The following is a 121038-nucleotide window of genomic DNA, read 5'->3' as shown; positions in this document are numbered from 1 at the left end:
AAGTAACTCAAGGCATTTATAAAGGGGTGTTTCATTTATCCACACAACAGCTAAATACTGAGATAGGTTGGAAGACTGTGAAATGAACTCTTAAGGCTGCATTCCTAAAAAACCTCGTCAGTAAGTCTCTTCAGTGATGCTCCCTTCTGAATGAACTCTAAGCTACCCAGTGAGTTTTAGAGCTGATCAGGAACTTAAACCTTGGATTTGTGTACACACACACACACACACACACACACACCAACACCACATCCAGCTTTACAGGAGGATGGTCTTTTATTTTGAGAGGCACATTGTGTGATGGATTGGACAGCAGTTGTCAGCTTCTGGGTTCCTTGGGGCACCATTGCATACTGAAGAAACTGCCATGATGAACACCACACCCCACTACAACCAAGGACACACTGCAACCTATTCAGCCTCCAATGGAATATTTGTTCAAGTCTGATTTGAACAATATTTGAGTGCCTGCAGGTACCTCACTGGCAACCCCTGGTTACTGTGATAATTGTGATTACATTGTGATAATAAAATGGGCGGAACTCATGAGCTCCTTGGGTGGAACTCATGAGTGCATTTAAAGCACCATGATACCATTTAGCCATAGCTTTCCCCAAAAAAATATATGAACTCTGGTTTGTTAGGAGTGATGAGGGTTGTTAGGGGACCTCCTGTTGCCCTCCCAGAGCTACAAGTCCCAGAATTCACTATGAAGAGGGATGGATGGTTAAACCACTCTGGGAATTGCAGGTCTTTTAGGGTTTCCTAACAACTCTCAGCATTCTTGACAAACAACAGCTCCCAGATTTATTTCTATCAGGACTTTATGTGGTATCATGGTGCTTTAAATGTATGGCTTGAATGTGGCAAAGGATTGGCTGAAAACGATGCAGGTAGAAAATTAAATGCATGTGAATGAATTCTCTACATGCAGTCGGTCCTTTTAGAAGGTGTCTTCTTTATAAAATTGCTTGGGGAAACAACTCCTTTCTGCATCATTCTGTTAAATAGAGATGGAATATAATAGGTTATAATGTAGCACCCTCTCCCTCACCAAAATATCTTATTGAGTGTTTGCTACATAATAATTATATGTTTTGGATCTTGGCTTTGATCCAGAGAACAAGGGACATATTTATGGACAATTGCTGCCTCCAGGAAACAAAAAATCACGAGTGCCTGCTGTTGCATAGTAGTAACATTTATAGGTAACTACTAGCTTCATTTGTGGAACAGTCAAATTGGACTGTGGACTTTAACCACTGTATTCTTCTTGCTTCCCTTTTTCAGAGGGAAATGTTTTAAAATGTGTTTGTTTTCCTCTGGAAGAATGCCAGTCATTGCTTTGAGTATGGGCATGGCTTGCCACAGAGAGAGAAGGAGAGATTAAATTGGTTTCCACTAGTTCAGGTTGGCTGTGTGGAGCTGTTTTCACCGAAGAGGTAAGATAATTACATCAGTGAAGCTTCAAAGTGTGCCGTGTGCTGTTCTGTCATTTCAGATTCTGGATTTAATGGTCTTACTGGGCAGGGAGTAAGATAGGGGCATCTCTAAGTGGTAACGTATATTACTTTTTTGTTCTTCAAAATGCTTTGTTTTGGGGCTCTCCTCATTCTGCTGAGTGAGGCCCAGGACATCTTCTACCCAGGTCTTCCCTTTATGGCACCACTGAAAGCATGTTTAGTATTTGCTGCTTTCACAGAAAACAGCCCTCAGGGTGAAGTAAATGCAGCTGCCCAGCAAATGAGCCCCAGACCTGGAGGTTATCGCTAGAAAATTCTTTTATGTCCAAGCAATCACGAATATGTCATCTAGCTTTTATCGGAGCGATGCCTACAACTTGATAGCATGGCACGAATTCAGAAAACTTTTCCTTAGGATATAATGAGGCATGACCTGTTTCAATAACAGTTGTGGGAACATTCGGTGTAGGGAGAGAAGTAGAATAACATCTAATGAGCTATAGCTAATGAGCCATACCCCTTTACCTGTTGTGTGCTCAGTGAGATAGATGGACATGAGCTACAGAAATATAATCTTGTATTTATTCTCTATTGGCAGGTCACATCTGGAAACTCATTTATATTTTGCCCCATATGTGCAATGCTTTAGAAGTATCTTGCTTTAAAGCATTTAAATTGGATCTCATCAGCTTTCAACATGTAATGTGCAACCTGATCCTATGCATGTTTACTTGGAAGTAAGTCCCACTGTGTTGATTGGCATTTTCCTGCAGTAAGAGGATTGAAATCCTACTTGGCATTTAAATACCACCTTTCAATGGCCAAAAAACCCACTAGCCAGGCAGTTTTGGAAGAAATGGAAAATTTTCTTTTTTAAAAAAATATTCCAAAAAACGCTTCTAATAAAATCAAAATAATCAAGGGAGATAATTAAATCAGAGGACAAGGTGAGGAGAGGAAAAACAACACCAGGAATAACATAATCTTCCATGCCTATTAATTTAGCTAAATAAAGATGTCTTGCAGTACAATATTATGTGTTCCTACTATGCCCAATGAGGCCATACGCCTAGTTAAATTTACAGTCTGAAGAAGCCTTCTAAAGATTCTAAGATACTAAACTTGGTAGACCCTACTAGAGAGCCATTCCCTAGAAATTCCCATAGCTGTTTTTTCATCACAATAGGACATGGGTACACAACATGGTGCTCTCTAGTGGTTGGACTCAACTTGACTAGCATGGTCAATTGACCAGCATAGTCAATGATGGGAGCTTTCTCTGCAGTACAACATGCGCTGAACGTGCATCTGTCTAACAGACGATAAAGACAATGAAGATGACACAGGGTGAAGGTGACATAAGGGAACAATGTCATCTTACACTATTTAATGGAGCAGAGATGCAGATTTATTTTGGAAGAGGTTCTCTTTAAGATTTTGATGATGATGATGATCACAACACAAAAATACAAAATGAGAACACAAAATAGATGTGGGTATCCATCTGTCTCAAAAGACAAATGGAGTGTGCTTCTGGGGGCAAAGTGAAACCACTGGAGAATCACAGCACCCACCATGGCTGCAGAGACCCATAACTCATAACTGCTGCCTCCCATGTTGCTTTTGCTGCAGGGCAATGTGTATGGAGCTCCTGGACTGCCCAGATGACAATACCCTTTTCTGGCTTCACTGATGTGGTCCAAAGGAAAGCAGACCAATACATTTGGCACCAGGTTGGGTGAAGGAGTTGCCAGAAAGAGGCATACAAGACACCACCCACTCTTGTGTAGGGTTTACTCCTTTGCTTTTTCTTCTTCCAAGTATGCCCCACAAGGCAGTGGGTACAAATTTTTCCTTGGGTTTACTCCCAAAGCCTTTCTCTTGAAAGACTATAGCCTCAAGGCAATGGAGGTTTAGAATCAGAGTTTTCCTTTTCCTGGGATGTTAGGATATTTCCGTTCCTCCTTAAAAAGGGAACAGGCTGTTGTGTGTCACAAGTGTGCGTACTTCCTGCTCACAGGGAATTTCCATTTTGTATATAGCTTTTGTCTCTGGCTGTCTCCTCGACACGAAGGCAAGCGGTCATGTTTTTCCTTTGTTCTGACCAACGTTGAATAAAACTGTAAATATGCTCTTCTGGGTGCATCTTCTGTTGCGGAGTCTGCTGAAAAGGGCGTGCATGAGTCTTGGAATGTGTCTGAGGCTCGTGTTGCTAATTGACTGATGCTGTTCTACGGGAGATCGTCTGGAGACGATGTGTAGGCTGCATGATGGCTTTTGTCTCCCTGGCAGTATCCCAACATGGGCTACCTTCCCAGGTTTACAAGCCCCATCTGCTCCTCATTTCCCTTTACATCAACTGCATCAACTGCCTTCTTGACTGTTGGAGGCACTGTTAGTCTTCTACTGTCTTCACAGACAGAGGAAGTTCTTAACTCACCGAGAGTTTGAGACTTATTGGCTATCCAGTCAAAGCCATTCCCAGGGTGTGGCTGCTGTCACATGCTGACAGCTTCTAGGAGCCAAAGGTGAGAACTGAGTGCATGTTGAGGAGCCAAGGGTGGACAAACTTTCAAGAACTTCTGTATGTACTGATGGGCCAACACAGGTTTTTGGGTGTGTAGAGGCAGTTTGGACCTGTGTTCAGTGTAACATGTGAACAAGCCTAGAATTATGGCATATCAAGTGGTAGTTTCCTCTTTGGAGCAGATCCAAAGCTCCTGAAGGAAGACAAACGTCTGAGACTAGAGGCTTCCAGCACAAGCTGGACATTCTTTTTACCAAGTGCTCATATTTCAACAAATTGCTATTGTTCATGACATAGGCTCTGCTGATGTTGCAAATGATGGCTAACTACCATGGTCATTAACATTATTAATTGAATATTGCCCCTTGTTAAAAGTGATCACAGTTAACCAAGCACTTAATCTGAAATATAAAACAATTTGTTTAAGCATCAAATATGATTGATGAATTTATCATCAATATCATGATGTAGCTATCTCTCTCATACCCAGAGCTGCTACAATAATGATTTGTTGTATAATTATTTCATAAATGTTAGACATGCCATTTAAACCAGTCCTTACCAGAAGCTGTAACAAATTAGTGTTGTGTTTAACAACTATATTTGACAGCTTTCTTTCACATTCTAACATAATAGTTTTCAATAGAACATTTTAGCCTAACAACTTTGCCCTTGTCTGGAGCAGAAACAAATTAGCTTAATGTAATTTTAAAAAGATGAATTAAATAGCAAGATGTTCAGCATTAATATTGATATATGTTCTAATGAAGTAGGAAGACCAACATCCCGAGGCCAACTTCCTGTATTATGATTATCCTTTCTTATATTGTGAACTGCTTAGAAAATAGGAAAATAAGATATTTTGAAAAGGAAATTTCAAACCTAAAAACAGGCTCTTCTATCAGTGTTAGCAGACGTTTTCTGGCAGACATCCTATTCCTTCAGAAGCTATATAACCAACAAAAACATCATGCTTTCCCAGTTACTGTCTATCCATGCTAGAGAATGTTTTACACATCAAATCTATGTCTCTCATACTGTCGTTAAAGATATTTCCTTGTCAGAAATTGTTACTGATGCATGTGATCTGTCAACAGCAGCAGCAGTAAAATCTTGGTGGTTCATTTTAGGTAGGAGGTAGATGTTGTTTTTACAGAGAAGCAGTTTGAGAAGAGGCATCACCTCCTATAATTTACAATGCACAATTGTTTTGTCCAGCTGTTGACTTTGGTTAAAAAGATTTTTTTTCAGGGTTTTGTCACAATTCAAAAACTGTTTACCAGAGTAAAGGTGGTTTGAATGCATCTGCCAGATTAAGATGAATGTATTGCCAAAAATGTTATTTTTATTTCAATCAATCCCAGTGATAAGTAACACAAATTGTTTTAAGGATTGGCAGAGAGACATTTCAAGATTTATCTAGAGAGGCAAGAAGCCAAGAATAAAATATAAGTTATTAATGGATCTTAAAGAAAGAGGAGGCTTCTCGCTACCAGATATAAAACTATACTATGAAGCCTCTTGTCTGTGCTGGGTAAGGGATTGGATAACATTGAAGAATGTAGATTTACTAGATTTAGAAGGACATGACAATAGATTTGGATGGCATGAATATCTGTGGTATCAGAAGGCCGAGGTACACAGAAGCTTCCAGAATCATATAATAAGAAAGACAATCTTTAAAGTTTGGGGAAAATATAAATATCTACTAGAACAAAAAACACCATTGTGGCTTTCACTACTGGAAGCAATAGCATTGAAAAAATTAAATATGAAACCCAACTGGGGAACATATAGAGAGCTGTTGATGGAAATGGATAATAAATTAAAATTAAAATTAAAACAATATAATGAAATAAAAGATGAGGTAACAGATTGGTTACAATATTTTCAATTATGTGAAACATTTAAAAATGATAAAAAGAAAGGATTTGCGTATGAAATCTCAAAATTTCAGAGGGAAATAATAGAAAGTGATTATAAATCATTATCAAAAATGTATAATATACATACACCCCAAAGGTGATTATGCCATGGTATGGTGACACTGCAATACAGAAACACTTTATGAAACCAGGTTGCCAGCTGTGTACTATTACCTTGCCATGATTCTATGTGTCTTGCTATGATTCTATGTGATCTTGAATGGGGTCATTATTTCTGTGAATTAGTCATAAATGAAGCTGTGGGGAGGTTTTATATGACTCTCTTGTTTCTTTGTTTTGTTTTTATATCTGGTATCCATAGGACCTAGGACCCTCGTACCTACGGGACCGCCTCTCCTGGTATGCCCAGCGGAGGACCTTAATGTCCATAAATAACAACACTTTGGAAGTCCTGAGCCCCAAGGAGGTTAGATTGGCCTCAACCAAGGCCAGGGCTTTTTCAGCTTTGGCCCCGGCCTAGTGGAACGCCCTACCGCAGGAGATCAGGGCCTGTGGGATTTGACATCTTTCCGCAGGGCCTGCAAGATGGAGCTGTTCCACCTGGCCTTTGGGCTGGACTCAGTCTAACCCCCCCTCTCTTTTCTTTATTTTTGATAGAACCCCTTATATGGGATTTGTATATAAATTCTCCCTCGGCTCTTTTTGCTGGCCCATGTAGGATCAGCATGGATAGTTGGCCCTGGTGAATATTTGATGTTTTCTCCCCTTATGGCTTTGATCTATAGGCTACCACTAAAATGAAGCTGCATTTTAAACTGTATTCGAACTTATATTTAAATAATGTGTGTGTGTGTGTGTGTGTGTGTGTGTGTGTAATGTTTTTATGGTATTTTATTCAGTGTTAGCTGCCCTGAGCCTGGTCTTGGCTGGGGAGGGCGGGGTATAAATAAAATTATTATTATTATTATTATTATTATTATTATTATTCGGACTAAGTTCAGGAATCCTGATCAGCTTTGAGCTGAAACTGATGCTTTCAATGAGTTTCCTGCACTGCAGGGGATTGGACTAGATGACCCTTGGGATTGCTTCCAACTCTACAATTTTATGTCAGAAAGGTGGCTTGGGGGGGTGGGGAAGCAGGAAACCCATTTCTTTGCCTCCTTTCTTTATTTCTTTCAACTAGTAAAGTTATGTGATGTAAACAATCCCCTTTATTATCCCACTAATGCTGCTACCAAATGTGGAAGATTATTATAGCTACCATTATGTATTGCTTATTATATTCAATACTATTTCTCCACTGCCACCATATATTTAAAATACCATCCAATAATAAACCTTAGTTCACTCACCGTGGGCTATGATTAACTGTGGTACAAAACACTACAGGCAGACCCAGATTAAAGCACAACAAAAATGTAAGTTGTATGTTATTATTGATTAACTGAGAATATAAGCAGATGGTTATGTTTAGCTAGGAAGGTTACTAATTGTTTTATCTGTATGCCATCTTTCCGCAAAAGAACAGTGCTCAAAATGGCTTACAAAAGACAGAAGAGCAATATTAAGACTAGAACATAATAGCCACACACATAACAACATACAAAGATATTTCAGTAATATAAAGGTAGACCTCCAAGCAATAGCAAAAATAACAAAGGAGCTGGACAGTTTCATCTTACATGCTCTCACCTCGGACACTGATTCTGGGCCAGAGGAGCTAGGATATGGAAGTGATTTTGCAGCTCCAAAGACAAAGTGTGGCCCATGACTGTCCTTCTGTGCATCATATTCCTCCAGTGAGGTTAGTCTCCTGCAATTTTCCTCCTCCTCCCTAGGGGGCACCCCATCTGTGGTGTTGTTCCATCACAGTCAGCTCAGCTCTTGAGAAATGCTGCATGTTGTCCTGTAGCTCCAAGTGTGACTAGGCAGGCCTCTAGTTGCTGTACCTTCTCTTCCAGCAAGACAACCAGCTTGCACTTGCTGCAAGTGTGCTGTTGCATGTTCTCTGGCAGAAAGACAAACATAGCATAGGTGTTTCAGGTCACTGGAGCAGCTCCCTCACCCTCCATGTCTCTTGGTCCTATACACTGTGAGACAGTACTCTGGACCTCCCTTAAACTCCTTCACTGTGAGTGGAAGGGGACCCTCTTCCCATCCTTTGGATCCCCTGGGAAATTCAACAAGCCTGTTGTACCTGGAACTGGGTGTGGAAAGTGCAGCTGAATTGGACACAGCTGTGGACAACCTAAGTACTATCCACCTTGGGCCTGCCCATAAAAAGCAAGTCTAGAGTGAGAGCCTAAGGTGATAGCCACTGTTCTCATGAACTATTCTTCTTGTGAGACTTTTGTGAGTGACCCAAGGGTATGTTGGACCCTGGGTGACAGGCTGCAGGCTGAGAGGGAGGGTGCATCAGAAGATAATGAATTGATATTTATAGACATTTAGTAACTTTGTACAGTCGTACCTTGGAAGTCGAATGGAATCCGTTCCGGAAGTCTGTTCAACTTCCAAAACCAAATTGTGGCTTCTGATAGGCTGCAGGAAGCTCCTTCAGCCAATCAGAAGCTGTGGAAGCCCCATTAGACGTTTAGGTTACAAAAGAACATTTGCAAACCGGAACAATCACTTCTGGGTTTGCGGCGTTCAGGAGCCAAAACGTCAGAGTTCCAGAGTGTTTAGGATCCAAGGTACTACTGTATTAATGTAACCTTTTTAAAAAGCAAGAGATTGTTCAGCCTGCAGTGGTGGAATTCTTGCCCATACATGCAGAAAGTATGTGCTTTTTTGAATGGCTTTTTAGCCTGCATTATAAAAGGCTTTTATAAAATAAAAACAACAATATTTTGCTTTAAAAGGTACTTATCATTGGAAATTTTCCCAAAGAAGAATTGAACAGAAGGTAAAATTTCAATGTGTGACTTCTCTTGTCACTCACTAACGTGAGGGGAAAACACATGTAATCTGGTACAATTCATGAGGTTAAAATCATTGGAGAAATGCCCCCGTTTGAATTATTTCAAATGCCTTTCTGGCCAAGGTTAATTGCTCCATGACACAAATTCAGCAGGTGCAACTTGTAGGAGCAACTAGCTGAATTTTTGCCCAACATGCTCTTCTTAAATTTATGAAGTCTTTGTAAAAGAAGAAAAGCTTGACAATCCTACCTTAAGGCTCTGAATAAAGTCACCATAAGTACTCGAGCACATAAGCAAAAGTAGGATACAGCTGTCAAGGTGAACACAGGAACTTTCAAGATGAAGTATTATTTCCTTTATCCATACCCCTCAGCGTCCAGCTGACAGTATTTTCCCATACCTGAAATTTCCATGAAAGTTCTTAGCTTCATGCTCAAAAGCAAATTTATATTACTATCCTGTAGGTGCAGGTGATGTCTCTCCACAGAAAAAGACAATGTCTGGAGATTACAGTAGAATCTAAGCTTTTGCCATATTTACTCCTAGGTGGACACAGGTGGCTCTACGGGAGTTGTAGCGCATCTCAGCTTCTGAATAAACTGGGAGAATTTTCAGCTTTCTTACTGGAGTCTTATGTAAGATTTCCAAATCTGTTGGCGCTCGGGACAAAGGGAGGGGTGCAGATGTAGCACAGCCTGTATTTCATTTCCTCAGGGCCATCCTAAGTCCTGTGTAATGTAGACTCATTAAAACAACACTGTAATTAAAACAGGAGACCTGGGTTGTGAGATCACGAAATGCATGTGTAAACAGATACATCTTCAAAAGCTGTTAGAGTACAACTACAGATGGGATCCCCCATATTTCAGCAGGGAACACATTCCATAACACCATTTCCATGAGTGAAAAAGCCATGTGTGTCAGAATCTGTTCAGAACCTTAGAATCAAAGTCTGAGACAAACATTAAGCAGACAAGGCAACAATGAGAATTCAAAGAGAGGGCTCAGCTAAACTGAGGCAAGTATAGGCCGCTGAGTGTAAGCTTCCTTTTTGGACTAGTGTCCTAATACTTAGCAGGGGGTGGAACCACTTCTCTCGGTTTGTAGAAGCACCAGCCTTCACTATCATTTCTAACCAAAGCCACTGGTATAAAAAATATGGCTTATAGAATTTGTGCAAACATTGCATTTTGTTATTGATTACAGCTTTATTCTTATACTTAATTGTCCTATGGAACTCTGTTGTACTCACCTTTGAATAGACAAGCATAAGATGTCTACAAAGCAAAAATGTATGATACAATTCATCACTGCTTTTATGTTTACAAACTATTTTTTTCCTCCTTTCACTTAGTTCTATTCCTACAGGTAACTTGCAAATCCTAGATCAGATCAGATCAGATCAAATCAGATACAGTTTGGGAACAGGTTCCATGAAAGATCATGGATCCATCCTTTTGTAGGCCACCTAGATAATTGTATTTGTAGACAGTTATCTAAAATTAAATAAGATTAATTATAGTAAAAGACTTCAGCTTGTGAAAAATCAGGTTTGGGGTAATAAATAGTATCTCTAGATTTTTGTTTTGTTTATTATTTTAAATTGGACATTAATAATAATAAAAACCCATAGAAAAATGTCTAGAAGAAAAGCACTGAGTACATTCCAGTAGTTCCATCTGTTGGGAAGTTTTCAAATTATCATCTCAGAAACTTCTCCTATACCTCATGGCAATTGATATATGGAATGCCACAATTTCCCATCCTGTCTCCAAAGCTATTTAGCATCTATATGAAACTGCGTGGAGAAATGTATGGGATTCTGAAGTGTCATCAGTATGCTAATAACACCATGCTCTGTTAATCTTTTTCATCTAATCCAGGCATAGCAGCTGACATTCTGAGCAGGTATTTGGAGTCAGTAATGAACTGGGTGAGAAAATAAACTGAAGCATAACCCAAACAAGACAGAGGCGTTGGTGGTAAGTAGTTCAACAGTTCTGGATTTTTGTTTTCACTTCTGGATGGGTTTTGCTCTTCCCTTTAAGGATTGGGTTTTTAGTTTGGGAGTGCTTCTGGACCCTGCTCCATGTTGTTCAGGTGGTCTCCGTGACCAGGTGTGATTTTAATCAGCTTTTGTTGATTCACCAGCTGTGTCCTCTTCTGGGAAAAGAAAATAGTCATCCATGCCTTAGTAACTCTCGGTTAGAATACAATAACATGCTTTCTGTGAGTCTACCTTCAAAGCTTCTACAGTTCCCCACACCTGGTCCAGAATGTGGCAGCCAGGGTACAACAGAGAGAAATCATTGCTTTGAACATATTGCAATAGTGCTCAGAGATCTGAATTGGGTATAAATTTGTTTCCAGGCACATTTCAATTGATGCCTACCCTAAGCGGAGTGGGCCCAGGTGCTTGAAGAATCACCATATAAATCTACTGGTGTGTTAAAGTTGTCACTGGAGGCATTTAAAAAATATTCACCTGACATCAAAAGTAAGGGGGATAGCCAAAAGTGAGGGGGATAGTGATACAGCCTTCTCAGTGTCTCGATGGAAGTTACTTCCTAGAGATGTACCAAAGGCACCTTCGTTCTCTCCATCCAACAATAAGATAAGGTTGCGTGCCAAGGTCCTGTGCCCCGCAGTTCCCTATTGATTAATAACACAGACATGCGTATTTAGGTTAATGGTCTAAAACAGGCCACAACTTTATTGGTTACAGATGTGAGTGGTATGGCTTAGGCATTGGGTGAAGCCAGGATATATCTTGACTCTTGCCCATCTGTAGGGAATTGAACTAAGGGTAAACGACCAGAAGGGTGAGCCCTATGACTTACATCAAAGGGGCACCCCAAGGGGTTCCCGTTGGGGTCATGGCATGGCCCTAGCCCGTCTTCGGGCTTTGGACAGGATCCACACACCCAGATCCCTTTGACAGGATATCCTTATCGGTGAGGTGCAGGCAGAGGCTACAACCTCCCCTCCCTTAAACAAAGGCTTACCCAGTGCCTAACCTTACAAAGTTGTGACAATTGCTAGGTAGGCGAAAACCAATGGCCGGTGCCAATTCGCCAAGTGGGAAAATTCCTACCCGGCCCCACCAATAAGGCAGCTGACATTTTTCCATAGCAAGGTTGTGTCATACCAAAGCTTAAAAAGAGGGTGGGTGGCTTGGGAGATTGGTGAGGAGGCAAGAGAGGGAAGCCCTCCTGGCTATGCCCCAAGCCAGCATAGATTGGCTGGGTGGGCATGACACGGCTGGGAGTTGGTGCGAGGGGGGCATCAATCCCCCGCCCCTGAGCCGAATTACCGCCAGGGCCTTGATGCCCAGCCTCGATGCTGCCTAGCATGAAAGGTGAATGGTCCTATAAAAATTTATCAGGCCTTTAGAAGAGGGTGGTGAAGAGATAACTGTCAATAAGCTACAACCTGCTGCATTTTCAGTCCAAATTTGGCTAATTGTTAACTAATGGGGCCTTGATGGATTGGTTTAAGTTTTTTTTGTTTTTTGTTTTTTGGATACTGCTAAAATATTGGGGGGGGGGGTTCTGTTGCTGTCTTGGGTACCATTTGTGGCAAGGCAAAATACAAATGTTTTAAAGAAACAATTAAAACTTTGAACATGATAACTTTATTTCCATTTTAATCATGTTTCTGGACTTTTTATTCTTTAAGGGACAATGAAAACAGTTTGGAGAGCTAGCATGTAAAAAAACAACAATTTAAGAATGTAGGAAGAGCTTGCTGGATCATGCAATGATCCTTCTAATACAACACTCTGTTACAGTGGCCAACCAAAAGCCTATAAGAAGCTTAAAAGCAGGGCCTAACTGTACTCATTTCAATGACTGGCATTCAGAGACGCATTGCCTCTGATATGTGCCCTGTAAAATTTCATTTTACATTAATTTTGTGGTGAAACTCAGTTTTGGCAGTTAGAATCTGAGGGTCGATGATGATGATGATGATGATGATTGGTAAGTTACTTTTTAAGTTACCTTGGCTTGCCCTGGGACCTTATGGTGAAGGGCAACAAATAAAGAATAATTATTTCAAAGGTTTCCTAATGGTAACGTGTCAAAGTGGAAATAATTCCCATGTTCCCTTCAAAAAGTCACATCATAAAAAGCATTGATCATCAAAGTAACTTTCCCAAATAAAAAGAGATTCTAACAGCCCATTCTTGTGCAGAATTATGCATGATCAAGTTGGTTGTTCTAGAGCAAAATAAGGTAACCGGAGAAAATTCCAATACAAAACATTATTGGGTTTGTTGTGTGTTTTGTGTTACAAAAGGCAGAAAACCCTTTCATAACTTTTTACTGTAGTCTGATGGTATGGAAAAAGCAGTGGGATTCCTAAGAACAGCCTTTGCCTGCTGTGAGACAGTTAAATTCAAGAAATTTGTAATTTTTACCTGGAGATTGATTTTCCTCAGAGTGAAAGCTAGTAGGTTGTAATGTGCTTTCTTAAGATATGCTGTGTCATATCTTAAGATATGCAATGTTCCTTGACGACATATGTTATATAACAAAGTTAATGTGTAATTTGACCTACCCAAGGCTGTCTGGTCATGAACTGGAAATAAAAAACACTGTTTAACACTGTTACATTATGTGCATGGTTTTGGAATTTGGACTGTTCTTTCTCTTACAGGTCAAAGCAAGATAAGTAACTGTATTGAGAAATTGTCCATAAAATGTGTTAATAGAGCAGAAGAGGAAAAGATAAATAGATAAAAAGAGAGAGGATGTTTTAGTACACATGCAAAAATACCAAAAATACTTTCATATATCTTTCATCAAAATGGAGAAAGAAGTTCTAAAAGAAAGCACAGTGTATTTTATCATCTTTAGGGAAAAGTGGAACCAACATTTTGCCATTTGAAGGAGAGTGACTCCCATGATGTAATCAAGACCTTAGACACAAAAATGACATACCGTATTTTTTGCTCTATAACACGCACCTGACCATAACACGCACATCGTTTTTAGAGGAGGAAAACAAGGGAAAGAACATTCTGAATGAAACAGTGGATGTATCATTTTTGTGCTTCATGCTGTGGCCACAGACATGTGATCTGATGGTGAAATTGGGGTGACCCAATGCAAAAATCCTGAGAATTCCTGTGGATCCATGCTTTGTAACCACGTTTTTGCACCATTGCAGCCTCAGGCAACAGTGGGTGCATGATTTTTTTGGTGCAGGCTGTAGCCATGGACATGCTATGTGATCTGATGGTGAATTTGGGGTGACCCAATGCAAAGATCCTGAGGATCCATGTGGATCTATGCTTTGTAACCACATTTTAAGTGGGGAGCGAAGGAAAAACAAAGAAGGGACATGAGAGGGGTGTGCAGAGAAGCAGCTGGCTAAGAATGCAGGAGAGGGATTTAACGGGAGGGAGGAAAGAAAGGCAAAAGTTTCCCCCCACCCAAGCCAGCCATCTCTCTCTCTCTCTCTCTCTCTCTCTCTCTCTGTCTCTCTCTCTCTCTCTCTCTCCCTCTCTCCCTCTCTCTCTCCCCCTCCCCCCTCTCTCTCCCTCTCCCCCAGCAGTACCGGAGCACAGAGACGACACTTTCCCCTCTTCTTGCCTGGAGGGGAGGAATGCAGGAGAGGGATTTAACGGGAGGGAGGAAAGAAAGGCAAAAGTTTCCCCCCACCTAAGCCAGCCATCTCTCTCTCTCTCCCTCTCTCTCTCTCCCTCCCTCTCTCTCTCCCTCCCTCTCTCCCTCCCCCCTCTCTCTCCCTCTCACCCAGCAGTACCGGAGCACAGAGACGACACTTTCCCCTCTGCTTGCCTGGAGGGGAGGGGCTTTCCCTGCTCTTTGTTCCGTTTCAGCAAACACAGCAAGGAAACAGAGGAGGGTGGGCAGTAAGACCCTGAGGCAGAATGCAGGAAAGCAGCCGCTTCCTCTTTTCAGGTTTCCCTTCTCCGTGAAGCGCGATTTGATTTTTGCCTGATTTTTCTGCTCCAGGGACCACACATTCGCTCTATAACACGCACAGACATTCCCCCTTCCTTTTTAGGAGAAAAAATCTGCGTGTTATAGAGGGGAAAATACGGTAATAATGCATGTAGGTATTTTCAGAATGGGACTACAGTGGTACCTCGGGTTACGTACTTAATTTGTTCCTGAGGTCTGTTCTTAACCTGAAACTGTTCTTAACCTGAAGCACCACTTTAGCTAATGGGGCCTCCTGCTGCCGCCACGCTGCCGGAACACGATTTCTGTTCTTATCCTGAAGCAAAGTTCTTAACCTGAAGCACTATTTCTGGGTTAGCAGAGTCTGTAACCTGAAGCATATGCAACCTGAAGCGTATGTAACCCAGGGTACCACTGTATATTACTTGGTTTTGTTTATTATTATTTTTTATTTTGATTATTATTTATTAAATTTGTATGGCACCCTATACCCATAGATCCCAGGGTGGTTCACAACATAAAATTACAAAAATTGGTTAACCTTGTTGTTGTTGTTGTTGTTGTTGTTGTTGTTGTTGTTGTTATAGTAGTAGTAAAACCAGCAGCAACAACAGCTCTAGGATGTATCTAGAATGACACTAATCAAAATAGGTGCCATGGGGGGGGGGTGAGGAGCTGAGCGCCCCCCAAATTTTCAATGAGGATGCCACCCCACCCACCACCCCGATATTTTGCTGCCTGTGGCTGGCTTCCAATTAATCCCTCTCTCAAACATACATTCATTCACAGTGGCACCATAGCCAATTTTCCCCCTTACTATTTCTGAACTATCATTTCAATATACGTAAAGGCCTATTTGTGTCATAAAGAACTGATAAAACTCTCTGTTGACTCTGTCAAACTTCTTAATGAGAGAAGTGAAGCAATGCATTTTCGCTCTTGAATCTTCCAAAGAAATATGTAAATCTTAATACCATAAAGATATTGTTCATTTCTAGATAGAATTGATTTTGTTTTGTTTTTAATATGTTTTATTATGGCTTATTCCTTTCAGGCTTTGTAAGACCTATTTGGCCTTTCTTCTGATTCTTTACTTATGGAACTTATTTATTATCTTAAAGACCTTAATACTTTAATTCTTGGGTTTCTTTTCCTAATCCTATTATGTTTTCATTTTTATTTACTTAATAGTTTGCCTAGTTAAACATATTCAGTCGTTTTATTATTCATAAATAAGAGAGTAAGCCTATGAATTCATTTTTTCCCCAGTGTTCTATACATAGCTGTCAACTTTCAGATTTGAAAATAAGGGATCAGCAGCCTTGAAAATAAGGAATCAGCAACCTCACCTGTCCCGGGGACAGTCTACGGGATATCTAACAATCCAGGATAGCAGCGGGAAACAGCGCTGGAATAAGGGAATTTCCCTCAAAAAAAGGGAAGGTTGACAGCTATGGTTCTATAACTCGGGAATATGGAGTTCATTTAGGTGGCAATCCTGCATATACAGGCACCCCCCCCCCAAGTTACACGGGGGTTACGTTCCAGGCCCCTGTGCTCATAACTAAAATTGCAAAATGTGGGGAGGACACTCTAAACATGCTTTAAACACCCCAGCTGTTGTTCTATCTTCAATCCATAGCAAAAATACAGCATCCATTAATATCCGCAACTAGAATTGAAGCTCTGAGGCTGGCAGAAGGCTGGAGGATGCATGGGAAAGTGGGAGGCTGCTGTTAGGGAGAGAGGCTGAGCAGCCTAAGTAAAGCCCCACTGTGCTTCTAGTCTCTTTGGAGCTCCCTTCACCCTCACTGATGTCCTCTTTGGGCTCCATGGAGGGTCTACTCATGAGCCATGAGGACTCTTCAGCTCTCTCCCACCATTTGGGGGGAGGGGAATTGAATGATTAAATTATTTCATGGCACAGCACATATATGTGGTCATACGCAAGTCGGTCGTGTGTAAGTGGGGGGGGAGGGATAGGGACGGCACACCTGTACTTATCTCCAGAGAAAGCCACACTGAATTCAAGAGGATTTACATCTGAGCAGGCATGTATAGGATTGTGATCTTAAATGGGTTGGGTCCATTCACGCCCAGCGTAGATCCACTGAAAGCAATGGGTCTTGTCAGTCATGATTGGATTCAGCCCAGTGTGTGTATTCTAATCTCAAGGGGCTTAAGTTAGTCACAACCAACAAGGATCACTGCTTTCAAACTTAATTTCCAAAAAGCAATGCTGCCATCTGAGGGTTGGGGGTGGGTTGGGCAGAGTGGGTACCAAATCCCTAGTTTAAATATCCAGGCAAGTCCTAGGTAATAGAACAATTTTACAATATGGCTGAATTTCAACTCCCAACATTCCTAGCCATTAGCTATGCTTGCTGCGAGTATGGGAGTTGTAGTTGAGCAATATTGGCAGGACAGGTTAAGTCAGTTTATTGTGTTTTAGCAGACAGTCATTATACACATGAAAATAACAACAACAACAACAATAATAGAGATTTACAATTCTGCTTCATAACCTTTAAATGTTCCTTATATCTGTTATACTTCATGCTCTTAAAATTTTGTAACAAGTGACTAAGAAATTAAATGTGTTGTTATTGGTGTTGTTGTTTTGAAATTCTTTCTACCCACAGTTTTGTTGAGCTCTTTGCAATTGGCAAGTTGAAATATGTATGTCTTAGGTAGTTTAACATTTGCTTAATTAAAGATTGGTTTAAAAGCTGACAACGATTTCTTCCTTGGATATTTTCCATAATATAAAACAGCCACAATCTCTTTCCTAATGTATATATGTAATTATTGCTGTAGTTCACAGGTAATTAATAGTGTCTATGTTAATTGGGCTTCATACTGTCTACTGAAACATTCTTTTGGTAGCTTTGTTTGTAGTACCAGGATATTAACAGGACTTTTAATTAAATTGTGCTTTGATGAATATCAAATTCACATTTTATTTGGGCAACACAACGAGTGATTCTTTGCTTGTGTAAGGCAGAGGTTGAGTCTCCAGTTTTTCAACCCAGGACTAATTTGCACTGCAAATAAACATACTTGGATTAATGTATTTGGTGTTTTCCGCAAACAGGTTTTTGTTGGTTTTGTTTCTTTTGCATTTTGAATCAAAGTGGTGCACCAGCAAAACATGTCCACTTGTGTCTTGAATTAATGATGCATCTCCTTTAATGGAAGCATGCAAACATTAAATGTCTAGACAGATTACAATATTCTGTATTATTCTACAATTATGCCATTGCTTTGACTATATGCCCATCTACTTTGGTGAAGTTGTTTAAGACATTAAAATTCCCAGGATGTCAAAGTAGTATGAGTCCCTTGTTATTCATGTAAATCTGCCTTTCCCAAGCTGGTGCTCTCAAAGTACTTTGGACAACTTCCATCAGCCTCACCCACAAAAGCAATAGACAGGGATGGTGGCAGTTTTAGTTCAAACAAGGTTGGGGAAGATATAAAATCTGAGGCTGCTCCATATATCTGATTAAATGAGCATTTTTTGATTTATTTATATAATAAATGTTCACTCTTGTCTCTCTTGATACCACAATGTGTTGTTGTACAACTGTAAATCAGATCTAAGACATTCCATATAGCCTGGAAGTTCAGTAGGTGCATGGAATTTCATTTGACTTCTCCATCATGGATTCTTCTCCTTTTCCCTAAGAGTAATTTAGTATTTTCATAAGATTCTTCTTTTATCATGGAATTCTGTCCTTTAGCAGTCACAAGCCTGACATAAGCACTCTTAGGATTCTCAAGGCTAGTTTCCAAACCTTATATTCAGACACTGGAACCAGACTGTCATGAGTGAGAGGTGGCCAACAGCCCGGAGGAATAGGGCAGGGCCAGAATAAGGAGGTTATTAATTTCAGCCAGAAGCTGAGGAAATTACATTGGAGAAGAGAGCAGCAGGCAGTCTCTTACAAGGGTAGAGACTGTGAGGATAAGCTCAGAGATTGGCTATATCCAGAATTTAAACTCTGTCCTGCCCATAGTATTTTTAGGACTGGATGACATGCCGGATACGGACAGAGTCTTCTAAAGGTAGGATTGTTCAGCTCCTATTCTAGAATTCTGAAGGATTGAATGTTTACCATCCCTACACTCTATGCTCACCAGAGCCACAAAGTGAATGAAATCGGCTCCTTCTCAGCCAAGACTTACTGAAGTGTTCACATACACTAGGAGTGGGTAACATGCTGCTCTCCAGATGTTAGACTACAATCCCCACTTTCCATGACTTTTGGCCATGCTGGCTGGTGTTGATGGGAATTGTAGTCCAACAGCTATCCCTGACACTGGCTGATCTGATCTTTTCGACTCAGTTCAGAGAGAAGTGACAATGTACAGGTATTTTGAAAAATTGCTGATGCTCATTTGTTTTGTGGGATGGATTAAAACACATACACAAATGTACACTCACCCGAATTCTTTCTACATGTGTTAGCTTATATTGCAATGTGCTCCATGCTTCCCTGAGTATAATGTTTATAGGTCAAGGCTTACCTCAGTGTGGCCTCCTGTGGAAGGAGATGCTCACATCACTCCCCTCTAACATGGTTTTGCCCCAATTCCTTCTCTATCAGGAAAAGAAAAAAGCTGTGTTTGTATTATGGTGATGACATTGGTTGAAGCCACATGTGAATCTTGAAGGAGTAGACCAGTGAGAGAATGGTCCCTCCTACATCCTGCCCCATAATGCTATCTGTGTCATGTGATTGGCATCTGAGGTGACTTTGAGTTACAGCACGGCCAGATGTCTCAGGGATCCTGCCACAGATCATGTATGGGAGACAGTCTTCTAATTGCTTTCTTCACCACCCCACAAAAATAATAAAATGAACTACCGAAATAACAGGATACCCAGAACCTAGCTTCACATTTCCCAATGGGCAGAACATAATAAGCATATTTGTTCAAACACACAAATGGCCATTGTTGGGTGTGTGGCCCAATTCTTATTCACTCCCTGTCACTCCATGTACATTTTTAAATTCAAAAATTAATTATATGTGATTGTTAGTTATAGGCGCTCCTAGTGTAGTATGGAATATTTTATTTTGTCAAATCTGACAAGTTTAATACTTGCCTTTCCTAGATACTCTTGATAACTCCTTGAACCAATTAATTTCTCACGGTTCCTTCTGTATTTATATGTTGATGCATTCCTCTGAATATTGATTCTCTTAGTAATAACATCTTACATGCTAAACAAGAAAGCCAGGAGAAACACATCTAAAACACTTCCGCGGAATATTGAATTAAAGAAACATTGTAAAAATCAGGCAGTTATTCATTGCTTTGAAAAATGTGTTAGGGAGTGAAAATGGATTTGAAGGTTCTTCAAAACAAAGTGGGCTGCATCTGCTATGTGTTTCTGGAATGATCAAGTGATGACAAGCAGCTAATAGGTGAGAAAACTGAGCTTACTACTTTCTCAGCCTGTGAAAGTATGTGTACAGGATTGCAGATACTAATGAAGTGTCAATTTATTGTGTAGAAGACCAGAGGGGAGTGGGAAGATAGCAAATATTAGAGAGATCATTGTAAAGGAAAAAATAATATAGTGTGGTGTGATGGAATCAATCTCTGAGCATTCTTAGGCACAGGAGAAGGGGAGAAAGGTTTTGTATTATAGGTTTATACTGTTCATTCCCAGACTGGTTGAACATTACATTTCCCGTGTAGCATCTTGTATTGTTTGTGCTCTGTTGGCTCAAGGGTGGTTTCTATCAATGGGAGTATTTCAGTAACTGATGCTGGGACTATACAGATTCATTTGAAAGCAGGTTTACTATCTCCGATGTCAAATGCATATTCAACAGTTTGCAATAACATTGATCGCTCCTGCCCTTATCCCTGGGCTCATAAATCTGTTTGGGATATCAATATCCTTTATACTAATAGCAGACCCATTCTCTGAGTACTGATCCTTATCAAGCCAACATCTACACACAAGGGAGAGATAGCAACAGGCTTGGAGAAAACTCAAGCTTTGCATAACAACAACAAAAAGCTTTAGAAAAATATTGAATATCATGGGAACCATATTTGAATAATATGATCCTGCTTTGCAGGGATGCTGCGTGAATAATGTTATGCAACCACATGAACAGGACAGACCATATGGCTCTTTCCCAATTGATTGGCAACTTCCTTCGCTGCATCCCTTCTCTGCAGGGTCCATATTGCATGAAAAAAGACCCACACAATTATCCCTTCTATGTGTTCATGCACGCCTAAACCTGAATGGTGGGATAGTACTACAAAGAATAGATATCCCATGCGCTGACACATGTGTGAAACAGCAGCATAGTCTGCCTTCAGCTGTGGCATTCTCCTCTCCCCCATAACATTTTATTAAAACTGGGAATCCTGTCCACCACCAGAAAAGGGCATTGCTTCTGGTGAAAGTCTTACACTAAAAGTGAAGCTGAACACTTAGTTGGTTTTGTTACAGGATAAGATAGCAGCTAATGCTTTTGCTTGCTTGTGAATGTTTCATTTTGCTTAGAGTGTGGCAGACGTCAATTATTTTTAATTAGACTGGCAAACCCTTTTCCTTGAGGCTGACACAGTGACACCTACGAGGAATATTGTGCTTCTCAAACAGAGGCATTCTTTGCTGTCATCAAGCATGCACATTGGTTTATTGTTATGGAACATTGTGCAGTACTGTGCAAACTGTACTCTTCAAAAGATCTGGCTGGTCTTCAGGACTGCAGTTTTCTTCCCCAGAAAATATGAAATGAAAAGGGAGATGAAGCAATTGCTTCTTGCTGAATCAACATTCACTGCCAAGAGCATTTCAAGCTTTTCATCCCCTTTCTTCAGGCACAAACACACACCCAAACTTGAACCCCCTTCAGGTGTTTGTTTATTATGCTATCCATCTATCGTGTGCCTCCCTTGCTTCAGCCTGAATTTATGCATGGATGTTTGACTAGGGAAAATCTGCAAGTTGGATCCTCCTAACAGAGGGTCCATGTTGTGCTCGGCCCTGAAACTCTTCCCTAACTGGCTTGTGGGTGGGGCTTGCTCCACTCGAAATCGGTGGTGCCACAGTTATGCCAGTGGCCTTCAGCCAATCAGCAGCGTGGCAAGGTTGGGAGTTGGGGATATTTATTTGTCAGCGTGATGTAGGGACCTCCTTTTGCTTCACGCTGCCAAACACCCGCCCGCCCACCCGTTAATTAGGTCGTGTTTGGCCTTGCTTTGGACTTCAGTTGGTCGCCTATTTTGGAATGGGGGCTGGGTAGGAATTTTTTCCAAAGTGGCAGATTGGCTGTGGCCACTTGGTTTTTGCCTACCTCCTAGCAATTGTCACAACGTTGTAAGGTTTGGTGGTTAGGCATTGGTTTAGGGGAATGTGGGGAGGGGAGGTGTGGCCATCACCTGCCCGTCCAATGAATAAGATATTCCGTTAAGGAATCTGGGGGTCTGGATCTCGTCCGTAGCCCGGAGAGGGGCTAGGATCATGCCAGGACCCCCAGGGGTGAGCACCAGTCAATATACACTGACGGAGATCCCCCAGCTGGTTATCTACCCTACCAGGCCTTCTTCAGGGTGGGGCAGGAGCCAGATATAGTTTGATACCAGTGCCTAAGCCAATACCAGTCACATCTGTATATTTTAATAAAGTTGTGGCCAAAATATGCCCATTAACATTTAAACTAAATTCTGGCTCCACTATGTCTTTATTTCCATCGGGGATGGGTTTTGGGGCTCGAAGCACAAGCATACAGCTGTAGGCACATAAACTTTCATGTGATCTGAAATGCTATATACTGTAAGTGGAGCCCAGTTCACATGGAAGCTGACACATGTAGGTTTTTTCCCCCTTGATGCCTCTCTGTTTAATTTTGCAAGCCCTCTGTATGTCTCACATATGTGACCCCGATCACATCTTTAGTACAAGTTCAGTGCACAGTGTAAGTTTTTTCGACTGCCATGTGCTCCCTACTCTTCCACTCCAAGAGAATGGTCTGTTTAGGTCTTCATCTCCCGCTCCTGTGTTTGGGGTTTCACAATTTTATGGAGCTCTCAAGAAGCTGTTTGTTCACTAGTTTGGAGTGCACTACTTTGGGCTTGGGCAATGCCTTGCGTGTTAAGGCCCCGAGACCTCCCCCCATCTGCTGAATAATAAAACACATGGACACCAGTATTTTAGGTTAATGGGTGAATTAAGGCCACAACTTTATTGGTTACAGAATGTGAGTGGTATTGGCTTAGGCACTGGAATTGAACCGATTATATCTGACTCCTGCCCGCCATGCAGGTAGTCCAGTAAGGGTCAATCACCAGTAGGGGGAGCTTTGTTGATGTTCATCAACTGAGAGCTCTTCCAGGGTCCCCGCTGGGGTCGTGGCATGGCCCTAGCCCATACCAGGGCTTCGGATGAGAGCCACATCCGCAGATCCCTTTAACGGAATACCCTTAAAGAGGAGGGGTAGGCGATCGCCACTACCCCCCCTCCCATGAACCAGGTTTTACCAGTTCCTAAACCGCCAAACCTTACAAAGTTGTGACAATTGCTACGAGGTAGGCGAAAACCAAATGGCTGGTGCCAATTTGCCAAGTGGAAAAATTCCTACCAGGCCCCCTCAACAGGTGGCCAACCGAGGTCCATAGCAAGGCCAAGGTGTCAAACGCATGAAAAGAGGGTGGGAGGGTGGTTGATACGGAAGCAGGAAAAAAGAGGAAATTCCCTGGCCACATGGCTGCTTAAATGCTGTAAGCCACCCCCCACCCTGGCCAACCGGATTGGTCAGCCGGGGGCCGGGACATGGCCGGCACCCCTCTATGATACGGGGGCACTTCCAAGCCTCCACTGTGCACAGAGAGAGCATGTGGCCTGCCCGCAACACCGTCCCACAGGGAAGTGGAGCAGCCTTCTCAGCTTCCTTAAACAGACTGTCAGTTTCACCAGCATAAACAACTATTGGGTTCTTTAGGTATCCTAAAATCATGTCCTCACCTTCGCCTAGATGGAAAATGTGAATATACCTTAATACTACTTTATGTCAGATGGTAATTCCACAGAATTTTTTTTTGCCAAGAAAGAACATTTTGGAAAAAAATATTCAAAAGTCCTTGAACATCATCTAATATGTGAAAGATTGACTCCTATTGTTTGCTACATTTCAGCTTTTCTCTTTCAGCAAAACTATGAAAGGAAATATATTAAAATGTTTTAAAATGCGAAAGGTCGGACTCAACAGGCTGCTTCTAAACTTTAATAACACGAGTAATTGCTAGAACTGTGTTTCCTTTTCATGGTGTTCTCATTGTAATGGCAAGGTCAATCATTATGCCGATTATGAAAATAAATATAAAGCAACATTTTATATTGTTTTATATAAACAACAAATGTATAAAACAAATTTCTTTTATCAAACAGGTAACTTTTTGAAGCATCCTTGCCCTAAAGCAGCAGAATGATGATCCTTCTTCCTGTGATGCTTTATCTGTGGCCTGTAAGCAATGCTATTAACGAAAGGATTGCAAAGCCCAATATTGTATTATTCATGGCTGATGATCTTGGCATTGGAGACCTGGGATGCTATGGAAACACAACTTCAAGGTTTGCCAACACACTTGATGATATATATGTACATTTGGCTTTAGCTTCGAAAGAGATTGTTCTGGGCAGAGAGCTTGTGGAAGATCACAACCACAATTGTATTAGGAAACAGAAACATGTTTCATGGTTTGGTTGATTCATGCAAGTGCTGGATTGGTGGTGTTAGTCCCATCCTAATCCAAGTAAGGATTAGTGAAACTGGTCTCAAGGGGATGGCTTTATGTCTCTTTCCCCCCCACTTGTGCCACGACTGATAAGAAAACAACAGTAAAAATCCAAAGGGCAGCTACCTAAGCAGCAGAAAATAGCACAATCTTTTTTTAAAGGTGTAGCAACAGACCCTCCAAGTGTCCCTATATCCCAGGGACAGTCCTGAATTAATAAAACCCACCCTGGATTCTGATTTGATCCTAGAATGTCCCGCTTTTCCTTAGAAATGTCGGAGAAATGTTGGAGGGTATGGAGTTATGTGACCCCTGAGCCAAAGAGATAAGTAACTATACAACCTTTAGAAGACATCTGAAGACAGCCCTGTATAGGGAAGTTTGTTTAAAGTTTAATGTTCTATTATGTTTTTATACGTAGGAAGCTGCCCAGAATGGTTATGCCAACCCAGCCAGATGGGTGGGGAATAATAATAATAATAATAATAATAATAATAATAATAATAATAATAATAATGGAATACGAAATCCCAATTTTCATTGAAGAAATGTTGGAGCGTATGTAGTCAATTAAAAAGCTGCTTTACCTAGCTGCAAAATGCATGAGAGTAGGCCCCAGGTGAGCTTCCCTGGTGAGCACATCTTACAAGACAGCTGCCACCACTAAGAAGGTCCATTCTCCCAATACTACCTATCTCACCAGAGGAAAGGCCACAAAATATTATCTCAGTGTGTAGGCAGGCTTGTGTTGGAGGTGATCTGTCAGGTACCCAGTCCCCAAGCTGTTTTAGACTTCAAAAGTAAGCATGGTTTTATTTATTTGTTCATAAAAATTTATACACTGCTTGATTGTTAAAAACAAAAAAAAAAAACCAACCCAAAAGCTCAAAGCAGTTGACAAAAAGATAAAACCAGGGAAAATTTACAATACATTAAAACGTGCAAGAGTTAAAATTCTAAAACAGATAAAAATTCACACCAACATTTCTAAGCATTAGGAGTTTGAATCATGCCCAGAAATGGATTGGAAGGCAGTGCAGCTGTTTACGTTCTGGCAATATAATATGTTTCCATATTCAATCTAGCAGCTGGATTTTGAACAAAATGCAGAAATTCCAAACAGTCCTCAAAGATAACCCCATGTACATTACAGTAGTCAAAGCACACACAGATATAGACTGAGAGAACAAAACTATCGTGAAAATACATCTTTCTCTCCCAAATATTTGAGCGTAGACTAGAAGGAAGAAATACAATGGATTGGGAAATATGAGTTACAGTTTGTTTCAGAACATATAACCCTTAAAATTTAGACTCACTTCATGCACCAGATTGCAAGATTAAAACACAGACATGTTGGTTCTTAGTGTATTGATTTTGATTTGATGATTGAAAAGTTAAAAGAAAAAAGGACTATGGACTCAGCTATAAAGCCGCAAATAAAAAAATAAAAAAGTGTGTTGTAAAGTTCAATATACAAATGTGAAACTAGATGGAGACAGTGAGCTATGCCAAATTCAAAATGTATTTTTTTTTTAAAAAAAGGCATTTTCACAGTGTTTTTTATATGTGTGTAGATTCCATCTATAACTCTGGCTGCAACCCTAGACAAATGTAGATACACCTAATTGCATTAACTCCAATGATCAAAGGTGCACTCAATTCACCATAAAATTTGGCTTCATGTTGGATTTGTATGACACCAACTCATGCACTATAAGCCATAACGAGAACTTTAAATAGTCTGAACTCACTCGTGTTTACATGTTCAGAATACATGCCCTTGAATTTGTATTCTTCTTTTTTCCCTCCAGGACTCCTAACATTGACAAGTTATCTAAAGAAGGAACAACACTGACTCAACACATAGCAGCCGCACCACTATGCACCCCAAGCAGGGCATCTTTCTTGACAGGCCGCTATTCTGTCAGATCAGGTAAAGGATGTTTTTACGCCATTGTTAGATATCAGAGCACAGCAATTCAAAGTAGGCATGGAGAGGAACAAAGCAGAAGACCCACCACTGCACCCCTTGTACTGCTGGGACTTGGCCAACACAGAAGGCAAGGGCATCTTAACTTGTCCACCACACCAGCTCTAGGCTGGCATAGCTGTGGAGTCTGATGATCAGTCCCTTGGGGGATCTGCAGGGCTCTTTGCCTGGACTTAACCATTCAGGGGTCCTTTATTTTTACCTTAGACATGCATTCATTGGTTTCAGTGCGTCTCCTCATCTGACTATGACCAGCGTTATATATCACTTAAAGTGTGTGCTAATGAAAACTGGTTTGCCTCCTATTTGAAATTAATTTTTGATTCCTTCAGGAATGGCTAGCCTGCACAAAGTTGGGGTCTTCTTGTTTTCTGCTTCTTCTGGTGGACTCCCTATGGAAGAAATAACATTTGCTAAACTTCTCCAGCAGAGGGGTTATTCTACAGCTCTCATAGGTATGGCTGATTAACATGCTTCCTTTATCTATTGGTCTTAAGAAATTTATATCCTTTCTGACCCAGACTTGTCCCTCAAAGCAATCTACATGTTAAAGATGGGCTATCAACTAAGTAAATGAAGCAATTAAGAAAGAAAAAAACCTGGAAATGCCTACAGCAATTCCAAACAATAAAATACAGTCACTGAGACTTTCTGAAATAACTTTTTTTTGAAAATGACTTTTCAATGCAGGAGACAATTCTTTGGGGTGAGGTTAGCCATTAGTGTAGGGACGTGGGTGGCACTGTGGTCTAAACCACTGAGCCTCTTGGGCTTGCCGATCAGAAGGTCAGCGGTTCGAATCCCCATGCCGGGGTGAGCTCCCATTGCTCAGTCCCAGCTCCTGTCAACCTAGCAGTTTGAAAGCACGCCAAAAAAAGTGCAAGTAGATAAATAGGTACCGCTCCGGCGGGAAGGTAAATGGTATTTCCATGCACTGCTCTGGTTTTGCCAGAAGCGGCTTAGTCATGCTGGCTACATGACCCGGAAAAACTGTCTGTTGATAAAGGCCGACTCCCTCGGCATATAGAGTGAGATGAGCACGCAACCCCAGTGTCATTCCTGACTGGACTTAACTGTCAGGGGTCCTTTACCTTTACCTTAGCCATTAGTAGTAACAGCAGCCCCACACCTTGCCTAAACAGGAAATGGCAGCATTAGATCTGTGAGATGGTTATAGTTCATCTGAAAAGAAGATAAGAAGCATCACACCCCACTGTGATCAGTGATGAGAAATATCTAAGCCAAAACTAAGCTTAACGGGAAACAGAACATTCAGGGGGACGACAAACCCACCTAGTGGCTGTGCCCCCTTTTGTAGCATCAGATACATTAGCAACCAAAAATACTGGCCTAACTTATCCAACCTGATTTACTTTCCACCATAAGGGTAAAAATAAAAACAAAATAATGGCATCTGCATTTCCAAATGCTTTTGAGGAAACTAGGCACAAATTTAAAAATGAGAATGTTCACTGAAAACAATTGATAGCCTTTGCATTCGCTTGTCAATTCAAAAGTGCAATTCCTGAAAACGAGATGCTGAACACATTCTGCAGTTTCCATGGATATTATGGTCATGGAATAAAAAGTTGGGGGGGGGGAGAGCGTTGCAGATATAAAGGTATTTGATCCATATGTTTGTAGCCCTAATCTTGAGTCACTGTTTCAAGATCCCATATTATTTGTTTGCTTTTTTTTTTTCATTTGAAGAGTTTATACATTGCTCTCCAAACAGTAGGCCTTTAGCCTGGCTAACATACCTCTCAGTCAACATGACAACAATAAAACATTGATCGCTCACATAAAAATAAAACAGAAGAACCAGAGAATAATAATAGCAAGATTAAAAGAATGGTTGTTTCTTGCTACATTATTAGATAAATATCTGTAATTTATCCTATTTTATTTATGAATCTTTTCTAAAGCATTTACAAACTGCTCAATGTTTTAAAATCCCTACTCAGTATGCAACATGAAAAACCCAATATCATTAAAACAAATGTGCAGCATAAAAGCAGTAAAACAGTAGTATAAAAACAAAGAAAAATAATGCATACAGAGGGTCTGATCTAGTGGGTCAGCGAAAGCCTGGGCAAAATGTATGCCTTTACAAGATTTCAGAAGCAACTAATTGTAATATACACATATACACACAGCTTGATTGCAGCCCATAGAACCCAAATGTATCACATATGGAAGATGGAAGGGCATTCCACTGTATAAGGGAAACAGCAGGAAATGCTCATTTTTGATAACTGCCCTATGATGTTCTGTAGGGTGCTGTACTACAAGTCGAATTTTCCCCAGAATATTCTAATTTACTCTCTGGAAGCTAAATAGATGTAATGCTCTAGTTGTCCTTGGGTTATTAAATCATGTGTGCTTTCTTGATGGGAAAACTATAGTACGGATCTTGAAAGCTCTGTTAATTTCATTATTACAGTCATCTACATTCACTTCAATTAACTTATTCATGGAAGCAGCTTACAACTCACCTTGCCATCTAGCCGGCTTTAAATTTACTCGCACAAAAGCAGTCATTTTAACTTTAAATGTAATGTTGATATAGTGCTGCACTTTGATGATATGAGGCCTTACCGCTCTGCCTGACACCCTGTGAAATTCCAAATTAATCGTAAGAAATGGAACATTCTCTGAAGAATAAGAACAAAGAACAGGAGCGTGAGAAGAGCCCTGCTGAATCAGGCCAAAGCGATCTAGCTCATCAACCTGTTCTCACAGTGGCAAACCAGATGCCTGTGGGAAGCTGGGAAGCAGGACTTGAGCATAGCAGCTCTGCAATGTCCAGTAGAGTGATGAAAATTTGCACAAAAGAAGCATTATTATTATTATTTATTTATACCCCGCCCATCTGGCTGGGCTTCCCCAGCCACTCTGGGCGGCTCCCAACAAAGTATTAAAATACAGTAGTCTGTTAAACATTAAAAGCTTCCCTAAAGAGGGCTGCCTTCAGATGTCTTCTAAAAGTTTGGTAGTTTGACATCTGTGGGAGGGCGTTCCACAGGGCGGGTGCCACTACCGAGAAGGCCCTCTGCCTGGTTCCCTGTAACTTGGCTTGTCGCAGTGAGGGAACCACCAGAAGGCCCTTGGTGCTGGACCTCAGTGTCCGGGCAGAACGATGGGGGTGGAGACGCTCCTTCAGGTATACTGGACCGAGGCAAAAATTGCACAAAATTTTCGCAAAAGAGGAAGGAGGTGTACCAATTGTATAGATATATACATACAGTGGAAAAGATACAAGTCTACATTTTATTTAAATATCTGTTTGAAATATGTGTGTTTCCCCTGCATTTAGGAAAATGGCATCTGGGGGTTAATTGCAACAGCAGTGATGACTTCTGCCACCACCCTTTAAATCATGGATTTGATTACTTCTACGGGGTGCCTGTGAACAATCTTAGGGACTGTAAACCTGGTCACGGAAGCGTGTTTAGTGCTGGACTGAAGATGCACACTCGTGCAGCGCTCCAGACCATGGCAATTGCTCTGATCTCTTTGGCGATACTGAATTACATTGGCCTTGTTAGAGTTCCCTGCAGAGTACTGGGCTACTTCTTCTTAATAGCTGCAGTGATAGTTGGAGTTTTGCTGCTCTTCTTTTATAACTTCCGGAATCTTAACTGCTTCTTGATGCGAAATCACAGTATTATCCAGCAACCCTGGAACTATGAGAACCTCACTCAGAGATTCACAGAGGAAGCCAAAAGATTCATAGGAAGGTAAGGGTGTTCATTTTTAAAGTGTTCGAATTTCAGAGTGATGGCTTGTTTACAGAGGTGCCTGTGATTTGGCAGGTGAACAAAGCACTACTCATTTCCCATCCCTTTGTGGCATTATTGTTGAAAGGTAACAAATTGAGCGTGAAGACAGGAAAGAGCCATATATTTGTAGACACCCTCTAATTCAGCCCAGAACTTCATCTGTGTTCATTTAGAAATCTCTGAGGTTCAGCTCCTTGCATGAATTCTTACTCTTCTCTCCCCATCCTGCCTACAAACTACTGTCCAAAGTCCCAGTCCTTTCCTTGAATTCCTGCTCTGATCTCTAGGCCCTGCCTACACATTCTACAGCTCAGGATCGCTGCTCAGCTTGTTGTCATGAAGTCAAATGGCAGCCATCAGCTTACCAGGGACACAGAAAATCTCCTGGATCTGCTGTCTGTGTAACACCACAAATGCAGGCCTCAGCACATGGCTGGTAGTTAGGGTTAATGGTGGTGACTCACAAATTTTGCAGCTTGCTCTATATAATATAGAAAGATGTATTGTATGCTAATCTATTTGTCCACCTAGCCAAATATTGTCCACTCTTGACTGTCAGCAGCTGTCCATGTTCTCCAGCAGAGGTCTTTTGTAGTCACAGTGCATGAGTTGGGGGCTGGGTGGGTGCTACCCTCACAGCTGTGGAGGTTCTGCTGCTTGCCTGGACCAGGATGGTTTAGTGAAGTGGTGAGGAGAGCACTAGGTTGGCAGTGGCTCAGGAGGGTGGGTAAGGATCATGTGGTCTCTTGTGCTCACTCTTCCTTTCATAATTGGAAGTGTTGCTAATGTTAATTTGTTAATTTGACTTTGAGGGCCAACCCAGACTTCCTCCAAAATTTCATGGGAATGCAATATGAAGGGAGATACCCTGAGGAGGAGCAACCCCATGTTTAGATATACAGGTGTGGGTCCCCAGTAGGCTTGTCATTTTTATTTATGCAAGGAAAAGAGGTCTAGGACAGGCGTAGGCAAACTTGGCCCTCCAGATGTTTGGAGACTACAACTCCCATCATCTCTAGCTAACAGGACCAGTGGTCGGGAGGACCAGTGATGGGAGTTGTAGTCCCGAAACATCTGGAGGGCTGAGTTTGCCTATGCCTTGTCTAGGAAGTAAGTGTTGCATTCTACTCTGCCAGAAAACTATAATTTGGAATAGCATTCCACCCTGGAAGTTGTGTTTGATATCTTGGTGTTGACTCTGGCACTGAAAAAAACCAATGAGGTGCCTCTGAGCATGTGCAGAGTACTTTCCCCTCTGTACTGCAGAACCACAGTCAACCCTCACACATCTGCAATTAGAGGAAAGGACTTCTGGGATTTGACTTCCCAGCTCTGGGTTTCTGGGAGGTGTCTTCTACCTGTCTTCTACCTACACATTTGTGTCCACAGTCATCAACCTAAATCTCCTATGTCTTCACCACCACCCTGACTTGCCATCCCAGTCCTGGAAGCAGCAGCACTGCTGCACCCAGTCTCATTCACCATGGCTGGTCTTTTGTATCACCTGTTTTGCTAGGCATTGAACCTGGGGGTCTTCTGCATGCAAAGCATATACTCCAGGTATGGCCCCAAGCTGGGCTGGTTGCTAGAAACTAGCATGGTGAAGATGCATTTTGCTAAAGTGAGCACCTCTCTAAAAAGGAAGACAAAGGAGATATACATGAGTCCCAGTTATATCCAACAGAACTTATTATTTTCCATCTATATAGCACATTAATTTCAATTTACAAGTGGTTAATGGTGTAAAGACAGCAGCCCTCATGTGTTAATTATTTTAATTAACACTATAGTCAGTGCATTTGACACTCATGCCTTACTAGAGCAGTCTTTAGGAGATGTTACCACTTTTAAAGGGAATTTACTTCTTTCGAATTAGTCTAGAAGCTATTGTTTTCTCAGTGCATTTCTGCACTGGGATGAGGAGCCACTACTGTTGGAGAAAAAGAAACAAAATCACATTCACCTAACTCTAAATAGAAAAAAAGAATGCTTCTTAAGCACTTTTCTTTTAAAAATTGGTGAAGCTTCTGATTTCTCTGAAATTTTGTGTGGCAAAAGCTTAGAAAACTGTCTGTGGGGTAGCCCACAAGAATTATGAGTGAAACGTTTGTTTTATATTTGGGATAATAGAGAATGGAGAGTGTGTGCATTTGCAAGAAGAAGAAAAGTTGGACATTTGCTTGAGACTGACAAAGCCTGTTTATAGTCTCATGGATAGCAAAGCATATATCATTCTCTGATGCTGTATATCTGAAGATTTAAGGCTGTGAAATAGGGATGAAAAAGTAAATGTCAAAAATGTATGTAGCTGTTTGAGGGCATAGAAAAATGACTCTGCATAGGAATAGATAACTGAGACATACAATTATTTTGTTTAAAAATATATAAATTTTAACCTTTGAATGGAAGCCAAGCTCTTCTCATTTCTATTCTATATTTGAACAAGATAGTAAAACTCAGCCTTTATTTGTTCCTGACACTTCAGGTTTTTATTTTACACTCATGTTTAAATTTAGTCCTACTTTTAAATGCCATTTTGATATGACACACTTAAAGCTATAAAATGGGAGCTGTACCAACATCAAACTCTCTTTGGCTTAAATAATATTTTGTTTAAATGGCACACTTTTCAGTTTTATAGTTACAAGCAGGGCATTTTTTTCAGCCGGAACCAGCGGCGTAGCGTGGGTTGTCAGCACCCGGGGCAAGGCAAGTAATTTGCGCCCCTAACCCCTAACCTGCTGCCGCTGCCAGCTTCTTCTTGCTGCTGCCTGGGCTGGGGTATTTACAGTAAGGTAGCCACGGCGGCGGCGGGTCCGTGTCAGGTGATCTGAGGTGAGTTGCCGCTGGCGCTGCCGCCCAAACAACGCCGCTTGCCTGGAGGAGGAGGAGGGCAGAGAGGCGAGGAAAATGCGACATGGCCCAGCAGCTGCTGCAGCAGCGGCGGCGGGGCTGTGAGGAGGGGCCGCCTGGCGCGCCCTCCATGGCCCTGATGCGCGGGGACCGCGGCGAGCGCTGAGAGCCACTGCCTGCCGGACGCCTTCAGCCTGGACGCGCGCACAGCTCGTCGGTTCCGCGAGACATGGGGCTCTGCTACAGCCTGCGCTCGAGGCTCTTCGGCGACTCCGGAGGCGGTGAACGCGGCCCCCCCCAGATGTTGCGCCCGGTGCGGCCGGCCCCCCTGCACCCCCCACGCTACGCCACTGGCCGGAACCTGCCAGAACTCCTCTCAGGTGGGCGCCATTGCCATTGTAGGAGAACAAAGGAGGCGTCCATTTTGAATTCCGGTGCCTCTTTTTCTAGAAAAATAGCACTGCTTACAAGTATATGTAGTTTACTAGTGAGAAGGCCATAAAGCGTTTCTTTTTGAGGTATGAGCTTTTAAAAATAATAGTATATAACAAGCAATTCCATAATTAAAGAATGCAAAATGAGTACATAGGTATGCAGAGAGGGCATTATTGGAACCTGGCAAGTCCCATATCCTGGCCTGCTGTTCTTCTGCTTTGCTATTTCTGCCTATTCACCTGCCCTCTACCAGTGAGAGAAAGAAACAGAGAGAGCAGTAGGATTCCCATGTATTTTCTTACTATGTGACATGGTGACAACTGAGCCCATTTGCAAAGAAATAAAGAGAAGGGGGAGCAGTAAGGAAGAGGAGGAGCCCAAGCAAGGAGAAGGTGTACCAACAGCATCCTATGGTACCCTCCAATTGGCATGGTAGAGGCATTCCATAAGTCTACAAATCTGCATTAACCCATAACCAGTGGACCCAAAATCCATTTTTTTCCAGGTACTTACTTCCATCCCTTGCAAGGCCTCCAAGTATTTATCATGAGGCATTTTAATCCAATTCACATTTTATCAAAAGGGAAATGGTCATACTTTAAAGTTTGACCCTTAAGTTCAATTCAAGGTGGAATTCAGAATGTATCTGCAGATTTTGGATTTTTTGAGAAAAATTAACAGGATTTCTTTTACTGTTCTTATTTTATTTCTATTTGTATTGTTTTGTTCACCAGTCTGGTGTCCTTAGGAAGTATGCTAGATTGAAATGTAATATTAATAAGGATACCAATATGGCTCCTGGCAGATTATGCCTGAGGGAATGCAGGTCTCAACAGAAGAGTTGTTGCTAATCTCTGTTGTAACGCCACCTTTATTTGGTTCAAGGAAGCCTGGCGCCAGTTTCAACAGGCCTGGCACTCACTAGGCATAAGCAGTATGAGGGAGAGTAATTACAGCTACTTGCTGCAACAGCTGAAGAAACGAACCTATGCTGGCAATTCTCTTACTGGTCTACTTGCTGAAATAGCAGCTTGAAGGCTCCTTTCCTCCATTCAGGCTTTGGGACGGTAATAATAGGAGCCATGTTGGACACCAGAATGGTACAATTCTCAGAACCCTTAACAAACACAGTTCTCGGGATTCTTTAAGGGAAGCAATGCACTTTAAATGTGCTTTAAAGGTATGGTGTAAATGTAAACAATTGCTAATGGAGGCCACTCCATTTCAAGCTTATTGATGCTTCTTTCCTTTCCATAAAACAAGACATACATGAGAAAGGAGGATGGGGGATTACTCAGGTTCTTTTTATCTCAAAAACTGTGACACACACAGAGAGAGGAATATATTTAACTGCCATGAAGAAGAATTATTCATATGTTAAACAATGTTGTATTGGGCTTCTAAGGCTTCATGGTCATATGAATGTGTATGATGTTTTCTTTATTCAAGCTCAGAGTTTACTTTATTGTCCCCTCAATGAATAAAACTTAAGGTGTGTTGAGAAAGGAAGGTCTTGGTAAATTGTGTAGAAGGGAATGGCAATAAATTTTCAAAGGAGCTGTTTGCTGAAGTGCTTCAGTTAATAAAACAGGACTTTAACTGTTATTGTCAAATCTCCCTCCCACTTACAAGCCGGTGTGCCATTCTATTTTCAAGGTTACAGAAGAGGTAATCAGTTATGATCTCCACCAGGGTTTGGTGTAAGAAAAATAGCCATCTCTGATTTTCTAATCTAAAGGATATTAATAGGTGAGATTCTTTACCTGAAAGCTAGCTGTCAATCAGTGCTGGTAGACCGAAAAAGCAAAAGCAGTGAATGATTTTAAATCCATTGGTATGAACCATTGATTAGATACCTGTTCTTGGAGTAAGAACTCTGTGTTGTAGTGGCATCCTTTATATTGCTTCTGGGGTTGTTATCTCCTGAAAATGGGCATTTGTAATAGAAGTGGTGACTTGTACCTGTCCTGTATTTATCGCTCTAATCCTATGTTCCCATTAGATGCCTGTTGCAAGAGATATAAGTTCTCCTTTGCTACTTTTTTTAATCAACCTGCCTTAGTTATTTGGTCCTACTACATGGGAAATGGGATTGCTGTCTTGCAATTTTAGCTTTGGGCTCTCAAGATCTCTGTTTGATTCATTACTATGTGGTAGATGACAAGAGTTAAGCATTTCCATTCCCAGTCACAACTTCTTGCATGGGAAGGAAGATGGCAGGAACATCGCTGTCTGGATAATGTGTATAAAATGATTTTTTTTGTACAAGGCAAATTATGCAATATGTAATTGTTTGTGTATTGTGTTTATTATGATTTATAGTGCAATCTGACACAGGTCCACTCAGAAACAGGTTTCACTAAGGCTTATGGGTATAGGATTCGAATCTTTATCAATTAATAAAATGTACTTATTTTTAAAATGTATGCCCTGCATCTCAAGGCAAGAAACCCTTCCACTGGTGGCTAATGTGAGAAATTCAGGTCTTGATCCTCGGTGTGAGTGAGGGGATATGTTACGAATCATTGTTCTCACTCCTGACACTTTAGAGGACATGGTTTTACAATGAGAAAGCCATTTATTTTGCTGCACGGAACTTGTTGTTTTGGATTCCTTTGGGAGGAAAGGTTGGATATAAATTAATAAATAAATGGGAGTCAAGTCACAGAGAAATGACCTCAAACATATCTGAATGGTGGAACCAGAATGACCCAAGAAGTTTGCTCTAGAGAAGGTGACAAAGAGAAAAAGTCCAAAAGCTGTTTTTTATTTGTATAAGGGTGGCAATGGTTTTTATGTATGCCTCGCATTGCAATTCACTGCATATTATATTCTCTCCTATCTCTTTTTCTGTTTCAGGAACACCAATGCACCATTTCTTCTTTTTGTGGCTTACACTCAGGTCCATACAGCTCTTTATGCATCCCAAGCTTTCAGAGGAAAAAGCAAACACGGATTATATGGAGATGCCCTGGAAGAAATGGACGGGAGTGTAGGTATGTTATGTGGCTTTACATCACCCAAGTTAATTGCCTTTTAGAAATATATGTAGCTTTTTTATTTATCTGAAAGCATTGCTAAACTGCTTAATATGTCAGAATTCTCCAAGCAGTATTTATTTCACAACATGTATACAGCCCTTGGTTGTAATAAAACAGCAGAGTGCTTTTACGAAAAGAGTAAAACAATAAAATTATCAGTAAAAAGCAGTTAAAACAAGTATTCAGAATATTAGAAAAATAAATAAAATCAATAATAAACTAAAAACCAGATAGAAACACAGGACAGCTTCTGAACTTGTCTGAACAGGCTCGCTTGAACAAAAATCTTAAGCAGGTACAGAAAAGGCGCCTGTCAATAGGCAGGAAGTTCCAAAGTTCCTGTCCTGCACACTAAAAGGTCTATTTGTTACAGCCTTCCCAACTTTATCCTTTTTCACACATACAAATGAAGCACCGGCAGCCAGCTGGTAGAGACTGCACAGGTCTCTGCTGGCACTTGCAGCATCTAAACCTACTGTCAGCCTTGGTTCCCTTTTGAAATCAACTGCAGCTAAGTGTGCTTCTCCTTCTGCTAGACTGTATCCATTAGTTAATGCTAGTTATTATTTTGCATTCTAACATACAAAGTGGTGACTTTTCACAAAGGATGGCATAAGACAAACAAGAAAGAGCAAGAAATTGCTCAGGGCACCGAGTCTCGCAATGCCCAGGCCAGGCTTCTAAGGAGTGCTAATCTACCCGTTTCTGCAAAGGGTCCTGATTTATTTGTCAGCGTATTGGAACGACTCTCCATTTCTAGAGGTAATCATCTGTGAAAACAAGTTCGTGCTTGAAACAATCAAGCTGAAGAGCAGCAACACTAAAAGATAATATTCACCTTTCATTCCTCCCACCCGTTCACCTCCAACTCATTTCTGGTTCAATAAAGCAAAGTACAAAATTATTTTCAGTAAACAATGCCATATTTATTAAATTACCGCAAACTGACTTTCACCTCTGCAGTAGATGCCTGCTTTATAAGGAACATTGAAACGGCATGCTCTGATTGCGAGTGTACAGAGTTCAACCTCATTCACATTTCTAGTCCAAATTTAGCACCAAACTCCCGCTTATGAATTGCAAGAGCGATACAAGGCTACAGTGATGGGTCCCACCCCCCCAAGAATGTAGTTTTCTCATGGCAACTAGTATTAATATAGGAATGTAGGAAGACACAGGAGCATAGGAGATGACGAGGATTGATGCTCTACCCAAAATTACTGTGTAATCTTTATTGAAACACAGGAGATTGTGGTCTACCACTCAGAATTCAGTAATTTTACCAATTTTACCAATAGTTTCTCCAGGATTTAGTTGGCTAGTACCGTAAAACTTTTCCTCATATGTTTATGGTGATCATTCTCTTTTAGTCAGGAAAGCAGTGGCACTTATTATCCAGTTTTTCAAGTAAACCCATAACTATACTGCAAGGTTTTGAATACAGGGACCTGTGTGCAGTCTTTCATTTCATTGTAAAATCAAGTTACAGTTTTTGCATAGAAATTGTAATGATACCAGTTCATTGTGGAAATATATCACTCACAAACATTCAGGCTTACTGATTTTTATTTTTATTTTGAAATTCCTCTGTAGCATGTGTGATAGTAAAAAATGTATACTGGGCAGATTTGATAACATCACTGAGTACTGTGGTAGCAATTAATCTTGAACAAATCCAACAAATAGTTGTATTGTTCAGAAAACAATGGGAGGCACTTTTTTGTTTGCATAGTCATTTATCAAATCAAGAGACACACTCAGACTTTTTGATACAATTGAAAACAGCCAGTGAGTGATGAGATGACCAATAAATTGGAAGGGAATAAACCAACATATCCAAAGCTATGATGGATGTTCCCACTCCCTGACTGTTAAGGCATTTATGAATTGCCATTTGAAATAGTTTGAAAAGTGAGGCTACAGTCATCAAACAATGACTCTTGTAAGCAGTGCCGGATTTACGTATAAGCTAAACAAGCTGTAGCTTAGGACCCCACTCTCTTGCCCCCCCCCAAAAAAAATCAAAGTAAAAAAACACCTGGATGTACATTTCCAAAATATAAGATAAAAAACAAATAAAATAAAACCTACATACAGCAACAGTGTTTTGTGTTGTGTTGGCTCCTATGATGTAAGTAATGCCCCCACTGCTTGCCTGCTCTCTAAAATATCACTGCTTTGCTCATTTCTATATATAAGGTGCCTACATTCTGCATGTGCAAATGGCTTTATATATTAGGTCCATAAATTACCATATTTCATATATTCAACACAAAAAACAGCAACAATTTGTTGTTGACCAAGGACAGCTGGACATATAAAGGGCCCCATTACCTTCAGTATGGGATGCGGGTGGCGCTTTGAGCTAAACCACAGAGCCTAGGACTTTCCGATTAGAAGGTCGGCGGTTCGAATCCCTGCAATGGGGTGAGCTCCCGTTGCTCGATCCCTGCTTTTGCCAACCTAGCAGTTCAAAAGCACGTCAAAGTGCAAGTAGATAAATAGGTACCGCTCTGGCGGGAAGGTAAACGGCGTTTCTGTGCACTGTTCTGGTTCGTCAGAAGTGGCTGAGTCATGCTGGCCACATGACCCGGAAGCTGTATGCTGGCTCCTTCGGCCAATAAAATGAGATGAGCGCTGCAACCCCAGAGTTTGCCACGACTGGACCTAATGGTCAGGGGTCACTTTACCTTTACCTTACCTTCGGTAGCTTAGGGCCTCATCAAACCTAAATCTGGCCCTGCTTGTACGACTACTGAAGAGCAAGTAACTTGAATATAACTATTGCTCAATACCGTCATTCATCATTGCATTAATATTTGGTTAAAACTTTTATTGATTGTAGATCTGTTTCTTTAAAAACCCACATTTCTATGGCTAGAAATGAGCGTACTTGTGTACTATGTAGCAGCACTCATGACATTGTTCTGCTGGTATACATTTTCCCTCCTTTTCATTCCCTGAGAGAAACTAGAGGATTAAGCAGTCTCTGATGGTGATAATCTATTCTGAAAGTGCTAAAGTCTGTGTCAGCCCCAGTGGTATCCATTCCAAAGCTGTCAGCTTGAACACCTTTGCTCAAGCATGCTCAGTTTTTCCCAAAGAATAGCAATGGCCAAATTCAAGTGAGTGCAATCTGTAAATGTTGTGAATGCTGATTTTTGTACTGGGGTCAGAAGCAGTGCACAGCTACAGGTCCGATGTACCATCAACCACCTAAAACAGTAAAGCACGTAGAATCCGTTGTGAAGGCCAGCTGTCCACCTGATATGTAATCTGCAAGTCATAGACAGATAGGCTTGCAGATATGACAGTGTTATAGGTGTTTCTACTGTTTCAATGGCAGTTACACCTCTGGGTTGTGCAATATGGTATTGGTCCTCTGAATATTTGTGGCCTGTTGTTTTATTTAAACATTTGAACCTTTACACCATAAGATATTTGACAGTTACATTTTTTAAATGATTTTTTCCAAACAACAACACCCACATACATTTAAAGAATTATAGGGATCATGCAGTCATGAGATAGTCCTTTCCACAGCATCAACTTAACAGTGAACATAAACAATGGTTCCACGTACAGAAAAAGTGAATTGGAGGAATCCCTTTCATGGGAAACAAAAGCTATTCTTGTAGACCATTAAGGGCTTTATTCATCATGCATCCAAGTCAACAGAAAAGGATAAACTTTGGACAGCCAATGATATCTTAGTTCTGAATGTCAGAAACTTGAAGTTAGAATTTGCCTGTCAACTAGTTTGATATACAAGGCTATTTTTTCCTGACAGGTTGCATCAGTGATAATGTCCTAACAAATATATTCATACATTTGCTTTTAAAAGTTGGAGGTTTTTTTTAAGGACGTGTAAAGGGAATCAAAGCAAGCTATTATGATACTGCCAAAAACATCAAAGCTGTTTTGTAAGAACCGGAGCTTGGGGGTGGAGGATTGTATTTAAGATTCTTTCTTGACACAGCTTTGCTTTTGTTAATTGAGTTAATCTGTAAACAGTGGACAAACTGAATCTTCACTTTGCTGCATCAATAATGTAAAAGTATGGGTCTTTTTTAAAAAAATAATAATACAGAACCTTTGCAGTCCTGTGCACGCTTCCAGAACCTGATGCTTCTTTGGACTGTACTGAATGGTTCAGTGAGCATTTCCTGGAAAAACATTATGTGCTTCATGAGGGTGGGGAGGATGTGTTCTGAAAACTCATTGCTCTTACATTTCTCCCCAGCATTATTTGCAGATGTTCATAGCTCAAATTTCAGCAGTGCCCTGTGCAACAGTCAAATTTGGTGCCCACCCCCACCTTCCCTTCTACATCATAATTGTGGCACCCGTGAGACTCTGTACTCGGCAGGTTTTGTTGTCATTGTTTAATCATTTAGTCATGTCCAACTCTTCGTGACCCCATGGACCAGAGCATGCCAGGCACTCCTGTCTTCCACTGCCTCCCACAGTTTGGTCCAACTCATGTTCGTAGCTTCAAGAACACTGTCCAATCATCTCGTCCTCTGTCTTCCCCTTCTCCTTGTGTCCTCCATCTTTCCCAACATCAGGGTCTTTTCCAGGGAGTCTTCTCTTCTCAAGAGGTGGCCAAAGTATTGGAGCCTCAGCTTCACGATCTGTCCTTCCAGTGAGCACTCAGGGCTGATTTCCTTCAGAATGGCTCCCCTTTATTACATACACAGCCCAACAAGACAATGACAATAATCCACCAACAGCATACAAATCAATATGGCTAACCTGATCCAAAACACCCACCCACCCACCCCACTCACACACGAAAAGAAGATCACAACAGCCAATCACAAACAAACAACCACACCCTAGGCCAACCCCAACATCTCTCACCACCAAAGAAATACAAATGAACAGCAGAGAACCTGCACGAGCAACGCTGACACCAAACCCTACATACATTAAGCAAACTAGAAACATCGCCACCCGACCCCACCCGCGCCCATCTCCCCCCTCCTTCCCACCCCAATGCCTCAACAAATGAAACTGTTTTGTAAAAATGTTACATGGAAAAAATACGAGAGACATTACACATACTTCTGTAAAACAAGAAATTTTTAAATAAATAAATAAATAAATAAATAAGGATAGGTTTGATCTTCTTGCAGTCCATGGGACTCTCAAGAGTCTCCTCCAGCACCATAATTCAAAAGCATCAATTCTTCAGCGATCAGCCTTCTTTATGGTCCAGCTCACACTTCCATACATCACTGCTGGGAAAACCATAGCTTTTACTATACAGACCTTTGTTAGCAAGGTGATGTCTCTGCTTTTTAAGATGCTGTCTAGGTTTGTCATTGCTTTTCTCCCAAGAAGCAGGCGTCTTTTAATTTTGTGGCTGCTGTCTCCATCTGCAGTGATCATGGAGTCCAAGAAAGTAAAATCTCTCACTGCCTCCATTTCTAAATCTGATTCTGTTAGCATGAATTGGAAGTACATATATGTTGAACTAGGAAAACAATAATACGTGTATTGGACAAATTTTTGCAAGTAGTAATCAATCTGTTCATGCATAGATGTTTATTGGGGAAAAGAGTAAGATGTATTTGAACTATATGCCTTAAAGCAAAATGATCAGATCACATAAAACTAATATAATACCAGTGATTTGGGATTACTTGTCCCATCTCAAATCTGGCTGACTTGTAAAATGCACAGCATTCCTTTAAGAGAGCTTTGAAATGCATGAGGCATGAGTGGTGCATATTTGGCTTCGAGGTACAGCAATAAAGTCAGCGGTGTGACAACCAAGTAATGTGACCTTCCAAAAAATATGTTCAAGATTGTGCAAGGTCTATTTCTGTCAAGGATTGGCGAGGAAGATAAAGCAATACACGAGCAGCTTTTTGTGGATAGTTTGCAAGAAGCAACACACATATAGCTGCCAAATCCCTTGCCATTAGAGGATGAAAGTATGCTACTTAGCTCTATGGAGAAGTATGTGCTTTGCATACAGAAGGTCACAGGTTCAAATCTCCAGCATCACTATTTCAAAAGATATTTTGTGGGAGGGCTGGGGCAGAACTTGATCAGCCAGTGCTGTCAGTCAGAGTTGATGTTTCAGACAGAGTTTAGCAGCTTCACATATGTTTGAAAGGGGGGGGGTAGAAAACTGAGATCAGAGGAGCAGAGGTGTAGAGGATTCCGTGGTCCTGAATGGGGTAACTGTGCCCCTGAAGAACCAGGTGCACAGCCTGGGAGTCATTTAGGACTCACAACTGTCTATGGAAGTGCAGGTCAATTCTGTGTCCATGGCAGTTTTTTACCAGCTCCATCTGGTACGCAGGCTGAGACCCTATCTGCCTGCGGACTGCCTCGCCAGAGTGGTGCATGCTCTGGTTATCTCTTGCCTGGACTACTGCAATGTGCTCTACGTGGGGCTACCTTTGAAGGTGACCCAGAGTGGCTGGGGAAGCCCAGCGAGATGGGCAGGGTATAAAAAATAAATTATTATTATTATTATTACAACTAATCCAGAATGCGGCAGCTAGACTGGTGACTGGGAGTGGCCGCCGAGACCGCATAACACCGGTCCTGAGAGACCTGCATAGGCTCCCAGTACGTTTCTGGGCACAATTCAAAGTGTTGGTGCTGACCTTTAAAGCCCTAAACAGCCTCGTTCCAGTATATCTGAAGGAGCGTCTCCACCCCCCCATCGTTCCACCCGGACACTGAGGTCCAGCGCCGAGGGCCTTCTGGTGGTTCCCTCACTGCAAGAAGCTAAATTACAGGGAACCAGGCAGAGGGCCTTCTTGGTAGAGGCACCCGCCCTGTGGAACGCCCTCCCACCAGATGTCAAAGAGAACAACAGCTACCAGACTTTTAGAAGACATCTGAAGGCAGCCCTGTTTAGGGAAGCTTTTAATGTTTGATGCATTGCTGTATTTTAATATTTTGTTGGAAGCCGCCCAGAGTGGCTGGGGAAGCCCAGCCAGATGGGCAGGGTATAAATAATATGTTGTTGTTGTTGGTTCGCTGCTACTTCAGCAATGGCAGCATCTTTCTGTTATTTTTCCGCACAATCCTGATGTTGTCACCTGCCAACACACATACTAACCCAACATCCACATAGCAGTAGCTGCAATGCTCCCCTAAGGTGAGTAGTGTTGTCCTGAAAGATCTCCTGGGAGCAATCTGGAGCAGTTGGAGTATGCAAAGTGACTCTTGGTATATGGATAAATGTGGTACAACGTGCATCTCCCTATTTCTATCTGGAAAATATGTGGAAGGCGTGCTTCTGCCTACCTAGACTTCTGCTGTCTTCTTTATGAAGTCCATTTCTTTCCTACTCCTTCTTCCCTAGATCATATTGGCTGCCCTCTGTGATTGTAGAGAAGCTTGGCCAATATCTGCTGGAGTGTCACCATCACTACTGCAATCAAATCCTTTAGCACATATGTTGGAGTGCTTTGGCAGAGAAGAAACTGAATGCAGCTAAATCTATTGCTGCTTCTTGCTGCTTCCTAAATCCAAATGTCAACCAGAAAGACAGAGAGCAAAGTTTACCTTCAGCAATGTGAGACTCCCGAGAGGGGAATTCATAATTAGGCTCCGTTTTCTTCTTCTTCTTAACAATGTCTGCAAAGAGATTCATTCACAGCTTGCATTGTATACAGATGGCAAGTACAGAACAAGCTTCAAGTGTCTTAACAGCATTAAGATATACAAAGCTAGTAGGGCAGTGTAGTACAAGGCAGAGATGCAACAGTGCCGGCACCTTTGTGAACAGAAGGGCAAATTAAGGGAGGGAAACACAAAAGCTGGCCACAGTTTCTTCACCAGAGTTACACATTGATGGTAACGAAAGTGATAAGGAGAAATAGGGAGGTGGGATGTAAACTAGCAGCAAGATTCCATAAATTGTATAAATATTGGATAAGTTGTTTGCATATTCAAAGCAGAATCTTATTTCTAGATATACACACAACAAATATGTATTACACAGCGATTGCAACAATAAATATTCAACCTGCTTCCCCATCTCTGTATTACCTTGTAATACTGTGGGTATCCTCATCAGTGAACATCCCCTGTGGGTGTTTTCTGTTGCATATTGATAGTCAGTTTGGGTGCCACTGTGTATTAGGCCACATATAAGACCACATATTAGACCTATGGAGGACTGCTCAGTGCATGCTGCTTGCTTTGAGATAAATAAGGATCGTAATAGATTACCTCCTAAATAAATAACTGTGATGTGCACAGGATGCCTTCATTATGTCAGTAGGCTCAGTGTTGTCGTGACTTAACAAGAAATTAATGTAAGATCTTCTTGAATTCACCTTTCTCACCATAACCAGGTATGATAGAGTTGTAGTCAACCTGGAGGCTAATAGGTTCCCCATCCCTGCTCTAATACGCAAGGAGCCATGACACATTCATGGAAACACAGGAACAGCCAGCACTTTCTCCATTGATTCTTATACAGAATTATACAGGCTGGAGGCAGAGGAAGCTTTGCTAAACTGGTTTCTTCTGTTTATCAGTGATTTGCATGCAAAGATGCTGACATTTATGATTTAGAAAGCTGAAAAGCAACCACTGAAGAAAGGGTTGTATCTTCCAGAGGTTTGTGTTGTAGTTGGGGTTTCTGTTCCTTGACAGGTTCTAATCATGGAAGAAATGGACAACCTAAGCTGGGAAGGTCATGTCTTTGGGGGCAAATCTTAAGAACAACTAATTTTGACTTATGTGTAGGGGAGCCTTTATGTGCCTTCTCAAGAGGACAGTGAGGGGAAGAGTGGTGTAAACTTTGGCCTGCTAAAACACTGCCAGTTTACAAGAAATTGTGCTGAATCACAGAACTGTGGAGTTGGAAGGGACCCTAAGGGTCAAGTAGATCATACATGACAGATGGCCATCCATCCTCAGCTTAAAAACCATAAAAACCTCCAAGGAAGGAGAGTCCACCATGTTGGAAATATCAAGCCTTTTATCAGAGGAACTGGCAACAATCGTAGGCACCCGGCTTGATTCCCTGATGACCTCCCTGGCTGCATTCCCCAGCAGACGCAGGCAAGGTCTCGATCGGCAATTCTTCTCAAACGTGAGAAGAACACACCCCTCTTTCCTGCCCCCCCGGGCAGGGGAAAGAGATAGACAGAAACGTATTTACATGCCTTTATTTCTGTCTTTGCAGCGGTACAAAAACATGACTGCTCTCTTCAAGCTCCAGCAGCCAAGAGACAAAACACTTCCTGGATAGGAATAAACGGAAGAGCTCATATTACACTCTGAGCTAATTCCGGTGCTTCGCACTGTGAATAGACTGCCCTCCTGATTCCCACGGAAACAGTCCCAACATTCCCATCATGTTTACCTCTCAAGCTAGCAGTTTGCAGCTGCATTGCATCCATATCGTAACACACCACCTCTCACAGGAGTCTGTTCCACTTTCCAACATCTCTTACTGTCAGAAAGTTCCTCCTGATGTTTAGTTGGAATCTCCTTTCTTGTCACTTGAAGCCATTGGTCCAGTTACAGAAAAGGAGATCCATGATACTGGTTCTGCTATTGGAGCCAGTGTCTCCCTTGAGAAAAGTCTCAGTGAGCTGCCTCTGTGTTGCAATTATCCTGCCGTCTTCCAATCTCATAAGGAGATTGCCATACTCAAGGGCATTTCTTCACTGTACTTTCCTTTCAAAAGCACTGTCCATCTTCCCCCCTGTAATTCCTCTTGATTCTTCAAGAGATACTTCAGAGTAGATGAAACCGCAAAGCTTTCCACTGAGGGGGGGGGGATCAGTACTAGAGCTTATGTGCATCAAATAGCATTGAAGAAGAAATAATTTTAGTATGTGCTTCTCATCAACTTCCAGTGCTATGGTGCATTGAAAAACCTTACTGGCCATAATTCCAAGCTCTGGTATTTTAACTTTGCTTGGTATATCTTTCCCCCTTCCATATGCACAGGACTGAACTCATCTGTATATATCAGGGATGAGGAACATGCCTTCCAGATGTTGTTGGACTCCAGGACTCCGCAACAGCTCCAGTGGTCAGGGATGCTAGAAGTTTCATTCCTACAACATCTTGGGGGCCAGAGGTTCCTCATCTTTGGCACATATCCATCTTTCCTCTCTACTTCAAGTGCATACATCTGAATATGTTAAGTTTTTGTTTACAGCAGCTGATGCCTCAACACATTTTTAGCTAGAAAGTTCTTGCATGAAAATGAAGTATTTAAGCGACAGTAGTTCTTCTGTATCAGTGCTGGGCTTAAGGAATTTTGCCTTTCTTATTCTTAGCATGCAGATAGAGGTGCCATTTAGAAAGGTAGCCTTTCCTCCCCTTCCCCATCCTGTCTCTGTGTCATAGTCTTAGGTCTGTGGGTGGTTATTTTCCAGGAACGCCCCAATCTCTAGGCAGTTCCACAAAGTGCATAATGATAGTAAGGATTTAAATGGGCCAACAAAATAGCTCAGTTGGTCAGAACATGGTGCTGATAATGTCAAGGTTGCAGGTTCGATCCCCATATGTGGAAGCTGCATTTTCCTGCACTACAGGGGGTTGGACTAGATGATCCTCAGGATCCCTTTCAACTCTGTTGTTCATTGATTTGACACACAAAGAATCCTAAATGCAGGTAGGTAGCTGTGTTGGTCTGCCATAGTCAAAACAAAATAAAAAATAACTTCCAGTAGCACCTTAGAGACCAATTAAGTTTGTTATTGGTATGAGCTTTTGTGTGCATGCACACTTCTTCAGATACCATGGACTTCCATTTCATGCAGCTCAATGTGGTGCCTTCCATCGTTCTAGTCCTAAATGCAGGTAGGTAGTTGTGTTGGTCTGCCATAGTCGAAACAAAATAAAAAAAATCCTTCCAGTAGCACCTTAGAAACCAAAGCTCATACCAATAACAAACTTAGTTGGTCTCTAAGGTGCTACTGGAAGGAATCCTAAATGCATTAATCATTTTGCCCACAAAGAAAACTGTGCACTTTGCACTTAAGCACTGTGTTAAGAAGACTAATGTAGTTATTGTTCAATTGTTGTTTTAAAACTATTTTATTGTAATAGTTTTAGAGCAGGGCTTTCGTAGCATTATATCAGAATCTGGACAAACTATGGTTACTCTTACCTATGGTTGAAGGAAGCCAACTTTAAACTACGGTTTATATGAAGCTAGCTTGTATCAATAGAATCTAGTTTAAACTAGTCATAGTTTAGGACTATGTACAAACCCTAAGCTAATGTGAACTGAAGATTGCAGCAAAACATTCTGAGCTCCCACTTAGAGCTGCACCAGAGGTGGAGAGAGTAGGTGTGAGTGCAAGAATCTGAAGCTCACTCACAATCCATTAAGGTTAGATCATAGTTTATCATTATCTCAGAATGAGGCCATAGAGTAACTTGGCCTATGGGCACCTTTCTGAATTGCACCCGCTCTACCTTTGTGCCAACATCTTTGATATAGATTGTTGCGAGAAGGGCCAGTGGTTAGATGATCTGGGCTTGCAGCAGAATGTCGGACTCTGTGGTGTTTTCTTCCTCCAGTCCAATCTTTGAATGTATCTATTTTTCTAGGTGTATTTTTGAGTGTATTACATTTCTTCCTTGGATAATAATGTAAAAGTGAAACATTCTCCAAGCCATCCCAGAGGCCTCTTTAGGTTCTATTGTGTCACAGTTCTTCACTCTAAAAATTAATGAAATTCGGGCACAAAGAGACTTTTCATGAAACAGCACCTGCAGGTCTGCCACCTCGTCATAATTTAAGCAAATGTGAAGTAGGATTTAAAGAGACTGCAGGAATGATATTTTCTCCTTCAGCGCTTTGAGAAGGGATGTAAGTGGACTTTAACGCTTACTTCTATTACTGACATCAAAGTCAAACTTTTAAATAACCAACCCACTCCACTAATATATCTACTAATTAATAGAACCATAATTTAGTAGAATGTGCTCCAGTTTGAGATATTTAAATCATGGGCTAACTACTCAAAGGAAAATCTCAACGTCACAACTTGTTTACTCAGTGAATTGTGTCCTTCATGATGTGTGCCTTGCTCACATAGGGTGTGTGTGTGAGGAGGGGGAGAGAGATTTGCAACTTTTTTGTTTGCAGAATTTTTGCTGAAGAATAAGTGCTATTCACGGATGGAATAACACAACTGCCACATCTAACACTTATTCTTTCAAATTTGCATTTGGTCTTATCTATATTCATTTTAAGTTTTATACTTTAGAACGTAGATAGCATTTGTAACTAAAAAAGTGTTAATCTAATAAAAACAAGGGAGGAAAAACAAGATGAAATACAAGAAAAGACAGGGGCGAGCATTTTATGTCAGTATCATATATATTCATAAATATATCCTTGATGGTCCCCACCACCACTACCACCATAATATGGAAAGATGTAAAGCTGTCATTGAACAGCTCTCATTGGACAATTTGTTATACTGCACCACAATCCTGAATTTGCATGAAGTCAGGGTGGAATAAGGGAGCAAAAGAGAAGGCAGACTGCACAACACTAGTGGTCATGGTATGGGAGTGAGGAGGGAGAACCATAGAGGGGAAAGTGCTGGTTTCTATAATGTTGCTCATTCCACCTGTCACCTCTCAATACTTCTGAGCTCATTGTATATAGTATGATCATAAAAACACCATTAGATTTATTTTCACTTAAAAGACGCAGACATTGCCTTATTTGTCCTTCATTCATCCATCCCAGTCTTCACAAAGGAAATAGAGAGGCAAGTTCTATCTTATTTTCATGACACCTATTTCTGAGGAGCAACAAAATGTGCAGTTTTGAATGTCGTCACATGTCAAATACAGATGAGAAATGATTGCTTCTAAAAATAACTTGTCATTTTATCAGGTTTTGTTTTTTTATTCTTCACTCTACTGCATCATAACCAGTTCACTTGCTTCTTTCTTGTGTTACTGGGGCTATTGGTAAAACAAATATAGAAGCCAATAAATTCCCCTTTGATTGTTTTTCATGAAATACTGAGGTCTGGAACAGGTCATACTTCACCAATATATTCTTTCCACATCTGTAACATATCTAGAATGTAGAGATGTGAAAGAAATTTGTGTCAGTTTGTACCTCAGGGTAAATCTGCCTAATTCACACTTTCTGAAACAATAGTCCTCATGAATATTCACCAGCATTTTAGCACAAAATTGTGCTAAAATGCTGATGAATGTTCATAAGGACTTAGAAAAGAATAAGATATGCAAATGTGGAGAACTGAATTTAAGATTCGAAGAATGAGAACAAAGAGAAACCAAAATTGACAGTTTCTCCCATCCCTACTAGTATGTTATGGCCAAGCCAATACAGTGGTACCTCAGGTTACATACGCTTCAGGTCACATACGCTTCAGGTTACAGACTCCGCTGACCCAGAAATATTGCTTCAGGTTAAGAAATTTGCTTCAGGATGAGAACAGAAATTGTGCTCTGGCGGCGCGGCAGCAGCAGGAGGTTCCATTAGCTAAAGTGGTGCTTCAGGTTAAGAACAGTTTCAGGTTAAGTCCGGACCTCCAGAACAAATTAAGTACTTAACCCGAGGTACCACTGTATTGGCAACAGCATCGCTGCTAAGGAGATGTAATGATCTCCATTCAGGGAAGGAATTTCATCCTACACCTTTTCCTCAGCACCTGGATTATTATTTGTTGTTTATTGTATTTATTTGTCGCCTTTTCCACAAAGTAACCCAAAGTGACTTACACAATAGTATAAACATTAAAACCAATTGTAAGAAACCAGAGCAGAATAAAAACCTAAATAAATAGGTAAATTCCATACATATAAATGACAGGTCTAATGCATACAAGCCTGAATTTGACTGAACACTAATGGGAGCAAGATACACTTCCAGACATCAAATCTGCCTGATCAATTACAGAGAGATCCGCCTAGCTCTTGTGGATCCATATCAACCAGCTACAGAGTGTTTCTCTTTTCGCGTTAAAATAGATATATATGAAAAAGCTGATGTGGAAAGTGTCGCTTATTGCTCATCTATGGAGTACTTGGCTTTTGTTTGCTTGTTTTTTAAAAAATAAAATCTATGGTAAGATAAGTGTTACCGGTCTCCACTGGAGATGCATAGTTCCACAAAACAAGGAAATGGGTGAATTGAGAGAAATGTAACAAGTCTATGTGACAAGGAACTGCCTGGCAGAATAAAAAGCGAAATAGCTATTAGGTCTGCATTCTTCTGTGAGGAAGAACGCTGGGCTCTGAAGTTGGATGGGAACTGGCTTGAAATGGAGTGCAAATGGAAATGTCATCATGAATCCTGAGAAGTCTGAAGATGCACTATGTTTAAGTTGAAACAATTAATAGAATTGTGAATGTAGCGGTGAATGCAGAAAAAAAAAGGGAAGGATCTTGTTTGGGCATGCAAAAAGACACACACACAATGAAATACTATATAAAGTTGTACTTTGGAAGTCGAACAGCCTAGTTCTCGAACGATTTGGCTCCTGAACAATCAAATCCTGGAAGTGACTGTTCAGGTTTCTGAACGTTCTTTTGGAAGCCGAACATCTGATGGGGCTTCTGCACATTCTGATTGGCTGCAGGAGCTTCCTGCAGCCAATCAGAAGCCACGCTTTGGTTTTCGAACGTTTTGGAAATCGAATGAATTTCCGGAACGGATTCCATTCAGCTTCCAAGGTACGACTGTATATCCATTTAAAAGTAAGTCTCATTGTGTTCCTTGGGGGTTATTCCCAAGTAATGGGTTGTAGCCTAAACATAGATTACAGGAAAGACTAAAGATTCTATCCCCCCATGTATTAGAAGTAGTGTAACTACTGGCTGGAGAGAGCAGGTGCATAAAAAGGCTGCTCTCTCCATCAGATACTTATATAACATAATATCTTTATTTTCTGGCTACATGTTGTAGTGCCTAGAATACAGGCTTTACAGCAAGGTTCAAATGTCTTCTCAGATATATAGCACTTATTTACTTCATGGGGTATCTTTTTGGCCATTTTATTTCTAATCAGCTTATTACAAAAGCCTTCATCTACATTCTGTCATCTTAAACATTGTCATCTAAATTATGGAGCTTTATCCCGAGATGGTGTTTGGGCTGGTGTTTGGGACTGGGATGTTTGATCAAATGCTGAGGCCCCAAAACCAGACACCAGATACTGAATCCACCCATCTCCAAATTTCCTGAGATTTTATTACCTCTTTCAGGATACTAGAATCCAGGGTCATCCAATGACGCTGAATGTTGAAAGATTCAGGACTAACAAAAGAAGATAGTGCATGGCTAAACTATGGGATTCGCTCAGTTGGTTACAGCGTGGTACTGATAGCACCAAGGTTGCAGGTTCAATCACCATAAGGGACAGCTGCATATTCCTGCATTGTAGGGGGTTGGACTAGATTATCATTAGGCTCCCTTCCAACTCTGATTCCATGATTCTAAGATGTATTGATGTTATCAACTTGGATGGCTTTAAAAGTGTATTAGACAAATTCATTAAATTTCAGGTTTTCCATGGCTATTAGCGATGATGGTTATGTTCTTCCACTGACAGAGGGATTTGATAAGTTTTTTTATCATCCCCCCTCCTTTTCCTTATATTTTTAAAGGGCAGATTCTCCATGCATTAGATCAATGGCACCTACGTGAGCAGACTCTTGTGTACTTCACATCTGATCATGGGGCACATGTGGAAGAAATATCAGCCAACGGAGAAGTCCAGGGTGGTTACAATGGAATATATAAAGGTATGAGCCATTTACTGTTCTTACTATTGTGTTTTACAAGAGCTGGGGGGGGGGGAATGTACGATTATAACCTCCTCCTTCTTCTTTGGTGATCACTCGTAGCTCAGTAAGATTGTCTTCCATGAACACAGTCTTAATGGTGTGTCCATAGGTGACTGTGGAGGCCAATTTTGGACCCATATATCCTTCCACAGTGGGGACATGGGTTTCTGGGCGGGAGTTGATCATGGTCAGGGTTTGCCAAACGTGCTTTCCTCTTAGCACATTTCTCCCTTTTGTCCTGAGTTTGAGCGTCTTCAAACTCCATGACACCTTTGGTAAAGGCTATTCTGCAGTTGGAGTGCTTGCAGGCCAGTGTTTCCCAATTGTCAGTGTTTATACTACATTTTTTTAGATTTGCCTTGATAGAGTCTTTAAAACTCTTTTGTTGGCCACGAGCATTACGCTTTCCATTTTTAAGTTCGGAATGGAGTAGTTGCTTTGGAAGACGATAATCAGGCATCCAAATATCATGACCAGTCCAACAAAGTTGATGTTGAAGAATGATTGCTTTGACACTGGTTATCTTTGCTTCTTCCAGTATACTGGCATTAGTTCGCCTGTCTTCCCAAGTGATATGTAAAAATTTTTGGAGACACTGTTGGTGGAATCTTTCGAGGATTATAACCATACTCGAATGCTCTATATTTTTCTCATGAAAGTGAATATACATTTAGTATAAGACTGTGAATTTTATTGCTTTTGGGATGTCACAGACATATAAGTAATAGTTGTAAAACTTGAAGAACATATATTAAGTATGTGCGTTTAAGTAACACATTTATCACTGATATTCAAGTGATAAATTTTATACAGTGTTGTTTATTTTAACCCAGCGTCTAGTAATCTTATTGTGTAGCTTCTATTAACATGCATAAAATCCTAAAAAGACACCCATTAGATTTACTTTCTCTCAGAATAAGTACATGCTCTCTTACAGTGTATTCCTAATGACCTCCACTCAGAAAGAAATCCTATTAAATTCAATGGGGCTTACAACCATATGAGTGGGGTTAGAAGTTTAGCTTTATTTGTTTATATCTCACTTATCCATCCAACTCATTCTACAGGAAGGAAATAGTGATGCAAATTCTGCGTTATTTGGGGAGAATGCCCTGCCTAATGAGACCGGCTGCCCAAAGAACTGCAATCTTGAACAGCCTTTTCCTAGCTTCAGGCCCCTAGATGTTGTTGGACTACAACTCCCATTATTCCTGACTACTGCCTCTACTGGCTAGGGATGATAGGAGTTATAGTCCAACAGGATCTGGAGACTCACAGTTGGGAAAGGCTGATCAAGATAATAGCATGAATTCGCATAATGAAACAGACTCACATTGCAAAAAACATCATCAGTAACAAAAACTCTTGACTTGAGAGGACTTAGGCCAGCCAGTAGCCCATCAAGTCCAGCATCCTGTTCTCACAATGCCCAACCACATGCAGATTGGGAAACCTGCAAGCAGGATTCAAGCAAAAGGGCACTCTCCCCTCCTGTGATTTCCGGCAATTGGTACTCAAAAGCATTACTGCCTCCAACCAGGGAGGCAGGACATAGTCATCATGGCTAGTAGCCTTTGATAGCCCTCTCTTCCATGTATTTGTCTAAAACTTCTTTAAGACCATCTAGGTTGATGGCAATCACTGCTTTCTATAGGAATGAGTTCCATACTTTAACTATGTGCTACATAAAGAAGTACCGTATTTTTTGCTCTATAAGACTCATTTTTTTCCTTCCTAAAAAGGGGAAATGTGTGTGCGTCTTATGGAGCGAATGCAGGCTGCGCAGCTATCCCAGAAGCCAGAACAGCAAGAGGGATTGTTGCTTTCACTGCGCAGCAATCCCTCTTGCTGTTCTGGCTTCTGAGATTCAGAATATATTTTTTCTTGTTTTCCTCCTCCAAAAACTAGGTGCGTCTTGTGGTTTGGTGCGTCTTATAGAGCAAAAAATACGGTACTTTCTTTTACCTGTCTTGAGCCTTCCAACATTCCACTTCCTTGGATGCCCACGAGCTTTAGTGTTATGAAAGAGGGACAAACATTTTTCTCTATCCACCTTCTCCATGTCAGGCATAATTTTATTAACTTCTATTTTGTCAACTCTTACTCTCTTTTTCTCGAACTAAAAAGTTCCAAACACTGCAATCTTCATAGGGGAGTTGCTTCAGCACCTTGATAATTTTGACCATCCTTTTCTGAACATTTTCCAACTTATCCTTTTAGAAGCGACACAACCAGAACTGTATACAGCATGGCTATTTGATATTTAAGAAGCATACCAAAATCACAGTAAATCACACACATTCATCCACTACTATAAATTCCCTTTTCACTTCTTACATTATTTTTTTACTGTAACATGTTATACTTTAAAATTCATAAATTAATGTAAGGCTTGTTTTTTCTTTCTTATCAGAAGAAGTAGAACTACATCAGCATCTGAATTGAGTACCTAATTAGTTTAATGAGCTTCCTAAGCTCGAGAGAAAGTTTAGAAAGCTATATAAAAATCTGGTTGTGCCTGTTTATAGAGTATTTTTGGAATTTAATTTTATTTAAAAAATTAAACAAATGAATGGCTGTGTAACTCCATATGATCCAAAGTTTGTATGATTAGGTAATTAAAAAGGACATTTTGGAAAATGTGATCCAAATGTTTGAATAAAATTACTAATTGCTGCTAGAAAAGTAAAACAGAGGGTCCCATCTCTTAAGTGTGGATTTGTATGTTACCATAGTGACACGGCTGCTGTTTCCCTGTGGAAACAGCACTGCTCTGTTAATGTCTATAAATAAATAAGAACATGAGTTGGATGAATTACACTATTCCTTTCTATACTAGCTTTGCTCCTCTAACAACAAATGAGATAGCCCTATAGAATTTTGGATATCGTGATAACAGCTGCCAGAATAACATAAGAAGGCCCATGATAGATCAGAACAAATGCCTATCTTTTCCAGCATGATGGTCTCACAGTAGACAACCATATGACTATGGGAAGCCCACAATCAGCACATTAACTCAAAGCATTCTCCCAGTCAGGTTTCTGGCATCTGGTAATTAGAGGGTCATATTGCCTTTGTTACTGGAAGTAATATGCCCAATGTGTTGTTGGATGACTAGAGTGGAATTCAGCACCACATTATCACTGTTGTTCCAATGATGATGAAACAATCTCCACTCACCTCTCCCCTTGTGCTGTTCTGGGGGTTCCCTCAACCCTCGAGAGATTATTGGGGGTGGGGTGGGGAAGGCAGGGAAGCCCCATTGAACTAGTGGAGCTCATTGTGCTGACTCCTGCTAGTGCAACTGTTTAATTGAATTCATCCCAAAGCCCCACTATCCCTGATCATTGATTGGCCTTGCTGGCTGGGGCTGATGTGCATTGAGTCCAACAAACATATGGAGGCCCACAGCTTCATCACCTCTATCATAGATGCCAACTCCCTGGGGCCCTGAGCACCTGCAAAATTCCCCATGAAGGGGCCGGGCACCCACAAATTTTGGTGCCAGGGCAATGCACGCTGTATGGCACGCACAGCCCAGGGCACCCACAGTCATTGGAACTCCTGACCTCTATCATCCACAGGCATCTATTCTTCTGTAAATTTTCTGGCCACCCAGAGTCAGGCATAGAGGGCAGGTTTTGCAGTCATGTAAAGTCCATGGCTTTACTTTTCCATGAAGATATGACTGCCACCCATTTCTTTTACAGGAGAAAGTAAAGGATTGCACACTATTCGGTTGGGGCTTTGCCCCTGGTGACTACCAATCTGCTCCTATATTATTATTTATTAAAATTATCTACCACCCTTCATCCAAGGACCACACAGCAGTTTTCAATATAAAGACAGAAAAATACATAACATAGTAACAAACGAAACACACACATTCCCAGCAGTTTAAAAAGGCATAGATTATTTAATTAGCTAAAGGCCTGTGAGAAGAAGAATGTTTTTGCCTGGCACCTAAGATGGTGCCAGATGAGTCACCCTGAGGAGAGCATTCCATAAGTGAGGAGGCACCACAGAAAAGGCTCATTCTTGTGTTTCCATCCTCCAGAACTCTTGTGAAGGAGGGACATGTAGGAGGGCCTCAGCTGATGATCACATAAACCAGCAATTTATCCCATTCTGTCCCATTCTGAGTTATTTTTCTTGGTCATGCTAGGATGAGGAAGACTGCTGGGAGCCGTTTAGCTACTCATTCTATTTTCTTTGCTTTGAATGATGTTCACCAATCCCGGGAATAGTCTCTCACCCCACATTTCTGTTTAAATATTCAGAACCATATTTACCTTTTCCTTTGTCTTGTACCGTTTGCTCAATATCAAACTATAATTTGATCTTCAATGTTTAGATTAAGAAGATTGATTTCAGAAAGGTCTCTGCATGTAGTTAAATGTTTAACTAAGTATGCCCAAGTTTATCCTGATATGTTTTCCTTTGGAAATAACGATTATTAAGGCCTAAGGTCCAACATATCAAACATTTTCTACTCTGGACTGTAGAAAACCAGAAGAGAAAATAAAATAAAATATTGCATATGTATTGTTCGTGAGTTGAACCATGTGGTTATCGGTTTGTCTAAACAGAAATTGTAGCATAATTTTCTATAAATATAGTGTTTGCGATGAGGATTCTCAATAATGTATCTTCCATATATGAACATGTGAAGATCAATCCAACCAATTAACCCTCTCATCGGAGATGCCACTATCTACTCAACAGTAATTGGCACTAGCCTAACTTGAAAGCTCTCAGTGTATCTTCACAATTTGAACTCAATCATTTATCATCATGCACAGCCAGATCAGAACCAATAATGAAGCATAAGAGCTTTTGGAAATAAAGTGCCTGGCTGCAGCTAGCGGGAATCGGATAAAACAAAATTGCATCAGCTGTGTGGACTGAAAACTCTGGTTGTGAGGATAGTCTCAACAGAACATTTTCAGCTGAATTTATTTATTTGTAAAATCATTATATCTTGCCATTTGGCTCCCAAAGGGTCCAAGGAGGCGTGCAATTAAAAATGTAATTTATACATGGTTAATAGGGGTACCTTTACCTTTTTAATATAATAACATCAGCAGAGGTCCAAAGCCCAGCAAAACAAGAACTTATGGACATTACTTAAAAATGAATTCCTTCTGTGTTTGTTCATCTTGAATTTCTGTTTTGCACATTTGGGATACCTTGAATACTCTCTAGTCTGCTCAGTTTCTCTTTCAAAGTCTGGTTAGTTTAGTTTCAATGCTGCTGCTGTTGCAAGTGCCGTTTTTATTGCTGCTGTGAATATCATGCCATTATCATCTTTGTTCTCTTTCATGGTTATTCTAGTACTTGCTCATGAGACCGGATATCCGAAGTATCTCTATGTTAGTTGAGTCAGAGGTTATTTAGACATAACCTGGTCATAAACACAATTATTGTCAATTTTATTTCCATTCTGTTGAATCCAATCAAGGTCCATTGAACCTGGTCAGATCGTTAGAGCTTAGTTAAAACAGTATTTTACATTTTATTTTCGCTTACTTTGTGACTGAAGAGCAACTCCAGCTGTCCCTGTCCCTGTATTCTTTTGAATGCCTTGCATTCTCTTTCATGTTCTGTATACTAGAATTAAGTGTTCAAAAGCCCCAATGGCAGGACCTCAGGGTTTCATGAATTTCCCGACATAGCTCAGGGGTGACCCTCCCATCAGGTGAAACGGTGTCAGATGCTGGGGAGCACGAGAAGCTCCCCTGTCATTCCAGTCTGTTGGAGGAAAGAGCTGGGGATGTTAAATGATCCATACTTGCTAGGCTGTTGTCCCAAGCACACCAAAGAGCCCTCGCATGTCACCAGTGCTGAAGTAATATTTCACTACCACTCCAGTGGGCTTTTGCATGTGGAATGCGGGGAAACGATCTTGCTTTTTGCCTCAGGCAACAATATGTCTTGGGCCACCCTGACACAGCTCAAGGGCATTCCTGAGACTAGTGAGCAAAGCAGTTTGGCATCCCATGAGCTTCTCAGGCCATGCTCAGGGTAGATTTATGCATTTCAACATTAGTGTGCTGTCTTTCACATCTGACCCTGCCAGTGCAACTCGCAACATATTAAAACTATAAAACTCAGCAGAACAATAAGGATCACCATCTACAGTACAACACACATAAACACACAATTGCACCAGCAGCCATTTAAAGCATTATATACCTTCAGACAGCACAGCAATAAAATCTCCAAACCATGGAACTAAAATTATGACAGATATCATATTTATGTATTATGTAAACCTGGCCGTGCTAACAGTTTTGCCTTACCCTGACACTAAGGCTGGGCTGAGGCGTGTTACAGAGTGCCTAAACTCTGCCAGAAAAACTCTGGAATTACATAGCTCATTTGTCCTGAAAGCATGGCAGCTTCTTTGGGCTGTGGGCTTTGGACTATCTCAGGATTCCACCGTTCCCAGAGCAACAGGGTTGTGTTCAGCTAAATTAGGCTTCCTCAACCTCGGCCCTCCAGATGTTTTGAGACTATAGTTCCCATCATCCCTGACCACTGGTCCTGCTAGCTAGGGATCATGGGAGTCGTAGGCCAAAAACATCTGGAGGGCCAAGGTTAAGGAAGCCTGAGCTAAATCATGGTGCACATGGGACAACTTCTTCAAGCACAATGAAATGTCCCCTCCCTCTCCTCTTCCTGTGAACCTCCACTACTCCCAAATATCCTCCAGATACTTGGGGGAAAGCCCAGAGCAGATTTGAGCAGTTGCAAGTGGGGGGGGGGAGGCTGGGGTGGTGTAGGGGAGGGAAATTCTGTTGTGCTTGTGGAAGTTGCTCAATGCACACAATGATTTAGTTGGATTCAACCCTTGGAACCAACCTTTGAACATTTTTGTCTGAGCTATGATTGGTCTTCAGGACTTTGGCAAAAAAAATAATGCACAGCTTGATTCTGATACGGCTTGCATAGCTGTTTGACAATAGCTTCTCCCTTATCAGACAGGAAGGTTCACACTGAAATTCAAACTGAAACTACTAAATATTCAGTGCTTTCACTGTCCACTAAGAGAGATTGAAAGCAGCTGATATTTTCACGTTGGGATTTTTTTTTCCTTTTAAAATTAGTTTAGATTTTTTAAGCCATTTTTATGGGTTTGATCCTTAACATAGTTCAAACTGCACACAGTATACTATTTGTGATCAAAATATAACAACACAGCTGAAAAGAAATAACGCATGGACTTCATCGGCCCTGATTTATTCTTTTGAATTTCCCTGTTCATTTCTACTGGGCTAGATAATAGAGTAGTTGAGCATTGCTTTGAACTTTTTCTTAGTGTGGTTTTAACTCCTAAACTTCTCAGCTGTTTCCACTTGTGATAATTGCTATATTGACATGAAATGAAAGACTGCCCTTGATCCAACATTTTAATTCACTGAAGAATATTGCATTCCTAACCTCACATTCAGCCGCAGAAAAAGAAACACAAACTACTAGCATATTGATTTTAAATTTAATTCATATTATACTGTCAAGAGGATACACCTATTGTTGCTATCACTTGCTGAAAAATATGGCACAAACAAGCCTTTTCATTTCCTGAAATAATAGATATTTCTACCAGTTCTTTGGTTGCCTTTCGTGAAATTCTGTTCAGATTTTTTCTGGCCAACACATTCCAAACAGATAATATATATATTTTTGGGGTCTTTGAAATAATGCATATTCCATGTTCATTCTACATTCTCATACTGTGCTGTTGTCTGCCTCACAAAAGCATGCTTGCTATTCATTCTCACTCATGAAGTGGAGATTTTCAGTTTTGCTTCTTTCTCCCTTCATCCCTCATGGAGTGTTGACACTGAAGGTGACATGCTCAAGGAATGTTTGGTAAGGTACAGAAAGGCAGCAAACAAAGCTGTTGACTGCAGTCACATGCCAGATGAAGAAGGAGAAGCATTAAATAATGTTAAGTGTGCAAAATGCATTTGCCAGTGTTTTTGGAGACAATTAATTAACTGCCTTACTGGTTCAGACCAAAGGTCCATTTAGGCTGCAATCCTATACAGTGGTACCTCTGGTTGTGAACGGGATCTGTTCTGGAGGCCCGTTCGCAAGATGAGCAGAATGCAACCTGCGCCCACGTGTGTTCACGGGTCACGATTCGCCGCTTCTGCACATGCGCGTGACATCATTTTGCACGCATGCGCGAGTGGCAAAACCTGGAAGTAACCCTTTCCGGTACTTCTGGGTCGCTGCAGGACGCAACCTGAAAATGCTCAACCTGAAGCAAACGTAACATGAGGTATGACTGTACTCATGTTCCTGAGAGTAAGTCCTATTGAAATCAATGGTGCATACATTTGAGTACATATAAGTAGGATTTGGAAGGTCAGAGTCTGACACTAACATATGGAATTAAGAGGTATAGTAGCTCTGTAAACATGGACAGAGTTCTTTCTAATCCCCTTTCAACATGGGTTAAGTTGTGTTTACTCTTTCCAAACCATCCATAATTTTAACAAATCTCTAGTATACTGCCTGTGGGTTAATTGGCAGAAGGCAGCTCATGCAACTATGCCTTTATTGTTGTCATCTCCTCTAAAGCACCCTGTATCTCCCCCCCAACCCCCCCTATCTCTCTGTCAGGATTCTGTCAGCAGCTCCTGGCTGGTTGCCCAGGAAATTATAAAGACAAGGAAAACTTTTTTACCATCCTTTTTCATTTCAATCTTTACAGAAAGAGGCTATAGAACCCAGCCTCTTGGATAATGGTGTTGTTCCGAGTGAATCTCCACCGCCCGCCATCTCTCCCACTTCCTCATTCATCATTCTCATCGTCTCCTCTACAAGTGCTGCTACATGCCCTCAGTCTTTGAGTTCTTTGCTCTCTTACTTTTAAGGCTTGCCAGGTTCTGGGAGATGGAGGGTCTGGAATGCTTCTAATAACAACATGTCAGCTGGTTGTTGTTCGAGCTGTCCCATGATTTCCCAGCTTTTCCCCTCATCTGCCTCTGAGCTGCTACCTCCCTCAACCCCCTGTTGTAAATCTATACTGTCTTTCTCTTCCTCCTCCCTGGAAGGGTTAGGATGGAGAGGCAGTCTCCACCATTCCTCCTCTGCCCAGTCCCTGACACTCTCCAAGGTCAGTTCCTCACCCACCCAGCAGTGCATCATACAGGGCTGCATTGGGAGGTGGGAATCACTAGAAACTGGGCAAAGGGATCTTGTGTCAGTAGACAACTAGAGCAAGTTGCCTTCTCCCTATTTCAGGCAATGCTCTCCTTGTATTACAATCTCACCGTCTCTCCTGATAAGCAGAGCAATGCTGTTGACGTGGTACCCTTCCCTGGCAGCTACCTCCTGCCTGAATGTGGATGGGAGGCAACACCCTGGAGACAGTTTTCCAGAGGAAGGAAGGGGAAAGAAAGATACACAGCCATCAAATACCATCTCTGCACAGGGCACCAGCTTACCATTTGGCAGAGTGAATCAGCCACTTCAGGGGGCAGATACTGGGAAGCGGGCAGCATCCATGAAGTGTTGAAGAACAGAGCTGCCTTGCCACCCCTGAGTTGTTTGCTCACTGAGCTGTCTTGGAGAACACTGTCCCCTCATCAATGCTGAATCAAGGTTCAATTAACAGTCCAATTGGCTTATTTATGTAGCGTGTGGGAGAGGGCAGACTCCATCTTTTCCTTCAACGCAGTCAGCAAAACATATTGAGCTTGCTTCGCCTCATGGTCATCTTTATTCTAAAGAGCCACAATTTCTTGGCAGGAAAAGATCTCAGTCTCCTCCCCATAACAATTATCTTCTCATTCTATTATATCCTTAAAAAAAGGAAAGAAAAGCGGGTGGCCGCAACTGCACACAGTTCAGTGTTCCCAAGTGTTGCTGCAGCATAGATTTATAGAATGCAATTACAATACTCGCTGCTTTATTTTTGCAATCCACTCTAATGTTTCCCAACATTTTCAGTGCTGCAGCACATAGAGAGGTAATTTTTGGTGAGCTAATAGCATCACAACCCTAGGATTATTTTTGTGTGAGGTCACGGACAATTCAGTTCACAACAGTATTTAAGTTAAATAAGCATTTTGTGGCCCTTTTGGGAGAGATGCAAAATAAGCTGGAGTTTATACATTAAAAAATAATAATTCTTCAGTTGGGCAAAACTTCCACTTTTTAAAGGACATAATCTTGCCATTGCTTCCTTGCTTCTGGTATGTCTCATTATGGCTAGTCTGAGAAAGATTTATCAATTAGGAAACAATTCAAAAACCAGAATCCTAGTTTTCCCTTGAAATTTCAGCTTTCCACTACAATTATTACAATATCAGTGGGTCCACACTAAATAAAACTTAGTTGACTACCATCTTTTGTGCCCACTTGCAGATTGGGCAAGCTGCATGTGTTATCTTTTCAGAAGAGATGTATAAGAGTGCGACCTGATTTAATAAATCATGAATTTATTATTCATGTGAGTTTGGGCTGATTTGTCTGTTGATTAAATTTATGCAAGCAAAAATAATCACTGTGAAGCCAAAAGTGTACATCCTTTGTTATTAGGCGGTGTATAGGAAACATTTTCTTCCTTTGTGTGTGTGTGTGTGGGGGGGGGAGAATGTCTCTTTAAGGTGGTGCTTGCATCTTCAAGTTTCCAAGGACTTTTATTAAAAACAATGCTGTTTTTTAAAAGATCTGCTCCATGATTAATCATGGCGCTGTATCTAATAATTGAGACAAGAGTAAGACATCAAACATTTTACTGTAAAAGCTCAAAGACAGCAACAACAGCAAGACTTACTTCCTTGGTCTAAACAGTGTTTCATAATCCTGTCCTTAAACTGGCGAGGCTCCCAGTTGTGCTAAAGGTAGGCTGCCTACAAAGTTAACAAATGGGGCACCATTTGAGTTGATAACAAGGTTAATGGATCAATCTGGCAAATTGTTTGATTGGACTATTACAGGGATGGAGAACCCGTGGCCTGCCAGATGTTGGACTACAACTCCCCTCACCCCTGACCATTGGCCATGCATTCTGAGTATGATGGGAGTTGGAGTCCTATAACATCTGGATGTCTTCAAGTTGCCCTTCCCTAATTTTTGTGATCCTTTTTCTCTAGGTGGAAAGTCTACAAGTTGGGAAGGAGGGATTCGAGTACCTGGTCTTCTCCGCTGGCCTGGAGTGTTTAAGCCTGGCACACATATTGATGAGCCCACAAGTAATATGGATATATTCCCCACAATAGTTAAACTTGCTGGAGCATCGCTGCCCAGTGACAGGTATGCAATGTTGTTTCATTTGTCATAAAAGACATAACATCCAAAAATAACAAACCTCTGCTGCCTTTGAAGGCACTTTCAACAGTCCTAAGAATAACTTGTTCTCAGTATTATTTATCATGTCTTAAACCAGTATGTGTCAGGCATTTCTTCAAATAATAACTGGTTCATAGTTGCCACTTCTTTCTTCACATTGTTTCAAAACCTTCTCCATTGTCTCATTCTGAACTTCGTTGTTTCAGCTCCATAATAATTGACCCCAAATGACCCCAAATCAATTGCTCACCTTAGATGCCTCACTACTAACAGGAGCTGATGTATCCTGTGAGGCAAGTGCTCATATATAATGTGTGAATATCTCCATATTCGTAAAGTGGGCCGAATGGCCCTGTGGGATGTTCTATGCACATAGGTCATCATAACTGCTTCAAATGGGGTTTTTTGGGGGGGGGGGTTTACAGTCAAGCTGCCTATAAATTTTATTAAACAAATAAATACAATCAGACAGTAAAACTTTTTTTGTGCTTCAGCAAGCAGGTATTGCTGAAATTCCTCCATATAACTTCCTGCACATTTAGCATGGGAAGTCAAGGACAAGGATTGCAATTTACCTTTCTCTATGATGTGTTGAATTTCTATGGAAATTGTATATACATTTTACTTTCTTATGTCTTTTACTAGTATTTGCACAACGTAGCAGTCAAGTCATTACTTCATTATAACTATAGTTTCCTCACTGGGGCTATGATGAGTAAAGGAAAGCCAGTTTCCATATTTTATTTTATTGGTGGTGGTAGTAGTAGTAGTAGTAGGATTTTCCTAAGGGGGCAGTCACTCATCTAATTAACCCAGCTTTTCCCCACTGAAGTCATTTTGAATGCTGCAGGGCTATTCTAGAGTGAAAGGTTATCTACTGCTGCATTATTAATATATTTAAGCTGCAATCCTATATCCACTTACATGGGAAGAAGCCCCATTGAGCTCTTTGGGACTCAGATCTGAGCAGTCATGCATACGATTGCTCTGTCAATAAGCATGTTGTAGTGCATACTCTTAATACATGATGTAATGCCTAGGGTGTTGGGTTTAATTTTAGTGGTTTAGGTTCAAATGCTTCCTGATTCTGTATCACACATGCAGGTCTACCACTGGTTGTTGTTGTTGTTGTTGTTGTTGTTTAGTCGTGTCCGACTCCTTATGACCCTATGGACCAGAGCACACCAGACACTCCTGTCTTCCACTGCCTCCCGCAGTTTGGTCAAACACATGTTAGTAACTTCAAGAACACTGTCCAGCCATCTCGTCCTCTGTCTTCCCCTTCTCCTTGTGCCCTCAATCTTTCCCAACATCAGGGTCTTTTCCAGGGCATCATTTGATGATTTTGCGAACATTGAAAAATAAGGTTGACATGAAGCTTCTATCTGTACTGTATTCTCTCTGGTGGCTCTTTCATGCAGACCATTTGCTTGATTTTGCTCTCGGTTGTGTTTGAAAATTCATCTTTAATCATTAAATAGAAGGAGTAAACATTGAACAAGTCACTGTCTCAGGCCAAACTATGTTATAGGGCTGATGTGAAGATAAAACGCAATAAGGTTAGGTATGCCATAATGTTACCTGAACCTTTTGTACAGGACATCAAATGAGAACCTGCTGCATTAGACCTGCCTTTAACTTTGCTATGACCATATCATACGTAACACTATTTTTAAAGCTGTTCTTGCCGACTGCAATGATTTGTCATTTCCACAGCATGCTAAATAGCTGAACTTTAAGGTTCTCCATAAGCCCTTCAGGTGCTTTGATCTTTGAGTTCCGTAATAGCATCAGTAGGAGTGTTTTAATTACTTTTTCTCTTCGTGGCTGAAGAAGATGGGTTTTCCTTCCTGACAGTACTCTATACCTACCTTACACATTCCTTTTGATCAAGTCATAGATGCTTGGGCGTGACGCCAGCATCATCCTGCTCTTTCTTATATACACTCAATAAATCACCAGCTGTGAACTTTTCCCCTGCAGATCTAAAGTAATACTAGCCTGACAACTGGTGTTCATTTACATCATGCAAATTTAAAAGTCACCCCACCCCCCTGATCTAAATTCAGAATATCTTTTCTACTCTTTGCTTCAGCTAGCAAGCTTTTTCAAAGCAGACTTGCCATATGCTGCTCTAGGCTGTTTTTCGGGTTCAGTCATTTCTCCAATTACCAGTGCACAGATAGGCAACATTTGGTTAGGCCTCTAATAGTTCATGGCAGAGTCCTGGGAATCCCAGCAATGAAAGCTTTGTCAAGAGGGTAGAAATGTCGCTCTTATGGTTGTAGGTGAAAAGTGAGAAAAAATGTGTTTTAAAAGTTAGTTTGCTCTTGTGATGAACCCATTGTCCTGCCTGACATGGACATAATTGGGCCTAAAACTTATTGGGTACTATTCAACTAAGTAAACTTTATAAATTCTTAGACCTGACTTAGTAATATTGAATAATTTCAATGGGTCTTAGGTGAATACCACTGATGAGAAATGGAAATCTGCACATATCTGGCACATTCTATTTTTGAAGTCCCCTGTCAAATAATTGACAATACAGTTCCTATTAACTCAAATATTTTGTTTAAAAGTTTCAGATAGGTAGCCGTGTTGGTCTGCCATGGTCAAAACAAAATAAAAAAATTCCTTCCAGTAGCACCTTAAAGACCAACTGAGTTAGTTCAGTTGAACTAACTCAGGTATCTGAAGAAGTGTGGTATCTGAAGAATACCACACTTATTATCTAGAGGTATCTGAAGAAGTGTGCATGCACACGAAAGCTCATACCTAGAACTAACTCAGTTGGTCTTTAAGGTGCTACTGGAAGGAATTTTTTTATTTTGTTTTGTTTAAAAGATTATCTATTTATTTCTTATTTACAAAATGTCAGTACTCAACACATCTTAGGAGTATTTTCTTTAGCATTCACTTGTAGCCAAGTAAGATTGTCTTCCATGAACACGGTTTTGATGTTTTCATCCCTTTCGTCCTGAGTTCATGCTTCATCAAAGTCCATGGCACCTTTGGTAGAGGCTATTCTCCAGTTGGAGCTCTCGCAGGCCAGTGTTTCCCAATTCTCTGTGTTTATACTGTATTTTTTAAGATTTGCCTTGAGAGCGTCTTTAAACCTCTTAGCTGTCCACTAGTATTTCTCTTTCTATTCTTAAGTTGGGAATAGAGTAGTTGCTTTGGAAGATGATAATCAGGCATCTGAACAACATGACCAGTCCAACAAAGTTGATGTTGAAGAATCATTGCTTCAACACTTTGCTTCTTTCAGTGCACTGACTTTAGTTCGCTTTTAATTAGGAGTATAGTAATATAGGTGAAGGATGCCACTCAGTGAAAGTTAGGCTTCCTTGTTCTACCAGAGCCACTGGGAGTTAAGCATGCCCACTAAGTTAAGCTGGAGAAGCTTAGTTCTTCTATAATGTAGCAGGATCAGCCCCAAAATATAGAAGATTACAATTCTATGCATGTTTGCATATTAAGAATCAATCTTCATATTACTTTAATGCCCTTTTAGTTTCTAGAACATGGTGCTAAAGCTTCATGTACTATTCTATTCTATGTCCTGGCTCTAATAATTGAGCTGCCTGAAGGAGAGTCCATATGATGCTCCCCTTCAGGGCTAACATAATTGCTCTGAGAGTGCTCCACTATTCAGGCACCAATTGATCTCCCTTCATGGTATCACCTGAATCAGACCATTTCAACCTGATGCATGGCAGGCTGCTCCTAGACTGTATCTGTACCACCAGCTGCCCCCAAGTCCATCTGCAGCTCTTTTGCTTCCTCTGTCTAGAGGGCACAGCCTGGAATCTGGACCATATTGCCAGAAACTAGAATAAGCTGCCACACAAATCTTCATATTCTTTTAACATATAGTGCTCCTGTTTGTGGATTATAATTGCAAGCTGTTTTGTCTGAAATCTTGGCTAAAAAGTGAGATAATAAATATAATGACTAAATGAAGCATAAAACACACACACAGGGGATATGGAAATCCATTATGGACTTGAACACAGTATTCTTAAAGTCACTAGCTCACAGTGAAGAAGTGGGTTGATGCACCACTATGTGATATTTTCAGGGTTTATGTTAAATTGGTTATGGCCATTTTTTTCACTTACTCATTTCCCTTTTTGCCAATCACTAACTTGCATTCTCACCTACTGTTGGTGACGTGTACAACCAAGCATTCTGAGCGTTTTCTCCCATTGCTTTTCGAGATAATAGGCTTTGAATCACCCCTCTTCTTCCCATTTAACAGATTGAAATATTGATTCCATCCAGCATTGCAATGGGTTGGACTAGATGACCATTGGGTCCCTTCTGATTCTACAATTCTATTATTTGATAATATAGACTGTGCTAAACCTGCCGACCTAGCAGTTCAAAAGCACGTCAAAATGCAAGTAGATTAATAGGCACCGCTCTGGCGGGAAGATAAACGGTGTTTCCATGCACTGCTCTGGTTCACCAAAAGCGGCTTAGTCATGCTGGCCACATGACCCGGAAGCTGTACGCTGGCTCCCTTGGCCAATAAAGCGAGATGAGCGCCGCAACCCCAGAGTCGGCCACGACTGGACCTAATGGTCAGGGGTCCCTTTACCTTTACCTAAACCACATAGAGAATTCTTCCTGATGCTTAAGCACCTGATCATTGCAGAGTACAATCCTTTGTGATAGTTTACTTCTTTCAGTGCTGATTTATCTTTAACACTGTTTTAATGATTCCAGACAAATTATCCAAGCATTGGCAGTCCTTCTTCATCCCCCTCTCAAATGTGACTGCTCCAAAGGCTGCTTGCCATGCAACCAATTACAGTATAAGATGCCCACTTCAGCAGCCAATTAGCTTTCAAGTGACCTAGTCCATCCCATTTTGCTAGGGTATCAAACTATACTGAGGGCAAAAAAGGCAAGGTCACTTTTACTTTTATGCAACACACACATATACATAGCACCAGCTGACAGACCAGACAATGGCATTTCAGCAGAACTGCAGTCAAGAGACACTCTGGTACAACTGATGATTTATCAAATGCCTGTGGGAAAAGACAGGACTGGAAGGGTACAGGATGTGAAAGATTAGATCCATCATTGCCTTGGGACATCCAATATAAATAGTAATTCTGTCATGCTTCCATTTGTCCAGTCGTCTCGATGTGTACAGATTTCATGGAAATACTGTTAGGGTGTGAAACCTAAGATGCTGGCAAGTTAGCAATGTCATGTGACTTTAAGTAATCAAGCTCGTTAAGTTGTTAAGTTGCTCATTATATAAAGAGTGTTTGTTTTCTCTGCCTGTGGGGCGTGAAGCAAAAATGTCTGAAAGCTCCGGAGGTGTTTCTGTTATCTTTCTGCAATAAACCTGTCTTTGGAAAGACAGGCTTCCCTGTGTCGTTATTTCTTTGCTGCTGAGACTCTGAAGCTTGTACTGCAACAAGAATCTCTGCCCTGGACTTAATCAATGCTCTGCAAAGAGAACTGTTGCTGGTTGCGCAGTGGAAGCGTTTACTGGACCAGTACACAGACTCTCTTAAATACAACCCTTTGGAATGTCTTTCTTCTTTATGCTGCAACACTGTAGTCGTCACTCTGGTTTTTTAAATAGAGGCAGTCGCAGCACTAGAAGAAAGTGCTTTCCCTACTCTTGGTTCCATGCATTTGTTAAGAATGCAGTGATTTAACTTGAGACATTTGGGCGGGGCTGGCACTGGGAGTAGGCATTCTTGGACACCTGAAAAGGCCCACACCCATGCAGGAAGCCCACTGTCAACTCTCAGAACCTTCATTTGTGTGGACAGGCGGAGTCCCCCAAACCCTGGGCGGCCCCTGTGTGTATTAACGGCTCAAGACAACGTGCTATGGGATTAAAATTGGCCACAACTTTATTATGTTTCAGATGTGGGTAGACCTTGGCTCAGGCATTGGGCGTTTTATCCCTCCCAGTCCCCCTCCAGGGATCTGGGGAACATCAGGGTTATCCAGTGGGGGGGGGGTGGGCTGGCTCTGGAGAACATATGTTCAAGCAGAGAGAGCCCGCCCCCATTACGCTGCCGTCACAGGGGAGAGCAATGACGACCTCTAGGCTTACGGCCAAAGCCTCCCCTCAAACAACCCCTTTAATGGGGAACCCTGGCATCGCCTCCGCAAAGAGCAGGGGGGCGTGGGTCACTGCTGCATGCCCCCCCCCATTCAAGGAAGATAGACTAAAAGATTCCGCCCAAGGCCTGATACTATAATAATAATAATAATTTATTTACGGCTATTAGCCCATAAAATATGTACAAACATAAAAGCACAGAAACATAAAAACCAATACATCTAACAACAGAAGGGGAACACCACGATGCAAGGGTGGGTCATTGAGCAGTGACAAATAACAGCTTGGGGCCCGGAAAGATCCAAGGGACGGTTCACAGAAAAAGGAGAACTTCCATAGACAGTTTCTTGGGATACTGTCGAAGGCGGCCTTTAAGTCTATGAAAGCGACACATAGGCGCCCCCGACTCGGGGCAGAATATTTTCTGGCAAGATGATACATAATTACCATATGGTCAGTGGTTGAATAATTGTTCCTAAAGCCCGCTTGTTCATGGCCAATCAAATTTGAGTCGTATGCCCAATGGGACAGCTTAGACAGCAAAAATTTTGCATAGATTTTCCCGATGATAGACAAAAGGCTGATGTTCCGATAGTTCTCTGGGTCAGCAGGGGGACCCTTTTTATGGAGTGGTACGATCACGGCCTCCTTCCATGACCTAGGGATAAGCCCCGTAGAATTAATTGCATCAAAGACTTTGGCCAGAATTTCAGCCCACCACCTCGGTTGCGCAACAATAGCCTCAGCAGGGACTAGATCCGGCCCAGGGGCTTTGCCCGTTTTTAGATCTAGTATCAAGTCCATTATCAGTTCTGGGTCGGTAGAGGGCCACAAAGGTAGATGGTCGGCTCGGAATTCCGTGGGTGAGTTGGATTCCTCTGCCAAAGAGAAATATTTACTCAAGAATTGTTCCCATGTGGGCGCAGGGATAATCGCCAGTGGGTACTTCCTTCCTCTTTTGTTTATCAGAGCCCAAAATTCCTGTGGTCTGCGGGATCTAGAGGCCGCAATCAAGGCTCGCCAACGCTTTTGGTACCACTCACGTTTGGCCAGCTTTAAAGTCTGTTTGTATGCTCTTTTGGCTTGTAAATAGGAGGGTGGTAGAGCCTGGGCATTAGAGTTTTTGTATTCATTATAGATAGAATGAAGAAGGGATCTTGCTTGTTTGCAAGAGGTGTTAAACCAAGGGGCCCCAATACTGCAATGCGCCACTTTCGCCTTTTGAGGAGGTGATGTAAAAAAAGTGGTAAGGTTTGTTATAAGAAGGTTAAAAAGTTTCAAAACCGAATTGAAGTCTTGTAAATCAGTAGTTATTTGAGGTAGATAGGCAATGATTTCCCTATGAAAAAATTCCTGGTATTTTTGGGCCACAGCCTCCGACCATTTGATCCCTCTTATTTTGGTCGATGATGAGGTTTCCAGAAGGACTGAGTGTTTATAGTCCTTCTGGCACCGGAACAATGACAAAGTGGTCACTATTGGAAGGTGATCACTGAAATGTTGGTTTTCAACTTGGAAGGAAAGTACATTAACGGCCAAATTTGCAGAGATCAAGAAGTAATCGATAACACTGTTAGATGCTAGTCCCAGGTGAGTGAACTCCCCCGGTATGTCAGGGGGGAAGGTGCCGTTCAAGAAGACTAGATTCAGGTGAATGGCCATTTGGTAAAGGGTCACTCCTGCTTTGTTTACTCTGTTGTCCTTTGAAGTTCTAATTCTGGCATGTTCCAAGTCAAAGTTGTCCAAGCATGGGGGAGTCCACCGTTTGGACTTGGTTAGTAGGTCCCAATTTGTGGCAATACGAGCATTAAAGTCTCCCCCAATTAAGGAGTACGAGTTAGTGCATTTGGTATGATATGACAATAGGTGATTTTCAAATGATTCCCATCTCCAATCAAGATCAGGTGCAGAGCCTTCAGGGGGGAGATAGACATTAGTAATTAGTAATGAGGACTTCCCTTCTGCGATCAGTCCAGATAGAGCAAAAGGCGGGGAAGCCCGTACCAGAGTGAATTTGGCGTGAAGTTGGAGTGAGATCCCAATCAAAAGACCCCCTTTGGGGCGACCACCTTTCAAGGAAGGGGAGGCCGGAAGTGTTAGAAGATCGAAGCCGTCTATGGTAATCTCTTCCTCATCCCATGTTTCTTGGAATAGAATGATATTAAATGAATTTATGTACTTCCTGAATTCGGGATCTGATTTTTTGGTTCTCCAGCCAGCAATGTTCCAGCTAAGTATTGATAATGTCAGATCCTTGTGCTGTCCCGGTAATTGTCACTTTGAGTTGTTTAATAGGTTCTTGGAGGTAGAAGGAGGACCCATAAGGAAATCAGTAATTTTAGTTTGTGCGGATAAGGTCTTCTTCTGTGTTGATCGAATCCATGATTTGGTAACATTAACAGGCAGGGAGGGCTTTGCCGGGGAGGAAGAATCAGGCAAAGTTGGTGAGGTCGGATGCTGTTCTTTGAGGTGAGTAGTAGTAGGTCTTTGATGGGCTATACTAGTAGATCCGTCAGAGTTGTCAGTCTTAACCAGGGTAGCGCTAAGAGGTGTTCCAGCCATCACTTGTAGTTGCTGCTCAGATGGAGAAGAATTATCACGCAGATGTATAGAAGGACGTGAGCGTGGGGATGGTGCATTCATAATCATTTCCTGGTGATCTTCAGACAGGGTAGATTCTAGCTCTGGCATTGAAGCAAAGGATTCATCAACTTCCATATTTTGATTGGACATAAGGTCTGAGACGGGAGTGTTGAGTTTATCGACTTCCTCCACGGTAGAATGGTGCTGTTGGTCAACAGGTGACTGCTGATTCAGATCAGTAGGGGGTAACAAAGTAGCAGGTTGAAAGCTTGTCAAGGCATTTACTGCCAAAGTTGTGACGTTTTGCTACGGGAAAGGCAAACCTGCCAATGCAGGAGAATTCCTTTCCGGCCCATCAACAGCGACCTTGATGTAGCAGTGCCCGCGTACCTGTGGAGAAAAGGTACCTGCAAAAGAAGTCTTAACTGAGGGTGGGTAGGGTGGGAGAAGCTCTGGAGCCAACTGACGATTCCCAGGTAAGATCCTCCCTCTATTGTGTGGGCAGGTGGTCCCTCCCCCTACCTGGCCTGATCACCTTGGCAATGCCTCCCCAGGCGCGACTGGGCAACTGAGGTAGGCAGAGACCTCCAGGTATCCCACCTGAGGGAAGGCGAAGCCAAGCCTGTGCTAATGGTGCCATTTAGGGTCCAGGAACACAAAGGGAGCCGTCCATTTAATGTGGGGAGCGGTCATTGCAAAAGTAAGGAGATTGAGAAAGCTTCTCTTGCTCTTCTCTGGGCAACTGTGCTATCAAATGGGCAACCGTCAGTGACAGTGGGATGGATCTTGGCCCACTGGGGGAATTTGGCCAAGGTCAACCAAACCTGAAGCCAACACCACATATATGTATGAAATCTATTACACTGGTCCTGGGGTGCAAGCCCTGAGAGCACAATTTGCATCCAATATGCTTCAGAGCATCTTCAGACTTTTAATATACAATACGCTTCAATCAAAACATGCTCCAGATTGAGTTAATTCTCTGTAAACAGTTGTAAATGTTGTGATTCGCACCATGCCAAAACTGTAGCTTCATTTCCGCCCTGTGAGTAAATATGAGATATTTGAGAATTTAATGAATGGAAACATGTTTGGTTAGCTTATAACTTCGACTCCTACCTTCTCTGCCAACAAATTGAATGCTGTACTCTCTTATTGAATGCATGAAGCAATTTGTTATGTTATGAATTGCATGGGGCTTATGCATGTGTATGGGGTTTTTTTTAAAAGACAAAATGAGCCCTATAATCAGGAATATGAAGGGAAGACATAGCCAATATTTTAAAATGTACACCTCAAATGTATCCTATGAATGGGACAGATGCATCTCTGGAAACACATGAATTATACTGATCAAAAAGAGTCAGGCTTGGCTAACAGTCCCTACAAATTATAAGATACCTCCCAGCTACCTATTTATTGAGCAGCCATCCTGATTTTCTTACAGGGAGAATAGATTATATTTGGACTTTATTGAGCATTCATTCTCATTTGTTTGAGAGATGGTTATGCATTCATCTTGATTTGCTTATGGGATGTTTTCACATCTTCCTATCAATCAATCTCTTTATTATCAGTCTTTATACAAAGAAAGTTTGTATAAATGCATAAACAATACCAAGCAAAACAAAATAGAGAGCCTCGACAATAAAATGGCTAATAACTGTATTATACTATAGAATGCCAGGAATATAAAACAAAATTGCAAGTTTGCTAAAATTAGTCCTTGGTGGGGTTTTTTTTTTACATGCAGCAGCAAAATATTTAGCTATCCTGGAAGAAATGAATATGTTCTGATGTGATAGGAACAACAACAACAAAAACCCACAAAATGCATCTGGGAATTTCCATAAAAATGGTTCAATAAAAATCTTATGTATATCATTATAAAAAAAGCAATAGATAAGGACATGAGCAGGGACATTTGCACTGATAATAGGGGGACTTGGGGGGGGGACTTCCCTCCAGAACTGCTGGCATCTTTAAATAGAAATACTTGTGAGTAATAGATTTGCCTAGGATTTAAATATGTGAAATTGTATAATATTAAGGATAGAAGTCAATATGAAAATAAAGAAAGATGTTAATTGCCTAAGTAAATTTTATGTGAAAATAGTTTTGGAAAACTGCTATAATGATTGATATGGAAACTCAGCTGGGGGGATTCGAGGAAGTCACTTAACAATGTTAACAAAAGTGGAATATTATAGTTAAGATAAATGTTTGTTTGTTAGTTAGTTTGTATTTGATGTTTTCGTTTTATTTGTTTGTTATAAATTTGGAAAACCAATAAAAAAAAATGGGGGGGGGGGAGAACTGCTGACATCTTCCCATTAGTCATTCATCGACCCCACACTTTTGACTACATTTCCCTTTCACTTTACAAACTGGAAAATGTCTGGAGTTTTTTTGCTTATTTTTTAAAAGTGGACTTGTTTAATCCTCTTGAAATGTGCAAACTGAGAGTTCTTGTTTGCATCTGAATTACATAATCCTGATAGACTGGAGGTGACCTAACTTGGTGCATGAAACTCAGGTTTGCTTTAATGTAATGTGATAACTGGTCATAACACTCTTGCTGCAGTGGTATCTGTGAAAAGTATTTGTTAAGAAATGGAATTGCATAGTTAGAACTCCTTTTCAGGCAGGCAGCTTATGGGTTCTGCTCCCTGATTTTGAAATGCTTTCTCATTCAGAATTATTGATGGACATGATCTGATGCCCTTGCTTCGAGGTATTGCTCTCCGATCCAAGCATGAATTTCTCTTCCATTACTGTAATGCATATTTAAATGCAGTGCGCTGGCATCCAGGAAACAGTAAGTAAAATCGTCTGATTCCATTTTAAATATTTTATGCAATTTTTATTGCAACTTGAAAAGAATTGGGGGCGGGAGAGAAGGAAGGCCTTGGGCTATGGTTACAAATAAATTGCTTGAAGTGCCTAACCCTTCTCCTTATTTCCTTTATCTCTGCTATTCTTTTATCTTAGTGAAAAAGCCAGTTTCTATAAAGGAAACAATTTGGTATTGGATAATTAATTTCATGCGGTATAACAAAGTTTAACATTGTCACTGTGCTAAAGCCTCTAGTATCAGAATAAATTTTAAAACTTTGGGCAGAGTCTGTTACATGGGAATATGGGAAGCTGCCCTATGCTACCTCAGCAATGAAGAGGCCTTCTCCACCTGGAAATTTTGGTTCCTTTCTAGTATATCAATAAAGGCCCGCTAGGTGTGATATACTTTTTAGTCTGGTTTATTTTGACCTCTGCCTTTCAACCCAGAGGCTTCCACGGCTAACAACAAAACAAAACAAAACAACAGCAGCAGCAGCAAATAAAAAAAGGGTAAAATCATAGTTAAAAACTAAATTACAATGAGATAAAAGCAAAAACAGCAGAGCAGCAAAACAAGAGCCATAAATGCAGAAGACTACAATGACAATAACAACAGTAAGAGCAATCAAAGCACAAGGCAGCATATAAAATATCATGCATTAAAAGAGAATGGGATTTAATTTTAGTTGGCAGCCAACATGCTGAGCACCAGCTGGATGTTCCTGGGCAGAGAATTAGATCCCTGGGTTCCACAACTCTGAAAGGTCTATATTCAGTCACCATCTGCCTAACCACCAAAGGTGGGAAGATCCTCAGAAGATCCTGAGAAGATTTATCATAAGAGGTGGACAGGTTTGCATGAGGGCAAGTGATCCTTCACATACCCAAGCCACATATTAGGAATGCCTTCCACCAGCTTCAGATGGTAAGACAGCTGCAGCTGTTTCTGAACTGGTATAGCATCCAGGCTGGATTATTGCAATGTGTTCTATGTTGGGACGCCCTTGAGGTTAGTCTGGAAGTTGCAACTGGTGCAAATATGATGGCTTGACTGCTTGTTGGGTCAGGATATCACCAACACATCAGCCCACCATTGAAATAATTGCACTGCATGCCAATTAGCTAAAGGGCTTAGTTCAATGTGCTATTTTTGCCATATAAACCCCTATACAGTGGTACCTCCAGTTGCGGGTGGGATCCGTTCTGGAGCTCTGGTGGAATCCCAAAGTTTCTTCAACCGGAGGGACCACTTCTGCACATGCGTGAGTGGCAAAAACCCGGAAATATACTTCCGGGTTTGCTGCTTACGTATCCCAAGGTTTGCTGCTTTATGTATCCCCTCACTGGAGGGATACATAAGTGGAGGTACGACTGTACAGCTTGGGATCAGGATATCTGAAGGATAATCACTCCACTTATGTACTCAATCCATCACTGCGGTTGAGGAGATGAAGATGTCCATTCTGCACAATGTAGGAATCGTGCCTTTAGTGTTGTGGCACCAGCCTTTGGAATCCTCCATTGTATTTCTGGTGCTTACTGAAGACCTTTCTCACACAACAAGCCTTTTAATTCAAGTTCTTACCAATTCTGCATCTGTATTGTAATTATTTTTAAGTTGTTTCTTATTGTTTTATCACTTGTGTTTTGCTGCCCTAGATTTCTTTGTGAAGGAGGGTGAGCTATAAAATGAAGGAAGGAAGGAAGGAAGGAAGGAAGGAAGGACTTGGCAGTCAAAGCTACCACACTGAATTGTGTCTAGAAAATAATGATAATAATAATAATGAAATATATTCCAATTACTGCTTAAGCGAAAGTGCTGGCACCATATTCTCATCCAGTTGGTGGTTTGACTGCATTGTACATAAGTCTCGAATGGCCATCCTATGTACAATGCATTTCAATAATCATCTGGATATTGCTAGGGTGTGGATAATTGTGGCAACCCTACTTCTGCCCAGAGGAAACTGCAGTTGGTGTTTAAAAACTGTTGAAAACTACTTTGTACCAAAGGTGTTGCTTGACTTCCAACATTAAGACCAGTTCTAACATGATGCTAATGCTGCAAATTTGATCTTTATGGAGGGCTGAAGCCCACCCAGAATACTACTTTCCAGGTCCATTGAATTATCTACTGTTGTCTGGGTTAATTACTCCCTCTCCAGTTTATTGCATTTTAGCATCTATATAAAGCTGCAGAAAGACGTCAGCCAGGGAATTTGGAACATGGTGTCCCCAATATGTGGATGACACTTAGCGCTGTCTTTCCATACTCTGCATATTTTCATAAGCATCTGACTGGCCGCTGTGAGAACAGGATGGTGGATTAGATGGACCAGGGATAAGGGAGATGGCCAGTTCTAGATTGAGTTACATTCCCCCTTATGCCAGTTAGGGTCTTCTTGACACCTGTGGGATTCTCTCCTCTTGAAAGTTTGGTTGTCACCCTCACTACTGAGTGTTCAATGGTACCTTAAGACATATCTCTTCACTCCACCCTTTGGAAGTATTTTAGGTCAGATATATCTATGTTGCCTTCTGCTGTAGTGGTTTAGACACTGCTTTACAGTAATGATCAAGGTTTAAACTTTTTAAAAAAATAAATGGATGTATAGTATTAACTGTATTTTGTAAACTACCCAGGAATCTTAGAAGTTGAAGTGTGGTTTAAAAACTGAACAAATAAATGCATTATTGATCCTAGGCATCTGCTTAGCACTTCTATAGCCACACATGTGTTGGATGAAAAGGAGTGAGAGAGTTGTGCAAGCTTGGAAGTGAGATGTCATGAATATCAACAAGCATGCTAATGACATCTCACTCCAAATCCAAACTTGTCAGTAGGCAGAGCCAGGTCACCAGTTCTCACAAGTTCACAGAGACTGGGAGAGAGAAGTACAGGGACCTAGGAAGAGGAAAATGATGGCAGGGTATGTGTAGGGGTAGAGATTTAGCCTCTCAAAAAGAACACAACAAACAGATCCAGGATTCAATCATTCTCCTCCACTTCCCTTTTTGATTCCTCTGAATGGTTTCACCATAAGTACCATTTGCTGCGTGAGAGAGAGAGAGAGGGTTCTTCAGACATCCTTCTGAGTTCAGTAATATGTTTCTAGGAATAATGAGATGCTTCCTTTGAAAAGCCACAGTGGGGGAAAGAGCCTTTCCTTGGCCTCGTCTCAGGTCTTTTGGAAAGACATAGCAGATTTCCTCCCAGCATGTTCCCAAGTGCAGAACCTGCTATTCTTCACTCCTGTTGCATCGTCCGCTTGATCTTCTTCACACTGTGTAACAGATAGATGCCTGGCTGATTGCAGCCCTGATATTTTCACATTGCTTTATCTGGGGAGCAGAGGCAAGCGGTAAAACATTGTTCATGCCTCTTTCAAGCTGCTAGCCTCCAGAGAGAACCTGAGCGACTGGTCTCTTGTCCAGTACCGATCTTCATTTTTTTTTTTTTAAAAAAAAAACCATTTCCCCTGTGGACACAATAGAAAAATGTTCACAGAGAACATTCTCAAGATACCAAAAGGTCCTCCATGTGGGCTTATCTCCTTCCAGCACACTACAGTTATACAAAGAAAATATCTCTGCAGTTCTTTAGCTCTCTTATTCTGATGTGTGGTTGATTTTATCAGGCTGGGCATTCACAGAATTGCTCTTTGTGATGGTTTTGTTGTCATCTCTCTGCCTTTCCAGTTTTTCAGCTCCTCTGTACAACACCGCTCTCATGCTGCCAAATGTTGTTGGTAAATAATAAGAAAATCACAGCATAAAATTTTGGTCAAGGAAATGCATTGCTAGCAAGTAAAGGCACTGAATAGATATGGTACCAAATCTGTTGTTGCTGTCAAAATGGCAGCCATGCACTTCCTTCTCCCAACCTCACTCTCTTTAAAAGCTGAACATCAATACATTGCCTTTCTGGTGGTTTTTGTTAGGGGCCATACATTTAGCATCTCATCTACTTTTGCCCCCACCTCTAAACACATTTACATCAAAGTAAACCTTACACTGATATCAGCAGATGTTACGTCCAGCTAAAGTATGTTTAGAAACACATATCCTTAACTTTTGTGATGTACAGGTTTCAGTCATCATCATCTGTTTATTTCAGCACCATCTGTTTATTTGTATGTTATGTCCCTAAAAAATTGTGCCCCAAGTGGCTAACAGGCAGCATATCAAATGAAGGATAACTATAATATATAGTAATATATAGTAATTATTATTATTGTTATTGTTATTGTTATTGTTATTATTTTATTTTAAAAAGACCCATTGAACAGGACTTTCCCAGATAAGCGTGTATAGAATTTCAGCCTTCAGGTGTGTTTTTTTGGTAACTTACCAAATGTGTGGTATGCATTCTGTATATGATAATGGTTTTGAAAATTATCCAAGCATCCTGGAAACATTTGACCCTCCTCATTCTCCCTTGAAATGTAACTTTTAATTTATCTATTTTCCCCTCTAAGTTTCACTTTTTTAAAGTTAACTATGAACACAGTGGACTTTTTGGGCAACTTACGACTTCCATATATTACATCAAATTTCATAATGTTATGGTAAGCTTTCAAAAGTGACAGACAACACATACATCTTCCACCAGATCTTGCTTTTAGGCATGGTCATTTATCATATCTAGTAATCACAGTATGTGTGTCATACCAAGCTTGCTCAGGATTCCTTTCACAGGGTACTGAGAACACATGTTCCTTAGGCTACACTCATGTTCACCATGCATAGGAGGTTGCTAATTTCTGCACCAGCTTCTTCCCCAACCCACCGTGCCTGGATGACGCAGATGCTTTAGGCTGTAACAGTTCAGAGCCACAGCGGGAGAATTTCAGAGTTCCTATTAGAACAGTGCTGGGGCTACCAAATAAGGAATACAATAATAAGTTGTTAGCGCAGATCTGCCTGAATGATTCAACTTGTTCTAAGATGAGAATGCTTCCCCCATTTTCATTGTTCTCTCTTCAGTGCAGATTGCGCCATTGTTGTATATGCTGTGCTCATCGTGTATCAGAAACTCAGACAATCTTTTCCTCTTGTGGTATAATATAGGGTGCCCGAGGCTGTGTGCCTCTTTCCATTTGCAGCGCAAAGAAATAGTTTTTCTTAGTATGGAATTGTGCCTGCAGATCTTCAACATGCTGTTTTTAATCTAGATTGGTTTTAGATCCTGCCATCTACAACGATGGCTGTGGTTACTTGATACGCATATGAAAACCCTCCCTTTGATTAAGTTCTCCATACCACTTCCTCCCTGCACATCCCCCAGATGAATGGGGAAGGAAGTGGTAACTGGCACTGTGGTTTACACCCACCCACAATGCCAATGGGCAGTCTGGATATACTGCTCCATCTATTTTCAAATAGACCCACTGGGAATCAATCTGCACTGACATTTTATTTTTGGAACAAAACTTTTTTTTTTAACATGGTATTCAGGGGCATAAAATGTGCAACAGGTCCAGATTGTGTGTGGACTAGGTAGAAGAAAAGATATTCATGTACACTCAGTGTGGAGTGTAATGTCATGTATAGCTTTTTCTTCTTCCTAGTGCCTCAATGAAAGGAGAAACTGCATGTGGTAATTCCCCCATTCCTATTTTTTCAGCCTTTTTTTGTACCCGATCCTTTTCAAGGTCTGCATTTCTCTGTTCTCAGATGCGATTTTTATGCTATGGTTGGAAAAATTAAAATAAAGGAGTAGGGTTTTAAAATACCATGAGCAAAAGCTCTGGAACTTTATTGGCCTATGAATCAGAGTTATTAAAAATGTATTGCTTTGACAACTTCATTACAAGGAGAGCAGTCACCCGATAAGGAGCAGATCTGTGGTTACGTGGGACATTTGCATCACTCAAACTCAGGGGGTCGTTTAATGGCCATTTACAGAGCTGTAGTCATATTGGAGTAAATGAGTCTATACTAATGTGTATGGCCGCTGAATCTCATTTTCTAAGGTATTTTTTTCTCACTGAAGACAAACAAAGTTAACATAAACAGATATACCCAATAATTCCTTTGTGTCTTGTAAACATTCTTTGGAACTATGCATCAAAAAGATTTAATAAGTCTAACATTGGTTTGGTATTCATAAGAAAAGCATTATTGTAATGCTGATAAATGCCAAGACAATTGATTCATCAACAACAGTATATCTGGGTTTATGTTACCTATCAAGATTCCTTTTCTATACTACAAACTTCTGTTTTATTAAGAAGAAATAAATATATTTTTCTTTTGTAGCACATGCTTATATCCTTTTGAAAAATCCAGCATAATGTAATCATTAGTGCCAAAACAGGATTGGGAAACCTTGGTTCAAATTCCTACTCAGTCTCAAAGCTGTGTGTGTGTGTGTGTGTAAGTGTGTATATGTGATTTATTTAAAAGAATTATACTCTGTGTTCCCCTTCCAGAAAGGAGTTGCTCAAAATGGCATAAATGGAAATGTAAAAACAACTCTAATTCCACCCAATAAAACACAAATTATCAAACTAAGAACAGCAGTGGAACACAGGAACACAAATAGCAGCATTCACAGCCAGTACATTAAGCAGTAACAGAATCAAAAGCTTGTTTGAATAGGATTGGGTTGTATCCAGGGCTTTTTTCCAGCTGCGACTCTCAGAACTCTCAGGTGGGCGCCACTGCCATTACAGTCATACCTCGGGTTACAGCCGCTTCAGGTTGCGTCTTTTCGGGTTACAGACCGCCGAAATATCAGGTTACTGATACGAAAGAACAGGTTACTTCTGGCTTTTGGCGGTCGTGCATGCGCGCAAGCTCTAAATCGCACTTTGCGCATGCGCAGAAACGCCAAGTTGCAACCCGCACCTGTGCAGATGCGCAGATGCGGGTTGTGAACACTGCAGGTTGCAAACGTGCATGGATCACATTCACAACCCTAGTGACCACTGTATAAGACAACAAGGGAGGTATTCATGATGAGTTCTTGCACTTCTTTTTCTAGAAAAATAGCACTGGTTGTATGCAATGCTGTGCACAGTGAGACTTCAATTTCCTTTCCTTTCCCTGTTTTGGAGGGGTCATGTTATGGAGCTGCTATGAACCTCCCTGAGACCTCCAGGTATAGGGCGGTATATAAATTCATTCATTCATTCAATCAATCAAACAATCAATTAAAATATGGAGTGTGCAGAAGGGGCTCAGGGGGATAGGAAAGAAAGTGGACATTCCAACCAAAGTGGAACCACATCAGTGAAGCCATATGGGAAGCCCAGGACCATACTCCATACACACTGCTGAGACTTGTGCCCCAGGGAGGTCACTTGGTTGCTGCTAATGCAGCGGTTTGACTTCTCCCCTGGAGGCACACTCCATTGTCTCTCAAGACAGATAGATGCCAACACAACTGAGGAATGCTCCCTGTTGTTATTAGATAGCAACGCCATCTCTCTCCCTCTGTGTAATCAATATTATGTGATTTCCACAATCAGGACCTAGCTGACATCCTATGGTAAACAGATGGTTGTCAGGTTTGGTTGTCTCTCTAATTTTGTGTTATGCCATGTTCTCCCTGGCAGCAATTTTGGGTTATACCATGCCCCCATAGCAGCCTTAGCTTAGGCCACACACTGCATGGCAGCCATTTTGGGACTCCCTCCCTCACAACCTTCTGCCAAAACTTGAAATATTCTCACTGGTCCAAAACAATTAGTGACACCTGACATACCAGGTGCCACCACAAAGAAAGACTTCTCATGCATTGCCACCAACTGTGCCTTACAAAGCAAAGGCACACATGAGCGGGGCACAACAGCTGATCTTAAATGACAGATTCCTTGAAGGGGAGAGAGTCCTTCAAGTACCTTGGCCTCATTCTGTATAGATTGTATAGAGACATACACATGCCAGTGTGGCCAAGAAATATTCAGCCCGTACACTATAGCTAGGCATGTTGTCTGCTAGTGGTACTAGTTGCAGCAAGCTGATAAATTCCCATTTCTGTCTAGTCCAGTTCAGTCCTTCCGGCTGACTTTTCATCTTGATAGGAAAAACACAGTTTTGCTTCCTTGAATTTTATCTAATATTTTGGTCCTTCAAATGCAGGAGTAAGAAATAAGGAAGCAGTACATTTGATTCACAAAAAATAGATGAAGTTCTAAGCATATGATATACCAAAAGGTTGTTAATTGTACTCACTGTCATCTGGCAAATGAATGCTACAGTAGTTTCATATGTGAAATGTCAAATGTATTTATTATGCTTACATTACTACACAACACAGCAGAACGGAGCAACAGGCTTCTCAGAATGGATATCGCCTCTCTCTCTTTTTCTTTCAGTTTTCATTAATCTCTTTTAGAGAAGCAACTTCTCACTCCCCTAGCTCAGGATATACTATAGTACAACCTAAACTAGTGGAATTGCATGTGAACCCTCTGCTGTTTAGATAAACAGGATTCTTGTTACACTGATGCTGGGCCACTGGGGATGAAGCACACAAACTATAGAGCTTATTCGGTTTTCGGGTGTCGGTTAGGGCTCCACATGTAGCCAGAGATAAGCTAGCAGGTGAAGACAGGAAAGGAAAGGGAAAAGACTATGGACTTTCCATTCCACTTCTGGATCTTCTGTGTGGGTAAGAACAACAGAACACTTGGCTTTTAAGTTTTGTAGCAGTTCTGTTGGCGTGAGTTGTTCCTGTATGGTAGCCTATGCATAGGCCATCTGGCTGTGTACTTCCTGGAAGTACCGGTACCTACAAAATGCAGGCATGTTTCACTTAGTATAGTATAGCAATAGTATAATGATACTCCATACTGTGTAAGTTCACATTCCCCTTCAAAGTTGCCATCTGGATATACTCTAAGGAGCTTCCAGGAGATGATTTTCTCCTGGGTAGCTACAGGCTGACTTTGCAGCTGGCCTGGAGAAGCTAACCAGGAAGGTGTTCAGACTTCCCAGTGTCTGTTCCACATGGCCAAGAAAGCATATCTATAATTTAAAATATGGGTAGTCTGGAAATGGCCTGAGATACTACCACTGTGCCATGCTATTTCTCAACAATTAGAAACAAGTAAGAATAATGAAGGTGGAGATGTACCTCAGTAATATGAAGAGGATCTAACACATTGGAGAAACAAAGTGGAACATACTATATAGAACCTGGCAGGGTTCTTGATGACGGCCACACAGCAGTGCTTTAAAATTCATTTATTAGTGATATTTACTGAGGCACTGAATGGGTTCTGAATTAAAACAGCATAATTAATTGATTAAAGTTTAACGCAGTGGGGAAGTGCGTTAGAACTAAATACTGTTTCTAGCATCAGTTTGAATTAAAACCATCCTGAGCTAAAACCATCCAGAGCTAAATTAGGAATGTCTGTGAGGAGAGAGAAATGTTGACAGGTCTGAATTATCATATATCAACACAGATGTTTTAAGGAGGCTAATTCATTTTTTAAAAAAGAAAAACATTGGCACTGTAAAATATATTTGTGAAATCTTTTTTATTTATTTCTACTTCCAGCCTGTTGAATTATGGATTTACGTAATAGAGTTTAAAATAAAGTAAGTCATTCACAGGTGTTTGTTGCAAACCAGAAGGGACAACAAACATAATTAATAACTGTGTAAATTATTTATTTTACACTAATAATTATATCATTGTTACATTATTACTTGAACAATTTATATACTACTTTCCTCTCTGAGTTCCCCAGGAACAATATGCTGGTATGTTAAATACAAGCGCCTTATTAACAGCAGAGTTCAGTTCAGGCATTTGAGATGCAGATATTTACAAGTAGAAATCTCCCACTCGTTCCTCTTTCTCAATACAGATATGTTTAACCTGACATATTGCTCTGTGCACAGTTCTTCCCTAATTATCTGAATAAACTCTATTAGTTCCATTTTTAAACTTAAAGTGCAGTAGATCCGGTGCACTTTTCCAAAATATATTTAATATTTTTTCTATAAAACCTTATCTAATACCTAAATACTTTTCTATATAAAAACAAGTTCTATGTAGCTGTTGATTTTGGAAAAATTGTTCTATTTCCACCAGGTTGTCATAACTGCCACAAAATGTACATGAATGTTAGGAGAAATTTACATGCTGATGAATTTTGATGTATATTTTAAAACAAAAAAATAAATTGCTGCAAAAAATGTGGAGAACCAAATCTAGATTTAGAAAGATGAAAAAAATAAAATTGTTCAATTCAGCCACCCCTGCTTCAAAAAATAGTTTTGTGCACAATCCACTTTTGTGAACAGAGGATGGAGTTACTATAGATGAATATCTTCTCCATGGTCTAACAGTTGAATTAAACAGGGTTTTAGTTAAACCTATAAATTCTTCCGAAGCCTTGGTTCTCAAATCTACTAATTTGGAACTTACGAGATACTAAATTAACCAAATGGCTTTTAGTTGCTATATTGGCCGGGTGGGTTTTTCTAAAAGTGCTGCAGGAATTCATGGAGATGAGCAAGTCCACTTTGAGCATTTATGAGATTAAAGTGAAATGAAAGAACTCTGCCAATAAAATGTAAGCACCACTGTCTTCCACAATAAAAGGAAAAGAAATATAGTAACCTGAAAGCTTTATTAGAAATCTCCATCCATCAAAGCAGAGGACTAGGCAATGTAGTGTGAGAACTGCAGGTGGGATTTACCAAGGAAATAATAGTGTGTTTCAGTTCTGTAACCCTTAAAAAATGTATAGTGTATTTTATTTACATGCATAGTTTTAATAAACTAGTAGAACATAACAGACGGCGGAGAATGGGGGCAGAGAAGGCTGTCCAAGGAATGGATTCTTGCATGCAAATTTTAATTTTTGGTGTGGGTTATGTTGAGAGTGTCAAGTTCAACTAAATTTCAATCAGTATAGACCCATTGAAATTAACAAACATGACTAAATTAGGTCCATTCATGTCAGTGGGTCTACTCTGAGTAACACTTAGTTGAATGCTGCTTAAGAATTGCAAAAGGGACAGTAGCATTTAATGCCAGGCAATTCATTTAACCTATTGGGGTGGGTAAATAGTAAAAAGTTAGGGAGAGGCTGTAGCTGAATGGCAGAGCATCTGCCTTGCCTCCTAATGGTCTCATGTTCAAAAATTAAAGCATCTTTCATGGCTTCAAATAATATTCATATATTAGGGAAATCATGGACATAAATGCTTATATAAACTTATTTAGTGCAATATTATTGTTTAAAAGAGAAGATTGACTGAATTACAGAATGTCTGGATACACATTCAACAGCATAGTTAGTAAACCATGGAATGAAGAAACTTAGAGATTGTGTAATATCCCATTACCACAGCATACCAAGAAACAAACGAGTCTTTGGGTGCCTGCTGTGTTTGCCTTCAGTTGCTTGAGTCACCAGGGCACCACTCATTCTACAAATGATTTTTATTGTACTTTAAATTGAATACAGTCGTACCTCGGAAGTCGAACAATCCGTTCTGGAAGTGCGTTCGACTTCCAAAACGTTCGGAAACCATGGTGTGGCTTCTGATTGGCTTCGGAGGCTCCCAATTGGAAGCTCCTGCAGCCCATAGGAAGCCATGAAAGCCACGCCAGACATTCGGGTTCCAAAGAACGTTCACAAACCAGAACACTCACTTCCAGGTTTGTGGCTTTCGGGAGTCAAAACGTTCGACTCGTAAGGCTTTCGTCAACCAAGAGATTTAATGGTTGAAGGTTTGGCACTGAACTTAAAAGACTCTCTCTCTCTCTCTCTCTCTCTGTGTGTGTGTGTGTGTGTGTGTGTGTTATGTGAAGAGCTATGCCAGTGTAACCTTATATAATTGGAAGTTTCTTATTTCTGAATGTCTGGGCTATTTTGAGATAAACGAGTTCCAAAGCTTTTGTTCCACCTCCACAGGCATGTCTGGTCAATATTTTTCTTAGAAACATGTTCTTCTCTTGTTTTGTTTTCTTTTTGAATTCTTTCCTTGACCCCACAGGAGATTAGTTTTAGTTTTCCTCTGCATGAGAGATGAGGACCCGTAGCCCTCCAAATGTTGCAATCCAGCTCCCATCATCTCCAGCCAGCATGGCAAAGAGTCAGGGATTATGGGAGTTGTAGTACAACAACATCTGGGGGACCACAGGTTACCCATCTGTGATTTGGGCCTTGACCTCAGCCTAAACTTGTCTAGAAAACAGAAAAGTTAGCATAAGTATCAGAAAACCCAAGCATGACCCTGACTGTCAGAACAGCTAAAGGAGGCAAAGCAAATGGGAGTGCAGCTCAGCTAAGATTCCTTATTATGCTTTTTAATTTTTCCATTTAATGGCCACCGTGAAGCACCCATGAAGGAATTTGTGTGACACATTTTGGATATTTGACTTGGTAACTGTGAAATTACATAACTGTCAAAGGGGAGGAGAGCATTTCTAGTTAAGCAGATATTGTCAAACTGCTGAGATGGAGTCTAAGAAAAATTTCCTCTAATCAACTGATGCATACTTCTTCTCACGCTATTTTCTGTGGAAATGTGTTTCTCTTGACAAGCATGAAAAGCCGTCGTATGATAGTTTATTGACTTTGCTCTGTGTTATCAGAGGCATTGCAATTGTTCAGCCTTGAGGAAGACTTATTTATATCCTGATGCATTCTGGTCTTATTTGACTGCTGGTCATCTTCCCTCTGTTTCAGGAAAGTAGCCTACCTAAAAATAATTAAACTGCAGTTTAATTATGTGGATGCCAGTTATATTAAAAAAATTAGCAGACCTCAAATAAATGTATTTTTTCTCCACGCTAATGCTGTTTATTACCTTCTTTGACTTCAAACAAGCAAATGCAAGGCATTTTCCTGCTTTCCATTTGCTGATCTTTGGATGCTGAATATAATGGGTGAATACTATTAATGAGTGAAGAGAGAAGTGGATAGGATAGACCCAGAAAATTTTGCTGACATCCCATAGGTTAGAGCAAGCCTGGTTTTGTTTTGTTTTTTCTTTCCTGAAAGTCTGCCTAAGTCTTGAACTGAATAGGACTTATTTCTGAGTAATGTGGCTAGGATTGTGTAGTCAGTTTGCACCTATTCATTTAAGGTGGTGCTCAGTGAAGTAGTTCCATTTGTACAAGGATTTCCATTTGTGCAATTTTCAATTCAATTTCCTTTATTCGACCGATAGTCAGAAATAAAACACAGAAATAAAACACAATACAAAATTATGAACTATAACATCATAGGGGTACATGAATAAGGTAGGGCCACAGCACTAAACCTCTCACAGATAACCCACATCAAGGCATTCAATTGTACGTTTCCGACGCTTGAGTGCCAGGAAAAGGAATTTAGCCACTGACAAAGTTGTTTTCCTAGAAGACTTATTTAGCAGATATGCTGTCTGCTTTCCTCTTTGTCGGGGACTAAGCTGGGGTAAGTATGGGGTTATAAGATACTGTCTTAAATCGTTGTAGAAGGGACAGCTCATTAAAATGTGCTCTGTGGATTCTACCTCACCCAACGCACAATGGCATAATCTCTGGTCATATGGGACTCCTCCATATCTTCCCTTCAGAACCGCCGAGTCAAGAACATTCAGCCTAGCCGCGGTAAATAGTCTGCGGTATTCCACGTAGTGGATATCCACCAGGTAGTGAGCTGGAGCAGCTCGGTACATCTGCTCCCCCAAGAAACAGCCCTGGTTTCACACGGGCTATGTCCTCCTGTCTCGCAATATCCCTTAATCTCTGGGCGATCACCGCCTTTGCGTAGCTATACGTCATGGACTCTATATAAAGGGAGGACAACCCACACTTCTGCACTTCCTCCACTATCTCCCCTTCCCATGGAGATTTAAAGTTATCCCTCAGAATCAAGGGGGCCAAACCCACCGGTCTGAAGCAAAGCTTAAGCCAAAGCCATAACTTCCCTTTCAGGGCCACATACCTAAAGGCTTGGCAACCGGTTTCCAATCTCATGATCGCACCTGCCACGGAGGGGGGGATCCTGAGTATGGCCCTGAGGAATTGGGTTTGGATAGATTCCAATTTTTCAAAGTCCCTACGTGAGCCCAAGGCAATGCCCACCAGTAGAAGAGGGAGGACTTTCATTTTAAAGAGTCGCAAGGCAACTTTGACAGTTTGTGCCTGTTTCTTAGAGTACAGGGTTCTAATCACCAAGGCTGCTTTCGATGCGTTCGAGGCTTTGTATTCTCTGTGCGCCAAGAAGGACCTATTTGATCTAACAACCTGACCCAGGTATTTGAAGCAGCTGACCTGCTCTAAAGGAATACCATTAATTGACCATAAATTAGGTTTTGGTCGAGCGGCAAAGACCATTATTTTGGTCTTGGCATCATTTAGTTGGAGCTCATGTTGGGTCACATATTCATGAAGAGCTCGAAGCATCCTCCTTAATCCGATGGGGGACGTAGCTAATAGGGCGGCATCGTTCGCATACAGCAGGACATTCAAGGCTCGTCCTGCCAGTTTTGATGGATGGAAATCAGTATTTGCCATATGCACCACTAGCGAATTAATATAGAAATTAAACAGGGCAGGGGCAAGCAAACAGCCCTGTCTTACCCCCCTAGTGGTGGCAACCGGATTGGAGACTAGCCCCTTGCTATCTAGCCTAATCCTCAGGAAGGTATTAGTATGCAAATTAATAATCAGCAGGAGAAGGCGGCGGTCGATAGATGTCGCTGCCAATTTTGCCCATAGCTGGTTCCTGGGAATTAGATAAAAGGCCTGCTTAAAGTCTATAAAGGCGACGTGGAGGGCTTTTAGGCCATTGTCAGCATACTTGGTGGCCAAGTGATTTAGGATTAAGATTTGGTCTGTTGTTGATCTTCCAGGGCGGAAACCCGCCTGTTCCTCTGCGGTGATGTTGTTGCTTTCCATCCAGGTCATTAATTTGTTAAGTAGAAATCTTGAATAGATCTTCCCGATAACATTTAGCAGGCTAATTGGTCTAAAATTGGCCAGGTCTGTGCGTGGCCCTTTCTTGTGGATTAACACAATCAGTGCAGAGTTCCAGCTTGGAGGAAATTGTGCTGTTTTGTTTATATAAGTAAAAAGAGCTGCTAAGGATGGACACCACCAATCCTTATTGGCTTTAATAACATCTATAGAGATAAGATCGTCTCCGGGTGCCTTGCCCGCCTCAAATTGGCCTATAAGTGTTTCCACTTCAGAGCAGGTAACAGGATCCCACTCAGGCAAGGGGGCCAATTCTATCCTTTCTCCGCTGGCAGCGTGAGCTGCATATAAATCGGAGAAGAAGCTTTCCCAGGTGTCAGCTGAAATTTGGGGTTCTATCCTTGACCACGGTCTACCCAGGTATTGAGAAATTTGGTGCCAAAAGGAGGAGGGATTTCTATTTTCTGCAGCTTTTAGAAGGTTGTTCCAATCATTTCTTTCTGCCGCAAGCTTCTTTTCCTTTAATAGTGCTTTATACCTTCTCTTGAGGTTCATAAGGTGACTGCTAGGTGCGGGGTCATTTGATCATTTGTGCAATAGAGCTTCCCCTCCCTTTCTTCTCTCTGTGCAGCCCTGCGCCCTCCCCAAATTTTCTCTGGGAAAAGCACAGAAAACTTTTAGGGAGCACACAGGGAAACAAGTGTGCCAGCTTGCACCCACAATTGAGGGGGTCGGGGCTGTACGCACGCCTTGCATCCTGACATGTCATATGCACAACCGCCATGAAATTTTATGGGGGCGCTGGTCCCCTCCTTGAAAATTGGGAGGCATGGTCCCCCGCCCCACTAGATGGCGCCTTCAGGGAGAGGAGAGGAAGGGACACTCTTTAGCACATCCATAAGTCCTTGCACTAATGGAACTACTTTACTGTATGTTGTATATGCAAATTTGTGTCATAGGCCTTCGGCCCCAAAGTCTTTGATTTAACATGCTGGTTTAAGACCCTTATGGAACAACCTACTGAAAGCTAGGGATGCCCTGATGCACTTGATCCCATTTTCAAAACAGAGACTTTTTCTATTTCTTTTTTGCAGACTGCAATGGCACACTAGGAAGGAAGTCTATGTGCTAAAATAGTTTGATTCTTCATTTACGATTGCAGATTTCATTAAATAATGGCATTGAACAATTCCAGTATCTAATGAAGCCTCACTCTTAACAGGAATTTACCAGAACAAAGGGATTATTAATTGCTGGAAGATTAATTCAATCCTTGCAATGATCTTCTGACACAATGAGATTATATACCAGCTGGGAGACGTACAGAGAGCAGCGTTCCTTTTAATGACCGGCCTTATAACAGTTCATCAAATTTACAGATTACAATTCTGACAGCTCTTTGTGTCTGACAGCGTATTATATTGGTCATTCCACTAAAGTAGCATCCAGCTAATGCATTTTACTTTTCTATAATGACGAGAAAGGCATGTATTAATGCTCTGTTGCTGTTGTCAAGCATCACAGCAGCATTTCACAGTCACATAATGCAGTGGAGCATTATGACATTGCTGTGGAGCTGAAGTTTATTTCCCCCTCACACTCCTTGTCCAGGTCTTACGCTGTTTTGCTGCAGCTCCTTCCTAAACCAGTTGGGCTTTTAGCATGCTTCTTACCTTCCCTCTTGAATCCCTTATGAAGCTTTATAGATTGTTTGCTGCTTCCTTTGACTCCACTTACAGGCATGCTCAACCTGCTTTATAACTGTCTGGATTTTGAAGACAGTTCGAACTCTGGAGAAGAGAAAACTCAGAATAACACTGCTTGTCCAACACAACAGTACTTTTCAATGCATTGCCATATCTCTGTCATTGACCATCTAGATGTTTTAATGGTTTATAGCAAGTACTGTACAAATGACAGGTTGAGAAGCAGCATGAATTGCCATGCAGTGAAGGATTCTCCAGCACCCACCCACCCCACTCATACCTTTTGAGTTGCCATAAAGGGGGTAACACAGGACTGAGCCTTCAGAATCGGCTCCTTGAAAAGGAACAGGCTTATTTGGCATAGGATGATAAGAACGGGAGAAGGGGGTTGCTTTTATTTGTAAATAGGCTGTTTTAGAACCTAATTTGTTGTTGTTCAGTTGTGTCCAACTCTTCATGACCCCATGGACCAGAGCACGCCAGGCACTCCTGTCTTCCACTGCCTCCCACAGTTTGGTCAAACTGGTAGCTTCGAGAACACTGTCCAACCATCTCGTCCTCTGTCGTCCCCTTCTCCTTGTCCCCTCCATCTTTCCCAACATCAGGGTCTTTTCCAGGGAGTCTTCTCTTCTCATGAGGTGGCCAAAGTACTGGAGCCTCAGCTTCAGGATCCGACCTTTCAGTGAGCACTCAGGGCTGATTTCCTTAAGAATGGATAGGTTTGATCTTCTTGCAGTCCATGGGACTCTCAAGAGTCTCCTCCAGCACCATAATTCAAAAGCATCAATTCTTCGGCGATCAGCCTTCTTTATGGTCCAGCTCTCACTTCCATACATCACTACTAGGAAAACCATAGCTTTAACAATACGGACCTTTGTTGGCAAGGTGATGTCTCTGCTTTTTAAGATGCCGTCTAGGTTTGTCATTGCTTTTTTCTAGGTTTGTCATTGTCATTTTTACCAGGCGTATTTTAATTTCGTGACTGCTGTCACCATCTGCAATGATCATGGAGCCCAAGGAAGTAAAATCTCTCACTGCCTCCATTTCTTCCCCTTCTATTTGTCGAACTTAATTACAGTGGGAGAATGTTTCTAGTGGAGGGTTTAATGGGGGGCATTAACCCTTCCCTTCCCAGATGTGACCCCAACTCCAAAATTTCCCCACACTTCAATTAGGTTTGTAAAAACCTTCCTATATGGCTTTCCCCCACCACACACCCCAAAACTAAAATCTGCACAGGGGCAGAAAAAGGAGCTGGTGCTGTTTAGCTGGTTGGAGAGGCACCAGTGCTGCATTGGCCCCAAGACACTATCAGTTCCCCACCCCTTTCCTAAGATGACTGCTATTGTCAAAGCTGACCATACTGGCAGTCCTGTTTTAGGATTTAGGGTCCACCTTCCCCACTTAACCATCTAATAAGTGAGCGTTGATTTTGAAGTTTACAATCCCAATCATTTATTTGGTGCTGCATTGCATGTGAGGGTCACTGTTTCTGGACCACTCTCTGCTTTGCCTTAGTACCAACTTCTCAGTGTCTGCATGGGCATGAATACAAAAATTACCCAGTTTTCCTTCTTAGCACAGTTTTAAAGGCACAAAGCAGCACCTAAAACACACTTTTCTCCATAGACATTTATTTCCTCTGTCTCCTGTTATTCTGAAAGTCTCTTGAACAAAGAAAGAAGATGAATTAATATGTGGGAAATAGTCTATCTCGATGGCCTGGTATGCTTTTTCAGAATAGTAGGGCAGAAGAGAATGCTGCTTACATTTGTTCCAGCAAGGCAACAAGTGAAACCTTGTTAATGCCCCTTAGGATTTTAAAAGTGTGATTTATTGTCTGCGCAGGCAATTCAGTCTCAGAGATCCTCTGCATTTTCAGATATCCGAGCTGCGCCCAGGGCTTTTGTTCCCTCATCTCCTGTAGCCCTCTCACCCACAAGACCTTGATTATTGAGTGTAAGTGCAGAGCGAGTCAACGAGAAATTTCCAAGCTCTGTCAGCTTGTCACTGAATAACTTTCCCATAGCTTATATTGAGAGCAATGTTGTATGATAGAAAAATGTCTCATGTGGAATTAACTCTTGAAATATATTCACTGCCAGTATTCGGAGCTCATGTTTTCATTTGATTAAAAAAAAAGAAGGCAGTTTGCGAGTCTAATGTTAATACCAGCTCCAGCTTAATCCACTTCATCTGTTGGGAAAGGTGGAGACGTGATGTTGTGATGTTCCCAGTTGTATAAATAGTTGAAGGCACAGCTTAAACAATGCACTTGTTTTCATTTTTGATATAAACATACAAAACACAAAAATACATCTAAAATGCCTCAGGTACAACAAAAACATATTAAAATAACCATAGATTAACTGGAAAGTCAAAACCATATTCACCTTATGCTAAAAAGATAGTAATGTTGATGCCCAGGCACACTTATTTGGGGACGAAGTTTCATAAATGGAATGTAATCACTCTCTTTCTAGTCACCATCTAGATCCTCTCAAGTGGTTGGAGCACCTGAAGGAAACTCCCAATTGAACTCCCAATTTCCTATTTCCTTTTCTCTCCCATTTTGTGTGTTGCATAGTGAATCATAATTTTTGAACAAGACCATTTAGAAAAAAAATATTAACACTATAGATGCTTAGCAGATAATAAGCATGCATTATCTGTGGTGCTAGCAGTATAATGCAGGATTCCTATCTGTATAATTTACACAAGTAACCTTACTCTTTGGAGATCTTGAAACACAAAAACAGTTACTTGGGGAGATTTCCCCCCAGTTTGATCATGTACTTTCTCTCCCCCCCCCTTTAAAGAAACAACAGTTTTATGAAACCCCAGCCCCACTCACCTTCTTCACTGCTGGTGCCTGCTGTTCACACGTACAGTCCTGGCAGAAGTGTCAGTAGCTCTTGGGGAAATGAGCATTTTAGAGGACTCCTGGCAGCTACCAAGTGTCAGAAGCAGGAAAGAAGAGAAAAGAGATCTTGATCGATCTCCCCCCCCCCCTTGATGGTCAGAACACCATCCTATCAATGGTGTTGGGAGGCAGGGAGAGGGGCCTTGGAGGACTGATCAATGGTTGGGTTGGGGAAAGGGGTTCAAAGTGTCCAAGAGGATCTGAGGAATCGCTGGTCTCAGATTCATTCTTCATTGGCTCAGATAAAAATCTGAGCTGCAGAAAAACGGTTGTAATGTTTTCCTTTTCCATTTGTTTCCTACCCCTGCCATCCCCAATGACAATGTTCTCTCAGGATATGACATCAGTGTGTTCAGTGGAAAGGAGATTCTATGCACATTCAAAGGATTGAGCAGTCCTGTAGAGAGATTTTCTCACAGAGATGTTTCTGTGCTTTCTGAGTAGTGTTGTGGGAGCAGATAAGAGCATAAGAAGAGTCTTGCTTGTTCAGACCAAATGCCTGTCTAGTTCAGTATCCTGTTCTCACAGGTTGTGAGGGCGAAAACACACAAAGAGGTTTGAAGGGGAGGTTGAATGGATAGTCCGCACAGCTTGCTTTCCTGTGTCAAACTGAAAATCTGCCAAACACTCACATCCCTTGAGTATTTTCAAGAACTGGTGATAACCAAATCATAGCTTCACGTTGAAAATCGTTGTTTGTTTGTGTGAAAGATGCACACACCAGAGAATTTTATAAATGGCTACTGTGTGTGTTCTTTCATTTCTGATAGTTCACATTTCTGAATATAACTTTGTGACGTATCTTCTATGGTTATTTCTCTTTCCCCCTCCTCCATTCTTACAGGTACATCTATCTGGAAAGCTTTTTTTTTCACTCCAAATTTCAGTCCAGGAGATTCCAATGGCTGCCATGATGATCACGTGTGTTTTTGCTATGGAAAATCAGTCACGTACCATGACCCCCCGTTGCTTTTTGAACTTTCCAAGGACCCAGAAGAAAAAAACCCACTGACACCAGAAACTGAGAGTCATTTCCATGAAATCATTCGAGTCATTCAACAGGCAGTGAGCAAGCACAACAAGTCACTGGTCACGGTTCCGAATCAGTTTTCCCTGGAAAATATCTTGTGGAAGCCCTGGCTTCAGCCCTGTTGTTCTTCCTTCCTCCAGTTTTGCTATTGTGACCATGAGTCAAGAGAAAACAAGAAATTGCCAGAAGCATGACATCGCTAATGTACAATCACACCAATGCTTTAGGGATAAACAAGATGAGGGTGGGGAGCAGATCATACTATGACCTAAAAAAAATGTAAGGATGTGGCCTTTCCTGAGCCTCCTCAGTGGTTTTGCTCAAATAGTCAGTGATGTGCAGTGATACTAGTGCTGTGCAAAGATTGCTCTCTCAGATTCACAGTTCAATAAACAGGCCATGCATTTTCAAGGATGCTTGCAAAGGGACTGATGAAAGTGTATATGTTTTCAGAGAAAAGCAGGTTTCCAAGGAATGGCGCAAGCAGCAGCATCATTATTAACACAGTGGGGACACCATCTTTTCTTATCTACAATGCTTTGGTGTCATGTCATGATTCCCAACAAGTTCTTATAGGAATATATGGCAGCCTGGCTGACTGGCTGCAGGGCACAGCTGCTTCCACCCTATTAAAATGACCAAGACATTGGTTGAGGGGAAGGTGGGGGCAATTAAAGGAAGATGCTGATAAACCCCCTCATACTCTGAAAATGTATACACTTTTGTTGGGCCCTCAGGGGAAAAAATGCACAATGATGCTGCAAGCTCTAAATCAGGGGTCGACAACCTAAGGCACATGGGCCACAGGGGTCGTTTAACGCCCATGAGCCGCCCCCAATCTGAGCCGCCTGTTCAGCGAGTCCCCGCACGCTGTGCTAAATTGGTGCAGCGCAGGGCGGGGACTCGCTTCTGCGGTGCCAGAAATTGTGTCTGTGCAGACGCCGAACCCTGCTCTAAATGATACCATGTTCTGCAAACATATTATAGTTTAGTTTCAGAACACTTGTAGGTTACTAACTTCACAGAGACATTACTTTTATTTTAAGTACCTAGTTGAATACCACCCCACCCCTCCATTTAAGCTAGGTTTGGGACACATCTGTATTTCCCCTTCATGTGTTTATAGAAAGTCTGAGGGTGGATGCCCCCAAATGCTGATATTTGCTAGCTGCACCTTCCGCAACTACATGTTCAATGCTAGCAGGACGAGGCCCTACATGTTTGCACTATGTGTGCAAACAGATGTACACATGTAAGAACTCTTCTTACAGTACTGTCAGACATGACCACCAATGTGATTATCATTGTGACGTTGTGGGCTAGTGTGGACAGCTCCACACAACCGTCATGTCCAATGATTGGGAGGGAGTGTTGTCTTGAGCACCTCTTTTCAAAGTGTACTTTGCGGCACAGCTTTTTCAGCACAGCTCATCCCACATGCTACAGATATACATGGCACAAAGTGGTTTACACCCATTATTGTTCTTCAGGGTTTCAGATGACAAAGACATTGGCATGTTAGGAACAAAGGGAATGTTCAGATGTCACTGCAGTTGCACTACCTACATGGACATCTTGAGACTGGAAGATTGGGCAAGTATATAAAAGCATCAGAAGAGCCTGCAGAATCAGGCCCATGGCCCATTTAGTCGAGCATCCTGTTTTCACTGTAGCCAACCAGATGCCTTTGGGAAGCCTGAAAAGCAGGACCTGTGTGCAACAGCATTTTCTCCACAGCCCCCTTTAAGGACCATCAACTGCAATGGACATGTTATTATCAAGCATTAGGTTCAAAGGATCAATGCAACTGTCTTTGTGGTGGCTAAATTACTTGAAGGGATGTTCATAGGTGAGCACCCAGATTCCTATTCCCTTGTTACCACATCCCTTCTACTAACTTCTGTGTCACGCCACCCAATGGCATCTTATATAAAGACAAGGGCTTGCCAGAAAACATTTTTACCTGAGGCAATGGACAAGATGCTTCATCTCCCTAATTCCTGATTACACAGGCAGCAGAATTTTATTTCCACAGTGGTGAAAGTGGAGAGCATCCTTCACTGAACTTGAAGGCAACAGGACAGTTTAGGGTGAGCAGGGCAGGCTGTGTGGCACACATAGACCTGTCTCCTGCGCCCAATCCCCACCACCCAGGATTTGCCCCCAAAGGTGGCCACCTCATTCTACCTAATTTTAGGGTTGGCTTTGTAACTTGAAAATGAACATACATACTTCCTTCACAGTTTGAAAACAAAATAGAGGAAAGCATCAACATATGACTAGGATGAATAATATCTCATTAGATGATTGGCGCTGTTGGAGAATGGCTGATAATATTAATTATTCACAATCATCTCTGAACAGTGTTATAATAATACTGAAGCACTTTATGTTACAACACGAGGCATTTTAATTATTTTGTAGTGCAGAGTGCCAAAACGCATAGCTATTTGTAAATCTCTTACCTAACTAATGTAAATTATTCAAACTATTGGGTCATATTCAATGGCTTTTGGAAATGAAATTCTCAGGACATGGTCAGTGCATAGCTACTCAGAAGTAAGTGCTATGGAGTTCAGTGGAACTTGCTCCCAAATAAGTGCACCTAGGAATTCAGCCTAAGGGAAAGGCAAAATTAATAAGCACTTATTTTTAAAGTCTAAACGTAAAACTGCTCATTTTGTTGAAATAATGGCCATATCATAATAATTTGACAGATGCTGTGATTATGAAGCCTCTCTTAATAGTTTACAGAGAAATATTTTATAGTTTTCTCATGGGACATCCATAAAAAAACAGAAAGCAATGCAGCTACATGAGAACATGAATCATTCCCAAAATTTAATTATAAATGAGTCTCTTACATTTATACCTTAAGTATGTATACAAGCTCGAAGAGCTGACTTTTGCTGTTTAATCTCATGTATATTTGGTCTGATTTGAGACAAACATATTCTCATTTCTTCATCAACACAAAGAAGCCTTTCTTTTTTCTGATCTTGCATGTTTTGTCAGTGTTGAAAATCCCTGTTCAAAACAATATGGAGAATTGTAGAATTCATGGATACTGCCCCCCCTCTACCATACCATACCAGTAAAGGACCCCTGGAGGGTTAAGTCCAGTCAAAGGCGACTGTCAAGGGCAGCACTTATTTCTGCTTTCAGGCCGAGGGAGCCAGTGTTTGTCCATAGACAGCTTTCTGGGTCATGTGGCCAGCATGACTAAACTGCTTCAGGCACAATGGAACACCGTGACGGAAACCAGAGCACTTGGAAATGCCAATTACCTTCCTGCCACAGCAGTACCTATTTATCTACTTGCACTGGTATGCTTTCGAACTGCTAGGTTGGGACAGAGCAACGGGAGCTCACCCTGTTGTGTGGATTCGAACTGCCGACCTTCTAATCAGCAAGCCCAAGAGGCTCACTGGTTTAGACCACAGCACCACCTGTGTACCATACTTACTATACTATACTATACTATACTATACTATACTATACTATACTATACTATACTATACTATACTATACTGGAATGTTTAAATGTTTCTTTGATTGTCCTTGAATCATCCCACCACACTTGTCATCCTCTCCCACCACATCAGTGTGGTGTGTCACACTTTTGAGAACCACTGCCTTAACCTAAACCAAAGATTTCCAATCTGTGTGTCATGACATGTTAGTGTGTCAGCTACAGGGTGTAAGTGTCTTGTACAAATACTCCCCGCGCTCCTCCTGGGGCTGGAAAGGGGTTTGTTTAACCTCTGGTTTGCTAGGAAAACTGAATTACTGTGTCGTGAAATTATGCATGTCTAAAAAGTGTGGCACCAACATGAAAAGTTTGGAAAGCTCTGACCTAAACCCTTGTTGTTCCAGATGCATACCAGGCAGGTATGTATAATATCACAAAATAATTCTGGGATAACCAATGCAGTCTTTTTATATATTGCTATTGAAACATAGGTGACAACCATTCGGCTTGCTTGAATGCTTTATTTAATCACAGGATCCATTGACTACATGGAGCCTTGATGTTTGTTTTCTCTTCTTGCCAGAATTGTAAGTGCTTTCCTGCTGTTATATGTCTATAGATGCAGTAGGTGTTTAAAAAAGGCATTGTGCACCTTCTTAGCTTATTGTGCTTACATCCAACAAAAGTAAACAACAACAAAAGCTGTATTCTTTGGAAAACCCACTTGCACTTCTTGAAGCAAAAAACAAACTTTTTGTGGATTCTCCCTGTGGTCTTCCTGACATCCTACATGGAATAGCATTTCTTAAGCATTGTTTTCAAAGGCCTCTGCAGAACCCTGTCCTGAATAGTCTTCCCAGCTCCATGCTAGAGATTCTAAGCCAAGAAGAAAGAAATTCTTGTTATGCTGAGAGAACCATGATAGTGCTGACCTTTAAAGCCCTAAAAGGCTTCGGTCCTGTATACCTGAAGGAGCATCTCCACCCCCATCCTTCAGACACTGAGGTCCAGCTCCGAGGGCCTTCTAGTGGTTCCCTCACTGTGAGAAGTGAGGTTACAGGGAACCAGGCAGAGGGACTTCTCGGTAGTTGTGCCCACCCTGTGGAATGCCCTCCCATCAGAAGTCAAGGAAATAAACAATTCTCTTAGTTTTCGAAGACATCTGAAGGCAGCCCTGTTTAGGGAAGTTTTTAATGTTTAATGTTGTATCATGTTTTTAATATTCGGTTGGGAGCCACCCAGAGTGGCTGGGGAAACCCAGCCAAATGGGTGGGGTAATAATAATAATACTATAGGCTGAGGAGTCCTGTTTCTTCTAAAGGGTTATCATGGTCATGGGAATTTGGATGAAGTTGTTGCTTTTTTCTGTAGAGGACTGCAACCACTTCTACAATGAGCTTATGCAGCCAACCAAGTGACATTTCTTTTTCCACGTAGAACTTTGTAAGCAAATAAATAATGGGTGAGAACCAAACTTAGCCATACAGCAGGGCCATTGAAATCAATTGATTTAAGCTATTCCAAGTACGACTTAGTTAGATATCACTCAAAGTGACTAAATAATATTCATCAGAAACCTCAATTTCTTCTTCATTGCTATTATAAATACTTTTTTTCTCACCTTGTGAAATGCAAACTTATAAAATAAATTTAACTGCCATTTTATTGGAATGATTTTTCTTCCATACACTCAAATAATTCAAAACATTCTATGTCTAATGCCCTCCCTTGCACCGACATACCAATATAATACAAGTATTACGAAGAACTAGACAATAAAGCAAATGCAAAACACAATATCAATATTTTAAAGAGCAAGTGGTGTGGATTTGTGCTGTGGTTACATATTCAACATGGAAAGATGAAGGGAAGAAATAAATTAAATATTAATTAGTCAAAGAGAATAATGATAACTGGTTTCATGCTTCGCCACTGTTGAATAAATCCAAATTTTTAAAAGGATGTGTATGTTTGCATATGTGTTGCCTGGTTTGATATGAATAAAATGATTATTCTGAGGGTTTTTGATATGCAAATATTTATGTCTTCAGCAGTTCCTTTTCATTTTTAGAAAAGGAAGAATTGTAATGGAGGCTAAGAAAACGAACACAATCTATTGCTACTTGGCAAGAGTCTGCAAGAGTCGATCTTAGATAACATGTTGGGAACATTTGATAAATGCCCTTGTCCATGTAAGTGTTTAAGCTCTGGAGAGATGGTTAGGAATAGGAAATCCAGGCCATAGCACCCCTCTGTCAGCTACATATGAAAAGTGCAGCAATTCATTGTCATCTCATCATTCACTGGGCTTTTAAGAGACATATTACTTTGCCGAAGGACCATCTCAGTGTTCCAGCCGTCTTCATTCTGATGATTGCTAAAAATGAATGGTGATCCTTTCTGAGGCGCTGAGATTTATGCAGCTGAACGGCAACCCTCTTTGATTATCTTTCAATGAGATGCTGTCATGAGCAGGCGTCCCTGGAAGCTAGATGGCATCCTGCCCTCTCTGGAAATTCATGACAATGACAAAAGTGTTCCCCAAAGACCAAACAACTGCTTTCATGTAAACTGTGCAAGCAGCGAATTATATTTCGTTTCCCCCACTTCACTGTTTAAATCAACAATTGCTGGAATATACAAGGGTTCCATACCATAGATAGATAGATAGATAGATAGATTAGATGCATATATATCCCAGATAGTTCTTTTACTTCCAGCACAAAACCTCAATGTATCAACAACCAAATTATATTGAAAAAAGCAACTTCAGTTGACTGTTCATCTTCATAAGAAATAATATGAAGAAATATGCATAATTTGTTAAAGCGTTCCCCCACAAATACCATTGCCTGAGGGGAAGAGTGGAAATACACTCATCGGGCTTTCACTATATAAAATTGGAACAGTAATAGTATTTGACATCCTGATGAATGAAAACATAACACAAGTTGTCCTAGACTTTCCTTCTCCAGTTTTGTTTTCTGGCTGTATCCATTCTTATCAGTTTCCTGTGAAGTAATTTGGACTAAGCTGATTGAACATCCATACCTTAAATTTTATAGTCAGACTCTTAAATGCTGGGTGACCTTGGGCTAGTCACACTTCTCTGAAGTCTCTCAGCCTCACTCACCTCACAGAGTGTTTGTTGTGGGGGAGGGGGGGAAAGGAGATTGTTAGCTGCTTTGAGATTCCTTAAGGGGAGTGAAAGGCAGGATATCAAGTCCAAACTCCTCTTCTTCTTAAACCCTAGAAGAGACGAGGAACCTGTAATCCACCCAACGTTGTTGTACTTCCACTGGAAACATGGCCAGGGTCAGGGATGATGGGATTTGTAGCCAGCAGCACAAAGAGATTCACAAAGAGATGCCTCTGGTCTAGGCATAGCAATGCTATCCCTGAGGGTTAGGTCTTGGAAGCTTCAGTATCTGCTGCACAATGATAAAGGAACATGGTTTCCAGTTGTCCCTGTGCATGTGCACCCCTCAATGTGGCCTTTAGCTCCACAGTCAGTGTTTCTCTGGCCATCCTTTTGAAGTGGAGAGCTCAAATGGGGAAATTAATGCTTGTAGAATTAAAGGACAATCAGGGCGTGAGGCCTTTCATAGGATCAACTCATTCTGCCTGCATGAGTATTCACCGGAGAAATGGATAATCTCTTCTGCATTTTGGTCATGTTGCAATTGAAATAAACAATGGGTTTTTGTCCAACAGAGTTGTCCCTTTACTGCAGGGACTTTTGTCTACCCAATGGGACTTCCTCTTCCTTTTCTCTCTCCACATACCCCATGAGCTCTCCCCACTGCCCACAATCTGCTCCAGAGTGTTGAGGGAACTCCCAGAAGAGATTTCGGGTTACACAGGGAGGGAAGAGGAAGACATAACTCTTTGCACTAACAAGACTGTCAGATACATCTTGAAGAATGTAAGTGGCAACAACTTGACAAATAAATGTGCTATATCTCTGAATAAGAAATCGGGGACTTTCCCAGTATGATGTGTTCAAAATACTGTTTATGGAGAAGATAAACACACCAGAATATATTGGCATAACCTGGCATGGTGGAACAGAAAGGACTCAACCACTACAGTGGTACCTCGGGTTAAGTACTTAATTCGTTCCAGAGGTCCGTTCTTAACCTGAAACTGTTCTTAACCTGAAGCACCACTTTAGCTAATGGGGCTTCCTGCTGCCGCTGCGCCGCCAGAGCACGATTTCTGTTCTCATCCTGAAGCAAAGTTCTTAACCCAAGGTACTATTTCTGGATTAGCGGAGTCTGTAACCTGAAGCGTATGTATCCTGAAGCGTATGTAACCTGAGGTACCACTCTATTCGAATAATCATAGTATTATTAACTTCAGTGGCACTAGCATAGAGTAAATTTGTTGTGCTTAGCTGCTTAAGGATCTAAGAAATTATACTAGCTCGTGTGCCTTTGAAATCATTATAGAAGATATTATTGACAGAATTTTAAAGAAGGGCTGCAATTATGTAGGTCAAGCAATTTGTTTTTAAGGTCATTCTAATCATTCAGTATGCCAACATTTTAATTGGGGCACTAAGATGAGTTATTTCAGACAGAATAGAGTTTGGCCAGTAGTAAATTAAGATCTTTTCAAATTTACATTAGCTGTTAACATTAATTATAAACAGGAGTCATAGTGATGCCATCCATTCATCCATGCAAACAGACATTTTGTTCCTTAGCTGACTATTTTAATTTTTTATTCTTATCATAGAAAGGGAGATTTATGTTTTCAGCCATCGACTAGATGTGCTGTGACAAAACCCAAGGACTCATTTCACATTTCTATTTTAGGGCTCAAAGTCTCTACGCTTGTGGTAAAGTAAAATATAGATGTCATCCACTATGATAATTTGATTTAATGATGGAAGATAGAAGTCTTCATTAGATGCTGAAAAGAAAACTGAGATGATGCCTGTCTAATATTGAATGGGAAGGAATTCCAAGGGGTAGGTGCCACAACCCTAAAGGCCTGATTCCTATATTTCACAGAAAAGACCTCCTAATAAGGCAATAGATACTGGAGGGCCTCACACAGCAGAACACAGTGATATTGTTGTAAGGATGACTAAGACAATATCTGTGAATTGGTTTGAGCATCCAGAAACTACTATATAAATTTGAAAGACCGCTTACCTTCTCTCGGGGAAGTGGCTATTGTGGTATGGTGAGACTTGCCACCAGGGCAGGGCAAGGGATTAAAATCGTTGGTGGGGTATCTTGCCCTCCTATGCTGGCCCTAGGGATTATGGGGCCACCATGCAGCTTTAGCCAGTCGCAGGAGATGGTGGTGGTGTCTTTGTGAACGAACTTTGAGAACGAACCTGACTGGAGATTTCCCATCCAGGACATAAATAATGAGCACATGAGGTCTTGGCAGCCCGGTTGGCAGATAAAGCATTGGGATGGATTTAGACAAGGCAACGGGGAGGGACTCAGAAGCCTCAAACCCCACAAAGAATGGGTTATCCTGCTAAATGGGTCTAGAAGGAATAAGCTTCTGTCTGGATGCCCACACAGGGGTTGATGGGCTATAGCAATCCCCACTGTGATGATTCTGGTGTGTCACACCTATTTAATGCATGCTATAGGACGGTCCTTAATCCAGAATCAACCTCACTGAACAATCATCAATTTTTTAATGGTTTTTTTACTGGTTCTTCTGGTTCTTCTGCTGTGCCTGTGCATGCAAATGCTTCATTTTATGAAACAGGCATGTTTTATATAAATATACAAGTTGTGAGCATGGGGAAGCATTAAAACATCTGACAGACAGTGGACTATACTTTAAATCAGCATCTGTTGAACTTGCACTTAAAAAGGAGTGAGAAAAACAATGCATGTGCTTAGAGCCCATCAATGTACCTTCTTGAAAGTCAAGTATAAAACTCAGAATTCTGTGTCTTTCATTCAGTACATTACAACTTACAATCAGTCTCTCTCTCCAATCTTTGCTCAAGTATGTGGGGGTGTACCTTAGATTGATGCCACCATATAATAACTTCAAGCCATCAAAAACAAACATTTCAACTGAATTTTAGTGAGCAGTTAATACTGAATCTTAATCATGTCTACTCAGAAGGAACGTCCATTGGATTCAACGGAATTTGCTCCCAAGAAAGTGAGTCTAAGATTGAATATTTATTTTCACTTGACATAGTACAACAGGATTTGTTTTACAATATTTTAGTGTGTCTTTTCCTCTTTAGGGCTGGCTAAATTGGTCTCATATATTTCTGTTAAATCTGTGGCATTAAATTTTTGATATGTCAAGCAAATAAGCACATACTTGACTTATAGCATATTTTGCTTTCCACTTTATTGCTACCCCAGACAATCAGCAATCACAAATCAAACAGTCATTTTTCTTTGTATTTGTTGTCTGTTTTGTGGGGGTGGGTTTGTTGTTGTTGGGAGTGTGTGTGTCTGTGGTTTGCAATTAATAGGGTTGGGTTGTTTTTTTCAAAAAAAAAAAAAACTAAGGTAAAAGCACAAGGCATAGGAGAGGCTGTGTGGTGCAGACTGAGGCTCGAGCACCCTGGTTTCTAAAAAAACCTTTCCTCTGTACTTTTCACAACTGAAAGTAATGATCCATATTAATTTTGCCTCATGCAGAACAGAAACAGATATACCCACAATGAGGCTATATGCTTTTCTCAATAGATCACCTGCCTAAAAAACAAGATCTAGCCCCCTTAGGGCACATGTATAAAAGCTACCTATACCAAGAGTGGAATTTCACTTCAATCAAATTCAACACTGGTGTCAGGAGAATGTCCATTGTACCTGAGGTTGGTAGGCTAGTACAGAGTGGGCTGCATTGGCAAACCAATCTTTGTCCTCAAACCCCTTGCTGCTGCTCTCAACCCTCTCGTACCCGATGCCTGAAGTGGCTGCCTCACTTTTCCCTTTATGGTAGAGCTGGGCTTGACAGAGCAAAGAGCAACTTCTGGGAATTAAAATCAGGAAATGGTGCAAAGAAAACACCTTATTTATTTGTTTCAGGCATTTATTTATCTGTACCTCTTAACAATCAGAATGTCTAACTTCTTGATCCAATTTGCCCTGGCACCTCTGTTTCTTTGATGGTTTTATTTTTAAAATGTCAGGATTTTTAACGGATCTGTTGTTCTTTATGAATGTAATGAGCCACTCTGAGGTCAAAACAAGAGGTGCAAAGTGAACAGATCAATAGATCTTGAGTGGTCTGTAAGAAGATCCAGGTGCCTGCAATTTAGACATTATGTTGTAAGCAGGGATTCAGAAACATAAAAGATTTCCACTTCTAGAATTGCTGTTTCAGTGCGATGCCTGAGTCGGTCTACTCTGTAGGACTAAGTGGAGGGGGAGTCAAAATCAGGATTACTATCAGAAAAAGCACTCTATGCATTGCTTAGAAAGGAGGCCTCAGGGAAGGAATAGCTTATTGTAAGGGGAAAGTGATGAAACCTGACTGAAACTATCACCAAGATATAATTTATATAGCTGACTGTCTGATACGAGTAAGTAGCTCCAGATTCAAAAAACCTGAGTGTCAGTTTCGCATTGCCAAATCCAACCCCTGTATTTATTTAATTATTTGCTACTTCGTTTTAAAAGAGCACCCCCATCGTTCTACCCTGACACTGAGGTCCAGCGCAGAGGGCCTTCTGGCGGTTCCCTCACCGCGAGAAGCCAAGTTACAGGGAACCAGGCAGAGGGCCTTGTAGGTATTGGCATCCACCCTGTGGAACGCCCTCCCATCAGATGTCAAAGAGAACAACAACTACCAGACTTTTAGAAAACATCTGAAGGCAGCCCTGTTTAGGGAAGCTTTTAATGTTTAATGTGTTACTGTATTTTAATATTTTGTTGGAAGCCGCCGAGAGCGGCCGGGGAAGCGGGGTATAAATAAGAAATTGTTGTTGTTGTTGTTGTTATTGTTATACAAATCCATGGAGGATAAAGCTGGCTACTAGCCATAATGGCTATTTTCTGCATCCACTGTTGGAGGCAGAATGTTTCTGAATACCAGTTGCTGGAAATCACAATTGGGTAGAGTGCTGCTGCTGGGCTCCCTCTTTGTAGCTGGCTGACTAGTATAAGAACAGGATGTGGTACTAGGTTGGTCTTCAGTTTTATTTTAGTATTTTCAGAGGTAAAGGAAACAACATATTTGTCACCAGTGCTTTTAAAAAAGATGTTTAGAGCTACTCTCATTTTGACTCAAGAAAATCACTATTTTATAGTTCAAATTGGGAAAAATAAATACAGTCAATAGAGAAAGGTACAAAGATTCACAAAATGTTCAGGGGTGTGCATACCCCTGCATCCCCACAGAAAAAAAGCACTGTTTGTCACTGAGATCCAGGGAGCAAGTCAGGACTTAGAGAAAATTGTTAAAGCAACATAATAGGAGAGGTGTTTCTAGCAATGCCACCCCTTGCCCAAGGAAGTCTTATAAGCAGTTGCTACCCCACTAACACCAGTTCACCCTCAGTCAGACTCCCACCCCCCAACTATCTGCCTCCTTCCTTGCAAACAGTCTAAGGGATGGCACTGCCAATCAGTACTCTACCTGTACACAAAAAAGTGCTTTCAAAAGGAGAGTAAGAAAAAGGAGTGCCAGCTCATTGAAACAAATCACCCTAGGAAAACAAAGGGTGAAATAAAAAATGAAAAGACATTCTTCTATATACACAGTTAGAAACTTGCTAAGATGAGCATTTGCCACCATCAGAATAAATCCTTGTTCCATGAAAATAAAGCATATTTGACTTTATGGTGGAAAGATAAGGACATCAACACCAGGAAGATAAAAATACCCCCCCAAAATGGCCAAAGACCTGAACAAACAAGGAAGAAAACATATATCTATATGAATGAAGAGAGACAACTTAGAATAAAATATAAGCCAAGCCATACGGACTTCTGTAAACAGAAGATGATCTAGATTTATTGAAAAAGCAAAGCAGAAGAGCAGGGTGAGGAGAGAGATGCAAGTAGTATCTGCTGTGACATCCCAGGCACAACTCTTCATTATCTTCTTGTACAAGCCACAAATTCACAACTCTTGCTTGCGGTTTGTTATGCTTGTTGTTGCCTTCCATGTTACTGAGAACATTATGGAGGATCGTTGAAGAACTGCCAAGAAAATGAAGACGACGTTTGTTAGCGCATTACAATAGAATATTTATAGAATTTGGTAATTAAGCATGAGAAGTAAGATCCAGAACATTTTTCCGTGTTACATTTCAAGGATATAAGGCTATAGCTGGCTAGCATCCTGATCTCTTAAAACATGTAAACACCATCCATGAACACCATGTGGCACTGATGTCATAGGCAGTGAGAGTGTCACATTCATGGCATCCCCTGCAGAAGATCTAGAGCAGGGGTAGGCAACTTAAGGCCCAGGGGCCGGATCCAGCCCAATCACCTTCTCAGTCCAGCCCACGGATAGTCTGGGAATCAGTGTGTTTTTACATGAGTAGAATGTGTGCTTTTATTTAAAATTCATCTCCGGGTTATTTGTGGGACATAGGAATTCTTTCATTATTTTTTTCAAAATATAGTCCGGCCCACCACATGGTCTGAGGGATGGTGGACTGGCCCACGGCTGAAAAAGGTTGCTGACCCCTGATCTAGAGCTATGATGTAAAGTGAAACCTGTACTACCTACAGTACCTACTCTAAGGTATTGCACACCTTTGTATAGATGTGCTCACAGTTTCATTTCTGTCCATTCCAAAATGAATGCAGGGAAGAATTAAGGAATATTATGGGACTTCTGTCAAGGATTTCCAGTCATACAATTTAAGAATTGAAGGACTTCCCTTATTTCGGTAGCAGTAATAATACTAACTTTGGTAGCCATTTCTAATTTTGGCATCCATTTCTGGTGGCTGCCATCCCCTTCCCCCATAATAAAAATGGGCCTTTCATTGTTCTGTGGCGTTTTGTTGAGGAAATATGTTAGTCCCACTAGCAGTCACCATTTTTGTGGTGGGTGCCGTTTTTGATCTGAAATGCCTCACACCTAGTGGTATTCTGTGGCATAGGGTACTTGGAAATATTGATCAGATAACAAACTATCAATTTTTTTCCCTGGCAAACACCATTTCTGGGGCATTCGGGAGAAAAACTGTGCTGTTGAGAATCCACCACCCAGTTATAGACTGGAGCTGCTACTTTGCTTCGAGATGACTGCAATTAAATGGTATATATATGTCTAAATAAATAAATAAGGTAATACATTGCCTTCTTTTGCCAACACTGTTACACATGACAGCCAGAAAACTGTGAAAGTAAGACAAATGGAAGTACCAGAATGAATGCAGTGTCAGTGAATGAATGAATAAATGAATAACAAAATAAATGAGGCTTTAGTAAATTAATAACAAAATGAATATTATGAAAAATGTGTAGCACTCCAAGAAAAAAAAATTCTTGCACAAGTATACTGTTTGTCTACTCCCTAGGCTAGAGGTACAACCAGTTCAAGACACAATGGACTGCATAAATTAATTGAGTGCATGCTAGAGTAGCAGTAGATCTGGAACCACAACCACACACACACCCCACACCCCACACATTGGCCACCCGTGATATAGAAAATGGCTAATTTATAATGGCCACACAAACATTGTACATTGTTAAGACAACGCTATGGTTCATAATGGTTCATGATGACATATCCTTCCCCCCAAATCATTGCTGCTTTTGTGTAATCTGATATTTAACTGGTCTATATATTTATAGGTGTATTGGTTGGTTGGTTTTTTTAAAAAAACTGCAGTTGAGACTATTCTGGAAGGACTTGTGCTCAGAAAGGTGAGGTATAACCCTTGCAAAAATAAATAAAGCTTTCCTGTGACATCTTTTTTTAAATTATGTGAATAGAGACCATGATTTTAGCTGGGATAGCTGGATTAAACAAGAGTTTGTATTGTAATCACTGTAGAGCCTTTCCCCTGAATTTACTCAAGAAGAGGTAAAATCCATTTCATTTATTAAAAAAAAGAACTAGAATGAAATTCTATTTATATTAGTCCACATTAGTGTCTATTGTGTCAAGAGTTCATCTATATTTATAAGCTGAAGTCAGTTCTGGCACATAACTTACATTCACCAGGGAAGGGGGGACACCCTGCATAATTCTAAATGCTGGCACAGAGGAGCAATAACATCACGTGTCATATTTTTACATTGCCTGCATTATTTTCATTGCAGAGGACAGTGAATTTAACAAGGGATAGCACTGTGGCTTTGAGGTTGCAACCTGACCCAGATAAATGATGCTGGAAGGACCATTTAGCCCTAATTAACCACATAAACTGGCTGCTTTCCTCACTAATCAATCCTAAAGATAGTAAATGCAGATGGAGAACCTGCAAGATGGGAGCTTTGAAATAATATGCTCAAAATGTGTGTGTGCGTAATCACTTTTTCATAAGCTCTGAAATGGAGAACATGGACACAGAAGGAAAGTTGAAGTTCCCTCTTTCTTATGCATTACTAATTATCTTAACAATAATAACACAGGCACATCAAGTTTCATTATAAAGTTTAGCAGCATATTAATTTATTTAAAGATTGTCATACCATGAAGTTTACCCAATGTCTCTGATTGTTTAGAAGAGATAATTCACTGTCTACAAGTTCTACTAATTGCCTCGAATGAAAATCATGTCTAATGATGAGAGACACAGCACATGGGTACGTTGACTGTGTTTCAACATTCATTTACATTTGCTGCTCCTAATTGAAATTAATTGTAGTAAATGTGTCAAACTGTGAAGCTGCCAGCATCCTGATTCCAGCAGAAGGATCCAGCCGCCATGCATACAGAAACAATTGTCCTTTTTGTTTCGTACCATGGCCTCATCATAGAGCACATAGATTGGTCACAAGCTCTCTCTTGCAAAAATGAAATGCTTCCTAGAATGTGGAAACTGGAAACCTTGCTATGTAGTAAGTAAAGCTTTCCTCAATCTCTGAAAGGGTTCGATAGAATCTCCGAAAGGTTCCGATAGAATTGATTACATGTGTATTACATTAGTGGTCATATTCACAATATGGGGGCTGGAACCAGCTTTTGAATGCATTCCAAACATTTCCTTTCCACTGACAGGCCTGTATGGAGTGGTGATGCCACAGAAGGTCAGAGGCAGATTTAGGGGATTGTGACTGGTTCTGTAGGACTGGGTGCAGAGCTTCAGGGTCCCTGCAGGAGACACCACAACTATAATTAAGAATGGAAAGCAACAGGTGGGGAGGGCGCTGAATTTTGAGACTCCAAGGTCTGCCACTGCAGATGGTGTCCAGGGTGGAAGGTGTGAGAAGACAGTAAGCAGATGAATGGGCTAGGCTGGACTTGATGCCCCAGATCAAATCCCTTGCCATCAAACATTGGCAATGAGACCAGCTCAGGTCCCAACAGATTATGGGCCAGATCAGTCCTGGCCACTCCCTGTCCTTTGAACACTCCATTTGGGGGCTTTCTGCTGACTCTCATCAGCAAGAATCCCATCAGCAGAACTACATGCCACCTGCATTATTGCTAGGTGGAAGGGAGAGGTTGGCACCAATGAAGTAATTCTTGTGTCACTCCATTGGCAGCGGCTGGCAGAAGGTCGGCTTAGTTGGAAAAGCTGGCAAAGAGACACCTCTGCCCGTTAGCAATTTGATGTGTTGCTTCAGGCAGTCAAATGTATTGGGGCAGCACTGTTGATTCTCAAGCACACTCATGTTGTAAAACGTGCCAATGTGAGTCTCTTGGAAAAAACCTGAGTTGCGAGCAGAGGAAAAGTTGGTGTGCCCCACAGAACTGCAGTAACAACGAAAGCATTCCAGTCATATTTCACCTCAAACAATTCAGCTTTCTAGAAATGTTTAAACACGCCAGTGCAGAGCTTTCTCTTCAATTTGTACTTCTTCCACAGTTGTTCCTGGAGAAGTCGTCTTTTATATGTTTGGAATTATGTCCTTAAAACTGTCAGCCCTGATGCAGTGGTTGTCAATAAATTGTTCAATATCTTTAAATGCATATGGATTGCAAAGATTCGGCAAGCATTTGAAGAGGATTTATTCCCTCAACTTTGTGCTCAGCATGTCAAAAATGTTGAGTTCTCTGTAATCAGAGTGCCCTAGAAATAGCTTTTGTGTTCATGTCGGCAGGATTCAAATTCTTAGAGAACCATGGAAAAAAATGAAGTTGATTGATATGACTTTGTATGCTTGAAATGAGAGGTTATTTTTGTCATTGTCAGTTTGATTGACCAGAAAAGTTGCAGAGTTAATGTATCTGAAAACAGGTATTTCTTACAAAAGGAGCGGGTGGTAAGCAGGGCATAAAAAAAAAGGTCCCCCCCGCCCCATGTTCTAGAAGTCTGGGGCATTTTGCAAAAAATAAATGCCTTTGTTCTATTATCAATGCATTCATTTCCTTTAGCAACAATATGCACATTGTTTTCCTCAGTGATGGGAACAATAATGAGGATTGGGGTGTTCCTTGAAATGTTCTCTTGCTCTGCTGGACCCACTTTGTTAACTTCCCAACAGGTGGGTTACTACTGCTTACTGAGAAGAGTGGGGCAGGGAGGGAAGATGGGGAAGTCGATGTGGTGCACATGTGGTGACTCCATTGGTTTATTTGCAGTGTGCCAACCTCTGCACTGCACTGGGACCCAACTGACAGGAAGCTAGTGTTGTGGCTTTGCCTTACCTGGGAGCCACTTCACTTGCAGCTGGCAGAATGCAGCTGGAAGGGGGAGGTTGGCACCAATGGACTGGTGCTTGTGATTCACCAGATAGGTAAAGGTAAAGGGACCCCTAACCATTAGGTCCAGTCGTGACCGATTCTGGGGTTGCGGCGCTCCTCTCACTTTATTGGCCGAGGGAGCCGGCGTACAGCTTCCAGGTCATGTGGCCAGCATGACTAAGCCACTTTTGGCGAACCAGAGCAGCGCACAGAAACGCCGTTTACCTTCCCGCCGGAGCGGTACCTATTTATCTACTTGCACTTTGACATGCTTTCGAACTGCTAGGTTGGTAGGAGCAGGGACCGAGCAACAGGAGCTCACCCCGTCGCGGGGATTCGAACCGCCGACCTTTTGATCAGCAAGCCTTAGGCTCTGTGGTTTAACCCACAGCGCTACCCGTGCCCCAGTGATTCACCAGATAGTTCCCCCATATAATTGCACAGACTCTGTGGCAAGTAGCATCTTTAGCCGCTACCACTAACTGTGCAGCATTCTTAACATAAAGAATTAACATGATTTCCTGAGTGACGTGATATAGTGTTAAAGAGAGAGGGGAGTTCTAAGGCCCACCTGGAACACCCAAAGAAAACAAGAAACACCAGCCTCAATTTAACATCTATGGCTACATCTGAGAAGCCATCCCAGTGTTCTTAAAAATGCCACATGACAACCCGATCCTTTGAGCTGAATCTGTAATTGATTTTGCACCTCTAGTTGCCATGACACCCAGAATGAAAGGTTTGCATACTTTCCCCTGGGGGCAAGCATCAACTAACATATTCAAAGGACGTCACACTGGTTATATTGTTTGTTTCTAGCATATTGATGGGAAACTCTTCTTTTTCAGAAACTTCTCTGTAAGTACAGTTCTCCCAGGTATTCTTCCAGAACAAAACATATGAACACTCCAATCTCTGCCAAGCGGTGCACAAGATTCCGAGGGGTCTCGGCACTCAACCAAGGTCTGTGTTCCTTTGGGGGAAATGAGGCATGGAGGAGTCTGCAGTGTCTTTGAAATATGATTTATTTACACATATTTATACTAGAAGCTTTCAAGTGAGAGAGATTTTCCAGCATTCACTTATTAGGAGGAACCCTGGTATGTGGTAGCTGCTTAATAAAACTAAGTTTCCGCATACCTGTTGCAGTTATTAAGAACTGAAGATCAGCCATATTGGATCTGACCATCCAGGTCATCATTCAGTTTTCTGCAGTAGCCAGCCACATCCCTGCAGTAGCCATCAAGACACAAGTGCAATAGATAAATGGTTCCTAGACATAGTTTAAGAGTTGTGAGCCATTCCTTCCATCTGATTCAGTAAAAGAGTGACCCTGTGCCACAAAACCACCCACATATTATTGATGGTATCAGCCTGACTGTGGGTAGGTAACAGAAATCTGAGTGTATAATCCCTTGTGTAAACATTCCACAGTGCCACCCACTGCTTGGATTCTGGAACAGTACATTAAAATATCCTATGTTAATTTTGTTTCAGCCTTTCAGAAGTGATCAGTGTGAGAAATGGTGATGTGTTTGTGATGTATGAAATCTAATCTGGAACAAGCATGGAAATGTTATTTCTTTCTTTTTTACTTAAAGAGCCACAAGACTCCTTATTTTCCTGCAATAGACAAATACAGCTACTCCATTCAAGTTGCACTTAGATGACATTTTGGCACAAAGCAAAATTTCCGAAGGAGCCGGCATACAGCTTCTGGGTCATGTGGCCAGCATGACGAAGACGCTTCTGGCGAACCAGAGCAGCACACGGAAACACCGTTTACCTTCCCGCCGGAGCGGTACCTATTTATCTACTTGCACTTTGACGTGCTTTTGAACCGCTAGGTTGGCAGGAGCTGGGACTGAGCAATGGGAGCTCACCCCGTCGCGGGGATTCAAACCACCGACCTTCTGATTGGCAAGTCCTAGGCTCTGTGGTTTAACCCACAGCACCACCCACGTCCCGTATTGAGGCAGTACCAGGAGTTTAATTTTTGTGCCCCTAACAATTTTGCACCCATGACAACTGCCCCTGTGGCTCTGCCCCATGCTATGCCGCTGCTCAGCAATAATATCAAGACCCCCCCCAAAAAAAGAGGGCCTGGTATGGGTATACCACAGTTGCTAGCTAGGTCTGCCAGTTACCTCCATTCTAAGAAACCTTAATGATTTGTTTCTTGACTTTGTGTGTTTGAAACATGTATCATTAAACCAAAAAATTCAGATTTGACAAGCAATCCTTGAAACAAGTTTTAAGGCTATAGCACAATCCTAACCATGTCTACTGAGAAGTCCTATTGGAATTCAATGGGGCTTATTCCCAGGTATATGGGGTTAGGTTTACAGCCTTTGCTCTTTTGCAATCAGGCTTTCCCCCCTTTGAAAGCTATTATTTAGAGATAAGTGAAATAAATGTTTCCAAACAGAGGCTTGCCTAAAGTAGATTTTGTCCTTGGATAGTCTCCATTTGTATTCATTTTAGAGTTTACACTGTTAATTAGAAAAGGTTATAAGATTAATAACTAGCCATTGCTAATATATGCATTGGACTGTAAGTTTGAGTTGATGATCCCCCCACCTGCTCCAAAGAGGCTTTAATGATTATTTCATACAAATTAGAGCAAGCACATCTTTGTTTCCCTTCAGTTCTGGTATTCTGTTACTATTCTTAATCCTCGATTGAGCTCAAAATAAAGAAAGCAAATTATGGTGCCGTGATTTCTATGGAACAAAAAACCTAATTGTTCAAGGCAAATTTAATAGGAGACTGGCATAACTTGAAGATTGGAGCCAGCCTGTCCCTAGGATAGCAGTATAATTTATTTTGGTGTCAATCTTCAGGATGTACCTTGATAGCCTATATCCTGTCCTGTTTTCTACACAGCCAGGTAAAGCTGCTATCAACAGGACCTAACACAGGGCTGACTAACCTGTGCCCTCCAGATGTTGCTAGACTCCAACTCCCACCACAGCTGACAGCCATGCTGTCTGGGACTTATAGGACTTGAAATCTAATGATATCTGAAGAGCTATCAGCCTTCCCTGACTTAATGCCAAGTATTCAGTATATTAAAACTGGGTTGTCTTTGACTTAGTCTTACTCAGAGTGAACCTACTGAAATAAATGACTAAATTAAGTCCACTTATTTCAGAAGGTTTGCTCTGAGTATGACTTAGTCTGAGAAAACAAGGGCCTTTTTGTGACAATACTCACTGATACAAAGTACTGGCCTCCCTCCCTCTCTTTCTCTTTCTCTGGACTCAGCTAGACTGGTTAAAAAACCAACAATTTATATGTATTGTATGTGCGATATAATGTTGTGCCACCAGATGATGATGTGTAGTCCCATTTTTCTCTATCAGTTTTCCCTGTTTAAATTTACAATGCTTTAAACTCAAATGCTTCTTTGACATGTCTAGATACAGCCTCCCTCCCTCCCTCTCTCTCTGCCCATGGCAGCCATTTTGTACTGGAACCCATGACACTTTTATCAGTTCCATTGCCAGAAACACATGGTGGATGGGGAAGGGGATATCTGCATCAAACATAATAATATGTAGGTATTCTTGAAATCACAACTGCTTATCCAACCCTTCAAACTTTAGTTCTCTGAATATAACCAATGATAGGCTTTGCTTGTAGCTCCATCGCCACACCATCGCCACACCCAAACAGTAACAGAATCATCTCCTTCTGATCTCAGCTTCCTGGCAAAATCAGGTCTTAGCAGACCTGGAGCTGGCCCTGCCATCTGCTGATCTGTACACACTTTGATGCAATCCACATTATTTATTTAACTCCTGCTTCCTGTTAGTGGTGCATTATGAACTGCATTGTGTATAATATACACAACAGGAGGAATTCAGCATAGTGCAAAGGAGCATCATTTCTGCTTCCCTGATGGAACAATTCCCCCTGCCTCCTTCCCTACATTCAGAAGGATGCCCCATCCTCCCCTGCCAAAGCAATGGGGGGTGTCACGGGGGAGAAAGCCCCTCTGCTCCAGCAGAAGTCCTTGCTTGGGCTTCCACTAGTGGGACCCATTAGTTGAATCTGGCCCAATATGATATGCTTTTTGGACTGAATTGTGCATAACATAGCACCATCTACATATAAGCCTGCCAGAAGTTAATATGGTGTGTAAATGGTGCTACCAGCTATGCCAGGGGTGGGGAACTAGATCTGACTGGTGGGATAGATCTTTATCTCCCCCGTTCTAATTGTGATGTTACAATGACCCCATTCATGGTGCTATGTAAGCCCTGTTGATTGGTGGGGCTTGCAAAGCCACTTGTACAACATTTTGAAAACCCTTACAACTGATTGTAATGACCGCTCCCCGCTTAAAACGGGGGGCGCCCTTTGCGTGGACGCATGCAGCCCCTGGATCTGGAGCGGCCCCAACAGCATAGGCTTGGCTTTGCCTTCCCCCAGATGGGATACCTGGAGGTCTCCGCCTACCTCAGTCAGTTGTCCAATCCCACCTGGGGGAAGTGTTGCCAAGGAGACCAGGCCAGGTAGGGGAGGGATTACCTGCCCACACAATAGAGGGAGGATCTTACCTGGGAATCCTCACTTGGCTCCAGAGCTTCTCCCACCCCACCCACCCTCAGTTAATGCCTTATTTTGCAGGTTAACTTTTCTTCACAGGTTTTGCAGGTTAATTTTGCTTCACAAGTATGCAGGCGCTGCTACGTTAAGGTCGCTGTTAAAGGGCCGGAAAGGAATTTCCCTGCATTGGCAGGTTTCGCCTTTCCTGTAGCAAAACGTCACAACTTTGGCGGTATCAGGCCATGGGCGGAATCCTTTAGTCCATCTTCCTCTTTGCGGCGGCGATACCAGGGTTCCCCGTTAAAGGGGTTTTTGAAGGGAGGCTTTGGCCGTACGCCGAAAGGTCGTCATTGCTCTCCCCTGCGGCGGCGTAACGGGGGCGGCTATCTCTGCTTGAACATATGTTCTCCAGAGCCGGCCCATCCCCCACACACACTGGATAACCCTGATGCTCCTTAGGTCCCCGGCTGGGGACTGGGGAGGGAGAACGCCCAATGCCTGAGCCAAGGTCTACCCACATTTGAAATTTAATAAAGTTGTGGCCAATTTAATCCCATAGCACGTTGTCTTAAGTCGTTATTCCACATGACGGGGGGACCGCGCGGGATCTGGGGACTCCGCCTGTCCACGCAAATGATGTCAGATGTATAGCAAGTGGGCACAGCTTGGGCAAACCACTTGCAAGCCAAACTGGAAAGCCCATGCACACTTTGCTGCAATTTATGTTAAATTTGAATCCTAGGTATGTTACCTCAGAAGTTAATCACACTAATTGGACTTGCTTCATCCAGTGAGCTTCATGGCCAAATGGGGATTTGAACCCTGGTTTCCCAGGTCCTAGTCCAACACTCTAACTGATATGCCACATTGGCTGTCAATATTAATTTGTGTTGGTTTGATTATGCCACCCTGGAGAGGAGATTGAACTTCCCACCACAAGTGTTCAAAGGCATACAACTGTTCTTCTCCACAGTGACAATGGAATATAAATATGTGTTTTCGTAAGTGGAAGGGAAAACAAAGTCCTCTTTGTTCCATTTCCATGAAATTAAAAGACCAGCATTCTACCCTGCTTGATGGGAAAATTCAGTCTGTTCTCTCCCCATTATAATGCCATTAGAGTTCTCTAAATTTAATGTGTAAAAATAGCTTGTATTAAACCATCCCCATTACAGTACTGAACTATATTACAGTTTTATCGAAACTCAAATAACTTTGTCATAAAACAGGAATATTAGAAATTAAATATTCATGCTGCTACGTCCCAAATATACCACTTCTCCAAGCTCCAAATAAAACCAATAGATCATCAGTGACATCCCGGTGGCAATCTCCCATGAATACAGTCAAATTAGCTAACTCACCGCTTGCACGAGAAAACCTCAGCAACAAGGCATCACAACTCTTGTGATTCTCAACAGGTAATTGGAAAAACCACAATATCTGAACTTCACATCATTTAAATAAAACCACTTTGAAAATAAATACCCTAGAAAAAGACTGGAACGCATCCTTGTTCTCTTATAATGGCAATGGTGCCCACCTGAGAGGTGCCAGAACTGATTCTGACGAGTGAGTTTTGACTCAAAAAAGCCATACACACACACACACACACACACACATCTCTATCTATCTATCTATCTATCTATCTATCTATCTATCATCTATCTATCTATTTATCTACACATACAGTGGTACCTTTGTTTACGAACTCAATCCGTTCCGGAAGTCCATTCTTAAACCAAAGCATTCTTAAACCAAGGCATGCTTTCCCATAGCATCGGGGAACTCAGTTTACAAATGGAACACACTCAACAGGAAGCTGTTCTTATTTCAAGGCAAAGTTCACAAACCAAAACACCTACCTCTGGGTTTGCAGCGTTCTTAATCCAAGTTGTTCATAAACTAAGCTGTTCTTAAACCAAGGTACCACTGTATGTGTGTGTGTGTGGTTGAGGAACAGATATCATTACATCCCAAAGGTGAGAAAGAGTTTGAGGGGTTCTGGCCATGGAAAATTTTTTAGCTATATGCACTGGCTGAGGAAGAGGAGTGCAGGGGGAGTGCACCGCCCCCGGCAGCACCATCCTGGTGGGGTGCCATTGCGGCTTTCCCCCACCCACGCTGGGTGCCACACCCCTGCAAGTGGAGTACCACGCCCCCAGGACATGTGCCAGCCCTGCCCCCACCTGCTCTCCACCCCCCGGTGCCAGAGCTATATGGAATGTTTGTGATTGGGGACGTTAACCACATGGTAACTTTCCTGCTTGGTGGAAAGGTTATGAACATCATATACTGTGCAGATAGGGTGCTAGATAATGAAGTGGGAAGACAGTGGTTTATAATCCCTCAAATATTACCTTTCTTTGCAAATAACTAGTATTCTGAAAATATCACAGGAAAGTTAGTGCTAACATTGTACACTAACAAACCAGGAGGTAAAACTACAATTGAGGAAAATTAGTAGTATGAAACAATATCCAGGGCAAAATGCAATAGGTTCTCACACTATTTTCACAAATATCTCTCTCTCTCTCTCTCTCTCTCTCTCTCTCTCTCACACACACACACACACACACACACACAAACAAACACAATGAGCTAATGATGACATACCCTGAAATGCCCCAGAATTCACTCGCCATTGTATGTCTGCAACTGCTGGTTTTCAATGTGACAGATTCATTTACTCAGGGCTGCAGACAATCTCTATCTGTATCTAAAAATAGCTTAAACAGCTGTACACAAGGAACAATGGGGAAGGAGGTAAATGAAAGTAAAAGACATCTGAGAAATGAACTGGAGACAGACATGTTCAAGGGCAGGTTTCTTTCATTAAGAAAAATTGTTAGGAGCATCTGGTAGCTGCTGCTGCTGCTACTGAATTCCACCCAGTTGCTTTGTTGCATGAGTTTTCCCATTTACAGGGGGATACAGATGATACCTGACCACCACCACCCGCCACGCACCATGGGACACATAAAGGCAGTAGCAGGACCCCATTGCTGTGAACCACAGCCACACTATTTTCTGTTCAGACTACATTTGAATGGCCTTTACTTGCATATTAACCTACATTCAAGAAGCCCTCCCCATGTGAGGTGCTGACCCTGGCCCAATCAGACAATTTGCGTAGAAGAGTCCTAAGCACACCTTTGCACACCAGACAGATATGAAGATGTGTAGGTACCTACCAGGAGGTATATGAAAAGGCAGGTAGTCCACACAGTCTGTAATGCCCATACATGTTATTTCAAGGAGGGTCATCTGATTATCCCTCATCATTCACAGGACACAGGCTAAGATGCAAGAGGTTCACAAGGACACCCAAATGCATGCAATTAGGAAAGGGGTGGGGAAATGTACTGAAAGGTGTTGGATGAACAGGAAGATGTATAAACACCACACAAGCATATCAGGGTGTGTGTTCTCATTGTCCTATAACCTCCCCACAACGCTCAGTGAATGAAT

At 41.4% G+C, this 121038-nt stretch overlaps 1 protein-coding gene across 4 annotated transcripts; it reads left to right on the top strand.

Annotated features, from left to right (window-relative positions):
- Positions 1-10683: 10683 nt before the first annotated feature.
- STS (steroid sulfatase) lies at positions 10684-96576 on the top strand. 4 transcript variants are annotated; one of them, XM_081858718.1, is made up of 10 exons: positions 10684-10779; positions 24155-24337; positions 26316-26437; positions 26827-26949; positions 29811-30234; positions 36424-36560; positions 52215-52352; positions 63512-63671; positions 75090-75211; positions 95589-96576. In XM_081858718.1, the coding sequence occupies exons 2-10, from the start codon at positions 24192-24194 to the stop codon at positions 95966-95968; spliced, it is 1752 nt and encodes a 583-aa protein (XP_081714844.1). In that variant the 5' UTR covers positions 10684-10779; positions 24155-24191; the 3' UTR covers positions 95969-96576. The 4 variants fall into 4 exon arrangements, with proteins under 4 accessions (XP_081714844.1, XP_081714846.1, XP_081714845.1 ...); XM_081858720.1 differs by having other exon boundaries at positions 24152-24337; XM_081858719.1 differs by having other exon boundaries at positions 10684-10782.
- Positions 96577-121038: the final 24462 nt, after the last annotated feature.

This window comes from Podarcis erhardii (genome assembly GCF_964252035.2).
Source record: "Podarcis erhardii genome assembly, chromosome: 4".
Classification (NCBI taxonomy): Eukaryota; Metazoa; Chordata; class Lepidosauria; order Squamata; family Lacertidae; genus Podarcis; species Podarcis erhardii.
This window is presented reverse-complemented; position numbering and strand designations above follow the sequence as displayed.

Coding starts and splice junctions, on each gene's coding strand:
- STS (XM_081858718.1), top strand. CDS start 24,192: ATGATGATCCTTCTTCCTGTGATGCTTTATCTGTGGCCTGTAAGCAAT. Junction 26,950..29,810: donor TTATTCTACAGCTCTCATAG/GTATGGCTGATT, acceptor CCCTGCATTTAG/GAAAATGGCATCTGGGGGTT. Junction 36,561..52,214: donor AGAAATGGACGGGAGTGTAG/GTATGTTATGTG, acceptor ATATTTTTAAAG/GGCAGATTCTCCATGCATTA.